This window comes from Balaenoptera musculus, chromosome 4 (genome assembly GCF_009873245.2).
Source record: "Balaenoptera musculus isolate JJ_BM4_2016_0621 chromosome 4, mBalMus1.pri.v3, whole genome shotgun sequence".
In the NCBI taxonomy this organism is placed as follows: Eukaryota; Metazoa; Chordata; class Mammalia; order Artiodactyla; family Balaenopteridae; genus Balaenoptera; species Balaenoptera musculus.
The window spans coordinates 21,967,542-22,111,333 of NC_045788.1; the positions used below are offsets into that span (position 1 = coordinate 21,967,542).

Genomic DNA, 143,792 nt, shown 5'->3' on the forward strand with positions numbered 1-143,792 from the left:
CGCACAGAAACGAAGACCCAACAAGCCATAAATAAATAAATAAATAAATAAAATTTTAAAAAAGAAAATAGTCCTTTAAAAAAAAAAAAAAAAAAAAAAAAGGGACTTCCCTGGTGGCACAGTGGTTAAGAATCCGTCTGCCAATGCAGGGGACACGGGTTTCAGCCCTGGTTCAGGAAGATCCCACATGCTGCGGAGCAACTAAGCCCATGCGCCACAACTACTGAGCCTGTGCTCTAGAGCCTGTGAGCCACAACTACTGAGCCCACGTACCACAACTACTGAAGCCCGCACGCCTAGAGCCCATGCTCCACAACAAGAGAAGCCAGTGCAATAAGAAGCCCGTGCACCGCAACGAAGAGCAGCCCCCGCTCGCCGCAACTAGAGAAAGCCCGCGCGCAGCAACGAAGGCCCAATGCAGCCAATAAATAAATAAATAAATAAATAAATAAAAAAAAAAAAAAAAAAAAAGACTCAGAGATGGGAAGGGGGATTGGAAATGTGCAGAAGGGAGAGACACAGGCAAGCCAGAGTGTGGAGGACCGGGAGGGCCCAGAGCACAAGATGAAGCCTTTCAGCATCACGAAAGTGCCTGATCACTCGAACTTTGTGGTCCAGTTTAGGAGTTAGTTTTTCCTTCTCCTCCCCTTCCCCATCCTCCTTCCGCTCTTATCTCTTTGTTAAATTGTTATGAAAATGACTCATGGGTTATAGTCAAAGAAAACTCAGTGCCCTCCCCGATCCCTGCCCCATGCTATAGAGATAACCATTGTCGAGGTTTCTCATATGTGCTTCCAGAGTGATTTCACACACACGCACACACACACACACACACGTAATATATAGCTTTTTCTAAGAAACAGCTGGTGTGTGAGGGGAAGGGGGATGGAGTTCTACTTGCAGTGTTTCATACCTTCATTTGTTCCTCTTGACAACACACGCAGAGACTTTTCCACATTAGCGCTGTTGGATATACATCAGTTTTTTCCAAGGGCTGCATGGTACCCCAATGCACGGATGTGCCATTATGTATTTACTCAATCTCTGATTGATGGATACTTTAAGTTCTTACTATTTTTTATTGTTACAAACAATGTGGCCAGGAACACTCTTATAAAGACATTTTTGGGCACATGTGTGAATATACGTGTAGGATAAATTCACTTCAGTGGAATTTCCTGGTGAAAAGTATGCACCTTTATAATTTTGAGAGGCATTACCTAATTGTCCTCTGAAGATGTTTGTCCAGGGCCCTTTTACCATTAAAATGTTCTATAGGCATAGTTTAGCATCAGGGGCCTAGGAAAACGTCTGGGCACTGAACAGTATGGATTAGCTTCCTGACACAAAAGGAAACTGCAAATTCGAGATCAATAAATATTTAATTAAATATCTCTACAACGTATTACTTGTAATGCTGTTATTCATACAAAGTTCATTATATCTGAAAACACTTTGTAGGTTATATATTTTGCTGATTTTGCAAGAATTCACAAGTACGTATAATGACTGTTGAGAAATAGGCTGTTATAAATTCAATAGCTCATCATAAGAATTACTTACAGCCAAGTAACTTCAGAAGCAAAATTATTAGAACCCTTTCAATATCAGCAAAAATTGTACTTAATATCGGATATACATGGATTGTAGTGTATGATGTAGGGCATGACTTCTGACAGTAAGAGTGCCTGAAATCTGTAAAGGTCTTAAAATGGCCTTGATTATACAAACCATGTAGGGAATTGCCTGAACCCTTATACCTTCATCAACATTTTGTATTTTCAAAACTTTCAATCTATGCCAAGCTGATAGGCAACTTTTTTGTTTGTTTCTTAGTTTCATATTTATTTAGCTATGAGGGCAGTTGGGCACATTTTTTGTGTATTTCTATGCCATTTTTCTCTTTATTGTGAACTAAATTGTTGTGTTCTAGATCCATCTTGCTATTAGAGGTTGATCCTTTTCTTGTTGATTCGTGAGGTCTTTTACATAAAGGAGGAATATAGCTCTTTGTTACTCAAATATTTGTTGCAAATATTTCCCTCCAATTTGTTATTTGTTTTTAGCCCACTTTATGATAATTTATATGTATTCTTTTTTGCCTCAGAGAGTTTGATACATTTTTCCTAGTTAAATTTAAAGTTTTCCTTTATGGCTTCCTGCAGGAAGTCCAAGAACAAAAGGAAGCCCCGAATTGTTTTTCAGCGGGAAAGTTGATACGATCTTATTTGTGTTCTAAACGTGGCTGCTGCCCAAGGAACTGGAGACCGACTCTCAGGAGGGAGAGATGAAATCCAAAGAGAGTGGTTAGGAGGTGAGAGGTGATGGTGGCTTGGCTTGAAGGGGACGAATGGGAGAGCGATCAGGAGGCAAAACCAATGCAAATTATGATGGAGAATTTCCCAGATTTCTCGTTCTGATACTGAAATGCAACAGGGCAGCCACTCTCCGATACAGCAAACACTAAAGGAGGGCTGGGGATAATAGATGTATTTATTGTTTGTTTATTTCGGTGGGGGGCTGGGGCTCAGGTTGGTGAGAACGTGAGTTAGGATTAGGACATGTTGAGCTGAAGTACCACTGAGATATCCAGGGGGGAAATAGAAGAAGCAGTTGGATCCATGGCGATGGCGTGTAGAGGTGAGACATTTAGCAGGTGTGTTTCCAATTTATGAGTCTTGGTTTCCACATTGAGCATCAAAGTTCAACAAACACCTCTGTGGGTTTTTAAATTTTAATTTAATTTAATTTATTTATTTTTGGCTGCGTTGGGTCTTCATTGCTGTGCACGGGCTTTCTCTAGTTGCGGCGAGCAGGGGCTACTCTTCGTTGCGGTGTGTGGGCTTCTCATTGCAGTGGCTTCTCTTGTTGTGGAGCACGGGCTCTAGGTGCGCAGGCTTCAGTAGTTGTGGCATGTGGGCTCAGTTGTTGTGGCTCGTGGGCTCTAGAGTGCAGGCTCAGTAGCTGTGGCGCACGGGGTTAGTTGCTCCGCGGCATGTGGGATCTTCCCGGACCAGGGCTCGAACCCGTGTCCCTTGAATTGGCAGGCGGATTCTCAAGCACTGCGCCACCAGGGAAGTCCCCCCTTTGTGGTATTGACTCACCAGGTTTCACTCAAAAAGTTCAACTTGGGTCTAGATGTTGGCATAGATTTAAGGAATTGCTAAATGTTTTTCCTGCTGAAAAAAAAAGAGCTTTTGGTTTAAGCAAAAATACACACACATTTTAACTGTGAATTGATGGCCCTAATTTTTTTTTACATTTAAAATTAATATCAAACATACAGAAAAGTTGCAAGAATAGCACAAAGAATGCCCTTGTAAAAAATCAATCTACCTAGTGCTAGTTATCTATTTTTGTGTAAAAAAAACCTGCCCCCAAACTTAATGGCTTAAAACAACAACCATTATAGGATGTATCATGATTTTCTGAGTCCAGAATTTGGGCAGAGCTCAGGTGAGTGATCTCTGTTCCATGTGGTGTTGACAGAGGTCATGGAATGCTCTTCAGCTAGTGGATAGAATGATCTGGAGAAGCCAGGAAAGCTTCACTCGCAAGTCCGGCACCTTGGCGAAGATGGCTGCAACGCTGAGCTGAGCTGGGAGTGTCGACAGGAGCACCTATGCAGGGCCTCTTCAGTACGGTGCTCTCAGGGAGCTGGATGTCTTATAGCAGCTCAAGGCCCCTGGAGAAAGCTTTCGAAGTAGCCCAGATCGAAAGGTCAAAGCTTCTCATGACGTAATCAAGGAAGTCCCAGAGCATCACTTCCCCCACAATCTAGTGGTCTAACAAGTCACTAAGACCAGCTCAGATTTAAAGACAGGAGTTAGTCTGTCTCCCAATCAGAAGAGTAACAATAAGTTTGTGACAATCTCTACTGTACCACAATTCACCAATTGTTATCTTGCCATATTTGTGTCATCATTCTTCTCTCTGAACTAGTTGAGAGTAAGTTGCATACATCATGCTCCTTGACCCCTAAATATTTCCTTATATATTTCCTAAAAACAAAGAATCCTTTGACATATCCACAGTACAGTAGGGATTTTAACATTGAAAACTACTATTATCTAATCTATAGTCCACATTGTAATAGTTCAAATAATATAATTGATAGCAAATTTTTTTTTTTCTGGCCCAGGATCCAATCCAGGGTCGTATATTACATTTAGTTATCAGGTCTCTTTAGCCTTCTTTAATCTGGAAGGATTCCTCATCCTTTCTTTTTCTTTTATAACTTTGACATTTTTGTTTTTGTTTTTGTTTTAATGAATTGACATGTTTTTATTTAGTTATTTATTTATTTTTGGCTGTGTTGGGTCTTCGTTTCTGTGCGAGGGCTTTCTCTACTTGCGGCAAGTGGGGGCCACTCTTCATCACGGTGCGTGGGCCTCTCACTATCGCGGCCTCTCTTGCTGCGGAGCACAGGCTCCAGACGCGCAGGCTCAGCAATTGTGGCTCACGGGCCTAGTTGCTCCGCGGCATGTGGGATCTTCCCAGACCAGGGCTGGAACCCGTGTCCCCTGTATTGGCAGGCAGATTCTCAACCACTGTGCCACCAGGGAAGCCCAACTTTGACATTTTTAAGAGTCATGCCAATTGTTTTGTAGAATGTCCCTTAATTTAGGTTTGTCTGATATTTCCTTGTTATTAGTTTTAGGTTATGTATTATACTTTGGGCCAGAACACCACAGAAGTGATGTAGTGTTCTTCTCAGTGCAACATATCAGGAGGCAGTGATGTTGATTTGTCCCATTATTGGTGGTATTAACTTTTTAAAAATTTTATAAATTTATTTATTTATTTATTTTTGGCTGCGTTGGGTCTTTGTTGCTGTGCATGGGCTTTCTTTTGTTTTTTGGTTGTGGCGAGCGGGGGCTACTCTACGTTGTGGTGCGCAGGCCTCTCATTAACGTGGCTTCTCGTGTTGCAGAGCACGGGCTCTAGGTGTGCGAGCTTCAGTAGTTGTGGCTCATGGGCTCAGTAGTTATGGCTCGAGGGCTCAGTAGTTGTGGCTCGAGGGCTCTAGAGCACAGGCTCAGTAGCTGTGGCGCACGGGCTTAGTTGCTCTGAGGCATGTGGAATCTTCCCGGATCAGGGCTCAAACACGTGTCCCCTGCATTGGCAGGAGGACTCTCAACCATTGCACCACCAGGGAAGCCCGGTGGTATTAACTTTGATCATTTTGTTAAAATGGTGCCTTCAAGTTCCTATTTTTCCTTTTCTAATTAATAATTACTTTTGTGGAGAGATTCGTTGAGACTGTAAATATCTTGTTCCTCAGTAGACTTTCAACCATATGTTTTAGCATCCCTTGATGATTTTTGCCTGGCTCTTTTACTAGGATGGTAGCAAAATGGTGGTTTTCTAATACTGTCATTTCTTCTGCATTTATTAGTTGGCATTCTACAGTAAGGAAGAGCTGTCCTTTAGGTATGTGTGTACAGACTTGGATGAACTTATGGATTCTTATTATACTCAATTGGTTATAACCCATAACTGTCATATATTCGGATGTTTACTGCCTTTGGGTGTCTCCTTGTACTTTTGATCTATTCCTATTATTTCTTATTTTCTGTCACAGTCTGATGTTCCAGACTCATCCTGTACTTGCCCTGCCCCAGTCCTTGAATCAGCCATTTCTTCAGGGATCCCTGGTTCCTTTTAACAAAGAATGCTTTTTAGAAACCAAAAACTGTGTGCTGTACTGTGCTCAGTGACAGTCATGTCAACGCTTCTAGGCCCTTTCACTGGACAAAGCTAGAAATACTGATATCTCTAATTCCCATCGAACTCTGTAGGGATTTGCTTGCTTTGCCCTGTTTCAGGGTTGTGTCACCTTTCTTCCACAGTGAGAACTCTGATTCTCGACAACATTAGTATATTCATTTATTTGTTCAGATCTCAAAATATAGAAAATAGTTTCAGAATTCTTGTACTCATACTACTACAGAAAACCAAATCTATTAAGTAAAATACAAGACTTATTTATTTATGTATGTAGTTGCCAGGAATGGCTGAAACCCATCGAGATTCATCCCTGAGGCTGAATATATTGCTACTGGATTAAAACTATTGTTCTGGTAATGTAAAAGGTATAGGGGAGACTTTTCAGTGGGCAACCAATAATAATTGCCACAATCACTCTGGGTGTTATTTGGAAACCACTAGGAAGTGAGATGGGAGAGAGGAGTCTAAACTGCCAAGATCCAGGGGAGAGATGATAAAGGCCTGAACCAGGGAAGTCTACCAGGGGCACATTGCCCATGAAATCAGCTGAGCCCTTCTGGAATCTTCACACTCTAGTCTGTACCAAGTCCCTGGATAATACATTTCAAATATGCATCCTCCAATGTCAGGAGAATACTAGCTGTGTGACCTTGGATGAGTTATTAACCTCTCTGAGCCTCACACCGGTCACGCTGGCTCTACCAGAAAGGGTGTGGGCTTGTCCATGATGTTGCACCGAGAATGTTTCCAAATTTACTTCTAATCAATGGTTTGGGCCAATAACACACTTTTCTTTAATCGGCAATTACATATTCCTTTTAACGCTGCAGGAATCCCAGGTCCTTTTAATAGATGGCGCTGTAATTGCAGTATTCATCTTAAACCACTTTATTTTCAGAGGGAATGAGAGACTATGTCAAGAACATAATGAGATAATTCAGTGAAAACAATGAAATGCTTGACTACCACACAGGTAATAGCTGATAAAAAAAAAGTCTCCAGTGACAATAGATCAGGTAGCGTGGAGCGGGTAACTTTCAGTTGTGTGGGTGGAATGTATTCTGAGTTATGAATTCCCCATTTGCTCAAGGCCGGCCGTCCTCAGTGATGGTTTGACCAGGCTTCCTCTCCACAGAGGGTGTGCTATCCGTGTCAGGAGTGGGGTGTAGAGGCAGCAGTTGGGGCTCTGGAGTCAGCCAGACCTGTATTCAGATTCCAGCTCTGTTATTTATTGCTGTCTGATACTGAGGTGTTAAATGGGGTTAAGAAACGTGACCCTATAAGATATTATGTGCCTTTGCTGAGGTAATAAATGATGAAAGCCCAGTAGAGAGACACATTGTAAGTGTGAGTTCTCTTCTACTGTACCTCTGCAACTTCACGGATTTACTTCTGTGCCCTGACAGAGCCCTCTTATCTATACATCCTCTCAGTCACACAATGGCCTCAGCCAGCTCTGAGGATTAGACCACCAAGGAATGAGAGCAGACGGGAGCAATACTTCCTGCTATACCACACCCGGTATTTCTTCCAGGACTCAAGGAGCATTAAGTCACCTGCTTCTCTCGTTATAAAGACATTTAATAACGTTTTAAAATACCTAACCAGTGCTCAGTCTCTGTATTGGATTTTTGCAGATGACACGAAGAAGTATAAGAAGTAGTCCTTGTTTTCCAGGAACATAAAATCCCACTAAGGACCCAAAATAATTACAGTGCAAAGCACACAGACCTGGGTTCAAATCCCAGCTCTGCCACTTAGTAGCTATGTGACCTTGAACAGTCACTTAACCTCTCTGTACCTCTATTTCCTCATCTGTGAAACAGAGCCACCAATACCTACCTGGTCAGGTCATCACGAGGTTTAGAATAGCTGCTACGTGTAAGGGACCTGGCACAAAGTAGGCCCTGAGAAAATCCGAGTTCCTTTGTCTTCAAACCATGTGGTAGTTAAATAATGTAACAGGAGACCTGTTACAAAATTGCCTGTAAGTAACTGGCAAGTGAGATGCCCTGAAATAAAGGCTCTTGGAGTTCGGTGGAGGAGAGAACCATTCAGGCAGAGGTGGGTGGAGTAGATTCTTACATGAAGAAGGGAAGTGACTGGCATCCTCCACGGATGGGCTGATTTTCTCAGGTGCATCATGGGAGCCTTGTTTCCTGCACCAACGATAATGAATAAAGACTTGGATGCCTAAGATAGGAGTGGCGCACTGAAGACTGAGGAAAGTCATTAAGTTATCCACCCAATGCCCAGACCACTGACACCATTTGTCCTTGAATTGCCAGTTCTCACCATCCATCTGTCTCAGTGGCCTTTGGGCCCACTGTGAATGAATCGTTCCAACTCCTGCAGTCATCAGAGTCCTCTGGGCAATAACAAACCAAGTGGAGGACAGATATATACCCCAGATAAAGGAAATGCTAATGGACAGAGATGTGTTCACCCCAATACTCTTTACAAAGTATAGCTTTGAACAAAAACATACAGGGAAACTTACTTGCAGAAGATGTTAATAACAATCACCAGCTGTTGTAAATTATGTTTTGTTCCCAATTATCAGCTCCCTCTTCTGTAAGAGAATCATACATCCTTTCTCTGCCAGGACTCTCTGAGGATGGAGTATAGGAGTCTCCCATTGATTTTCAGGATGGCCAATGGGATATGAGAGCATGCAACAGGCACCACATCAAAGCAAAAACATTAAATGCATTTCAGTGATTTATTTGGCCTCATGCTCTTGTCTTCTCAGGTGATCCTACTGTCAATCTGGGTCCCAGAATGAGAAAGCCTGGTGCTCAAGGTGAGCTAAGCATAACTGAGTCATGACAGATAAAGACCAATAAACCAGAACACCCATGAGCTAGAGGTATTTGTTATTGTAAGTCACTGAGGTGTGGAGGTTGTTTGTTGCCACAGCAAAGGCTGACAAGTACATCAACATTAACTGAACACTTGTTCTGTGCTGGCGTTGTCCTGAGCAATTATATGTGTTCTCTCATTTAATCTTCACATTAATCTTGCAAGGTAGAGTTTCATCCAGTGTTCTCCATGGTAAACATCAGAAAATTACTCTGCCTGTGTACAAAGGGAAGTACAAAAGGAAGGCTTCTGCTTCCAGCCAAGATAGAAAAACACAGGCTGGATGTGCCCTCCCACCTGAAAGAACTAAAAAGTCAGTGAAATATATAAAACAATGTTGTTGTTTTTTTTAAACAATCGTTTTTAAGATGTTGTATAATGGGCAGTGAAGGACAGTAAGCTCTGAGATATGGGAGTTTGCAAAAAAAGGGGAAGACTGGCAGAGCTTGGTATTCTCCTTGGTTTAGGAATATCGAGCTGAGAGCAAGGAGTCCAAGGCAACTAAAATTTGCAGGACAGAACACTGGAAAGGAGAAAGCTACACAGAGAGAGGACCATGGAGATTTGCAAAGGGTCGCCCTAGAAGATTCAGCTGAGCACAGATCAGGGCATGCACAAGAGGAAACTATCCAAGGCATGGAAAGTAACTACCAGTAAAACTAGAGGGAACAATCTCTGGAGCTCACCTAGGACTAGAAATAGCATCTCTCCCTACCAGCCAGAGTGGACATCAGGCAAAATAAGAAAAGGGTCTTGCTCCACAGTGGGAAAAAATTACCAGACATGCAAAAAAGCAGGTACATGCAACCCAATGTGAGGAGAAAAATCAATCCATTGAAACTAACCCAGAAATGACCCAGATAATAGAATTAGTGGACAAGGACATTTTATTTTATTTATTTATTTATTTTTTAAAATTATTTATTTATTTTTGGTTGCATTGGGTCTTCGCTGCTGCGCGCAGGCTTTCTCTAGTTGCATTGAGTAGGGGCTACTCTTCATTGTGGTGCACGGTCTTCTCATCGCAGTGACTTCTCTTGTTGTGGAGCACAGGCTCTAGGCACGTGGGCTTCAGTAGTTGTGGCACGTGGGTTCAGTAGTTGTGGGTCACGGGTTCTAGAGCGCAAGCTCAGTAGTTGTGGTGCACGGGCTTAGTTGCTCCATGGCATGTGGGATCTTCCCAGACCAGGGAATCGAACCCATATCCCCTGCATTGGCAGGCAGATTCTTAACCACTGCGCCACCAAGGAAGTCCCAAGGACATTTTAAAAAGTACTATGACTGTATCCCATACGTTTGAGATACCAAATCTGTTAAATAAAGACATGGGAGATATAGAAAAAAAAAGGCCCAAGTTGAATTTCTAGAAACAAATCTACAGTGTTTGAGATGAAATCCCACTGGGTGGGATTAATCACAGATTAGACATGGTAGAAGGAAGAGTTAGTGAAATTGAGGACATAAAAATATAGAAACTGTTGAAAATGAAACACACAGAGGAAACAGATGAAAAGCATGAACAGAATAACAGCAAGCTGTGTGACAACTTCAGGCAGCCTGGGCATGTGGAGTAGGGGTCCTTGAAGGAAATGGAGGAGCAGAATAATATTTGAAGAAATAACAGCACCCAAATTTCCCAATATGAAGAAAACTCTAAACCCACAGATCTAAAACGCTTAAAGAAACTCAAACACAAGACACATAAAGAAAATGACACTGAGGCACATCATAATTGAATTGATTAAAACCACTCAATAAAGAAAAAATGTTGAAAGTAGCTAGAGGAAAGGAGGAAACACATTACATACAGAGGAACAAAGAGGGTGACAGCAAATTTTTTGTCAGAAACAATTCAATCTAAAAGACCATGAAGCAACATCTTTAAAGCAATGAAAGAAAAACAATCCATCAACCTAGAATTCTTTACCAAGAGGAAAAGCTTTCAAAAGTGAGGGCCAACAAGGCTTTTTCAGATATACAAAAGCTTCAAGAACTCATTACCATCAGACCTGCTCTATAAGACCCACATAGTTTAAAAAGTAAAAGGATGGAAAAGATGCATTGTGCTAACACTAATTTTAAAAAGAAGTGAGAGCAGATATAGCAATATCAAACAAAACAGATTTCAGGGCAGTGAGTATTAGCAGACACAAAGAGAGTCATTTCATAAAGGGATATAACAACCCAAAGGTATATGCACCTAAAACAAAGCTTCAAAACACATGAAACAAAAAGTGATAGAACTGCAAGAAGCAGATAGATCCACAGGTATAGCCATACATCCTTCTCTTAACGACTGACAGAACAGATAGGTAGAAAATCAGTAGGAATAGAGAAGACTTGAATAACACAACCAACCTGACCTCATTGGTATTTCCAGAACACTCCACCCAACAACAGCAGAATACACGTTCTTTTCAAGTGCACCCAAAACATTTAGAAAGTTCAACTATATTCTGAGCCATGAAATGTTTCAGTAAATTGAAAACTATTTAAGTTATACGAAGAATGTTCTCTGACCGCAATAGAAATAAATTAGAAATCAATACTGGAATGATGTCTGGAAAATCTTCAAATATTTGGAAACAAAATAACACAATTCTAAGTAAGCTATGCATCAAAAAGAAAAAAAAAATTACGTTACAAAGTATTTTGAACTGAATGTAAGTGAAAATGCTACGTTGCAAAATTTGTGAGATGTGGTACTTGGAAAACAATTTATGGCACTAAAGGCCTATATTAGCCAAGAAAAATGGTCTAAAATCAATGATCTCAGCTTCCACCTTAAGAAACTAGTGAAAGAGCAAATGGATGCCAAAAGTAAGCAGAAGAAAGGAAATAGAGCCAAAAAATAACAAACAAAAACAAACAAAAAAATAGAGAAAATAAATGAAACCAAAAGCGGATTATTTGAGACCATCAGTAAAATTGATAAACTGCTAGCCAGACTGAACAGGCAAAAAAAGGAGAGAAAAGACCCAGGTTACCAGTATCAGAAACAAGAGAGGTGATATCACTACAGATTTTTCATGTAATAAAAGGACGATAAGGAAAAATTATGAACAACTTAATGTCAATATATACAATAATTAGATGAAATGACAAATGTCTTGAAAGATATAAACTACTATAGTTCATTCAAAAAGAAACAGATAAACAGAATGGCTCTATATCTATTTTAAAGTAATTGAATTTCTATTTAAAACTCTCCCCATAAAGAAAACTCCAGGAGTTTCCCTGGTGGTCCAGTGGTAGAGAATCCGCCTTCTAATGCCGGGGACAGGGGTTCGATCCCTGGTCAGGGAACTAAGATCCCACAGGCTGCGGGGCAACTAAGCCCGTGCACCACAACTACTGAGCCCATGCGCCTTGGAGCCCACGCACCACAACTAGAGAGAGAACCTGCACACCACAGCTAGAGAGAAGCCTGGGCACCACAACAAAGACTCAACGCAGGCAAAAACATAATAATAATAAAATAAAAAAGAAAAGGAAAACTCCAGGGCCAGATTACTTCACTGGTGAATTCTATGAAACATTTAAGGAGGAAATAATACAAATTCTGTATAAACTCTTCTTTTTTCTTAGAAGAAAAAGGAACATTGTTAACTCATTCTTGAAAGCCAGCATTAGTTTGGTGCCAAAGCCAGGCAAAAGATATTACAAGAAAAGCAAAGCACAGACTGTATTCCTTATGAACATATATGCTAATGGGATCCAACAATGTATTAAAAGGATAATATACCGTGGCCAAGTGGGATTTATTCCAGGAATGCAAAGCTAGTTCCACATTCAAAACTCAATCACTGTAATTCACTGTATGACTAGATTTAAAAAGAAAGGAAATTGGGAAATCACAGAATGCCTGGGAAGGCTGGAGAGCAAGATCCAGAAAAAAAACAGGCAGGAGAAACAACAACAACAATAAAATCAACAACAAATGCAGGGCAGCAGAAATACAGCTGGAATCACACCCCAAACCCAGACTACCGAGCTGCCATTCTCAGCACTGATCACTGGACACGGCAGTGGGAACCACTGCTAATGGCATCCCTGGGATCTGGATGTTGCTGCTGTCAATGCCCCCATCAGAATGAATTCTCCACCATCTTTGCTTTTTTGGAATAGCTGATTCCAGCTTTGAAAACCCAGGAGGGAGGTTCTGATTGGCCAAGCTGTCAGGAAGACTGGAAAAGGGAGGGCAACAGAAGGGGTTCTTAGTTGCCAACAATAGAATCCACTCCACCTACTTCATGCAGGTGGGACTTAGTAGAACAGATTAAATAGCTTATGGAATCATTCAGATTGCTGAAAATTAGGCTCTGGACCGAGCTTTCTGGAAAATACTTCTGTCTACACTGCAGAACAGGCCTGGTAAGGGAGCTTCTGCCACAACTGAGATGAGGAAGCTGCCACTCTTACCCTGATCCCAGAAAAGAGCTGCCTCTACTTCCCCAGAAGTACCAGCCAGAACTAACGCCGTAGTCCTAGAGAATTTCCTGAAGTAGCGAACTTCTGAATCTGACTGGTGTATTTGTCTGGTAGAATCCAGATCACACCCCCATCCAGGGAAAGGGAGGCTAGGACATGAAGGGGTTTTTGTTTTTATAAATTTATTTATTTATTTTTGGCTGCGTTGGGTCTTTGCTGCTGTGTGCGTGCTTTCTCTAGTTGTGGCGAGCGGGGGCTACTCTTCGTTGCGATGCATGGGCTCTAGGCGCACAGGCTTCAGTAGTTGTGGCACGTGGGCTCATTAGTTATGTCTTGCAGGCTCTAGAGCACAGGCTCAGTAGCTGTGGTGCACAGGCTTAGTTGCTTCGCGGCATGTGGGATCTTCCCGGACCAGGGCTCAAACCCGTGTCCCCTGCATTGGCAGGAGGATTTCTAACCACTGCCCCACCAGGGAAGTCCCATGAAGGGGGTTTATTTGTTTGATTTTACCAAAAATAAAATGCAAAGAGGGTTTGCAAGAGATTTGAGAGCGATGACTGGGCGCTGGGCTTTTTGTCCATCAGCAGGAAGCGACTCTGCTTCCTACCTAGATGCATGCGGAGGGGAGCTCCTCAGGCTTAGAAAGGTGGTTCAGCCACTCAGTGTCCCAATGTGACAAATGCCACTAGAGAAAGGTACATTTATTAGTTCACAGATTGGAAACTGAGCTTCCCAGACATTTGGTAACTTGTGCAAGATCACAATTTGAAGAACAAACATTGGCCAAGCCCTTACAGACATCACCTCCTCTAATCCCTACAACTCTATGTGGTAGATAGTATCTCTCCCATTTTATATAAGAGAAAAATGAGGATTATAGAAATCCATTAAAGGCTAAAAATTCTGTGGTGTGACCCTGCTGTGTTCTGCCCTCCATCCCGCCACCTCATCCCACTGTACCAAGGTGTTTTATGACCACAGAACTCCCCAGGACTCTGGGTGTAGGTGTGTGTGTGTGTGTATCCTTAATATCTTGTCCTGCATCAAGTTCAGTGTTCACTGGATGAATTTGGGGGTCTCTGTCACTGAGTCTCACCTGTCTTCTTTCTTACTACAGGCTAACTCGGGTGTATTCCAGAGTCCTCCTGGGGTGCTCAGACCTCAGGGCCCCAGTAGCTCTGCTCATCTAGGAAGTAAAGGGCAACAGGAAGGGGAATGGAATAACCTGGGATCTGCAGCTATGTTGGTATGCAAATCATTTGTATGCAAATGATTCTAAGGAAATAGCGTTGGGGATCCCTGGGTCAATCATTTTTGTGTCCTGTGAATGAGGCAAATTATTTCTGGTGCCTTTAACCCTCCATGTTTCGTAGCTGGACTGAAACAGTTTAAAAAAAAAAAAAAAGACTTCATTTTTAGAGTAGTTTTAGGGACACAGCAAAACTGAGTGGAAGGTACAGAGAGTTCCCATACACCCACTGCTCTGACACATGCACAGCCTCCCCCATAATCAGCATCCCCCACCAGAGTGATACATTTGTTACAATTGATGAACCTGCACTGACACATCATTAGCACTCAAAGTCCATAGTTTGTCTTAGGGTCGCTCTTGGTGTACATGCTGTGGGTTTCGACAAATGTCTAATGACCTGTATCCACCATTATAGCATCACACAGAGTAGTTTCACTGCTCTAAAAATCTGCGTTGCACCTATTCATCCCTTCCTCCCTCCTAACCCTTGGCAACCAATGATCTTCTTACTGTCTCCATACTTTTTTGCCTTTTCCAGAGTGTCATATAGTTGGAATCATACTATAAGTAGCCTTTTTAGATTGGCTTCTTTCACTTAGTAAGAAACATACATTTAAGTTTCCTCCGTGTCTTTTCATGGCTTGAGAGTTCATTTCTTTTTAGTCCTGAATAATATTGTATGGATGTACACAGTTTATTTATCCATTCACCTACAAAGGACATCTTGGTTGCTTCCAAATTTGGGCAGTTATGAATAAAGCTGCTATAAACATCCATGTGCAGGTGTTTTTGTGTAAACATAGGTTTTCAACTCCTCTAGGAGTCTGCCAAACTGTCTTCCAAAGTGGCTGCACAATTTTGCATTCCCACCAGCGATGTATGAGAGTTCCTGTTGCTCCACATCCTCGTCAGTGTTTGATGCTGTCAGTATTCTGGATTTTGCCCATTCTAACAGGTGCGTAGTGGTATCTCGTTGTTTTGATTTGCATTTCCCTGATGACATTTGATGTGGAGGATCGAAACAGTTTTTAGCATATCTTTGGATAGGCTGACCCATGCTAGACAGTGAATCAACAAGTCCACTCCTACGAATAGGCACAAGAAAACATTAGCACAGATGCAGTAGGGAACCTGTTCAAGAATGTCCATAGCAGCACTGTTCATAATAGCCCCAAACTAGAATCAACCCCAACACTCCTTGAAAGGACCATGGAAAAATAAATTGCTGGCAAAGACTCTTTCTTTTGACCAAATTTTAATGTTTCCTCTGCTCATCCAGGCCTGACCTTGGGCTTCCCTCTCTGTTCCCCTAGAATCCAATTTGAGCAGGAATCCTGCTAAGTCAGTTTAGCAAAACTCTCCCACCCTTCAGTGTCTGACCACCCATCTGATCAAATCTCTCATCCCTCATGCTGGCCTGCCTTCAGCAAGGACCCTGATGAGTCAGTCTAGCAAGAACCCTTCTTACCCCTGTGTTTGCTCTTAGTAATTTTCCATCCCTTGACCCCCAACATTGCTCCTTGGCTATAAATCCCCACTTGTCTTTGTTGTATTCAGAGTTGAACCTGATAGCTCTCCCCTGCACCTCCCCGCCCCGCCCCCATGGAAGAGTTTTCCTTACCATCTTTAACAAATGTCAGGAATAATTTTTTAACATTGTGTTTGTTCACCCAATAAGCTATTATAGCCATGAAAATGAATGAGCTACAGTTGCATGCATTAATATGGATGAATCTTGTTGAGTCCAGAGAGCAAGTCCTAGAAAACTACATACAGTATAACATCTTTTAATAAAGTTCAAAAAACAAGTAAAACTAAATAAAATAATGTTTAAGCATATACATTATATATATATGTGTGTGTGTGTATATATATACACACATGCAAAAACACACACACACATACACACAGTTGACCCTTGGGTTTGAACCACACAAGTCTACTTACACACGGATGGTTTTCAATAAATATGTCCTACGGTTCTACACAATCTGTGGTTGGTTGAATCCCTGGATGTAGAACCTCGGATACAGAGGGTCAGAGGGCCAACTCTAAGGTTATACAAGGATCTTAAACTGCGTGGGGATTGGCACCCCTAATTCCTGGGGTTGTTCAAGGGTCAACTGTATAGATATTTGAAAAGAATAATCTAAGGAAATGATAAATCTTAACAATCAGGAGAGTGGTTTTATGTGATGGGGAGGCAAAAAGATGGGCTAGAAAAGGAGCACATGGGAGATGCAGGTGCCTTGGGTTGGATGGTCGACTCATAGGTATTTACTATATTATGAATAAATACGTAACTATATAAGGGCCATGCATAGGTTAATGATGACAGTGTGTCATGAACCAAGGACTATGATTAATCCAATTCTCAGCATTGATGTCAGAAGGAAGGGAGGGAGGGAGGGAGGGGGTAATGGAGATAGATTTTCTTCCTCCCAACCTTTGTCTTTCCTTCCTTCTGCCCTGCCTTCAATCATTTATTCCATGACCTTTTATTGGCTGTCTACTGCGTACCTGGCCCTAGGCTGGGTGCCAGGGGCACTGAGGTGAAACAGACACAGTCGTGCCCTTAAGAGAGCCGCTGTCTGCTGTGGGTGTCTGAGAGTTCCCAAAGGGTTTGCGAAGTGCTGTGACAGAGGTAAGACAACAAGCTGCTGTTGGGCTCCCTAACCCACCTGGGGCTGCTGGGGAGGGCTGTAGAGCTTAGAGAAATTAGTGAGTTGGAAATGGAGGTGGGAGTGCAAAAGCTGTAAAGGAGAAAAAGACAGCTCAGCCCTGGAAGTGCTCACATCTTGTGGGAGGGGAGGATGGCAAGAAAAGAGGCAGCAGCAACAGTGGAATTGGGGCCCTGAGAGAGGGCACAGGCCAGAGGGCACACACAGGAGGGGGTACACCGAGACTAGGCTTTCAGGAAGGCTTCCTGGAGGAGGGGGCATGCATACAGGCAGAGAATTGGAGTTACCTGGGCAAAGTCTGTGCCAGGGGGAAAGGTCAGTGTGTGTGAAGGCTGATGTCAGGGAGGAAGCTTGGTTCCCTGGAGTTGCTCAGAGGTGGCCTGGCCCAGAGCAAGGGTGCAGGAAAGTGAGACTAGCACGCAGGAGCCAGAATCAGCTAAGAAGTGGGAAAACCACCCTGTGGGCCATCCTCTGAAGGGGGCGGCAGGGGTGACTTTCACTTTGAGAAGCCAGCTCTAGCTGTGGAGCAGAAGTAAGGAGGTGCTGCAGCAGTTGGGGATAGAGATGCTGGTGAGTGAGCTGTAGAGAGGACCAGAGAGGAGGGCCCGTTATGGGCAACCCCACACTGTAGGCTGGGCTCAAATGGGGTTTCCTCTGAGGGAGGGCAGAAGATGTGCCGACGGCACACACCACCCTTCTCCTCCCTGGCATGCATCTCCTCGGAGCAAGCCTCAAGCGCCAGAATTTCTCAGTACTGACGGTTTTTCCTCACCTTCTATTAAACTACAGTTGATACTTTTGGAAGACTGAGAAGGAGACCAAGGTTGCTGAAACATGGTAAGTAGATTCTAAGCCGCTTGGGAGAAGAGGCAAGCAAATGGTGGGGTTCACAGCTTTGCATTACAAACAGAGGTTCTGGACCCCTGACTGTAGCAGCCCCCCAGTGGACCTTCTGCTCTAGGCATGACTTTGCCTTAGCCCAGGAACTCCAAGAATGCTGCAGGTCTTCGCCTACTGCTCAGAAGTAGGAGAAAAAGACTTACTGAGCAGCTACTATGTACGTAACGTGCTACAACACATAATCATACTCAGTAAATCCTTCTGTCCCCATTTTACAATGAGAAAGCTAAGACCCAAAGAGTCTGAATTGAAATTAAACCCAAAGGCTGCCTGGCCATACCCATGAAATATTGTGTTTTCTTTGGAGTGACACTGGCTAGTTCTTTGAGGGTTTATTTTTTGAATCAACCTTGGACAGTTAAGAACATCTTGCATGAGTTATCTATTGCTGCACAAGAAATTACCCCCCAAATGAGCAGCTTAATACAATAAACATTTATTCTTTTACAGTTTCTGTGGTCAGGAATCTGGGCACAGTGTAGCTGAATGTCTCTGATTCAAGGTTTCTCATGAACTTGCAGTCAAGGTGTCAGACAAGGGCTGCAGTCTCATATGAAGGCTCAGCTGGGACTGGGGCCTGAGATCTGCTCCTAAGTTCGCTCACTTAGAAGTTGAAGTGAGTTGTTGGCAGGCCTCTGTCCCCACCACATGGGCCTCTCCACAAGGCTGCTTCAGCATATAGCAGCTTGCTTCTCCCAGAGAGCTAATTCAAAAGCAAGTGAGAGAGAGAGAGAGAGAGAGAGAGAGAGAGAGAGACACAGAGAGAGAATGCTCAAAGTAGAAGCCACAGTCTTTTTATAACCTAATCTTGGATGGGTCATCCATCATTTCCACATTATTCTCTTGGTGAGAAGCAAGTCCATGAGGCCAGCCCACACCTAAGAGGAGGGGTCACACAAGGGTGTGAAACCAAGAGGCAGAGACTGCTGGAGACATCTTAGAGGCTGCTTACCTCAATGTGAAGAGTTTTAATAGCCAGGTTATTCTGGCTTCTCCCAAAATGACAAATTGCTTCACTTGGTATCCAGGGGCTGGAGTATTTTAGGGCCTGCAGGGACACTTGGGGTGCTCTTGTGGCCACTCCTTTGGGCCTAAGGCATATTTGGAAGGGTCAGTACAGTGAACCTATCTGGAGCCCCCAAGGGAGAGGGAAGTTAGTTTCTCAAATTGTGGCTATTTCTCCTTCCGCATCTTGTCCTTGAAGCTGTTGTCATGTTTCCAGCAAAGAGGGCAAGTGATGGGCATCCCCCTCCCCGACCCCGTCGGCCAGATTAGGTTCAGGTGGAGAAACCACTGAAAGTCTTCTTTCAATTCCCCTTTGCTTCTGTATCTTTTTCCCCCAGATTTTCTTTTCTTGTCTCCAACCTGTGTCCATAGCCCCCTCAGTAACTTGCAGAGTAGGTGCTCCAAGAGTTTCCTGATGGGGGTTAGAAAGGCCTGCTGTGGAGACCCCCAAAATACAGTAAGTGTGAATGTACGTCAGAACTGCCACTCGGGTCAGTTCAAATCACATTTACTCAATGTCTGTTCTGTGCTGGGTACAGGGAATCCAGAGATGTATAAAATGTATTCTTGCCCTTTGAGGGGGTTCACAGCCTTAGGAGGGAGACAGACATACAAACAGGCAATGACAAAACAATAGGATAAGTGCAACAAATTCTTGATCAATACACCCTTTGGCCATCCCACCACGGCTACCCTGGTTTATGAGGCATCATCTTTTGCTTGGACTATTTCAGTAGCTTCCAAGCTGATTTCCTCCATCCACCCACTCTGCTACTGAGAGATCTTTATAGAATGCAAATCTGACAAAATATTACCCTGGTTAAAGGCCTCAACTAATCTTGGGGGAACGGTCAAACTCTTTGGATGGCTCCCAAGACCCTAGCCACTGTCCATCCCTCCAGCTACATCTTACCTTATTGTTTACATTACAGTCATACCATAGGCTCTGTGCTGTGATAGGAACCTAGCCAGGTGACCATCCCGTCCCTCTCCCTCCAGGAGCTAATTCCAGACTGCCCTTCCCAGTCTGGGAAAGGAGCCCCAGAGCCGCCATCAAAACATTTCTCGCACTAGGTTGGATTGCCTTTACTTGCCTGTGTCCCAGATGAATGGGCGCTCTGCATCGAGGCTCTTTGGTACCTGGCACAGAGAGGGCTGGGGTCAGACCAAATGACTGTGGAATGAACTGAGGTCAACTCTGGGAACAGAGACGAAGGCACCCAGACCAGTAACTTTCAATATCCCCAAGGAAGCACTGATGCTACAAGCACTCGCTTGGCCTCCGCTCTGGCCACGCCCTCTTCCTTATCTCTCTGCGCCTGCTGGCAAAGAGGCTGCCCACCTTCAGCGCTGGTAGCAGGCAGAGTAGAGAGACCCACCTACTTGCGCCTCGGGTGGGCGGGGAAGGCTCCGTGAAGCAGGTGCGGTATGAAATTGGACTTTAGAAGATGAGTTGGATCCTGATCTTAAAAAATAAAGTGTGGACACGTGTCTGAGGAAGAGGTTATTAAACCACGACCTTTCCCCGGCTGCTATTTCCCACATGCATTGGGTAAAGACAGCAAAGCTGCCGAGTGACTGTGTGTGTGCCCCTTCCAGCTCAGGGGTACCCACCCCGGCGCTCCCGGAGCTCTTGAATGAATAGGGAGGGGCGCGCATGAATGAGTGCGTGAGTGAGGGAGTGCGCGGGCTAGCGGGCTGGTGAATGGCGACCGCGCCGACTCGGCACGGGGACGCGGGCGCGGGCTCCACTTCCCTCTCCCGCCAGCTGGTGGCCTCGGGAAGGTGGCGGCGCCGGCAGCGGCCCGAGCTGGGACGGGCCGGGACGCGGGATGGTGGGGGAAGGGGCGTTCCCGGCGGCCGCGCCTTCCGCGGCTATTGGATTAGTGGCCTTCAGGGATGAGCTCAGCCGGATCGGCTTTCAGCTGCAGCCTCCGGGCCGGCCGGGAAGGCGGGGAGCGGGCGGCGGCGGAGGAAGAGGGGGAGGCGGCGGCGGCTGCAGCATCCAGAGCTGGCCGCGGCGGCCGACGCGCCCCGCGCACAAAGGCGCCCAGCCCCTGGGGAGGGCGATGAGCGCACCGTAGCCCGGTCCCGGGCCCCAGCTCCAACCACCAATGCGTGCGCCCAGGGCGCGGGGGAAGTCGCAGGGCGCGCCAGGGGCCGGAGGCCGAGGCGCGGCCCGTGCGCCCTGAGCTCAGGACTCGCCGCCCTCCGGGTCTGGCGCGGAGCTTAGAAACCGCTGGAGCGCGGGCCTTGGCGCGCCCCCGGGATCCGCGCAGAAAGGCGCTTCCCCACTCCCACCCAGCCTCCTGCGCCCTCCCGCCGCGCCGGAGCGCCAACTTCCCAAGAAAGCTCCAACTCCAGGCCACCCTGCTGGGCAGAGGGGGCGCTGCTCCTGGGCACGGGCCGTGAGGACGCGCCCCTGGCCCCAGGGAGCCAGCCGGCATCTTCGGGGTCGCTCGGGCGCCCCTGAGTGGGCGGCAGCGGCTGCAGACGCCTCCCCCGGCAGTCCAGGACCTGCCAGCGCTGGCGATTCCTCCAGGGCAGGCGCTTGCCCTCTCTTTTATGGTGAGTATTCTCCATCTTCTGGTGAGGGGCGCGCGGGAGCCGAGATCTGGCCGCGCGGACCTCGTGCGGGCCGGCACTCGCCACAGCCGGCGCTCCTGGCGTGGGTCCCGTCCAGGTCCCCGGGAATTCCTCTCTGCGGGCTGTGGCAGTCCGACCTGGTTGGTTTGCGCGCAGCCTTGGGGCGTTGAGGGCTGGCCCCTGGTGCCATAGGTTCGAAGCTCGCTGCTTTTCTGCGTAATGGAGACAGCACATGAAACTACCCCCTCCCCCCAGTCACCCTGCCTGGGTTTGGGTCCATGATCTGTCATTCACTGGCTGGGTGACCTTGGGCAAGGCGCCAAGCCTCGATTTCCTCATCCATAGGATGGGGATGATAATGGTACCCTTTTAATAGGGCTATTGGTAAGATCTGTGGGGTGGTCCTCGTAATGTACGTGGACCTGTGCCTGGCACATAGGAAATACTCGATCAAATGTTAGCCAGCATTATTATTAGCTGTGTGAGCCCAAGCGTGTTATCCAACTTTCCAGAGCTGCAGCAGCTCTCTCGTGTATGTATTGGGGACAGTAATTTCCAGGGGTCTGTTCATCTGGGTTGGTGGGGGGCGGGGGCGGTTCGGAGCAGTGGAAATCAAGCGCCCGGCACGCAGTGGGCGCTGGTGAAGTGGTGGCTGTTATCGTTTACTCTTGACGCTGGATAGCGAGGCTTGTCGCCCGGTCCGGTCGCTGCTTGGGGCCAGTTCCAGGCCTCGCTTGGAGACAAACTTGGCGATGCTTAGGAAGGGAGGGGGTCGCGTGCTGCGTGAGTCACGGGCAGGGGGTGGGGGTGGGGTCTGGGAAGGAGGGAGGAGGCCAGAGCTTGGAGCGCGGTAAATGTGTCCGCCCGGGTAGCGCAAGACGCGCCACGGGCTCGGAGCCAGGAGGGGACGCGAGCCCAGGACCTCTCCCTGGCGGGAGAAGCGGGGGGGAGTGGCTGCTCCCGCCTCCCGGATGGCGGAGCGTGGGCTGTTGCGGACTGGAAAGGAGAGGAGGGCACTTCTGGGCCGCCAGCGCTAGGAGGTGGGGAGCTCTCGGCTCTGGAGTAAGGCTTGAGTTCGAATTCCGCCTCCATCACCAGCCCGCGGTGTGACCTTGGGCAAGTACTCTCATCTCTCCCAGCTCAGTTTCCTCGTCTGCCCCATCCTCCTCCTGGGGGAGTTTGGGGGGTGAAGGTAGGAGTTCTCTCCTCTCTAGGAATCTGAGCCTCCCTCCTCCATGCACCTTCTGTCCCCCTGCAATCGATGAGCATAAATCAGGAAGGCGTGCCTGAGCCTCAGAAAAACGCTATTAAAAGGAGAATCCAGGGGCTGCCCCTCCCCCCTTCCAGGAGGTCATCGCACCGAGGGAAGAAGCATCAGTGCACGACGTCTCTCCCCTCTCCCGTCTCTCCCTCTGTTTTCCCACCTTGGTGCCTCTATCCTCCAACAAAATCCTGCAGCCTCTGTCACTGAGGCTGATGGGGGAATCCCTCCTCTTCTCCCACACCTTCATTTTTCAAAAAGGGCTACTGATTAATGGAGTTTGTAGAAAGACGGTGTCAGTAACATGATATGAACGTGCTTGACACAAGGGCATAATCCTCTTGAGATACATACCCTCTGATTGATTCCATTTTTTAAACTTCCTTTAAAAGTACTAATAAAAGGAATTTAAGCCACTTTTGGCAAACAGCAAACAAAATTCAACTTGCTGGCCATTCCACTCAAATATCTCTCCAGTCTGTATTTCTATTTTATTTCAGAGACTGATAAACTCAATTATATAAAAAGAAAATCTACAGGGACATCACCAGAAACAGTTAAAAGACATATGACAAACTGGGGAGAGAATCGTCACTCCTGTCACAAAGGGCTCATCTCTTTAATGTGTAAAAATGTTCTCAAGTCAAGAAGAAAAAGAGCAAAAACAGACAAAGACCATTAACCGTTCACATGCACAAAATAAAATTGAAATAACAAACATAAGACAAGCTGCTCTACCTCACTCAGTAAGAAAAATGTAAGTTAAAACTACAATAAGGTACAATTTTTCACATATCAGATTAGCAAATAATAATAATTTATCAGAAACATCTTTTAAAAATATAAAATAGATCAAATCCCTCCCAGTCTTAGAACGTCCTCGAGGTTGCCAGGGTGTAAAATCTAGGTGCCCCCAGGGCCCTCGGGGTCTGGTTACTGCTTCCTTCACCACTTTCTCACTGTTTGCCTCTCTCATTACCCTCCACACCCTGGCCTTTTTGGTTTTGCTCCAACACTCCAAGGACTTTTTCCCTTGGCTTTTTTAAGACTGGCTCCTTCTCCTCATTTAGACAGGCCTGTCCTTGGGAGGCTTCACTTCTACCCCAGAAAGTGGCCAAGACCTGTGCCAGTGCAGAGTTCCCCATCCCTCTGGGAAAAGACCTAGTACCATTCACCATATGGGGGCTAATTGATTCTCCCCGAGTTGCCTGACCTGTTGTAACATAGCCAGGTTCTTGAAAGGCCCCTTCTCTATTGGGACAGGAATGAAGGGTCTCAGGCAGCCCGGCAGGTAGAACAGGCCACTCGGTGCAGAAGATCAGGGGGTGTGAAGGTACCTGGAGCAAAGCTACCAGAAGTCTCTGCCTGAGTCATTTAAAAAAATAAGTACATAAATACATGCACTTAACTTATGTGAACATAACCAAACATACTTGGCAAGAAAGATCAGCAACAAAAAAATTAAATAAAACAGCAACACATTTTATTTTGTTATTATTATTTTTTTTTGTCCGTGCCGCGCGGCATGCGGGATCTTAGTTCCCCAACCAGGGAACGAACCCATGCCCCCTGCAGTGGAAGTGCAGAGTCTTAACCACTGGACCATCAGGGAAGTCCCCATTTTAAATAAAATATTTTAAATAAAACGTGGTCCCTAAATAAGTCTCACTGGCTGTATCCGTTCCGAAGCTGGAGGGAAAACAGTTGTCTGTGCTGAACCCCTTGGGAAGGAGGATGGCAGACCCAAATTGGGTATCATGAACCTTCTTCAGAAGAACTTTCCAGAGCAGTGTTGATTGCATGTGATTTTTTGCTACACATATTGAGTTAACCCCCATTTAAAATGTTATGAAAGAAAAATGAAAGAAAAGTTACGTAAGAAAAATGTTTGTTGTTAAAAATGCAAACTATACAAGAGGTGTGGAGTGGAAGTTTCTTCTTCAGTCTGAGAAGTGCTTTCTAATGCAGACAGAGGTAGCAGGTGCCGGTACGGCGCTGGTAGGAGATAGAGGCTGGCTGGGTGCTGGTCTCGCCAGCAAGAAATGTAGCACGGGGTACAGAAGACAGCTGTGGATGCAGGACGAGGCCGAAGGGGGATGGAGCGACGCCACAGAGGGTGCCCGGCCCCGCATGCGGGTGGGAGGAGAACGAATGACTGTCAGCCAGGCGAGGGAAGGTGGGAAGGCCCCCGGAGGCCAAGGTATGGGCAGGATGTGGTCTCTCAGGGTAGTCTGCTATGACTGGTCTGATGGGGGCCGTGCTGGGAGACTAGGCGTGCGAGAAGTAAGCAAGAACAGGTCTTAAGGACTCTTATATGCCAAGCTAAGGGGTGCGGCTTCTCCCTGGAGAAGCCACCTGGAGAGTTGAACAAAAGGTGTGTGTGTGCCTTGGTCAGATTTACCCTGTGGCAGCATGGAGGGTGGTTTGGGGGCCACAGACTGGAGTCAGCGAGCCCCACTGGGAGACCATTGTAGTAATCCAGGCAAGATCTGAATTGAGGGAGAGCTGAAAGCATTGAGGGAGACTGAGAGACAGGGGGATCCATGGCAGAAATGGGGACGAGAGAGGAACCTGGTTTGCCGGAGAGGGAAGAGGCTGCTTTCAGTCCTGGGCGTGTAGATTCTGAGGTGCCAGTGGCCCCCGAAACCCCACGTCTGATATCTAGAGTGGGTGGGCGTGTCCAAGGGGAAAGAGACCAGCTGGCTTTACAAGGTCGTTTGAAGGAGCCCCTCGTCTGGTGTGGCCAGAGGCCTTGGGATTGGTGGGTCTGGTGCTGAGGAGAGAAAGCGGGCCTGGAGGCTCAGTTTGCGAGGATCCACAGAGGGCTGGAGATGCCCGTTGTAAGAGAAGATGCATGCAGGGAGGGAGCAGCAGGCCCTGAAGGTGCGGCAGTGGGTGTGCCCCGTTTATGAGGCCAGCCAGGGGGACCTCAGAGCCGAGAGGTGGCAGGAGACTGCCCCGAGCGCTACACCTCCATGTGCTGGTGTGTGCAGAGGGGGAGGCCCAGAGCAGTTCCCAAGTACCCCACCTGGCTTTCAGTGCTGTGAAAAGTCACTTATGAGTGAGCCTGGAGCTCTGACTTCTCCAGAAACTAGTGGGGCTGAGTCCACAGAGGCCTCTCACCTGTCAGCCGCATTCTGTGTGATGTGCAAGTCACACAGATTCCCACAGGTAACACAGATTCCCGGGGCCAGAGTGGCTCTCTGCTCCCTGGGGCTCCCTCCCTCTCCTCTCTCTCTCTCTGGGTCTCCCTGTCTCCCCACTTCCTCTCCATCCCCTCTTCCTCTCCAACAATGCCCACCCCGCCCCGCCCCCTGGTAATCTCAAAAATGCTCCCAGAGACAGCTGAAGCTTAACAGAGGGACCTTCAGAAATCCCAGCAGGTTCCTACTATGATCTCCTAGACCAAGCCTGAGTTTCCCTTTTCATTCAGGCATCCCGGGTTTTCAGACAACCAGTTATACTAAGTGGGCAAAGTTCGGCTCATGAGATAAATGATGGGCCAGACATGAAGATCATTGTGTTTTCTTCATAGAAGTTGATCCAAGAGGGTCCCGTCATGCAGCACCCACCCTGGCCCCTTTCTCCTAGCTCTGCTCCAGCCTGAGCCATGCTGGGTCTCACAGAGGCCAGCTGTCCTGCAGAACTACCCACGTGTGCTTGGGGCACAGGGCACACGGGCAGCTGGAGCGATGACCAGACCCGCCAGGAATGCACGTGGAAATAGGGCCTCTGGCCTTCCTGCCTTGGAGGTGTGTCTCTTTCAAATGACTTGGCAGAGCACGCTGGCTTGGTCACCGCCCGGCACACCTCCTCCATCCCATCCCCTGCGTTCCTTACTGGCTGACAGCCTGAGCTTCCACCCTGGGGGCTCCTGGCTCAGTCACGCGTGGGAAGATTCCCATGGAAACCCCACAAGAAGGAGAGGCACGGGGAAGCCTCATTGATTCACGCTCCAGGAAGATGGGCGTGAGATGGTTCCACCTGGAGCTGGACAGATGGCTCTCCTGGGAAGAAAGGGCCTGCCCAGCCTAGTGTCGTACGAGCTCCATGCATGTGTACAGAGAGAAAAGTTAATGGACGCCTGTGAATAAAAGCTTGGAGGTTCTTTAGCTCATTCACCATTGGCAGGTTCATTCTGAATCAGCATCTTTCAGTAGAATAGCCTCTCTACTTAATATTTGCACTAAGAAAATCTTAGAAACATCCCAGCCGAACCAGGTCCAAGTGGGTACCGTTGGCACCATTGCACAGAGGTGAAAATTGAGGGCTGAAAATGTAAACGAGTTGCCCGAGCTCAGGGAGCTCTGCTCTCCCAGTCATGCCTCGGTGGAGGTTCTTTCTAAAGTGGCAGGTTGCTTTTATTTCTTTGCTCGTGCTTGTGCATCCACCACTTTCTCTGAGCCAGGGCCCTGCAGAGTCCTGGGGACTCCGGTGAGGAGACCCAGCCCCTGCTCTTGCATTGTCCCCCGTCTGGTGGGAGGGAGGCAGCTGAGGAGACATTAGGGCCCCTCGTGATAAGTCTGTGATGGAGACAGGTGCAGGGGCTCTGAGGGCACGGGATGGGGAGCTCCCCAGGGGCACTGATACCCGAGTAGAATGAATTCCCCAGGTGTGTGTATGTGGAGGGGTGTGCAAGGGAGGGGGAAGGGGTGAAGGCAGCAGAGGGTCAGGACACGCAGGTTAGTGGGGATGCCGTGAAGGGCTTCACAGAGGGAGATGGGCCAGGGAAGCATCAGGGAGCATTTGGGGAGGGTTAGGGCTAGGAGTGTGTACTTTATCCTGAAAGCTGTGGAGAGCCTGTGAAGGATTTTAAGCAGGGAGCATGATTAGGTCAGCTTTGCATTTTTACAAGTGGTGTCGTATATAGTTGAAACCAATATGCAGTCTATTATAGGAATTCAAGTGGTATCAAAGTGCACTGCTTTTTACAGTCCTTGTCATTATTCAGACCTGTCGCTGGGTCTGACCCTTTTGGCGTGAGCTCTCCCAGGAGGGAAGTGATCGGGTCTTACACTTTCCTGTAGCCTCAGATCCCCAGGGAGGCACCGTTACTGCTGGTTAAATGAAGGAATGAAATCCGCCCCCAACCCCTACCCCAGCAAGTCCAAAGCCACAGGCCGCACTGAGCGGAGGGCATTTCACCGAGTCATTATCAATCCTGCGGCAGTCCTGTCTCCTGGCAGACCCCGTGCCTGGCTGAGTCCAGCAGACAAGACTTCGAGAATGGGATTTTGGGTCCTGGGCCTCTGAAGACTGAGTGTCACACCTTGCAAACCGTTGAGGCTCCTTAAGAAGTGCCACATCCACGCTTCGTGTCTCCTCATTTCCCCTGTCAGGTTGCAATACCCACCAGCATCCTGGGAAGGGCAATTGGCAATCTGAGTTTTTGTTTTCTTGCTCAGCCATCACTGAAGCCCTGGGGCGGATCCTTCCAGATAATGTCATTAAGCATCCCCATCCAAGCATGGCCTAAGAAATTAAGTTTGGTTTGAGGAAATGTGATGGAGGCATTGTTCAGTATGCTCTCTGCTTGCTGGGTTGAGAGACAATGTTATTCCTACCAGGAAGTTAGACTCTGTGGTATCTCCTCTGTGCCTGGCCCAGCGCCACGAGCTGTGGTGGAGACAAGAGGAGAAAGGTGACCAGTACCCGCTCCCTCTGTCTGGAGAGAGAGGGCAGGGGCTGAGCCTGACTTGGCCACGGCTGCGTGTCCCTAGCTCTCAGCCTCACAGAGCCTGGCACGTGACAGCCATCCACCAAGTGTTTGTTGAAAGAATAAATGAGGCTGGGAGCAGGAAGGGTGCACAGCAGTATATAACAAGGGGCAGACTGGATACAGCCCAGGGTCAGCGGCTCAGAGGCAGTGACTGTGTTAGTGGAGAACTGGGACCCGTGCTCTCATCTCCTGACTCCAGCCCCGGCCCTTTCCCTGCTGAATCCTCTAGAGAGAGCAGAACGTGAGAACTTACTGAAGCCCAGAATCTCCTCTTCACATCCATACATGTATTCTGCCCTGTCTTCCAAAGCACCATGCTTGTTTGTATTATATGTGCTAGGTGGGGTTGGGTGGGGGGTGGTGAAGAAGCCCAGGGGAGAGCTTCCTGTCCCCAGAGGAATGCCCCTCAAGGTAGAAAAATGCACATCAGTGGACCAGAAAGTCGTGGCTGGCTCAGGGGTGACAAAAGTGTGGGGCAGGCACCTAGAGGCCCTGGGGGATCAGGGCGGGCTTCCTGGAGGAGGTGGGGCTCTCAGGCTGAATTGGGGAGGTGAGGAAGGAAGGACTGGGGGTCCCAACTGCCTGGACAAAGACATGAAGATTGACCTGTGACTCCGGTTTAGGGGTTGGGAATCTGCATTAGTAACTCCCTGTCTCCCAGCTCTGGCTTCTGATCCTGACCACTGCCTTTGACAGGTTCCATGGGGAGTAAAACCAAGTTGCTTAGCCTGTCTTTTATTCATTTGTTAGTTCAGTCACAGTTGCAGGAGACCGTAGGAGCTGGAACTTCTCTGGGGTGAGGACTGCAGAGGCAACATCCCAGCTGGGTGCAGGCAGAGTAGATCTGGCTGGAAGCTGGGGACCCCATGAAAAAGTTATAGCCCCCTATTGTGAGCATTTACATTGATCTCCACCTTTTGGTTCTATGAACCACGCTGCCCTTTGCTTCTGTAGCTGAATCCTAGTGCACGCCCTGGTGTTTCTTTAGGATGCATTCAGGTGCTGAAATGGCAATGTCGGAGGACATACACAGTTTAAAGGAGCACTTAACATTTACTCGGTGCCTCCCAGGTGCCCTGTGCCATTTCAGACTTTACAGATATCTCCCCTGATCCTTGCAAAGACAGGCAAGCTTAGCACATAGTTAGAGCACTTTTCAGATGAGTCTCAGAGAGGGTAAGCCCTTGCCAGGGCCCAATGGACAGGAAGGGATTCAAACCCTGCCCTTCGTTATATTGTGCTGTCACTAATTTTCCTTAGTGGGTGGCCATTAGTGGACGTGAGCACTCCACTCTGGGTCCTGTCTTGGGGGGAGTAGCAAAGGGTTGCTGTGTGTCCACTCCACCATCGCCAGGGTGGGCAGCTTTTGAGGCCCCCGCCTGCCACTGATGGGGCAGAGGCCGGGAGGCCAGAAGGGAAAGCACCGTGCCCTCCACGACCCAGCATGGTCTCCTCTGGGGCTGCTGCTTGGCCGCTGCTTTCAAATACGTTACGGTTGTCTTTCAACAGCTCCAAAGTTGGCATGGTGGGCACAAGGATAAAGCAAGTTCCCTAAGAAATGTCCCGTGTGGGCCACAGAACTGCTTGCAGTCGGCACCGTGAGAGGCCCTGTTCTGTTTTTTTGATTAGATCTTGTTTTTTGTTTTGAAGTCTATTAATTTATTGAGTAAAAAAATCATTGTCAGATATATTAAATTCAGTTTGGTTCAAATTTGGCTGATGTCCATTTGCAGCAGAGATGAATGGAGGAGAAGAGAAGACACAGTGATGCTGGTAAGGGGACACTGAAACAAAACCATCTTCTGTTAATTACAAAAGCGGGCATCACACAGCCAGCGTGAGTCAGTTAGCTAACGAGCAGGGATAAAACCAGAGTAAGCGAGAACTTTCAAGGAAAGAGAGGCCAGAGCTTTCAGAGGACAAGATGCAGCAGGGGCTCGCTGGAGAGCAGTGTTGGGTGCAGAGCTGCCGGCTCACTTGGGGAACACGGTGATCACATCGTAGCCCTCGGGTGGAGTGACCCGCAGAGCTGCCGGCTCACATAGGGAACACGGTGATCACATCGTAGCCCTCGGGTGGAGTGACCCTCTCCCGGGCGTGCTTTTCACAGTAGATCTGATCCTCCACAAAGAAATGGCCCTTCTGTTTCAGGTTGTTGCCATACTCGGTGCACACATAACACTCAGGGTGGCGGTGACGGTCCCGCTGCTTCACAAACATGCCGACAATGCCGGTGCCACATTTGTCACACATGGGCAGCTTCTGGGCATTTCCGATCTATGCAGCCACTTTGGTGACTGGAGCCTTAACTCTTCTGAATCCTGAGGGCTTGTTGGGATCCCCTTTCTCCTCAGACTCCAGGATTTCCTGCAAAACCAGGAATGAAGTGGACTGTTTCGGAGGCTCGTTTAACTCTTGTTTCTCCTGAGGCATCTTGTAAACGTCAGATTTTTATCAATGACGAGTCCGCTTGGAAGCTGAGAATGGTCTAATGCTCTGCCATTCGTCTCCTGCCCACTGGCTGCCGTCTTTGACTCCAAGGCACTGTTGAAGTTGGATGTTTTCAGAGGAGTAGAGGCCAGCTGGGCTGTTGTACTGGTTTGTGATGACCCTGGGGCAGAAGTGGAGGCAGGTGAGGCGGTAAGGGGCAGGGCACTCTGGTTGTGGGCGCTTCCTCTGTGTAGGACCTCTTGTGGTTCAGAGGCTAAATTCATCTTGTATGGATGATGTTTCCCTTCCTCTGTCACCAGAGGAGACCAGATTTTCTGTTGAGATCTGGTTACTGTGAGAGTCATGTTGTCTGTGCAGCCCTTGATTTTGTCCTGAGCTTCCAGGTGCGTCATGTTGCTGGTATTTTCCCCATCGATGGCTGTGATTACATCTCCAACACATAAATTAGCTATAGCAGCCTTGCTTCCGGGAGTGACCCGGGAGATGGTGAGAGGCTGCTCGAAGTCCTTGCCCACCACAAGGCAGAAGCCCCACGGTCCCGGGCCCTGGAGGACTATTTGCTGGGTGGTCATGGCGTGGTGTCGGCGGGTGGCGACTCCAGGGGACAGACGGGGCAGGACGCGGAGTGGCACGTTGGGCTCCCCGGCAGCTGTGCTGATTAGATCTTTTACTTTTCTATTTTATTATGCTTAATTTGTATATTTTCACTCTTTTTCATTTACTAACATAAGTACACCAGCCATGACTTCCTCTGAGCTCTACTTTAACGGGATCCCACAGGTTCCAATATATGGAATGTTTTTTGATATTCTTGTTTTCTAGATACTCTACAATCTCTATATAGGTCTCTTTTTTGATCCGAGTTTTTTAAAAGAGAGTTTTCAAAAACGTCCAAGTGATAGGATTTTGTGATCCATAATTTTGTGATTAATTTCTAGTTTTTCTTCTGTGTTACCAGGTTCTGTATTATGTCTGCTGTTTTGGTGAGGTTTTATTTGTGGCCTAATATATGGGCAATTTTTAGAAATACATATACATCAATTAAATGTCATTACTTATGCAATTTTGGTTTTTCTATGTCTTTACTTAATTTGGTCCATTGATCTGTCATGAGCTGAAAGAGGTGAATTAAAATCATCTGCCTCTACTGTGTATCTGTCTGACCTTTCTTGTATTTCCTGTAGCTTTTGCTTTGAATTTTGGTGCTGTTATTTGGTGTGTTCGATCTTCAATTGTGGATTATATTCTTTATTGTTATAAAGTGTTCTTTGTCTCACTTAATATCGTTTGCCCTGAATTCAACATTACTTGCCTCATATTAAGGTTACTGTACCTGCTTAGTTTGATGTAGCCCTTACTTGATATATATTTACCTCTCCTATTTTTTCAACATTGTTGAATTACTTTGCTTTGGGGATATCTCTTAAATATGCCATATGGTGAGAGTTTTGTCTTGTTCCCCAACCTTACAATCTTTTCTTTTTAGTAGTTCACTATGGCCATTCATTAACATAGCTAGTATTTTGGTCATAGTTTTACTATCATACTTTATGTCTCTGTGTTTTTGTTTCTATTGCTTCTTTTTTTTGTAATTTTTGAATTTTATTTTATCTATTTTTTTATACAACAGGTTCTTATTAGTCATCAATTTTATACACATCAGTGTATACATGTCAATCCCAATCGCCCAATTCATCACACCACCATCCCCACCCCTCCGCGGCTTTCCCCCCTTGGTGTCCATACATTTGTTCTCTACATCTGTGCCTGAACTTCTGCCCTGCAAACCGGTTCATCTGTACCATTTTTCTAGGTTCCACATACATGCTTTAATATACGATATTTGTTTTTCTCTTTCTGACTTACTTCACTCTGTATGACAGTCTCTAGATCCATCCACATCTCAACAAATGACCCAATTTCGTTCCTTTTTATGGCTGAGTAATATTCCATTGTATATATGTACCACATCTTCTTTATCCATTTGTCTGTCAATGGGCATTTAGGTTGCTTCCATGACCTGGCTATTGTAAATAGAGCTGCGATGAACATTGGGATGCATGTTTCTTTTTGAATTATGGTTTTCTCTGGGTATATGCCCAGTAGTGGGATTGCTGGATCATATGGTAATTCTACTTTTAGTTTTTAAAGGAACCTCCATACTGTTCTCCATAGTGGCTGTATCCATTTACATTCCCACCAACAGTGCAAGAGGGTTCCCTTTTCTCCACACCCTCTCCAGCATTTGTTGTTTGTAGATTTTCTGATGATGGACATTCTGACTGGTGTGAGGTGATACCTCATTGTAGTTTTGATTTGCATTTCTCTAATAATTAGTGATGTTAAGCAGCTTTTCATGTGCTTCTTGGCCATCTGTATGTCTTCTTTGGAGAAATGTCTATTTAGGTCTTCTGCCCATTTTTGGATTGGGTTGTTTGTTTCTTTAATATTGAGCTGCATGAGCTGTTTATATATTTTGGAGATTAATCCTTTGTCCATTGACTTGTTTGCAAATATTTTCTCCCATTCTGAGGGTTGTCTTTTCATCTTGTTTACGGTCTCCTTTGCTATGCAAAAGCTTTGAAGTTTCATTAGGTCCCATTTGTTTATTTTTGTTTTTATTTCCATTACTCTAGGAGGTGGATCAAAAAAGATCTTGCTGTGATTTATGTCAAAGAGGGTTCTTCCTATGTTTTCCTCTAAGAGTTTTATAGTGTCCGGTCTTAAATTTAGGTCTTGAATCCATTTTGATTTTATTTTTGTGTATGGTGTTAGGCTGTGTTCTAATTTCATTCTTTTACATGTAGCTGTCCAGTTTTCCCAGCACCACTTATTGAAGAGACTGTCTTTTCTCCATTGTATATCCTTGCCTCCTTTGTCATAGATTAGTTGACCATAGGTGCTTGGGTATATCTCTGGGCTTTCTATCTTGTTCCATTGATCTATGTTTCTGTTTTTGTGCCAGTACCGTATTGTCTTGATTACTGTAGCTTTGTAGTGTAGTCTGAAATCAGGGAGTCTGATTCCTCCCACTCTGTTTTTTTCCCTCAGAACTGCTTTGGCTATTCGGGATCTTTTGTGTCTCCATACAAATTTTAAGATTTTTTGTTCTAGTTCCGTAAAAAATGCCATTGGTAATTTGATAGGGATTGCACTGAATCTGTAGATTGCTTTGGGTAGTATAGTCATTTTCACAATATTGATTCTTCCAATCCAAGAACATGGTATATCTCTCCATCTGTTGGTATCATCTTTAATTTCTTTCGTCAGTGTCTTATAGTTTTCTGCATACAGGTCTTTTGTCTCTCTAGGTAGGTTTATTCCTAGGTATTTTATTCTTTTTGTTGCAATGGTAAATGGGAGTGTTTACTTAATTTCTCTTTCAGATTTTTCATCATTAGTGTATAGAAATGCAAGAGATTTCTGTGCATTAATTTTGTATCCTGCGACTTTACCAAATTCATTGATTAGCTCTAGTAGTTTTCTGATGGCATTTTTAGGATTCTCTATGTATAGTATCATGTCATCTGCAAACAGTGACAGTTTTACTTCTTCTTTTCCAATTTGTATTCCTTTTATTTCTTTTTCTTCTCTGATTGCCATGGCTAGGACTTCCAAAACTATGTTGAATAATAGTGGTGAGAGTGGACATCCTTGTCTAGTTCCTGATCTTAGAGGAAATGCTTTCCATTTTTCACCATTGAGAATGATGTTTGCTGTGGGTTTGTCGTATATGGCCTTTTTTATGTTGAGGTAGGTTCCCTCTATGCCCACTTTCAGGAGAGTTTTTATCATAAATGGTGTTGAATTTTGTCCAAAGCTTTTTCTGCATCTATTGAGATGATCATATGGTTTGTATTCTTCAATTTGTTAATATGATGTATCACATTGATTGATTTGCATATAGTGAAGAATCCTTGCATCCCTGGGTAAATCCCACTTGATCATGGTGTATGATCCTTTTAATGTCTTGTTGCACTCTGTTTGCTAGTGTTTTGTTGAGGATTTTTGCATCTATATTCATCAGTGATATTGGTCTGTAATTTTCTTTTTTTGTACTATCTTTGTCTGGTTTTGGTATCAGGGTGATGGTGGTATCATAGAATGAGTTTGGGAGTGTTCCTTCCTCTGCAATATTTTGGAAGAGTTTGAGAAAGATGGGTGTTAGCTCTTCTCTAAATGTTTGATAGAATTCACCTGTGAAGCCATCTGGTCCTGGACTTTTGTTTGTTGGAAGATTTTTAATCACAGTTTCAATTTCATTACTTGTGATTGGTCTGTTCATATTTTCTGTGTCTTCCTGGTTCAGTCTTGGAAGTTTATACCTTTCTAAGAATTTGTCCATTTCTTCCAGGTTGTCCATTTTATTGGCATAGAGTTGCTTGTAGTAGTCTCTTACGATGCTTTGTATTTCTGCGGTGTCTGTTGTAACTTCTCCTTTTTCATTTCTAATTTTATTGATTTGAATCCTCTCGCCCTTTTTCTTGATGAGCATGGCTAATGGTTTATCAATTTTGTTTATCTTCTCAAAGAACCAGCTTTTAGTTTTATTGATCTTTGCTAGTGTTTTCTTTCTTTCTTTTTCATTTATTTCTGCTCTGATCTTTATGATTTCTTTCCTTCTGCTAACTTTGGGTTTTGTTTGTTCTTCCTTCTCTAGTTCCTTTAGGTGTAAGGTTAGATTGTTTACTTGAGTTTTCCTTGTTTCTGGAGGTAGGCTTGTATAGCTATAAACTTCCCACTTAGAACTGCTTTTGCTGCATCCCATAGGTTTTGGATCATTGTGTTTTCATTGTCATTTGTCTCTAGGTATTTTTTGATTCCCTCTTTGATTTCTTCAGTGATCTCTTGGTTATTTAGTAACGTATTGTTTAGCCTCCATGTGTTTGTGTTTTTTACGTTTTTTTCCCTGTAATTCATTTCTAATCTCATAACATTGTGGTCCAAAAAGATGCTTGATATCATTTCAATTTTCTTAAATTTACTGAGGCTTGATTTGTGACCCAAGATGTGATCTATCCTGGAGAATGTTCCGTGCGCACTTGAGAAGAAAGTGTAATCTGCTGTTTTTGGATGGACTGTCCTATAAATATCAATGAAATCTGTCCGGTCTATTGTGTCATTTAAAGCTTCTGTTTCCTTATTTATTTTCATTTTGGATGATCTGTCCATTGGTGTAAGTGAGGTGTTAAAGTCCCCCACTATTATTGTGTTACTGTCGATTTCCTCTTTTATAGCTGTTAGCAGTCGCCTTATGTATTGAGGTGCTCCTATGTTGGGTGCATGTATATTTATAATTGTTATATCCTCTTCTTGAATTGATCCCTTGATCATTATGTAGTGTCCTTCTTTGTCTCTTGTAACATTCTTTATTTTAAAGTCTATTTTATCTGATATGAGTATTGCTACTACAGCTTTCTTTCTTTCTTTTTTTTAAACATCTTTATTGGAGTATAATTGCTTTACAATGGTGTGTTAGTTTCTGCTTTATAACAAAGTGAATCAGTTATACATATACATATGTTCCCATATCTCTTCCCTCTTGCATCTCCCTCCCTCCCGCCCTCCCTATCCCACACCTCTGGGTGGTCACAAAGCACAGAGCTGATCTCCCTGTGCTATGCGGTTGCTTCCCACTAGCTATCTATTTTACGTTTGGTAGTGTATATATGTCCATGCCACTCTCTCACTTTGTCCCAGCTTACCCTTCCCCCTCCCCATATCCTCAAGTCCATTCTCTAGTAGTTCTGTGTCTTTATTCCCGTCTTGCCACTAGGTTCTTCATGACCTTTTTTTTTTTTCTCCCTTAGATTCCATATATATATATGTTAGCATACTGTATTTGTTTTTCTCTTTCTAACTTACTTCACTCTGTATGACGGACTCTAACTCCATCCACCTCACTACAAATAACTCCATTTCATTTCTTTTTATGGCTGAATAATATTCCATTGTATATATGTGCCACATCTTCTTTATCCATTCATCCGATGATGGACATTTAGGTTGCTTCCATGTCCTGGCTATTGTAAATAGAGCTGCAATGAACATTTTGGTACATGACTCTTTTTGAATTATGGTTATGGTTTTCTCAGGGTATATGCCCAGTAGTGGGATTGCTGGGTCGTATGGTAGTTCTATTTGTAGTTTTTTTAAGGAACCTCCATACTGTTCTCCATAGTGGCTGTATCAATTTACATTCCCACCAACAGTGCAAGAGTGTTCCCTTTCCTCCACACCCTCTCCAGCATTTATTGTTTCTAGATTTTTTGATGATGGCCATTCTGACCAGTGTGAGATGATATCTTATTGTAGTTTTAATTTGCATTTCTCTAATGATTAATGATGTTGAGCATTCTTTCATGTGTCTGTTGGCAATCTGTATATCTTCTTTGGAGAAATGTCTATTTAGGTCTTCTGCCCATTTTTGGATTGGGTTGTTTGTTTTTTTGTTATTGAGCTGCATGAGTTGCTTGTAAATCTTGGAGATTAATCCTTTGTCTGTTGCTTCATTGGCAAATATTTTCTCCCATTCTGAGGGTTGTCTTTTGGTCTTGTTTATGGTTTCCTTTGCTGTGCAAAAGCTTTTAAGTTTCATTAGGTTCCATTTGTTTATTTTTGTTTTTATTTCCATTTCTCTAGGAGCTGGGTCAAAAAGGATCTTGCTGTGATTTATGTCATAGAGTGTTCTATCTATGTTTTCCTCTAAGAGTTTGATAGTGTCTGGCCTTACATTTAGGTCTTTCATCCATTTTGAGTTTATTTTTGTGTATGGTCTTAGGGAGTGTTCTAATTTCATACTTTTACATGTACCTGTCCAGTTTTCCCAGCACCACTTATTGAAGAGGCTGTCTTTTCTCCATTGTATATCCTTGCCTCCTTTATCAAAGATAAGGTGACCATATGTGCGTGGGTTTATCTCTGGGCTTTCTATCCTGTTCCATTGATCTACGTTTCTGTTTTTGTGCCAGTACCAAACTGGCTTGATTACTGTAGCTTTGTAGTATAGTCTGAAGTCAGGGAGCCTGATTCCTCCAGCTCCATTTTTCGTTCTCAAGATTGCTTTGGCTCTTCAGGGTCTTTTGTGTTTCCATACAAATTGTGAAATTTTTTGTTCAAGTTCTCTGAAAAATGCCAGTGGTAGTTTGATAGGGATTGCTTGAATCTGTAGATTGCTTTGGGTAGTAGAGTCATTTTCACGATGTTGATTCTTCCAATCCAAGAACTTGGTATATCTCTCCATCTATTTGTATCATCTTTAGTTTCTTTCATCAGTGTCTTACAATTTTTTGCATACAGGTCTTTTGTCTCCCTAGGTAGGTTTATTCCTAGGTATTTTATTCTTTTTGTTGCAATGGTAAACGGGAGTGTTTTCTTAATTTCACTTTCAGATTTTTCATCATTAGTGTATAGGAATGCAAGAGATTTCTGTGCATTAATTTTGTATCCTGCTACTTTACCAAATTCATTGATTAGCTCTAGTAGTTTTCTGGTAGCATCTTTAGGATTCTCTATGTAGAGTATCATGTCATCTGCAAACAGTGACAGCTTTACTTCTTCTTTTCCAATTTGGATTCCTTTTATTTCTTTTTCTTCTCTGATTGCTGTGGCTAACACTTCCAAAACTATGTTGAATAATAGTGGTGAGAGTGGGCAACCTTGTCTTGTTCCTGATCTTAGTGGAAATGGTTTCAGTTTTTCACCATTGAGGACAATGTTGGCTGTGGGTTTGTCATATATGGCCTTTATTATGTTGAGGAAAGTTCCCTCTATGCCTACTTTCTGCAGAGCTTTTATCATATATCGGTGTTGAATTTTGTCGAAAGCTTTCTCTCATCTATTGAGATGATCATATGGTTTTTCTCCTTCAATTTGTTAATATGGTGTATCATGTTGATTGATTTGCGTATATTGAAGAATCCTTGCATTCCTGGAATAAACCCCACTTGATCATGGTGTATGATCCTTTTAATGTGCTGTTGGATTCTGTTTGCTAGTATTTTGTTGAGGACTTTTGCATCTATGTTCATCAGTGATATTGGCCTGTAGTTTTCTTTCTTTGTGACATCTGTGTCTGGTTTTGGTATCAGGGTGATGGTGGCCTCATAGAATGAGTTGGGGAGTGTTCCTCCCCCTGCAATATTTTGGAAGAGTTTGAGAAGGATAGGTGTTAGGTCTTCTCTAAATGTTTGATAGAATTCACCTGTGAAGCCATCAGGTCCTGGGCTTTTGTTTGTTGGAAGATTTTTAATCACAGTTTCAATTTCAGTGCTTGTGATTGGTCTGTTCATATTTTCTATTTCTTCCTGGTTCAGTCTCGGCAGGTTGTGCATTTCTAAGAATTTGTCCATTTCTTCCAGGTTGTCCATTTTATTGGCATATAGTAGCTTGTATTAACCTCTCATGATCCTTTGTATTTCTGCAGTGTCAGTGGTTACTTCTCCTTTTTCATTTCTAATTCTATTGATTTGAGTCTTCTCCCTTTTTTTCTTGATGAGTCTGGCTATTGTTTTATCAATTTTGTTTATCTTCTCAAAGAACCAGCTTTTAGTTTTATTGATCTTTGCTATTGTTTCCTTCATTTCTTTTTCATTTATTTCTGATCTGATCTTTATGATTTCTTTCCTTCTGGTATCTTTGGGGTTTTTTTGTTCTTCTTTCTCTAATTGCTTTAGGTGCAAGGTTAGGTTGTTTATTCGAGATGTTTCCTGTTTCTTGAGGTGGGCTTGTATTGCTATAAACTTCCCTCTTAGAACTGCTTTTGCTGCATCCTATAGGTTTTGGGTCGTCGTGTCTCCATTGTCATTTGTTTCTAGGTATTTTTTGATTTCCCCTTTGATTTCTTCAGTGATCACTTCGTTATTAAGTAGTGTATTGTGTAGCCTCCATGTGTTTATATTTTTTACAGATCTTTTCCTGTAATTGATATCTAGTCTCATGGCGTTGTGGTCAGAAAAGATACTTGATACGATTTCAATTTTCTTAAATTTACCAAGGCTTGATTTGTGACCGAAGATATGATCTATCCTGGAGAATGTTCCATGAGCACTTGAGAAAAATGTTTAGTCTGTTGTTTTAGGATGGAATGTCCTATAAATATCAATTAAGTCCATCTTGTTTAATGTATCATTTAAAGCTTGTGTTTCCTTATTTATTTTCTGTTTGAATGATCTGTCCATTGGTGAAAGTGGGGTGTTAAAGTTCCCTACTATGATTGTGTTGCTGTCAATTTCCCCTTTTATGGCTGTTAGTATTTGCCTTATGTATTGAGGTGCTTCTATATTGGGTGCATAAATATTTACAATTGTTATATCTTCTTCTTGGATCGATCCCTTGATCATTATGTAGTGTCCTTCTTTGTCTCTTGTAATAGTCTTTATTTTAAAGTCTAGTTTGTCTGATATGAGAATTGCTACTCCAGCTTTCTTTTGATTTCCTTTTGCATGGAGTATCTTTTTCCATCCCCTCACTTTCAGTCTGTATGTGTCCCTAGGTCTGAATTCGGTCTCTTGTAGACAGCATATATATGGGTCTTGTTTTTGTATCCATTCAGCAAGCCTGTGTCTTTTGTTTGAGCATTTAATCCATTCACGTTTAAAGTAATTATCGATATATATGTTCCTATGACCATTTTCTTAATTGTTTTGGGTTTGCTTTTGTAGGTCCTTTTCTTCTCTTGTGTTTCCCACTTAGAGAAGTTCCTTTAGCATTTGTTGTAGAGCTGGTTTGGTGATGCTGAATTCTCTTAGCTTTTGCTTGTCTGTAAAGCTTTTGATTTCTCCATCAAATCTGAATGAGATCCTTGCTGGGTAGAGTAATCTTGGTTGTAGGTTCTTCCCTGTCATCACTTTAAGTATATCATGCCACTCCCTTCTGGCTTGTAGAGTTTCTGCTGAGAAATCAGCTGTTAACCTTATGGGTGTTCCTTTGTATGTTATTTGTCATTTTTCCCTTGCTCCTTTCAATAATTTTTCTTTGTCTTTAATTTTTGCCAATTTGATTACTGTGTGTCTCGGCATGTTTCTCCTTGGGTTTATCCTGTATGGGACTCGCTGCGCTTCCTGGACTTGGGTGGATATTTCCTTTCCCATGTTAGGGAAATTTTCGACTATAATCTCTTCAAATATTTTCTCTGGTCCGTTCTCTCTCTCTTCTCCTTCTGGGACCCCTATAATGGGAATGTTGTTGCGTTTAATGTTTTCCCAGAGGTCTCTTAGGCTGTCTTCATTTCTTTTCATTCTTTTTTCTTTAGTCTGTTCCGCAGCAGTGAATTCCACCATTCTGTCTTCCAGGTCACTTATCTGTTCTTCTGCCTCAGTTGTTCTGCTATTGATTCCTTCTAGTGTAGTTTTCATTTCAGTTATTGTATTGTTCATCTCTGTTTGTTCTTTAATTCTTCTAGGTCTTTGTTAAACATTTCTTGCATCTTCTTGATCTTTACCTCCATTCTTTTTCCGAGGTCCTGGATCATCTTCACCATCATTATTCTGAATTCTTTTTCTGGAAGGTTGCCTATCTCCACTTCATTTAGTTGTTTTTCTGGGGTTTTATCTTGTTGCTTCATCTGGTACATAGCCCTCTGCCTTTTCATCTTGTCTCTCTTTCTGTGAATGTGGTTTTTGTTCCACAGGCTGCAGGATTGTATTTCTTTTTGCTTCTGCTGTCTGCCCTCTGGTGGATGAGGCTAAGGGGCTAAGAGGCTAAGAGGCTTGTGTAAGTTTCCTGATGGGAGGGACTGGTGGTGGGTAGAGCTGACTGTTGCTCTGGTGGGCAGAGCTCAGTAAAACTTTAATCCACTTGACTGCTGATGGGTGGGGCTGGGTTCCCTCCCTGTTGGCTGTTTGGCCTGAGGCAATCCAACACTGGAGCCTACCTGGGCTCTTTGGTGGGGCTAATGGTGGACTCTGGGAGGGCTTACGCCAAGGAGTACTCCCCAGAACTTCTGCTGCCAGTGTCCTTGTCTCCACGGTGAGCCACAGCCACCCCCCGCCTCTGCAGTAGACCCTCCAACACTAGCAGGTAGGTCTGGTTCAGTCTCCCCTGGGGTCACTGCTCCTTCCCCTGGGTCCCGATGCACACACTACTTTGTGTGTGCCCTACAAGAGTGGAGTCTCTGTTTCCTGCAGTCCTGTCGATGTCCTGCTAGCCTTCAAAGTCTGATTGTGTAGGAATTCCTCCTCTCGTTGCTGGACCTGCAGGTTGGGAAGCCTGACGTGGGGCTCAGAACCTTCACTCCAGTGGGTGGACTTCTGTGGTATAAGTGTTCTCCAGTCTGTGAGTCACCCACCCAGCAGTTATGGGATTTGATTTTACTGTGATTGCGCCCCTCCTACCGTCTCATTGTGGCTTCTCCTTTGCCTTTGGATGTGGGGTATCTTTTTTGGTGAGTTCCAGTGTCTTCCTGTCGATGACTGTCCAGCAGCTAGTTGTGATTCTGGTGTTCTCACAAGAGGATGTGAGAGCATGTCCTGCTACTCCGCCATCTTGGTTCCTAGTCTCTATTGCTTCTTAAAGCAAAATCTTTCAGTATGGTCTGTTTTATTTTGTGTTCTTTTTGACAATTTGGAAGATCTGTATTTTATTCTTCTGGAGTTCTTCTGGAGGTTGCCTTTGTAACTATGTAAAAATGTATTTAATCCTTTTTTTTTTTTTTTTAGGCTGTACTAGTTGTCTCCCTTCTGAAATAAGTGATCACAAAATTAGTTTACAAATTTGCTCACAATTTTTATCTGCTTTGTGACAGCTTTTTCTTCTGGTGAGTTTTCTTGGCTTACCATATTTTTTCCTGTTCTGTTCCTCCTCTATTTCTTTTCCAGCATCTTTGACTACATCATGTGCTGGTTCCTAGTTGGAAGAGGCGGACCTTCCTGGATCAGCATTTTGCAGGGGATGCATGCAGAGGAGATGCCAGGAGGTATTTTAGGAGAGCAGGATTGCTCCCTGGTTCCTGGTAACTCTGTTCAGAGGACTGTGGCAGTGATTTCTTTCAGCTTCTACCCAGTCAGCAGAGATCTGCAGCCCTGGGCTTCCCCCAGTCCTGGCGCTTCTCCCACTCTGCCTCAGCAGCACACTGCTTCCTGTGAAGATGGCAGACCTGTAAAGTTTTCTCTATTAGCCCTGCCCTCCTCTTTCCCCACAGTGTCAGAGGCAGCTCCCACTGCTAGACCGCATACCCTGTTCCCATTGTTCCTGATTAGGAATCATTGGTTTTCTCCTTCAGGGAGTGCCAGCTATTGGCTGGCTCTGCCATCTTCAACTGAGATCTGCAGCCACAGGTGTCTTCTGTAGGTGTTTTCTCACACCTCGTTTGATCTTCACTGGTTTTGGCAGCCCTTGACCATTTTTTTGGCAGCCTTTCTTTATAAGTTGTGGTTGGATTACAAATGTGTTCTAGTTTTGCTGAAGACAAAATTTGCATTCCTCTTTCTCTTTCTCCTTTATTTTGGGTGATTTTGGATATGAAAAGGAGTAACTATTCTGCTATCTTAGAACTGTCTAGTGTTGTAAATTTTTATGTATTCTGGTATTTCCTTAAACATTAGCCAGAACTCTCTGGATAGGGTCAGCATGAGCTGAAGCTGGGGTCTGACAGTAGAAAGGAAAGAAAATAGGAGTCGAGAATAAAATTGGAGGGTTAAAAAAGCAATGCATACTATTGCTGCCTGTGCTGTATGGCACTTTGGCTGGGATTGTGCCACTATTTGGGTGGGAGGTCATGGCCAGGCAGAGCAGGACATGAAAAACATCTGCCTCCTGGTCTATCTTAGGGAAAGCCTAGGAGCTCTCAGACCAGGGAGGGGAGGACACACACCTCTGCTCTGGACAGGTTTCAGGGCTCAGCTCTCCATCTCTCCCCACACCCAGGGCCCATCCAAACAGCCCAAGCACCCTGGATTCTGACTAGTCTCTTAGTGATGGTGGCCAAGTCCTGAAAACCAGGATCTTGTCTCAGAGGAGGCTGCCCAGGGTCAATGCTGTTAACTATGTTTATATGCCTAAAGAAAGAGCTTGCCCATCCAAAGGGAAGGTGTATATGCAGGATACCCAGAAGATAGAGCCAGAGAGGAAAACCTGCCCGCAGAATCTCAGGCTTGACTTTTGGTATTGTCTCTTAGCTTCCCACACCACCTGGAGGGAGCATTTCATCCCCATTTAACAAATGAGGAAACTGGAGTCTTAGAGAGGCTAAGAGACCTTCCTGTGGACACACAGCTAAGAGATGGAGAGAGGGATTTGCATATACTTCTCGCTGGCTCCAGAGTCTGGACATCAACTCTCTCATCCCCCTGCCTCCAACTCACCTTCCCATGGAGACCCCACCCCATCCTCAGATGGTTATCTTATGTCCATGTCCACGTGCCTGGGTGAACTTGGTGGATCCTTGCTCAGTGTCTGACTTCTCAAGCCTGGCTGCACTTTAAATGCTGTTTAAGCTCCCCAGGGCAGCCAGGGATGGGAACCAATGGGCCACACCCTAAACATCTTTGACCCCCTGTCTTGGGCACTCTGTCCCCCCCAACCTTGGCACAGGGCTTGTTTCTTGGGACCAAATGCATTGGGGTTCTCTATGTTCCGTGATCTTGAGCAAATCACAACTTCTCTGGGCTCAGTCCTTATTTCTAAAATAAAATTGCCTGTGACTGCTCTAAGAGCCGAACACGGACTCTGAAGCCAGATGGCCTCAGTGTGAATCTGGGCTCAGTCCCTCCTTAACCGTGGGACGTTGGTTAATTACTTATCTCCTCTATGCTCTTTACTTTTCTCATCTATAAAATGGGAATAATAATGAATGTCTTATAGGGAGGTCTTAAGGATTAAATGAGCTAATAAATATGAATCACTTAAAACAGTGTCTGGCATATGGCAAGTTCTAGATAAGTGCCAGATATCATTCGATTCATTAGTTATTATTAGTGATGCATGCCCAGGGCCCAGCCAAGGCATGGGCATAAGTGGCTGTCGAGGTTGCTGTAGTAACCCGCGTCCTTTGCTTCCTTCCAGGAGCTTGGGCCCCTGCCCCAGCCCCGTAGAGGCTGTGGACGTGTACGGTCCGGAAGCCTGGTTTCCAGCCCCGTGGCCCATCCCTGGCTGCGGGGAGCGGAAGCACCCACGAGGTAGCGGTGGCCCGCAGCGGCCCCGTCCCGGCAGCGAGCCATGGGCCAGAAGCTCTCGGGGAGCCTCAAGTCGGTGGAGGTGCGAGAGCCGGCGCTGCGGCCGGCCAAGCGCGAGCTGCGGGGAGCGGAGCCGGGGCGGCCGGCGCGGCTGGACCAGCTGCTGGACATGCCGGCGGCGGGGCTGGCGGTGCAGCTGCGCCACGCGTGGAACCCCGAGGACCGCTCGCTCAACGTCTTCGTCAAGGATGACGACCGGCTCACCTTCCACCGGCACCCGGTGGCGCAGAGCACGGACGGCATCCGCGGCAAGGTGGGCCACGCCCGCGGCCTGCACGCCTGGCAGATCCACTGGCCGGCGCGGCAGCGGGGCACACACGCTGTGGTGGGCGTGGCCACGGCGCGGGCCCCGCTGCACTCGGTGGGCTACACGGCGCTGGTGGGCAGCGATGCCGAGTCCTGGGGCTGGGATCTGGGCCGCAGCCGCCTCTACCACGACGGCAAGAACCGACCCGGCGTGGCCTACCCCGCCTTCCTGGGGCCCGAGGAGGCCTTCGCGCTGCCCGACTCGCTGCTCGTGGTGCTGGACATGGACGAGGGCACACTCAGCTTCGTCGTGGACGGCCAGTACCTGGGCGTGGCCTTCCGTGGCCTCAAGGGCAAGAAGCTTTACCCGGTGGTGAGTGCCGTGTGGGGCCACTGTGAAGTCACCATGCGCTACATCAATGGCCTTGACCGTAAGTGCAGCCTGCTGAGGGGGGAAGGGGTGGGCAGGGGTGGGTCCAGAGGCTGCCTGTCCCAGGCAGAACTCAGGGGGGAGGCGGGGGAAATCAGGTGAGGCCCCATCCTCCATCAGCACTTGGGATAATCCTGCGGTGTGAACTCGTGGTGAGGACGTGGACTCTGAGGCCAGGCTCCTGGGTTTGGACCTTGACTCTTTTTTGCTCGCTGGGTGATCTTGGCGTGTGCCTCAGTTTCCCTTTCTGCAATAGTGGCTCAATGATAGTAATCTAGGTCCGCGTTGTTGTGAGAAATCAAATAAGATAATAATATATGTGAAGTGCTTAGGACAGTGCTTAGAACTGGCGCCTAATAAGTGATTTGGGTGTTGATGCTAATCACGAACGTTTCAGTCTCTGTAAGGGTTGTGCAAAACGATGTCTCCTGTGCTCCTGGCTTCAAGTTCACAGTGGGAGGAGAGTGACAAGTAGAAGACACAGTCCCTGCACTTGAATCCCATGCACTCGAGTTACTGATAAATAATAAGTAGTGATAACTATCATTTATTGAATGCCTACTGTATGCAGGGGCTGAACACTCAAATCTAGGTCTTCCTGCTGAACTCTCTGTTAAAGGGGGCATCTAGCTGATTATTGCCTCATGGGAATGAGAGCCACGAGTTGTGGAATCTTCTGATTTCTTTCACGAGGACCCAGAAATCTAGATTTTGTGTGAACTATTCCAATTTTTTTTTTTTAAAACATACCTTAATCCTATGTTCTTTTTTTTTTTTTTTAATTTTTATTTATTTATTTATTTATTTATTTATGGCTGTGTTGGGTCTTCGTTTCTGTGCGAGGACTTTCTCTAGTTGCGGCAAGCGGGGGCCACTCTTCATCGCGGTGCGCGGGCCTCTCATTATCGCGGCCTCTCTTGTTGCGGAGCACAGGCTCCAGACGCGCAGGCTCAGTAATTGTGGCGCACGGGCCTAGTTGCTCCGCGGCATGTGGGATCTTCCCAGACCAGGGCTCGAACCCGTGTCCCCTGCATTGGCAGGCAGATTCTCAACCACTGCGCCACCAGGGAAGCCCCTATTCCAATTTTTAACGTTGGCAGCTGCTTAAGAAACCGTGTGGACACACAAAACGCCCTCGCAGGTTGCACATAAGCCCACAGGCTGCTGTGTTTGACTGCTGACAACTCTAAGGCCTCCTCTCATTTAATATACACAACCATCCTGTGAGGCAGCTTAAAAATCCTAGTAACGAAAATAGTTACTGGTTTTAGGAGGGAGTCACTTAGGGAGGCAGGGTGGCCTCTGGATCACAGGTGCATGTGGCCGCCTGTCCCGTGTTGAATCCCAGCCGAGTGGGGCCTGGAGTCAGTCACCTGTGAGCTTGCACACACCTCATCCAAACAGACATCCTGCCACACCCCTGACGAAGCTCCCAGAGGTGGGCGCTTAAAGCCAGAATTCCAGCGTATTCATTTTAAATGAGAGATATAGTTGCCCCCCTTCAGAGGAGAGAAACTGGAGAGCAGAGCTACGGAGAACCAGAACCCGGACCTCCCCAGGTCTGTCAGCCTCCGAAGCCCACTCTTTTCCCATGCTCCCGCCTTTAGCTGAGGGGCTGAGAGTGACACTCCAGAAAAGAGGTCAAGAACAAGATTTTACTCAAGTAAAAATTGACATTGACTCAGGTTAGCGTGGGTTGACCAATTTCAAGGGTGACAGACCACCAGAAAGGGGCTGGTGTGCTCCACTCTGTGGTATCATTGGCGACACTTTTGCTCATATTTCATTTCCATAGTTGTTGGACTCGGGTGGCCATTGAATGGCAAAGTGGCCTGTTTTCTCTGATTAACTGGTTACATAAAGAGAGGTGAGTGTGTCCTGAATCGGGCTAGCTTAGTCGCCGCAGTGCCTTGTGGAGAATGTTGAGAACCCTCAAAGACATGGCGACCAGGCAAACCCCAGTGCTTAGAAAACCAACGGCAACAACAAACGCTCTTTTTAAATGGAATTGGAAAATCTACTTGCCAGAACTGATCACTGGACTACAAGGATGGCCTTGGTGTACCAAGGCTCTGGGGTCTGACATGCCTCATTTCCCACTGCATCCCCAATGCTCAGTGGTTTTGTGTCTTTGGTGAGTCACTCTAATGCTTTAGGGCTCGTTTTACTCATCTGTAAAATGGGACAGTATCAGGTCCCTTTCACAGCTGCTGTGAGATCTTGTGTGACGGCACCAATAATATGGTAGCTGGGATTAAAGGCTGGCACTGATACCCAGAGGAATTACCTGAGCCAACCATTGGGGCCCCAAGGTGGGCTTCCTCTTGGGTATTGATTCACACTTGGATTATTGTCTGTTGCTTGGTTTACTGGCACAAAACTAAGGTGCTAACAAGGTTGCAGCCAGTGGCTCCCCCACGAAGGATAGGATCAAGAGCATTCAAGCCATGGTGTTCTGCTTGGTGTGCTGCTGAGGATAGAGGCTGGGTGGGAGAGGACAGTCGTGATCAGAGCATTTTGAGCTCTTGGATCCTTCAGGTGGCTGGAGACGCTTGGTGAGACTGAAACTTGGAGCATTCTATCCTCCCTGTTGGCAGTGATTTTTTCAGGTTGGCTGAGGCTAGAAAGCCCATCCAGGAGGCAAGGGGAGGCAAGGCCAGGATGTCATATGATGCGAGCCTGTGGCATCTCCTGTTGGGTGACAGGATTGGCTTGAGTGCTATGGTGCTGGCCCCTTCTCCAGATAGGAGTGATGTTCTCTATCTTGGGCAGGGTGTGATTGCAGAAAGGGGGAGCTCAGCTTTTTTGAACAAGCCCTGACTACAGGGTGAGCCACCAAAGAACAGGCTGAGGGGAGTCTGACGGGCTGGTTGGGAAGGGACTGTGTGATGCCTGTAGCTAGTGACCTGGGCTGAAGTCCAGTGGATCCCTGGACACCGAGAAGGGTTTGGCCCTAGGGAGTCCCTGGGCAGGTAGGGTGACCCAAGGTGGAATTCTGTGCATGAAAAGAATTCTGAGCCAACACTGGTTGTGGACACGAAGGTCGGTCCCCAAATTCAGACCCAGCAAGGGGGTTAGGGGACCACATTTAGAGACAGGTTCTAGAGCAGAAAGGCAGGGCTGCTCTCTGGGGTTGCTTCCCCACAAGGCCATGGGGGGTAGAACAGATGGGGTTAGAGTGTGGTCCCAGGACTCACCAGGAGGCCCTGGACGATGATTACCTCCTCGCTCTGGACCTTAGTGTTCTCCTTTGTAAAACAGGCATGATAAAGCTCGCCAGCACAGAGCAGGCCCACAGCGACTGGTGCTCGCTGCTTTGACTAACGAGGTGAGCTGGGCCAGGTCCGGGGCTTCACCTATGGATAAAAACAAAAGTGGCCTCAATAAGAGGCTTCCCTTCTAATGGGTAGGAAGGAAGTTAATGGGCATGGTTTTCTCAATTTTTGATTTTTATGACTATGAAAGCAAGACTTAGAAAGAGCTAACTGCCTGTAACTCTGAAGTATGTGTTTGTGGAGGTTAATGGGCATGATTTTCTCCATTTTTGATTTTTATGACTATGAAAGCAAGACTTAGAAAGAGCTAACTGCCTGTAACTCTGAAGTGTGTGTCTGTGGAGGACAAGAGCTCCTGGAAGTGCATTTTCCTATTACGAATGTGTTCTTTGGCTACAGCATGGAACGAAACAGCTCAGAATCTTGGGGAGTTTACAGTAAAGAGCTGCAGGACGCCCAGGGGCTCTGCCATCTGAGTGAGCTGGGAAGTGCAGAACCGAGGCCAGGCAAACAGGCCAGCTGGCTCCGGATGACTGGGTCCCGGGTCAAATAATAACAGCACCACACTAACGAACACTTCTCTGATACTTAGTCTGTGCTGGGCTAGATTCTAAGCACTTTACAAATTTTAATTCATTTAAGCCTTGTAACAACTCTTTGAGCTAATACCTTTATTAGCATCTTCATTTTCCGATGAAGAAATTGAAGCCCAGAGAGCTTGAATAATTTGCTCAAGGTCACACAGCTAATAACTGGATCAAACTGAGGCACACTGGCTTAGTGGGTCCCTTGTGGAGATGTTTATAGACCAGGCAGGAAGAGAAGGAATAGGAGAGGCTGCTCCACCGGGCTGGGCGGCCACTTAGCAAAGGACTGGACCCTTTCCTTCAGCGGTGAGTTTGGAGGAAGCCCTGAGATGCTGTCCCTCCCCCCCGGTTTCACCTCCAGCCCTCAAAGCTCTTGGCTGAGCACAGCACTCCGCGGGGCATTCTGAAAAGCTAGTTGAGTAAAGACAGTCCCAGCGGGGGCTGTGAATCAGGCATCCTTTGGTCGCTAACAGGAGAATGTCACTGAAAATGTCCCAACTGCTGTGAGGGTGGCCCGTGGGGTGGGCCAGGCCTTTGGAATCGGCTCTGGGCTGGTTTCCGGAATTGCCCCCCAGCCCCTGGCTCCTCCTTCCACATGCTGGCGGCCAGGAGGGCTGACAGAGCGGCTTTGTCTCCTGTCTTGGGAGTTCTTGTGGTAGTGAGTAGTACGCGAGTGACACAGGAAGAGGAGAGGGGACCCCGGACGGAGCAGCTTTGATTTGAGGGTCATAATAATTATACGTTTGGGGGAATCCACCCAAGTTCTGTGCCCTGGGCCAAGTGTTTTACTCATTTTCTTTTTTTTTCAGCCCATGCAATAAACCTTGAGGCAATGTAATTGTTATTAAACCCATCTTATAGACGAGGAAACTGACTCTTGGAGAGGTGAAGAGTTAGCCCAAGGCCACACGGCTAGCCAGTGGCAGAGCTGCCCTGAAACCCAGGTCGTCGTGACCACTCCCGTGCCTCCTGCTACCTGGGCCGGCCCTGCCGCCTCCACTCTGCCCGCCGATTCCAAGGAGCAGGTGTCCGAGCCCAGGGCTGACTCAGCGGGGGTTAGGGAGCGGGACCCCAGGATCTCAGGCCCAGTGGGCAGGGGAGCCTTCTCCACCTGCTTTGAGCCAGGGAAACTGTCGTTCCAGACGTCATTCCTAGATGGTTTAATTGATCTGCCAACAAGCATTTACTGGCGCATCAGCTCAGCAGAGGAGGCTGGCGTCCAGCCAAGGCTTCTGGTACTGCTGAAGGCCAGAGAGAGTTTTCTACCGGGATGGCTGCAAGCACACCGTCGCCTTGCCAGAGCTGTCTGCACTGCACTCACGACCTTCCTGCCCAGCTCCCCCGTGTCTCCTGCGTGGCACCATCCTCTGGACTCTGCTCCCCCTCCCTCCTGAGCCAGGTCCAGGCCTGGTCTCCCCTTTGCCCCGCACTCTATCATTCTGCCCTGACTCCGGCTCACCACAGCCCTCAGCCCAGGGCTCTGTCCCCTGCACCCCCAATTCAAGGCTGAGTCCTCCTCCTACCCCACCCTCCAATCGCCGCTTTGCCCCAGTCACTCACTTTTCCACATGTCTATGCCTTCTTTCCCCAGGTGGGTGTGCAGTTCCCCAGGGCACAGATGGTCAGCCAGGAGGCATGTGTGGGGAAGCAGGCAGACTGGGGACTTTAAAATACTTTTGAAAGGTAAATGATGCACGTGGCAACAAATAGCAGTGCTACAAAAGCGTGCCTGGTGAAGTACCTCCACCCCGAAGCTCCCCAGCCTCTCTTCCTGCTGGTAACCCCCATTATCACTTTCTCCTACGTCCTTCCAGAATTTTATGACAGAGAAGTTTCAGGCAAATGTGATCATACTGTGAACATTGCTCTGCATCTCGTTTTCCCCCTTAATAGATCTTGGTGATTGTTTCATATGATTAACGTAGAGCTGCCTCATTCCTTATTAACAGCTGCATGGGTTTCCATGGTATGGTTGTATCATAATTGGATTATCCAGACCCTTATTTTTGGACATGTAGGCAGTTTCCAGTCTTTGAGAATGAACTTTTGATCCTGATTTGAATTTTATTTCTGCCTCCTGTTGGCTAATTGACATCCTCAAGCCTTTGTTTTGCCATCTGTGCAGTGGGAATAATTATACGTACCTTGCGGAGTTGGTGAGTATTAAGATTGATGCAGAAACGCAGCGTGGTCCAGCATGTGGCTCACGTGAGGTGCCGGGGTGGAGGGGAGCTGTTGATATCACACACTTAGGCTGCATTATTGATTGTGCTGTGCCCACTGCTGAGCTCGTCTTGGGCACCCGATGAATGCTTGTGAAAGATTTGGTTTCTGATTTAAAATACGGCACAATCACATTAATTTGCAATTAAGACGGCTTCAGACTCGTTGTTGGACTATGGTCATTTGAGATATATAATTCAGTCTGTCCTTACATGGGGTGCATGTCAGCACAGTGAGACCCCTGGACCCCTTACTTGCACAGAGCAGGTTCATAAGAGGTGTGTTTTGCTGTTTTGTTATTGCTGCTGCTGCTACTGCTGAGGGTGGCAGTTCTTTGAGGCGGGACTGCATCCTAGCCTCCTCAGCCACCCTCATAGCAGAGTACATAGTAGGTGCTCAATAAGTGCATGTTTTCTCCATCGCAGTGGGACTGGAGTCATAGTTGCCTGGAATGAAGTGAGGCTGGCTCTGAGCTGTCACCCCCTGGAAGCCTGACCCCGGAGTGATCCACTTCCACCCCTCATTGTGCACCGTGCACAGCACGTCTGTCCCCACACCCGGGCCAAGCAGAGGCTGCATGATGGCCCAGCAATTCAATTCAGGATCTCAGCATTCAGAAACTGGCCCCTACCCTTTGTTTCCCACTAAAAAGGAACAGACTTGCAGCTGAAAAAAGGTTTCACTCAGACGCTGTGGCCCTGCTTTGAGGGTTTTTTCCCACATTTAACACAGTTACGAGTAGGTTCAGTCCAGGAAGTCCTGCCTGCAGAAGGGGGCTTTGAAACGCAGGCCCGTTTGGGACAGGTGTCACCGTGGGCCACCGCAGAGCTGCTGCCATCTTCCTCAGAGGGTCACAGCCTGGTGTCATGGGAAGAACTGCGGCTCAGGGGTCTCCCAGCCCCGGGCTCAGTCCCGACTTGGCTGCTAGTTGGCTGTGACCCTGAGCGAGTCACTTCACCCCTGAGCCTGTTTCCTCATCTGTAATAGTAATAGAAATTTACTTTGCCACGAGCCATCAGGATCGTGGGTCATATATAGAAAGTGACTAGGCTGGTGCCTGGCACATAGAAGGTACTGAAAAAGGTAGGTTTAAAAATTGCCGGTTGTAACTATTACAGCTCCCGTAGGTTGTTAAAGTTACTTAGTTATGTGTTATTAGATGTGGAAATAATTATTGTTATTAAATTTGGGTCCACATTGTGAACTCTGAAGGATTCCACACAAGGGAATACATTGGTTTGGGGAGGTTTTTGACTCTTTTCTCTTTAGGATACGTGAAGGAAATGCCACCTGAGGTTCAGAGGCCACTGTGAGTTTGTCACAAATGAGCTGGGAGCGCTCAGCCTTCCCTGTGAGCAGTTTTAAAGGCTTCCAGCTAAATGTCTGGCTCAAACACTCTGTAGCTCCTGGTGGTGACTTGCCTGGTGAGCGTGTGTTCAGCACGGATGTCCAAGCAGGCGGTGTCCTCGCCAGCTGTGCCCACATGTGTGTTCAGCAGGGATGGGCTGTGCGGTGGTGAGCCTGAGGAGCAGCATCTGCCGCTGAACAGATGGTTGCTAGGCCTGGCTGCGGGCTGGCCGCCACTGGACCTTGGAGGAAAGGGAGTGAGGAAGAGACGGCCGGTCTCCATCTTCCTGGGACTAGCAGGGGTTGAAGGCAGGCCCCGGGCTTTAGGGCTGGAACGTGCTATTCAGCAGCCTGTGCAAGACCCACATTTTACAGGTGGGCGCTGAATGGACTAGAGAGCCGGGAGGACTTGCCCAAGGTCACCCGCTAATTAGCGGCAGAACCAGACTAAAACCCAGGCCTCCAATCCCTCCTTGACAGTGCACCTTGCCAGAAACAAGAGAGTAAGAATTCAGTGCAGTTTATGAGTCCATATTGAAAAGCCCGACATAGGTGAAGGAGGACGTAGGAGTTCAGGAGGAGAATGATGGGTGAGGGTGGAAGGGCCTTTGGAGCTTGGGTGGAATTTAGAATAGGTGCTCCCCACTCCCACATCCACACATAGGAAGACCTTCCATGGCCTCTCAGTGCCTCCCACGTGTCAGATACCCCCCTCCTGCTCAGACCACAGAACTAGAGGGGTTCAGTGCCGTCAGGACCAGACATAACTGATCTCTCCATTTACTACCTGGATGACCTGGGCATAGGTTTCCTAACTTCTCCGTCCTGTACAGTGGGTGTGATGCTGGGACTTCCCCATAGACTTGCTGTCGGCTGCGCACCTCAGACTTTCATGTGCCACTCACGTCAGCTGGGGATCTTGTTAAAAGCAGGTTCTGACTTAGCAGGTCTGGGGAGGGCCCCAGACTGCGTTTCTGACCAGCCCCTGAGGATGCTAACGATGCAGCCTGTTGAGGCACCAGGCAGCCTGTTTAGCCGAAGGGTTTCCCGAAGCTGGTGTCGGCACTGCCACTGCATGGAAACACCCTTAAATACAGCACAGCCGGACCATTCGTTCTCACCCCTGCCGATGGGCGTCGGCGGGACTGGCGGGGGTGCCGCTGGGAGGGGGCATAGGGCAAGGCCTCCACGGCAGCTCGTCGCCCACTCCCCACCATCCCCCCCGCCTCGCCCCACTCTGATCCTGCAGCCCAGCTGATCTGCCTGGGCCTGTGCCGACCTCTTTATTGGAAATGGCCTGCTTCCCGCCCCGCCCCCCCCCCCCCCAGCAAGGCCCAGGGTGGCCTAGCCTGGCTCTGCCCTCCGCCCCTCCCACCTGGCTGATGGGAGGGCAAGTCCTGTCCCTCAGCGGCCCAGCGGTGCCTTCTACATCCCCTCCCTTTCCCATCCAGCCCCACTTCCCTCATGTTCTCAGCTTTCCCAACCACCCCTGGACTCAGTTTATGGGACCCAAGTTCTCACAGTTGCTGGCGAGGGGTACCCAAGTGAATGCATACTGTTATCCATGAATTTCCCGCGAGGGCGACTTCATTTGGGAAGGGATTACCGCAAATAGAAACAGCTCTGTGGTAAACAGTCATCGCGTGAGCACTTAACAAGAGGCCAGGCGCTGCTCAGCATGGCGCGTGCGCCATCTGATTTAAACTGCCACAGCCCCATGCAAACGCCAGCGAGCGTTCTGTGCATGTTATCTCGTTCCATCCACGGATGACAAGGCACTGCTCTCCCACTTCACTCGTGAGGAGACTGAGGCTGAGGGGGGACGAAGAGCCCGCTCGTGGCAGGAGCTTGGCAGGCAACCATCCGGCAGCCTTGAACCCACGCCTCTCACCTCCGTGCCGCTCGGGGTCACGTGAGTCTGCCGTGGCTCTGTGGGTGGTCCCAGGCCTCGGCTTTCCTGTGCTCCGCAGAAGGGCTTCCCGACGCTGGTGCCGGCAGCTCCCACTGCCACAGCCTGTGAACACCCTTAAATACCGCACAGCCGGATCATCCGTCCTCACCCCTGCCCGTGGGAGTGGGTGCTGCTGGGAAGGCAACGCACGGAGCAAAGCACATTTGCAGGAGGGTGTTTAAACCGCTGGGAGAGCAGACAGCCTGCTGGGCTATGCCTGCGGCCAGGGAGCCGGCTGATTCTCCCCGTCTCCTCACTTGGTTAAGGCCAGGGGGCGGTTAGCATGAGTTATGGCCTAACCCAGACACTAATAAGGCTGCTTGTCTGAGGCCTTCCATAATTCAAGTTAAGGCTGTGCCGTTTAATGGCCCTTCTTCATCAGATCTTCCAGGACTTGGTGCCTCCTTAATGATTTATTTGCTTGGGATGAAATTAAGCCGAGACAGCGTGAGCTTGGAAAACACTGCCGAGCCGGTTCTCCCCAGTTCTTCATCCTCCGCAGCAGCTGCTTTCTATAAATAGAGCTGCGAGCCCCGCTTCGTGACCTGCCTGCTGGGAACCCCAACGGGTACAGGCTGCCCCATCCTGGGGCCCTGGGGCCCCACTTGACGAGGCACCTGAGGTCCCCATCTCTCACACCTCCAAGGCCCATGACCTCACCAGGGAGCACTGAGGGCCAGAGCTGCCAGCAGAGACATGGTCGTCTGGCTTTGGAGTCACTTAAGTAGAAGCGTTGACCCATTTGGATCCATTTGAGTCAATCCATTTGGAGCCGTAGCGGCATTCCAGATCTTGTCCCAGTTGTTGAGGTTTCTCCCTCAAAATGCATCCACGATGGTGTCCCAGGGTGAGGGCAGTTTTGCCCTAGTGTTTACTGAGGTGGACAGCTCGCTGCTTGTGGTCTGGGCCCTGCTGGGGGTGCCAGTGGGATCCCGGTCTTCTCCCTGAGGGGGGCTACCTCTGGGGTGAGGGGCCAGAGGCACAGCCCAGGGCCACTCAAAAAGCTCACCCAGGGGCCAAGCATCGAGAAAAGGGGAGGGACGTTTAGTTGAGGCTCCCTTGGAAATCCAGACCCCAGGAGATCCAAGTTGCCTGAGGGAAGGGGTGAGCGTAAGGTTGCATGTGTAGTGGGTGGGTCCAGGAATGAGTTGCTCTCAGGCACCCCACTGCTGCCTCCGCTGCACGTCTGGCCCAGACCCCCTCCCGTCCACCTGTGCCCCACCTCTCCTATGTCATCTCTGTTCCCTCATAATTTGGGTATCCCTTGGGGTTAGCTCACCAGGGCCCTGACCCCTCCTTGGTCCCTGACCGCTTCCGCCTCGCTGTTAGCTGGCACGTTGTTTTCCCAGGTCTTGGTTTAAAGTCCTGAGCGTCTCTGATGGGTCAGCGCTTCTCAGGTGCAGACAGAGTTTCCCACCTGCCCTCTGATTGGTGCCTCTGGGTCGGGTCCCACCTGCTGCTTCCCTTAGTTGTGGGGAATCCTGGAGCTGGTCACTTGGCACACTTGCCTGGACCTCAGCGACCCTCAGGGAGAGTGGGAGAAACACAGATTCTGGCTGTCTCTGAATCCATGGGCCCTGGATTCAGAGTGTGTGTGTGTGTGTGTATTATAAGCTTCCCAGTTGATGATGCCATCAACCCAGCACTGGCTGGAAGTCAGCTCCTTGAGATGCCTGGTTGGAAGGAGGCTGCTGGGGTGAGTAGGGGTGCAGAGTCATGTAGTGAGGGGTTGCTGGTGGCTAAGCAGAGATGTCCCAGGTTTACAGGTACTAGTTGTTGGGAGGTGCTTGGAAAAGGTGGGGGGGGATAGGTCCTTGAAGGAGCACTGTACTAGGAGCCAGGAAACCTGGCTGGGCCCCTCCAGCTGGGCAACTGGCTGTGTGACCTTGGGCGAATCACCTCGCCTCTCTGTGCCTCTGTTTCTCCATCACAGGAAGGAAGGGATTAGACAAGATGGCCCGGAAGAGTCCATTATTCATTGGTATCTAATATCCAGAGGCTGTCTGCACGTCTGATTTTTTGGATGACAAACTTTATACAGCTGTGCTGTGCAATACAGTAGCCACTAGCCACGTGTGGCTATTTACATTTAAGTTTAATGAAAATAAAGTTAAAAATCCAGTTTTTCAGTTGCGGTAGCCACATTCGAGTACTCCGTAGCCGCGTGTGGCTGGTGGCTACCATATCGGACAGGGCAGATGTAGAACATTTCCATCCTCGCCCGAAACTCTAGTGGACAAGCTGCTTTAGAGCCACTGGGAGGACTGGGGAGGCTCACGGAGAGGGCGTTGGCCACCGTTTCCGTCATGGGGCTCTTTCCATCTGGGGCTGCAAGGAGGTTCAGCTCTCCCATGAGTTAGTCATTCTAGGGCCCAGCTCAAGGATGGTGGGTCAGGAAGAAGATTCAGCACAGACGCCTGCGCAAGGGGAGTTGGGCAGCACACTACCAGGAATCCTTGGAGAACGTTGAAGGTCCTGGGTGGGGAGAGCCAGGAGGGGGGCAACACAGGAGGTATGCCAGGAATGCGAGGAGGAGGGCCTGGGGGACAGCAGGGGTCAGGAGCCCTGGTGGGGGGGAGGGGCAGCTGCACCAGAGAAGCAGGAGCCCAGGTACACCCAGCCGCAGGGTGGGGAAGCAGCAGAACCCCCTCGCTGGTCTGTGTCCTTGGGAGCATCCCTGAGCCCGCGGAGCCTCCACCTCGTGGGTGAAAGGGGAGGAATGAGAAAGAGGCTTGTTACAGAGATGAAATAAAACCAGACCCTTGAGATCCCTTCGTAAATGGTGGCCCGGATCGCGGTAGAGACTGCTTCACAAGGCACGGTTGAGTGTTTGTTTTGACTTGTGATCGTAGCTGCCCTCAGTGGTGATTTTAAGGTTCTGGGGTGTCTGTCCTGTCTCTCCATCTGGTCAGTAGGCTCTTTGGAGAAGCGGTGGGTGTGTTCTTCCCATGTCCCTGCAGCCCTGGGCACGCAGGCGGCTTCCGTCCGTTCTGTCCCACTGCAGCTGAACAGAACGGCACTGGTGGCCGCCATGCGGGGGCCGCCGGCTCTTCCTCCTTCCTCCTGACCTGGTGGCCCTTCGCCGGCACGTACTCATGCCCCGGGAGTTGTCCAACACTTTCCTTGTCCCTGACACATGTGTGTGTCTGCCTGGGTCTGGTTGTCATTTTCTGACCCCAGCCCCGCCGTGTATAAACAAACCAAGGGCAGAGGTCAAAGGCCAGAGCGGGGCTTTGCTGGCATCTCGCAAGGGGTGCACTTGGCAGGAAGTAGCCTGGTGTCTAGTTTCATGATGAAATGGGCTTTCATCTGCATTCCTCGCTGGGAGGTGACTTGACTGGCTGACTGTGGATGATGGATTGCCTGCTGCACCCCAGCCCTGGATGGGTTCATGGCTCAGGTCTGGCTCTGGCTTTTCATGAAGTCCCTACCAGGACACGCAGAACATAGAAAGGGGAGTTGATCCCCACCAGAGCCACCTGTCCCACCATATGGTTGGTGGGCTTCCCCACAGAAGTGGCTGTGAAGATAAGTCAAAGTAACCGTTTGCTAAACACTTCCCTGCCCCAAACTAAGTGCTTTATATATATGCAATTCCATTAAATCCTTTTTGGTGAGTCATGTTAACATCCCCATTTCATGGATAGGGAAACTGAGGCTGTGAGAGGCCAAATGGTCACAGGGTCAGAACTGGAATGTGGACCCTAGTCTCTCTGATTCCCAGGTTCAAATGTCCTGAAAGTCTCCTTCTTGCCTCTGGTATCTTCCATCTGATCACACTGAGGTTTTTCAACACCTGAAATGCTCCCTGCTCTCGTTGTTTAGCCTCAGCGTGATGATCTGAACTTCTCTAGGTGTGGGCTTAGGGCCAGGTGTTGCAGAGCTGTGTGACCTGAGCCAGCCACAGAACCCCTCTGAGCCCCAGGTGCCCTCACTAGACAGTGGGTGCACCTCACATATCCAAGAAACTGGAGTGGTGGGGTGCCAGGTACATGGAGGGGCCCAGGGGAACTGTGCTCCGTGGTTTCTGAGGAGACAGTCACTACTGTCCCCATGCTACCCACCCTCACCACCCCCGGTAGGACCCTGGTGGTGCCTCTCTTGATCCCAGGACGTGTCCAGCAGAGGACATGGGAAAGGCATCAGCCCCGCGTGGGCCCCGTGTTCTCAGCCTTCTGAGAGCACAGCTGACTCTGCCCTGGGAAGTGAGGGCTCTTAGTTGCACCCCTTTCTCGGGGCAGACCCAAGGAGATGGACCTTGTATGTGGCCTCCCTCACCAGAGCCGGCTTCTCAGCACCTCTGTCACAAGAGTGGGCCCCCAGTGCTCAGGCCAGCATTCACATCCCACCAGGCAGATTTCACCTCCGCTTTTGCCTGTGTTGTGCCTCCTGCCTGGATGCCGTCTTCTCCATCTCCATCTGCCCAGAGCTTTCCTTTCTCAAGGCTCAGAGAGATGCCAACTTCGTTCGTAAAGCGCTCCCTAAAGACCTCAGTCCGCACTGACAGCTCTGCTCTGTGCTGCTGGAGCGCACTTGGGTGGATGGAGGGTGTGCGGGGCTTTACAACTCAGAAAAGTTGAAGGCACGACCACATTCTTAGTGACCAGCCCTCCGACGCCTCTCTCCGTGGCTCCTCTTCCTTAGACTCTGGCCCCCCAGCTTGCCTCTCCTCCTCTGAACTCCGGAATCCTCTGGGGTCCCTGCAGAGTAGAGGGAAAGGCTCTGAAGTCAGGCAGAAAGCCCGGGTTTGAATCCTAGCTCCGCCATTCCGGGCTGCGGCCTCTCTGTGCTTCCCCTTTGGTGTCATCACCTGCAAAGGGCAGCTAACGATGGCCGTGCTGGAGGGTGGCAGAGAGAGGGCAGGGAACCTGTCAGCTTGGCAAGCCCAGCTCAGCGCTGGAGGGGGGCTGCCCTGGAAGGCTCTCACGTGGATTCCCTTCCTCTCCCAGATAGGAACAGCCTGAGATACAGCGCTGAGTAGACAGTGGGCACACAATAAAGACTTCTTGGCTCTTCCAATACTTTCTTTTGCCATGTTTCTCTGTTAAAAGCACCCTGAGGTGCTCGAGGCTGAGAGCAGAAGCGCGGTGCTCGCTCAGCCTCTGAGGGGGCCCCTGCCTGGCCCTTCCCTCCTCCTCCCCCACCACCCCTGCCCTGGCCTCCCTGTGCCCTCCCTCCATGCCGCCTGGGCGGCTGCACCGGCCTATAAATCAAACCTGTCCCTGGAGACCTCTGACCCAAACCAGATGGCTGTACAACGCCAGCACAGAGTAGGCTCAGCTTCCAACAATGCCTGACCGCCCCCCGCTGCCTGACCTGGGGCCTTGGAGATTCTTTAGGCAGCTGCCCTGTCAATCACTACCAATTGGTGATCCAGGCCTGGCAGCAGCTGGGGGCCATGACCTCAGAGAGACGCTTAAGAGACTGTCTTGGAGACATTCCATTAAGCCATATATAAAGATCTCTTGAGGGTTTGTGGTGTCTACTTTCTGTGCCACAGGCAGTAGCCTGGCCCAATAGCCTGAGCTGGTATGCTCTGTGCCACTGTCTGCCTCCTCCTCCTGGAAGTCTTCCCTGGCTAGAGCCACTGCTGGAGCTTCTGTAGCAGAGCCTGTCTGACCCTCCAGACACTCATTCAGACACTGTTCATTCTGTCTACAGCCTTTCACTGTGCTTCCTTGCCTGGGCCCATGGGGACGCTTGGACATTGCCTTGCTACCAGGAGCCCCCCGAGACAGCTATAGATAATTACAGGACAGGGTGAGCAGGGCACCCAGAGCACCATAAGAACTCAGAAGGTGGATGCACTATAGCCTGGGAATCCAGGACAGCTTCTCTAGGAGGAGCACTTGAGCTGTCTTGAAGGATGAGTTGGAGTTTGCCAACTAGAGGAGGGGGAGAGTGTGTTTCAGACAGAAGAACGGCATGCGGCAGGTACTGGCTCGGGGTGCAAAGCAGCTTGATAGATTCAGGGGCCTGCAATTTGGAGATCATGCCAGAAGTACACCTGGAGGATGATTGAGGGTTAGAGGTATATCAGTATGAATTAGGTTTGATTGTGTGCAACCCCAAATCCCTAATAATAGGCTTAAACACGAGTAGAGGTTCATTTCTCTCTCACTTAAGACAAGTCTGGAAACAGGCAATCCAAGGATATTGTGGGGCTCCAGGAGGTGATCAGCACCTCAGGCTCCACCTGCCTGCTGCTCTAGCTTCCCGGCTTGTGATTTTCATTCTCTAAGTTACCTCATGGTCTCAAATGGCTGCCAGACCTCCAGCCTTGGCACCTACATTCCAGGAAGTAGGATGGGAAAAGAGCAGGAGGGCACACTGTCTCTCTTTAAAAGGATGTCTCAGAAATACCCTACTATGCTTCTGCTTATAGCTCAGTGGTTAAAACATCACATACCACTCTTAGCTGCAAGGAAGCTGAGAAATGTAGTTCTGACCAATAGGTGCTGACTAGAACATTGTTCTGCAAAGGATCCAGAGGCCCTGCCTTGCCTCTGTGGGAAAGAACACTGCTCGATTAATGATGTCTGCCTTCACTGCGGGCATGGAGCCAACAAGATGCATCCCAGTGTTTGTCTTGCTGGTCTGCCGCCAGAAGCTCCTCTCCCCAGGGATTCCCAAGGTGTTTGGTGCAATTCCTGCAAACAGAGCCAGCCACATGGCCAGCCACTCTCCAAAGCCCCAGAGCTGAGCAGAATTCTGGGTGAAGGGTTTCTTGGTGCTTTGCAGTCTGATTTTGTGTCTGATCTACAGCGTCCTTAAGGCATCCATTGCGCTTCGGCAAGCCTAGAGTCTGCAGAATGGGCCGTGCCGTTAGAGCATGGACTTGGAGGACAAGAAAGGAATACAGTGTCACTAAGGTAACTGCAGCCTCATCCCCCAGTGAGAGCTTTTCCAGAAGGTAATAATAGAGAAAGAGTTTGAGGAAAGTTCTGAGCCATTTTATTTCACAGCTGGAAGTGCATTGTCTCCTGGTTTAATTTCACACCTGCTGTGTGTCAGAGCCCCAGTTTCCTTAGCTGTGAAATGGGGTTAATACTACCTGTCTTCAGGGGTTGCTGGAAGGATCGCATGTAACAAAGGAAGGCAAAGCAGGGAAGAGACACAGAGGGTAGCAGTTAGGAGCACAGGCTCTGGCCTCAAACTGCCTGGGTTCCAATTCTGGCCTTGCTGCTGGTATATGTTACTTAACCTTGTGTAACCTTGTGTGTGATAACTTAACCTCTCAGTTCCTTTGTCTCCTTATCTGTGAAATGGCGATGATGATAATAATAGTACCTACCTTGAAGGGCTGTTGTAAGGCCCATACGTGTCATAATATACACATAAAGGGCTTACACATCTGGCACACGGTGTGTGTGTGTGTAAGAGGTAACGGCTCTGAAGAGCACAGTCTTTGTGACCAGGCAGGTGTGGGCTAGGATTCTGGGTAAATTACTCCTCTGGGTCTTAGTTTCCTCATTTGTAAAACAAGGCTAATAGGACCTGCCTTGCAGGGTGAGGATTAGTGACAGAATAGCTGTAAAGTGACACATAGGACACACTCAACGAGTCAGCACTATGGTGGCAATTATAATAATGAGACCGTGTCCCAGGCTCTGTTATCAGCATCTTTTCCCCGTAAGGACACTAGACAACTAGGTTGCTAGTGACATTCCTCCTGGGGAAAGTGAGGCCTAGGGACTTGCCCAGGGTCACTCAGCTGGTGAAAAATGAAGCCGAGCTTTGACCTCCCGGGTCAGCTGACCCGCAGCCTGTGCTGTCTTACGTGGGAACATTGGTCCTGAAGAGGAGCAGGCCTTGGGTTTAAGGGGGGGACGGGCTGGGCGTGGAGGTTGCCCAGAGCTTCAGGGACAGCTGCCCCAGAGGTGCCATGCGACACAGAGGACCAGGGCTTCTGAGCCCTTGTAGTCAAATTCGCCTGCAGGACCCTGACCCTTGCTCGGAGCACGAGCTCTCTGGGCCTGTCTCAAAGAAGGGCTGTCCTCGTGGGACTCCCGTGGCAGGCAGTGTGGACGGTGGTGGGGCAGCAGGCGTGCGGCTCGCTCCCTCAGAGTTGAGATCCGCAGGTAGACAGTGGGAGGCGAGGGAGGGGCTGGAGGAGCATGTGAAAGCCAGGTGTCCAGAGGATTCCGCATTAGCGGGGTGGGGGGGGTATTGTGGACGGGGGGCAGACAGGACGCCAGCAGATGGTGGAGGGAGGTAGGCCACGTAGGGAGGTGGGCCCAGGGGAGGGACCCAGCAGGAGGCGAAAAGTGCCGGGTGTGCTCTCGGGGCCCCCAGTTTTGGGGCCCCAACAGTGTCAGGCACCGTGGCAGCTGCTTCACATCCATGTCCTTGTTTGATCCCCAAATTGTCCTGGGGAGCAGGTGTGACGTACCCATTTTCCAGGTAAGGAAGCAGAGGCTCCAGAGGCGAAGGGGCTTGCCTGGGCTGGCCGGGGGCAGCAGAGCTGGACCTGGGCCCAGAGCCAAGTGCCAAGCCCACCTGCCGAGGCTGGCGGGGGGGGGGGGGGGGGGGGGGGATGGTGAGTGTCCCCAGCCACCTCCTTGAGGAGTCCCTGCCTTGTCTGTGGGGGGGACCCGGGTGCTGGGATACTTCTGCGCTTACAACCTTAAAGGATAGACTTTTCTTTAGGAAGCCAAAGTTTGGTCGTGCTCAGTGAGCAGGAAAATGGAAGTGACCCCGGGGCAGAGATTTAAGGCCCTGTTGGCCCCTTGGGCAGTACCGTGTTTAATAGCTGGGACGGAGGCAGCGGTGTCGGCGGTAAATCCGCTCTGTGCCGTGGGGTGGGGGGCCGCCCTCCCCTCTGAGTTCCATCTGGACCTCAAACTCCTTCCCAAGCCTGGCTTGGAAGTGGGCCGGCGGCCGGCCATCCCCCTGCCCTGGACAGCTGAGCTACTAGCACCAGCTCCAAGGGGAGGCGTCCCCCATGCTACATGGGGACACACAAAGAGGGGACAAAGTTACAGGCACCGCACTGACACACACTATAAAAAATAATGCTGGAAGGCTGTGCTCCAAGCAGGTTATCTAGGTGGCGGGAGAAGAGGTGAATTTCCTGCTTCTTTGTGCTTAATGTCCTTTCCAAATCAACACTTACAAAAGGATAGAACTGTGGAAAGTCTAACGCTTTCTAACCATCCCCATTTCCTATTTGATTCCTGGGGTGCCCACCCCCCATCCCCTCCACCCCACAGTGGCAGGCAGTCCCAGGCCTGGTGCTTCCTGCAGGGCAGGATCCATCCGCTCTGCTCTCCCCAGAGCTGCAGGTGGCCACGCAGCTGGGCACAGGTACAACCTTGAGGGCTCCCCTCAACCATTGGGAGCACAGGGGTCAGCGGATAAGTGTCCCTGGCTCCCCAGCCTCCAGTGGGGCAGCTCTGAGGCGCATTCTACACAGCTGCTCAGAGGGTCCGAGCACGAGCCCCCGGCTGTGTCCACTCATTAACACTCCCTCTCTAGTCTTCCTCCCTTTCCTGTTTCACTCTCCCCTCTCCCTCACTTTTATTTCCTGAGATTGCCTCCCCCCAAAACTACCGGCACCCAAAGCCTCGTCTCAGGGGAACCCCAACTAAGACAGGCCCACTCTGACCACTTTCTTGTAGAGCATCTCAGATGTGTTCTAGGCATACACAAGTGCATCTGTATCCGTATCCAAATACTGATTTCCAGATTCCTGTCTTGTTCTGTTTATGCTTATGCCATCTACTCAATAAATTTACTGAATAAACTAAAAAAAAAAAATCCACAAATGGGACCATTCTGCAACGTGCTTCCTTTGTGACTGGATGAGACACTCAGGGGGATTTCAGGTGCCGGTCGGTGCACCTAGGAGCCCTTCCTGGCAACCTCGATCCTGTTTATGGGGGCATCCACATCCACAAGAGTGGGACCAACCCCAGCTAGAGGTTACTGGTCCTCAAGGAAAGGGAGTGTGGGACAAATCCTCCTCTTCGTCCAGCCGGTCAGTATGCACTGTCCAAACACTGGCTGAGCCTTCTCTACCTCCCCCAGCAGGCCAGACCTGGGCAGCTGCAAAGATGGGCTGATATGGTCCAGTCCGTATGTCCAGCAAGAGTAGGACAGTCTAGTAGGAGCCCCAGGTTCCCACAGTCCTCAGACAGGGACAGAGGGCACACAGGGGACGCAGATATCCAATCAAGGAGGGCTCTGCAGAGGAAGGGACTTCTGCCAGGTTGGGTAGAGCCTGAAGGAGCAGGGCAGGCCACGGGGGGCTGCTAGAGCGAAGGTGTGGAGGTGTGACAGACGGGGTCGGGGGAGGGAGGGAGAGTAGGACGGTGAGCACGTGGGGTGTTTCTAACAACTGACCCTGTCATTTTCCTCGACTGCAATGACTTCTTTACGCAGACTTTCACAAGCAGGTCTGTGTGCGCCAGCGGCCTCAGGGTCAGGAACCAGATGAGATGATGAATGCACTTGGACGGAAGCCCTTACCTTATTCCGTAGGGAATTTGCCAAAAGCCAGTTATCTTTGAAAAACCAATTTTCAGGGATTTCACAGAAATCTTTTCAGAATTTGTGGATGTTGACAGCTCTGCCACTAATCAGCTGGCTGACCTGGGGAAAGTCACTTTAGAGCCTGCTTGGAACTGCTCTTCTTGTTTCTTCAAAGCAGCAAGTGAGATGTAGGTATATCTACTGTGGGAGGGACGGGGGCATTCATGAACACCAGTCTTGGGTGATGCTGGCCACCCACCCCTTTTTTCTGCTCCTGCTGCCCTTCTAGACTGTTCATAAATTGAGGGGAATACTAAGCAGAACACTTTCTCTCTCTCTCTTTCTCTCTCTCCCTCCCCCTCCACTGCCTCCCAGATTGGGAATATACTTAGGGTCAGCCCAGAATTTAGACCCCAGTTCTACTACCATGGGACCCTGGGCAAGTAATTTTTAAAAAATTCATTCTGCACATATTAATTGAGCACCTCCTACTATCCCATGCACTGGGGATACAGAACTGCAGGGACAAAACAGACAAAAACCCCTGCCCTTATGAAGCGTATATTTTAGTAGGTGGAGATAGACAATCAGCCAATAAGTGAATCGTAAACTGTTAGCTGGTGATATGTGCTATGGAGGAAAATAAAGCAGGGACGGGGCTAGAGTGTGTTGGGGGAAGTTGGAGTTTGCGATTTTTAAATAAGGTGGCTGAGGAAGGCTTTGTTGAGAAAGTGACATTTGAGCAAAGAACTTGAAAGAGGAGCGGGAATGAGCCATGTGGGTGTATCTGGGAAGAGCTCTCCAGGCAGAAGTAACAGCAGGTGCAAAGGCCCTGAGTCACATGGTCACATGTGCTGGAACTGAAAGATGAAGGGAAGAGGCACAGGGGGTGAGGCCAGAGAGGAACCAGGCGGTAGGGGGAGGCAGACCAAGTATGACCTTCAGTTTTCTCTCTGAACGAGATGGGGAGTCACTACAGAGTTTGGGGAAGAGGAATGACCTGATTTGCCTTAGGTTTCAGCCATCACTTTAATTGCAGTCTTGGGAATAAATTTTTTGGGGGGGTGGGGGTAAAAGCAGGGAGGCCAGTTAGGAGGCTGTTTCAATACAAATGAGAGACGCTAGTGGCTTGGATCAGGATGGTAATGGCGGTGATGAAAGGTAGCTGATGCTGGATGTATTCTGAAAGTGGGACCAACACTTTCTCTTTTCGAGAGAAAAAGAAAAGTCAAAGAGTCAGGGATGATCCCCAGGTTTGGGGCCCAGGCAACTAGAAGGATGAAGGTGCCTTTATCCAAGATGGGCAAGACTGCAGGTTGCGGGTGGTCGTCAGGAGCTGGACTTGGGACATGTAAGGGTTGAGATGCCCATCGGGCATCCAAGAAGAGGTGCAGTTGGATATGGAGTGCAGGGGAGAGGTCCGTATAGATATAGATGGCTTTTGTAACCATGACACAGTGTGAAATCCCTGGGGAAATGGATGTAGCTACTAAAGAGAAGAGGTATCAGGACCAAGCCCTGGGGCACCGTAATGCTTGGAAACCAAGCCTCAATTTCTCCTTCTGTAAAACAGGGATGAAAACCATAATTACCTCCTAGGGGCTGTTGTGGAGATTATGTGAGATGGTGCATGTAAAGTCTCTAATAATAAATGGCATAGAGTAAGAGTACCATAAACAAGCGTTGTTATTAATGATAGAAATTATTGTCTCAGCAAGCATAATGCCTCTTACAGGTGCTTTTCAACTTTTAAATCCACTTTCTATGGTTTTTGACCCTCCAAAGTGTCCTGAGCAATAAGACAGGACATACTTAGCCCCATCTGGCAAGTGAGAAGCCTGCAGTTCAGAGAGTTTTAAGGGAGGTGCTCCGCTCTCCCCTGCATGTTAGTGACAGAGCCCGGGCTCGAGTGCAGACCCCAGACTCCTGCTTCTCTGATCTTTCTGCCACAGCCTGTTAATGCTGACAAACGACTTAATTAAGCAGAGCAGGTGCTGCTTGCCCTCGAGAATGTGGACGCCAGCTCTGCTTGGGACAAGCTCCCATGGCAGTGCCCACCGCAGGTATTGCCAGGGGCCCAGGTTCATGCTGAAAGGCCAGGGGACACAGGCTGAAACCTACAGCGATAGTGACGGGGCAGGACAACCTCCTTTTGTTGCAGAACTTCCTTTTGAAAAGCAGCTGCAGAGGTAGGGCTTATTCACATCCTAGCTAATTCAGCAAAACTGGCATTCACTAGAGCCGGCCCACCCAGCTGCTGCTTGTCTCAGTGGTCAGTGTGTCGTCCGACCCAGCAGGAAGCAAACTTTGCGAGAAGCCATGAACCCAGAGTTAGCAGTATGGGGACGAGGGGCCTGGGGTGGCATTGAGTCAAGCTGAGCGGGGTTCACATCTCAGCTTCCTTTGTCCCCAGCTGGGAGCCCTGGTGCAGGGTATTTCACCTCTTTGAGCTTCAGCTTCTTCTTCTGCAAGGTGGGGCGGGGGGCTTGATTCTTAGCATCATTCATGAACTGGAAGTAAAGAATGTGGTGCAAAACAGGACTGGATAACTAATAGATGATATCATTATGGGCAAACAAAAGGAAGACTTCCAGGGTGAAATCAACCTGTGCCCAACCAAGCCCTGCTCCCTCACTAACCACATCTTCTGTTCTCGACCATCACGGAGGGGTGATTAGGACATAGTGCCCTGAAGGCCTTCATCACCGTTACAGTTAGCACCTCTGCGGGCCCCTGTGCACCAGGAGTGAGGCTTGAGGCTGGGACGCAGCAAGACTCTGCTGGAGCAGCCCAGGCAGCTGCTGGCTTTGCCATGCATTGCCCATGAGTTGGTCCTCTGGAGGAATGGCTGGCAAGAGGGCTCAGTCCCCTGCTGTGGGGTTCGCAGCATCTCCAATGGCTTCCCAAGCTTGCTGACTGCTTGGGGTGATCGTCTAGCCCTCAGCTCCCCGGAACAGGAAGAGCAGGGAGGAAAACAGGCTGGGTGAGCAGCCCGGCACCGACCCAAGGCAGGGAGAGAGAGGAGGCATTGCCCCCTCCACCCGGAGGGAGCCCCTCCCTGTGCCAGCATACACTGGCTATCTTATCAACTCCTTCACCCCTGCTCCACTGCAGGGAGGGGCTGCTCTCCCTTATTAAGAGGCTCAGAGAGGTAAAGCAACTTGCCCGGGCTGTTTCCAGGACAGTCTGATGCTCGGGCTTGGGCTCCTCCTCCTCCGTCTCCCTCCCTCGGCCCTGCTCAGCAGGGGCTGTGGGCCGCACTGTGGCTCTGAGCAGAGGGGTGGCGTGGGGTGCTGAGCCTGACCTGCCTGGAGATGAAAGGTGCCAGGACCCCCACTCAGAGGCGGGAGAGGAGGTCAGGAGTCTGGGCAGCCCCGCGGATGCGGGAACATTTGCAGAGGTCACTCAGGGAGATGAAGCGGTTCCTTTTCATAATAGAGTCTGTAGGGAGAAATCAAGGCTTCTTGGAACTTAAAGCTAAAAATGCCAGCTGGACATAATGACAACAACAACAATGATAAAATATGTAGTCATGCCATATATTGTGGTCAGCACTTTTCATAGTGTAAATCTTCCCAGCAATCTGCTGCGCGGATGTTACGTCCTTTTCTACTTTGTAAATGAGGTAATTGGGCTCAGAGAGGTCACTTAACTCGCCCAAGGTCACCCAGCCAATAAGTGGCAGAGCCAGGATCCAAACCAGAGTCTCTCTCATTCCCAAAACATGCTTATTCTGCTACACTAACTGAGGTGTAATTTAATTCATCAGAAGGTTCCACCTTAGGTGACAAAGAGGAGGCCCAGAGAGGTTAACCCGCGCTCGAGGCCCCAGTGGATTAGTCACAGCTGGGGAAGCTTCCGGATCTCCAGAGCCACCTTGCCGCCCTGCGGTGCTGGAGGAGAGCTGTGTGCCAGCTGCCAGGCCCAGCTGCGCCCTCCCCTCCCCCCTCCTCCCACACACATCGATCACACACATACACATTTTCATGAAGCAGCTCAACCTCTGCAAGAGGGCCCAGACAGGAAGCCAAGGGTCCTTCTTACCAGCTGGGTATGAAGAGCCATGTGCCTACTTCCTCAGCCATCCAGAGCCTGAGCCACGCCTTGCTGAACTCGGGCCAAACAGCCCCTTCCCCTAATACCACATAACCCTCCTGTGTGACCTTGGGCAGTCTTGGCCATGTTCTGGGCCTCAGTTTCCTCTTCTGGGAAGTGGGGGGTAGCGGCACCTCCCCCCTGGGATGTCGGGGGGCTTTAGTGCGGTGGTGTCTATAAAAAAAGGCAGCCAAGTGTCCGGCATGCCGTGGACGTTGAACAAATGCCACCCGGCCTGGCCTGGTTCCCTTTAGTTACTGGTAGCTGGGCACGCTCGCGCTGTTTCTAGAGCAGTGTCTGCAGCAGCCTGGCTGCCCGGGGCCCGGTGGAGTCCAGTGGGCACCCTCTGCAGCTGGCACAGCTCGTGCCCATCTTCCTCCTCCTCCTGTGGCTCCCACCGGCAGCCCCTGTTGTCCCGCCCGGGCGTCCCCACGCTGACTGGGCGCTGTCCACCCCTCTCTCCACCGCGGTGCTGCACACAGTAGGTGCTTGGGAACTTGGTGAATCACGGAATTTGTGCTCTGGCCCCGGGCAGGTCTGTGCTGGCTCCCACAGCGCATCCCGAGGAGCGACTCTGCCGGCCCTCACCAGGCCAACGTGGCCGACGGGGCAGTGGGGCCGCCCAGCTGCTCCCTGGTCCTGCCTCATCTTGTGAGGGTCCCTCTGCCCACAGTGCCAGAGCAGATGCGGCATTATTAGAGATCTTGAGTTCCAACAGGTGGGCAGCCAGGAGACCCTTGCAGGCAAGTCTGGGCTGAGTCTGTGCCTGGATTCAGGGAGCCTCCTCAGAGGCGGTGGAGCTGCACAGCTGCTCCCTGCACACACTCTGTGCCCTGAGCCCAGGGAAGGGCGAGCAGAGCAGGGCAGGCTTCTCGGAGGAGGCAATTTTTGAGTCGGCCTGAGGAGAACACGGGTTGGATCTTGCGCTTGCTCCTGACCTTTTGTTTAGCCCATCCCAAAAGTCCTGCAACAAACAAGTGGAAACCACTCGCCTGGTAGGGCTGAGACTGGAGGAGGCCCCATCACTCTCGGCCGACCCTCCGGGCCCCGTGGCCTGAGCTCTGTGCCTGCCCCAGCGCTGAAACCTCCCTCTGGCCGTGGGCCCCGGCTGGCCACCCACTGCCCTGGAGCAGCTGCAGTCACTCTCTAGAGGGGCGTTGTGAACACCCCAGTTCCCTCGCCCCTCAGGTGGGGTCACCCTGAGTGGGGCTATGCCCCCGGCGCTCACGGCAGTAGCTGAAGTAAGGGCACTCCCCTCCTGGTGTCACCTCCACCCTCCTGCCCGTGACTCTCTTGTCCCCGACCCGACACTTTTTCTCTGCAGCTGCACTTTCCTTCTCAGAGAACAGGGGGGATCTAGCAGCGTCCTCACAGGGCACCAGGGAAGCATTTTACGAGAAAGTGTGTCAGATAAAGTCTTGACTATCTAACTATATATTCTTGCTGCCCGACAGGGCGTGACCAGTCTGTCCCCACTTGAAGAGCGCCCCCGGCCCCTGTCTTGGGCCTGCCTGGACGTGGCAGGGGGGACGGGAGACCCGGGCAGGCGGGGACCGCTGCCCGGCGTGATGCTAGGTGTGCGGGTGATCCTGCAGCCCCTGCAGTGCCCCGGGAGGGACCTGCTCCACGGCAGACTGCAGAGGGCATGTTCAGGAAGGGATTTCCGGGCTACTCCGAGGCGGAAAATTTGAGACTGTAAGCTCCTCAACAGCTGTGTCCTCTGTATTGTTTGGGCCGCTGCCTGGAGCACCATGGCTACAGGATGAATACAAATGCATAATGGAAGGGGCTGTCCTGGGGCTCAGAACAGACTTTTTCATTCCTCGCTCCCCCAGCTGCTCCCTTCCCCGGCTCCCCTGAGACTGTGCTGGGACTTGATGTTGTCAAAACTCATATAAATCCTAATGTCATCTGGCTCTGTTGACTGCAAGGCCCCAGACATCAGGAGGAAGGAGGGAATTTTCACTTTTCTCTGTGAGGGGAGTGACTGGGGAGGGCCCATGCCTACCCAGACTTCCTGGGAAGCAGCTGGGACCTGGCATGCTGGAACGGCACGGAACCCTCGGTGCCCTGTCCCCCCGGAACATTTTAGGTAATCTGCCCACTGCTTTCGGCTTAGAAGGCTGGGCGGGGCCGGGGGTGGGTGTGCGTAACCCAGGGCTGGCACTGTGGACAGAGGAACTCTCACAGGATGGGGAAGGACCAGGGAGCCGATGTGGCATTATTAGAGATCTTGAGTTCAAACTGGTGGGCAACCAGGAGACCCTTGCAAGCAAGTCTGGGCTGAGTCTGTGCCTGGATTCAGGAATCTGTAAGAAGAGCATCGACGGGGTAGAAATAACACCCAAGGCAGAAGAACTGGAGGCATCTTCTGCCTCAGTCAGAAGCTTCTTATATGCTTTCCTCTGGAAGGGGAAAACCTAGGATGTGATGACCACCCGGGGCCAGAGGTGGAAGCAGCTAAGTAGGTTAATAAGACAGCAAGTGAGTTTAGTGGCCAAAGGAGGTAGATGGTATGATGCATAGTCAGGGCCTCTCCAACCCAAGTTATAGTGGGACCTCGCCTCCTTTCATATGGACCTCATACTTCTTTTGATGTGGCCTCTGTTAGTCTTAGCTAACTGAGCAGGCAGCTCTCATTGTCCAGCCTCAGGGAGCTTGTGACTCTCTTTCGTGGAATATCATGTCACAGAATAATATTGTCACAGAATATTATTGTCACAGAATAATATGTCCTGCCAGCCAGATTTACTTCCAAGGCCTAAGAGCAGGACTTTATAGGAATCCCTGATGGGTTCCATCCTATGGCACTATGCCAGATAGTTTCATAGACTATGGAGGGCATTTGGGTTTCTAATTTCCTGCTCGGTATTATCTATCATTTCCAGCTTGTGCTGCTTACACAGGTGGTAACATCATCATAACAAACATGTTAAAAATGCACAACATCCTACATTAAATATAATGAAGGTGTAACTGTCAGCTGAGTTGCACTTGACTTCTTGACACAATGCTTTTTTTTTTGGTAAATATTTAATTAACATGTATTAATTTTAATTTTGCAACCTTCTTTCAGTAGCTTTTGAATCAATACATTCACCCTAGTTCTCAAACATTTTTTAAGGCCCTTGAAAAATTTGTGGTCCAGAGCCTTGTGCCTGACGTGCCCCATGGTAGAAACAGGCCCATTGTCTTCTCCCCTCTTTCCTGGTCAGCTGCATCAGTGTCCTGGCTGACCTTCCTGTCTCTGGGTCCCCTGTCCTCAACCTGGTGTCTTTGGTGCATGGCTTCCAGCTTATCACCCTGAAATACCATTTCTTTTTGTTCCATTCTCTCTTGAAAGTCTGTGTTGGTGGCCAGAACGAGGCCAGACCACTCAGCCTGCAGGGGGGACTCCCCATCACTAGCTCCCAGCCCCTGTGTGACCCAGTGACCCTCTGCCCTAACGCAGGCCATCCTTGAAGTCAGGCCAGGGCCTTCGTTGACTCCTGGGCCCACGATGCCGATTCCTCCATCTCCTCCACTGCTGCTCTCACCCACCCTGAGAAGGGGAAGAGCTTCAATGATACCATCCTGGGCCCACGACCAAGGCTTTGAAACAAGAGAGACTGTGTTTCCGAGGCTGACCACCATCTCTCGGAAGACTCACATTTCCCAAAGTCTTGATCCTTTCTTGGGAGCATCTCTTAAGGTCTCTTCACTTGGACTTTCTGCTTGTCTCCCATGAAGGACGTGGACTGGCCTCTCTCTGTTAGGCGAGGAGGGATGGGTCGGGGATCTGCAGGCAGCTCTATTAGGGAGGGAGGACCAGATGGGGAGCTGGGGTGTGGCTAGTGCCACGAACACAAGGCCAGGGGGCCTCTGATTGGGTGGCAGAGTGGTAATATTCAATAGTTAAATTAATTTTACTTGTTTTTTTGGCTGCATTGGGTCTTCGTTGCTGCGCATGGGCTTTCTCTAGTTGCGGCGAGCAGGGGCTATTCTTCGTGGTGGTGCACGGGCTTCTCATTGCGGTGGCTTCTCTTGTTGTAGAGCACAGGCTCTAGGCACGTGGGCTTCAGTAGTTGCAGCACACAGGCTCAGTAGTTGCAGCACGTGGGCTCTAGGGTGCACGGGCTTCTGTAGTTGTGGTGCACAGGCTCAGTAGTTGTGGCCCACGGGCTTAGTTGCTCCGCGGCATGTGGGATCTTCCCGGACCAGGGCTCGAACCCGTGTCTCCTGCATTGGCAGGCGGATTCTTAACCACTGCGCCACCAGGGAAGTCCTAAATTAATTTTAAAATAAAAATAATATTGATAATAAATTATTGTTAGTAATAGTGACCTTTCAGTGAGTACATTTGAGACCCTGTTCTGAGCACTTTACATACATAACCTTCTTAAGTTCTCACGATACTCACATGAAACAAAAACAGGCTCAGAACAGAAGCCACAGGCGTCCAAGGCCACACAGGCTGGGAGGACAGCCCAGGTCTGTCTGGCTCTCAAATCCATGCCCTTCCTTCTCCACCAGACCACTTTCTTACAAGCAGCAGCTTTTTGCCGATTCTTGGAGAAATGCAGCATTCCATTGATCCATCCGTCTAGGCCTTCACCAGGACCACATGGTTTTAATTACTGTAGCGCTATGATTAAAAATCTTTTAATAGCCCGTAGGACTGCTCCTGCCTCATTATTCTTTATTTTAGTGTTTTTCTGTTTCTTCTTTTGTGTTTACTTTTCCAGACAAACCTTAGTTAATCATTTTGGTAAGGTCCCCCAAAACCTGAAGGTATTTTAATTGAGATCATACTGCATTTATAGGTTATTTTAGGGGATAATTGGCGTTTTTGAGTTATTGAGTACTCCTCTGCAAACATAAAATGCCTTTCCATTTATTCAAGTTTTCTGTCATGTCCTTTAGTCTGATTTAAATTTTTATTCTTACAAGTCTTACGCATATCTTGTTATGTTTAGCCCTAGGTATTTCATTTTTTTTGTAGTTATTATGGAAGGAATCCTATCTTCCGTTATATTTCCTAGCTGATTCTGTGTCTAGTGGGAAGCTGCTGATTTTTGATTACCAGTGATTTTCTGCTTCACTGAATTCATATTTCTCTAGTAGGTTCCCTTCTGATTCTCTTGGGTATTGTAGGTATACAAGCATATTGTCTGCAGATAATGACAATTCTTCTTTCTTTCTCTTACTAATTATTTGGCCAGTACTTCTAGAAGAGTGCTAAGTAGTGGTGGCGTTGGTGGGATAATTTAATTGTTAATGAGTAAATAATATGTCACTATTTGGTTATATCGTCATGTAATTAACCATCCTCACTTCTGTACATTTAGGTTGTTTCCAATTTTTCCCTTTTGCACATAATGTTTCAGTGAATGCTTCTGCTTATAATTGCTGTCCTTTTTATTTCGATCAGCATGGTAGATTGTTAGGAGTAAAAATAATGGCTCGCTTTTGAGATTGCTGATACTGAGTGCCAACTGATTTTCCAGGAAAGGATTCTCTAATTAATTAAACTAACATGTATATTTTGAAGCTTCAAACTTTTGGTTAGTGCCTCGCACAGTCTCAGGACCAGGGCCAGGGGTTGGGGGGGTGGGCACCATTTCCTTAGAGGGAATTTATGTTAAGTGAGCTTGGTTGTTAGTCCTGTCGGGAAGGCTTTTTATTGTGAATTCAGATTTAGTTAAGAACAAGAGATTGGGGCATCAGAATAGGCTGGTGCTGAGGTTGTCCGGCCTCTAGGGGCCCCCTGACCTAAAGTCCAACATGGCTTATGTTTACCTTCTGAGAATCCCCTCTGTTCGGGGCTGTCGTAGACTGTGCAGCCCTCAGACGTGTGCTGCGGCGTTGTCTTGACTGGTCTTGTCCTGGCCTGACTGGGCAACCACGGGTCTGCGGCAGTGGTTGTTATGGCCCCGCGGCGGCCACGTGGCCCCCTGCTCTGGCTGCCATGGCTCTGCCCACCCTGTGCTGTCTTCTGCACAAAGTCTCACTTTCTTTCGTGGCTCTCCAGTGGTGTTCTGGGGGCTCTTGTCAACCCAGCTACGCTATAGTCAGCTGCTGGGCTGCATCATTCTTCCCTATCACCCTGGTCTCCCCTGGCATAAAGTAAACAGAGTGTTATGGGTTGAACTGTGTCCCCCTAAAATTCATTTGTTGAAGTCCTAACTCCCAGTACCTCAGAAGGTGACCTCACTTGGAAATAAGATGTAATAAGTTAAGATGGGGTCATGAGAGTGGGCCCTAATCTAATACGACCGGTGTCCTTATAAAAAGGGGAAATTTGGACACAGAGACACAGCTGCTGGGAGAATGCCACGTGAACATGAAGGCAGAGATCAGTGTTCTGTGTCTACAAGCCAAGGACCACCAGAGATAGCTGGCACGCCACCAGAAGCTAGGGGAGAGGCCTGGAACAGACTCTCTCTCTCAGCCTCCAAAGGAACCAACCCTGCCGACACCTGGATCTTCGCCTTCCTGCCTCCGGAACTGTGAGACAATACATTTCTGTGGCCCCTTACAGCAGCAGTCCTAGCTAACTAGTACAGAGGGTAAAGTCTCATCTGCTCAACACAGGTCTCCGTTTGCTCAGGAATGATGCCTCAGGATGGCTTGAACAGGTGGAGAGGGATGGAGGGGACTAGAGCCTGTATAGGGGACACCTGCCTCCCAGGACCTGGCTGCCCTGGGCTTGAGCCTGGAGCCTAGAGAGAGAAGGCAAGGGTGCCCTCGGTGCCCAGAGCGTTAACCACACAGTAGCTCTCTGGGGAATGCTTCTTGCATGCACCTGACAAGGAGTTCCTGTGAACGGCTCAGAGGCCCCCCGTTTCCAGGGCCCAAGCCAACTAGCTGCTCTTCTGGTGGTGGAGATACATGGTGACCACGCAGGGATGTAACTTCCAGAAGGCCAAGGACGGGCTTTATGGGACCTGCAGCTCTGCAGTTACGGAAGGACAGGTGGGAGGTGAATGGGGCCGCCCTTAACCGTGCCCCCCAGACTGTGCAAGGCCGGCAATGGAGGAGCTCCCTGTGGAGAAGGACGGGGACCTTAGAGCCCGACTGCCATCCCCTTGGAAACGGCCACCACCACCCCACCATAGGCTGGCCCCATGTGCCCTAGTGGCCTGGCCTGCATGGTCTGAGAGCTGCCCTTCCCCTCCTCCCTGGTCACTGCAGACCCCCAGGCTGGGAGGCTGGGGGAGACCTGGTTAAAGACTCGGGAAGCAGACCTGGCAGGGCCGGAAGCTGGGAACCTTGTTTCCATGGCAGCACTTCACCTTCAGCTTGGGGGACGCCTGCCCGGAGACCCCTGACCAGCAGCTCGCTCTGTAGCCGGGGCAGAGACTTGGGAGTCCAGCTGCTTGGGGTAAAGCCCACCTCTGCCGCAGCGAGTTCTGTGACCTTGGCCGAGCTACTCAACCTCTCCGAAACTCCATCTTCTCATCTGCAACGTGGACATAACTCCCGCCTTTCAAAGTTCTCTCGAGGATTCAATAATATAAGGCATACAAACTGCCCAGCACAGTGCTGGCATGCTGACGTGATCACTGCCAGGTAGCTCTTATTACTACCTGCGTAATATTCTCCAGATGACGGACACCTAGGTTCTTTCCACTGTATGAATGTTTTCCCCTTCCTTAAGCTGAACAACAGACAGCACACTAAGTTCAAGATGCACTGATGACGCATGCCCATCTCAAAATCATCATAGTACGTTCCGCACTACTCATTTCCACTCACCAGCCCTTGCTCACCAGAGACTTTTTAGGATTTCCCAAAAGCATTTGAGAAGGACGCTTGTGCATTCGCTGAGCTTTGTTGTGGGCAGTACTCCCACGCAAGGGCCTTTTCCTCTGTGAATACTTCTCTTGCCACACATTTGGTGCCTTTTCAGTTGTGCAGTGGAGGCCCTCAGAGAATTATAAGTTCTCTGACATTCTGATAGTTTGTTTATTGGTTCATGCTTTCATTGATTTAGTCATTCCTTCATCAAAGAGCAGGAATTACTTAGGCAAGAAAGGTATATCCAGGTAGAAAGAGCAAGGGATTAGAGTTATGAGAGGGCTTGGGGTCTGGGGGCAGCTCGGCATGGCTTGAGTTGGAGTGAAGGGTGTGGGCATTGATTAATAGCAAGTATTTACTGACTGTGAACTATGTGCCAGGCCCTGTGCTAGGTGCTGGAGATAAGGCCATGAACAAGCAGCCAGGGACCCCACCCCATGGAACTTATAAGTCCACAGGGAGACATGTCACAGCCAAGTACAGAGATCATCCTGTGGTTCCTATTGTGTTAGGCGTCACACTGGGGAAGCAGAGGGTGCTGAGAGAGTGTGTGAGGGGCCTGGTCTGTCTTGGGCATCAGAGAAGGCCAATCTAGGGACCCTGTAAGCTCAGAGGAAAAATGAACAAACTAGTAAAGTGTCTGCTATGGGGTGAGAGTGAAGAAAAGGGTGTTTCAGGCAGAAGGAGCAGCACGTGCAAAGGCCCTGAGGCGGGAAGGAGCCTGGTACAGTTTAGGAATGGAGATGGCAGGTGGCACACATGGAGCATGGCAGGAAACAAAGCTGGCGGTGGGGGGCAGGCAGGGTCTCATAAAGGTTAAAGGAAGTTGGGACTTCCCTGGCGGTCCAGTGGTTAAGAATCCATGCTTCCACTGCAGGGGGCGTGGGTTCAATCCCTGGTCGGGGAACTAAGATCCTGCATGCTGGGCACTGCGGCCAAAAAAAAAAAAAAATGGTCAAAGGAAGCAATCAGGAAGTAAAGCTCTGTGTATATAAGAATTCTGAGTGAGGATAATTTGGGGTATGGGCGAGATTACAAGCTCACTAACAGTGCCCAAGGCCAGGTGGCCAAGTGGTACCTTCGAGATGCCTCGTGGTCAAAGTAGCCGCTCGAGGAAAGCAACATCACCAGGGAGGAACACGCTGCCCGGCAGAGCTCATCAACCTCAGGGCAGCAGGGCCACCCTACCTGGAGGAGAGAGGCCACATCTGTGCCTCCACACCCGACCTGGTCTCCCGGGCCCTCCTAGGCCCTTTCTTCCCGCGTCCCTGGACCCTGACAGTGCAGTGTAGTCACTGCACGCAGCTTGCCCTTTGTGCAGCCCCTCTGTTCCCGGGGCTTAAAAGAGGATTTACTGGGCTTCCTTGGTGGCGCAGTGGTTGAGAATCTGCCTGCCGATGCAGGGGACACGGGTTCGAGCCCTGGTCTGGGAGGATCCCACATGCCGCGGAGCAACATGAGCCACAACTCAGGCCCGTGAGCCACAACTACTGAGCCTGCGCGTCTGGAGCCTGTGCTCCGCAACAAGAGAGGCCGCGACAGTGAGAGGCCCGCGCACCGCGATGAAGAGTGGCCCCCACTTGCCGCAACTAGAGAAAGCCCTCGCACAGAAACGAGGACCCAACACAGCCAAAAATAAATAAATAAATAAATAAAAATTAAAAAAAAAAAAAGAGGATTTACTGCAGCCCGAACCAGCTGTGGTAACTTACAAGAAACCAGATGGTTCCTAAGTGACCATGCCTGTCTTGTGTGCTGCATAAAGTTGTTGGACATCTCTGTTTTCCCAAGAACCACAGATCAGATGCAGCGATTGTTTGCAACAAGGCTTTAGAAATCTTTACCCGTCCCAAACCTACATCCTTTGGAGACGGCAGCCACCAGCAACCTGAAGCCACGGCCCCTGGGAGCCCGTGATGAGGCTGAGCCAGCTCCACCTGCAGGCCCAGCTGCCCTTTTAGGATGCAATTGATTCTAAAGTAAGAGCTGATGATGGAGCTCTGGGATGAGCCACATCCAGGTCACGCATCCCAAAGCAAGTCAGCTGGGTCCTGTCTCTGAGCTACCCTGGGTCAGGCTCTGTATGGGCACAGGGGACCCCACTCATCACCCCATGGATGCATCAGCATAGGAACAATGCCCTTATGTGGCACCCTCAGCTCTACACAACCCCAACCCTGAGAGCGAACGGGAAGACTCACTTGGGGCCTTGAAAGGAACCCTTCTCAGATACTGTTTGCTGTTCATCTACATCCTACTGGCATTGACACGCGCTTTGTTATCTGCGTCCCCCTCCCTTCACAGAATAGAAACAGCAGATGGGAGCGTAGGGGGTAGGTGAGGCCAGAGGCAAGCACACCAACTGCATCCCCCGCAGCATGGACCACCGACCCATGTGGAGGGACACAGAACAGCGACAGCAAGCGTGAGCTCCCAAAGCATAGCCATCTGGGGCCAGTCAGCAAAGGGGCACACAGCCCCCAGCTCGGGAGCCGAACAGAGCAAGGCCACGGTACCAGAAGTGACGTTTTCTTTTCTAATTCTGCATCCTCAAAAATGGATTCCATTCCATCTAGGGATAATTCATTTAAGAGGAGGACATGGTACCCTTTTGCAGTATATGCATATATCAAATTATTGTGGTACACCTTAAACTTATACAGTGTCATGTATCAATCATATCTCAGTAAAACGGAAAACATAAAATTTAAAAAAAGTGAAGGCATAATGCATTTTAGAAAAATTCCCACCCAAAGAGATCAAGCTGAAAGTAAGTTGGTGCTTACAAGGATAATTTATCAGAAAAATTCACTGATGTTGACAAAGCTCTTTCCCTAAGTTTCAAATAAATGAGGTGTCAGTGAAATAAATAATCCCAGCATTAAGTAATAAGAGGCACCCCAAGAAGGGTGTGATTCATTACCTCATGAGAGGCACAGGCAGTGAGTGCTGTCAGCTCGTGCAAAGGAACAGTCCCTGTGGGCCCAGAGTGACAGAGGCACTGGGCTGAGAGGGGGATACTGGGCAGGGCTGGGAAGGCGTGGGTGGAGAGGACAGGGAGAGGTGGTCCAGGCAGGGGGGATGGCGGGAGCAAAGGCAGGGAGGCTGGGAAGCACGAGGGTGGATTCCTTGAGGGGAGCCCTCCTGGGGCCAGACCATGACCCAGACACACTGCAGACCTCTCCTGGGTGGCTGTCACTGACGAGTCCACAGAAGCTTCTTTGAGGGCCTCCCTGCCCCCCGAGGACCCCCCCTGCAGGGCCGATGGCTGGTGTTGTTTTTGGCAGCTCAGGGTCTGGAAGGGTGTGGGAGGAGATGGCCTGGCGGGGCTGAGAGGCTGCCAGGCCTCTGCACGCAGGTGGCCGGTGTCAAGCGGGCAGTGGTTGTCTGCGGACCTCGCTGCCCAGACCTGGGCAGGGCCACCCATCACAAGTGAGCCTTTGTGGCCCCGGCTTACAAAACCAGCCAAATATTTTCCCGGTCACTTTATGAGGTGCTAGCTCTGCCCGTTCAACCTGGGAAAAATAAGGTGTCACATAATTTGCTCCTTTAGAGTTGAGAAGGTTTGAAGTTAAGCGAATTCCGTGCCCCTGGGAAGGCCAGTCAGCCCAAGGGGGAGGGGTGTTCCCTCTGGAGGGGACGTGGGCACCAGCCAAGCCAGCTGCAGGTTTTGCAGAGGGAGAGAATGAGGCCCTGAGCCTGGGAAGTCAGCCCTCCAGCCGGTGTTAGATGAGGAGACCCTGTTCCCCGAGAATCTTCTTTAACACCATGCTCTGGGGACCGTTAGCCCCCTGCCCACAGGTGAGGCCAGGGAGCTCACGGAGAGAGTTGAATGGGAATCGTCCTGCAGACCCTCCTCACGAGGCAGAGAGGATTCCAGAAGGGTTTCAGAACCGAGGTGCACGGTGAGGGGGGATGATGTGCGCTGAGGTTGAAAAGCATCAACCTTATGCAGTAAGCTCGTGGGCAGCCATGGACACACCGTGATTTCTGGCCTCCGGTGAGTTCTCATATCCCCTACAAGCCCCCCTCCCTTTTTGTTTTTTAACTGCCCATGGCCTGTAATTTCACTGGTGGACCTGCTTCCCTTTTGCCTCTGATAAGAAGTGTCATTTATAGAGTACTTGCTGTATTATGCCAAACACTTCAGTAGGTGCGGTATTCATTGCTTCACCTGAGACCTAATCAGCACCTGCTGTATGCTAGCCCTGGGGATGCAACAAGGAAGTTCTCCTTCACGGCAGCCCTGTCCAGAGTAGTAGTGAACCCATCGTTACAGATGGACGGAAGTGTGGAGCTCAGAGAGGAGTGACTTTCGAAGACATACAGCTAAGACCTACAGCTAAGACACATACAGCTAACACACAGCTAAGCAGAGCTGGGTTTCACAGCCAGGCCAGTCTAACTTCAAAGCTTGGCTTCTCTCCACTCCCTCCTCAGCAGGGTTAGAAAGAGGCAAGTAATTAGTAAAGAAGAGACAATGTGTGTAACCCTATTATAATCTTGTGGTTTGTCCTCGAGGTTTTATTCAAATTAATCATAGCTTTATATGCCAATTATCTTTTGAGATGAATAAAGATACATTTTTATGTAAAAGGAAATCTATGAGGCCCACTGAATTCCACACCGAATGCGGTAACTCCATGTTGCCACCTGGTGGCAGAATCTTTGCATACATAGCAGGGGAGAGAGATTTAAAAGAGAAGAGCAAAGACTTAACCAGGGTAAGCTGGGACGAAGTGAGAGAGTGGCATGGACATATATACACTACAAAACGTAAAATAGAAAGCTAGTGGGAAGCAGCCGCATAGCACAGGGAGATCAGCTCGGTGCTTTGTGACCACCTAGAGGGGTGGGATAGGGAGGGTGGGAGGGATGGAGATGCAAGAGGGAAGAGATATGGGAACATATGTATATGTATAACTGATTCACTTTGTTATACAGCAGAAACTAACACACCATTGTAACGCAATTATACTCCAATAAAGATGTTAAAAAAAAAAAAAAGACTTAACCAGAGAGCAGCTGTGGCCAGTGGGAGGGACTCTGTGTTGGAAGTGAGAACCCAGGGGCTCCAGTCTGTGCCCTGCCCTAGACCCACCCCGCTGGCCCTGAGTCAGACGCTTCAGCTCTCTGGACAGCAGATCCTTGATTGTGCAGCTCCGGCATCGACTGGTATTCTTCCTGGAGATCCCTTCTAACAGACATTCCCTGACTCTTCGTTGTCTCTCTTATGTTGCATTGAACTTGGGAAAATGGTGCAGGTAGATTTTGAGGCGCCACAGGGGGAAGTGGGGTTGGGCAAGGAGGGCTTTCCGGAGCCCTCAGGCCACTGTGTGAAGCACCTTGTAGTAGCACCTTCACTTGAAGTAGCACCTTCTCCTGCATGTGGGCGGCTTGGCCCACTGTGGGTTCTCACTCTCTCTCTGGGATTCTCTCAGACCCCAGGCGCTTAAGGTCAGTTCTCGCCCCCTGCCTTTCTTCAGGGGACCAGAGATCCTCTTCCACACACTAGGGTGTTTCCACCAGGAATGACCTCTGATCGTAGCCCAAGAACTTAAGTTCAGGAACTAGCGAAGACTTAGCACAGTGGGGGAGGTTATTAGTTGTATTCACTTGCAAGGAACTGGAAACCTGACCCGAACTGCCTTACGCTGATAAAGGGAATGTATGTGCTTTTTAGTTCTGGGGTAATTCTGGCTTCAACTTCACCTGTATCCAGGGTCCAGACACCGTTGCCAGGATCTAGATCTGGTTTCTCTCTATTTCTCAGCCCTTCTTCCTTCAAGCCTAGTGGTGCCTTAGGGGTGTCTTATGGGGCTTTAGGTCCTCATCCTCTCAACCTACATGAAAAGACACAATCTAAGTAAAGACAGTGATTCCACACTGATCTCCAGATCTCCCATCCCACAGAGCACCATCCTTAAGCGCCTCCAACACATACACATTCTGGATGGAGGCCCCATGGTTGGGGGTCTTCTTCTTTCTAGGGTCCCAAAATGACTGCAGGAGCCCCTGGGGGCACCCCTTCCCTCCTTATCCAGCAGGAGCCAGCATGCTTGCGCCAGCTTTGCCTAGCACAGGTCCTGGAATGCATTCTGATTGGTCCTATTTGGGTCACAATCCCCGCCCCCCGCCCCCACCCCCAACCAATCACCGTGGCCACTGGATTGGAATGTGCTGACTGGCTCAGCCCCTGTCACAGGCTCCACCCCTGAAGGTGGGAGGGGGCAAAGTCTCGAAACAAACACCCTCCACAAGGGAATCCAAAGATGTTTTACTAAAAAAGGAAGCAGAGGATGCTGGAGGCAAAACCATTAGGAATCCATTAGTAACTAACGTAAGGGTTAGTAGAATGGAAGTTTATAAATGATTGATCTTTCAGTTAAATCAGGGTGATAAGGCCATCCTTCTGATAGTGTCACTTCATTGCCCCTGGGAAGTTTCATTTGGTAGCAACCGTATCCTGTCCTCCCATGCTACCATCCACAGAGGACAGTCACGCCGAGGACACACTTCAATGGTGACTTCCGTTCAGAGACCTGAAAGAAGAGAGGTATTTCCTTAGGGTTCGGGGTTTACACATGGGCGTGTGCCTTGCATGTGACTATTTTCCTGTAACTATTGGGGCTTCCTTACATCCCCTCCTCTTGTCTCTGATGTTCAATGGGAGATTTTACTTATTTATCTAGAATGGGCTTCTCTCACTGTTCTGCCCTGCTTGGCTGATGTTTAAAATTCCAGATAGAGTTCCAAATAGGGAGGGCTTTAGGGACCTGGTCCAAGCCCCCTCCAAGGTATAGATGGGGACCAGAGAGGGTCAGAGGGACCCTGGTCCAAGCCCCCCAGGCAGTGGATGGGACGAGTGAGGGTCAGGGCCTTGCTGAGTTCCTCCAGCCAGTTAAATTGCAGAGCCAAGACACTCTGCCTGGCAGCCCCTTCTCCAGGGGTGCCTCGTTACCATGGGATTCCTGAGCTGGCAGGCAGGAAGGCAGCCGAGGTGAAGGCCCAGACGACAACTTTGCCATGAATAATCCACAAAATCAGTTATCCCCAGTCAGGCAGTAGGCAGGCCCCTCACCGTGGCGTTGCTGGCACCTCTGTTGCAAGTACTTGTTGCTACAGGGTATCCCTTCCTAATTGTATTTTGCTCAGGCTGATGTTACAAATTAACTTTCCCAGCACATTCAGATGAGGCCAAGGGAGGAGGTGGTGTGAGAGCAGAGACTTGATTTTCTGCAGATAAACCACAAGGGGATCATCGGTAATGAATGCTCTGTGTGTGTGCGTGAGTCCTCAGAGACCCAGAGTGTTGTACTGAGTGGCACCCTGTGCCAGGTCCCAGTATACACCCTAGAATCAGACCTGGGCCCTGCTGAGAAAGGCATTTCAGGGGTGGGCACAGCATGTGCAAAGGCACAGAGGCTTAAAACACACAGCCAAGTTGAGGAGCACATAAGGCAGAGAGTAGTAGCGAAGAGACTAGTTCATGGAAAGAGACCCCACTGGTCTAGTTAGTCATTTATTCATTCGTTAAAACCTGGGCCTTCTGAAGTCCCGTATTTTTTAAATTTAGATTTTATTTACACTGAATACATTCATAAGGTTTATTTAAAATAACAGTTATAAGTTCCCTGCCTACCCCTGTTTCCAGCCACCCTCCCCAGAAGCAGCCAGTGCTGTCAGATTTTCCCGTTTTCTTCTAAGATACCTTTCGAAAATACACAAACAGCAGTATTCCCCTCCCTGCTGACGTGCACCCTTCTTTCTTCTTCTTTTTTAAAAAATTGATTAATTAATTAATTTTTGGCTCTGTTGGGTCTTCGTTGCTGCGCGCGGGCTTTCTCTAGTTGCGGCGAGCGGGGGCTACTCTTCATTACGGTGCGTGGGCTTCTCATTGCGGTGGCTTCTCTCGTTGCGGAGCATGGGCTCTAGGCGTGTGGGCTTCAGTAGTTGTGGCACCCGGGCTCAGTAGTTGTGGCTCACAGGCTTAGCTGCTCCGTGGCATGTGGGATCTTCCCGGACCAGGGCTTGAACCCGTGTCCCCTGCATTGGCAGGTGGATTCTTAACCACTGCGCCACCAGGAATTCCCACACCCTTCTTTCTCCACTTCCTGGACCTTGGAGGTTACTCAGCATACGATGGGCTTCTTCCTTCTTCTTGATGTTGGTGGGAGTTCCGAGGTAGCGCCCCAGGCTGAGCATCTAGAGTTTAGAGACCTCTCATGCTGCCCTCGTGTTGCAGTGGAAAAGACCAGAGACCCAGGGAAAGTGGGGAGCTCCCCACCCAGGTCTCCCAGCTGTCCAGTGACTGAGCCAGGACCGAAACGCTAGTCTTCTGCCCTCACATCTACCCAGGGCCAACCAGGCCCACTTCCCTGCCTTGGTGGTCCTCATTTGTCAGACCAGCGGTTGGAAAAGGTGAGGGGTGAGGCTGCCGTTTTGGGTGGTCATTGCAGGCCGTCAGCTGATGCAGCACCACCTCTTGTGGTGTGGCTCCAGACTTCCACAGTCACCTTCAGACGTGTGCCCTCCCCTCCCCTTTCTCTCTCCTCCTCCTCCTTCCCACCTTTGCGGCAGCAGCCCTGTGTCCAGCCTCTGCCCCATCCCTAGCCCAGCAGCTGGTCCCTATGACAACACGGGCCTTCCATCCAAAAGTGGCATCCCAGGTATTTTATTATGAGCCCCAATTAAGCAGGGCAGGCTGCTGGCTCGGAGCGATGCAGGGAAGTATGTTTTATGGCCTGTGAAAGAGCTCAGGTGCTATTTATAGCTCCTTAATCGGTGTTGCTAAATGGGGTCTTAATGCAAGTCCCCTGGCAACTGCGCATTCTCATCACGGAGAATATCCTCCACGCAGCCTTGCTCCCTGCATCTGGTGCCCCTCTCAGAGGAAGTGGTGCCTCCCCCGTGCTCAGCAGCTGTCAGCAGGCTGCCTGGCCCTCCTAACCTCCTCCTGACACAAGCGGGCCCTTTGCAGTCCCGCCTTTGGGGATATTTGGTCCACAGCTGTCACTTCCATCAGGAACCTGAAGTCCTTGGGCAGCTGTTTGTCTCAGGGCTGACATTCTGTCCCCAACCTCCCTCCACTTCCACCCAGCCTCTCCGTCAATGCTAGGGTGGGATGAGGGACACATATGACTCAGTACATTGGTAAACATCCACAAAATCCTTTCCATGAATACCTCATGGGTTAACAGTAGTTTCAGTTATTTAAACGGAGCAAGGTAACTATTACCGCCTTTCTCCACTCTCCCTCCCCCACCCTTCTTTACAGCTGGGGAATTCAGGCTGAGCATGGGAAAGGGAATCAACTAATGTCATTGGCCGGGCACTCTCCTGGAACTTTACATGTGCCACTTAATTCAGTCTTCACACCACTTACTTTATAGAGAAGGAGCCTGTATCAGTCAGGATGGGCCAGGTCTTGCTGCAGTAATAGACAAGCCCCAAGTCACACTGACTTCAAACAACCAAGATTTGTCTTTGCCCTTGGTGCATGCTCATCACTAGTCCCCTGGAGGCTCTGTTCTGCAAGGTTTGTGTCCTCACTTCAGGTCCGGGTCACTAGGATCAGCCCCTAATGGTCACTAATGGAAAAGAGAAGGCAGCAATGCCCTGACCAGGTAGCTGCTAAAGCTTCCAGTTGGAAGTGACACACAGTACTTCCACTCATTGGCCAAGGCAAGACTTATGGCCACACCTAACGTCGTCGGTGAGTAGGAAAGGGCAAGGTGATTCTGTGCCCGGAGGGTGAGAGCTGGAATATTTGAGAATAGTCCTAACAACCTCCACAGAAGCCGAGGGTCCCAGGATGAAGCCAGATCCCACAGCTCCGAAGTGGCAGAGCAGGGATTCAAACACTCTGTTGTTTCTCCCAGATATCTGTGCTCTTTTCCCATGTTTAGACATGGGCTCTCAAGTCAGACTTCCAGCTTGAATCCTACCTCCAGTACCCACCTGTTGCGTCACCCTCATTAGGCAAGCCACTCCACCTCTTAGAGCCTTATTTCTCCGTCAGATGAAGATGTTAGCACAAGACTATGTTCTGAAAAACAAAATTTCATTCCTAAGTTTGGGGCAAACTCCTTTGGCAGCCAGATCAACCTGAACTGGTGTGAGGCTATTTTGAGTCGTTTACTTATTTCACTCAGTGTGAATATTCATAGGTTTCGCTATAGAAATATCAACATGTGTGATTGCAGACGCTGCCCCAGACCCCTGGGATGTTAAGCAACACATGGCATATGCAACCTAATTAACTAAACTCTGGAACTCTGAATTCCCAAACAGTCTGCCCCAGGGTTTTGGATAAGGGACCACAGATCTGTCTCACCTCCCTCAAGAGGTTGTAGTGAGGATGAAGGGAGATGATGTGTCAGATGTTCTGAGCACGTGGGCTTCCCTGGTGGCGCAGTGGTTAAGAATCCGCCTGCCAGTGCAGGGGACACGGGTTTGAGCCCTGGCCCGGGAAGATCCCACATGCCACGGAGCAACTAAGCCTGTGCGCCACAACTACTGAGCCTGCGCTCTAGGCCCTCGAGCCACAACTACTGAGCCCACGTGCCACAACTACTGAAGCCCGCGTGCCTAGAGCCCGTGCTCCGCAACAAAAGCCACCGCGATGAGAAGCCCGCGCACCACAACAAAGAGTAGCCCCTGCTCGCTGCAACTAGAGAAAAGCAACGAAGCAACAACAAAGACCCAACGCAGCCAGAAACAATAAATAAATAAAATAAAATAATAAAATAAATAAATTTATAAAAAAAAAAAAAAGAAGAAGTTCTGAGCTCAGGCCCAGCACATAGTAAGTGCACAGACATTGGTGGTGATTCTGGGTCCCTAGGTTGGACGGACGAGGCAGGAAAGAGGTCCCACAAGAGCTGAAACAAAAGCAGGAAAACAGTGGGGCTGCTCCAGTTGGCACATGATTGAAATCAGCGCATCTCCCTCGTTCCTGAGTACTGTATCCTAGTCAATAGAGGTTCTTTAGGACCTCATAAATCCTTGAATGTGTTTTGGAATGGTTCACTCTGACAGCAAATAAGATGTTTGTGCACGTCCTTGGAAAAGACAACATGCTTTGTAAATCTAAGGTATTGTTCTCACACATTAAATTTAAAAGCAGAAGGGTGTGCCCTTGCCCGCCATTGGGCAAGAGTCCGAGATTTTGTCTTCTCACTCACTTCTCGGTATCTCACTCAGAATCATGGAATTTGCAAGAGGGTTCCAAAACCCTCTTCCTCCGAAGTCCCCAAGGCCCCACCTTAAGGTGGGAAACTGGGACCCCATCCTTCCAGCAGCTTCCCTTCTATCTGCTAAATAGACTGGGGTCGTACATAAAATTTCATCTGGCAAAGGGGTTCTCCTGCTTTGGCAAAGAGACCTGCCCTTCCTTGTCACACAGGCTGAGAACTGTTGCCGTGTGTGCCCCTTAGACCTGGGTTAAGACTGCCTGGGTTGGAATCCCAGATCACTAGCTGTGTGACCTTGGCCAATTATGACCCCCCCGTGACTCACTTTCCTCATCTGTAAAGAAAGATGTTGATGGTTGTGGGGATTAAATAAGTTAATTTATGGAAGTTCTTAAAACAGTGCCTGGTGCAGTAAACTCACTAGAAATGCTAACTGTCATTATTATTATTAATCAATATATATATGTTATTATGTTATTACTCTCACAATGAATTTGTGGCAGAGCCAGACCTGTGTCTTCTGTCTCTCACTTCAAGAATCTTATCCAACTAAAGTCAAGTGTTTGAAAATAAGAAATGGTGAGGGTATGGACAAATTGCTGGTGGGAATGTACAATAATGCAGCTGCTGTGGAAAGCAGTCTGGCAGGTTCCTCAAAAAATTAAACATGGAATCGACATGACCCAGCAATTCCACTCCTAGGTGTATACCCGAGAGAAATGAAAACAGGTTCTCCAACAGATACTTATACACTAATATTCATAGAAGCACTGATCACAATAGCCAAAAGGGGAATACACCCCAAAATGTCCATCGGTGGCTGAAAGGATAAACAAAATGTGGTATATCAATACAATGGAGTATTACTTAGCCATTAAAAGAAACGAAATTCTGGGCTTCCCTGGTGGCGCAGTGGTTAAGAATTTGCCTGCCAATGCAGGGGACATGGGTTCGAGCCCTGGTCTGGGAAGATCCCACATGCCGCGGAGCAACTAAGCCCGTGAGCCACAATTACTGAGCGAGCCTGCGCGTCTGGAGCCTGTGCCCCGCAGCGGGAGGGGCCGCGATGGTGAGAGGCCCATGCACCACGATGAAGAGTGGCCCCCGCTCGCCACAGTTGGAGAAAGCCCTCACACAGAAACGAAGACCCAACACAGCCATAAATAAATAAATAAATAAATTTATTAAAAAAAGAAACGAAATTCTGATACATGCTACAGCACAGATGAACCTCGAAGACGTGCTGAGTGAAGAAGGCCAGATACAAAGGTCATGTATTGTATGATCCCATTTATATGGAATATCCAGAATAGATCAGTTCATAGAGATAGAAAGCAGGTTAGCTGTTTCTGAAGGAATGGGGAGGAACTGCTGAATGGATACAGGGTTTCCTCTGTGGGTGATGAGAATGGTTTGGAACTTGACAGAGGCGATGGTTGCCCAACATTGTGAATGTGCCAAACGCCACTGAATCACGCATTTTAAAACAGTCCCTTTTATGTTATGCAAACTTCACCTCAATTAAAAAATAAAATTCAGTGCAAGGAAGTTGTCACCAGACTTCAATCAACAGGGCAACTATGTGCATGCAGGAAATACCCGAGGGGTGAACTTAGTCACTCTGAGCATGGCACGGGGGGAAGCACCCTTCACCTCCCAGGCCCCTCAGGAAGCTGTGTGCTTCTCAAATTGAGGGTGTCTGACTTTTGTGATTCCCCAGCGCCTGGCCTGGCACACAGCGGATCCTCAAGAAATATGGGACCTCCTGGTGGTAAAAACATAGCGAATACACATCGGGTCTGCCCGCCCCTCACCCTCTCTGTAGTATTGTGCCAGTAGCTCAGTCTCGATGCTTGATTCCCTCACTGCGAAATAACACGGGACATGGTGCTGTGTCTACACTCACTGTGTTGGCCCAGTGACATGATGCATCTAAGCCCCCCTTTGGCCGGGCCAGTCTTGGCCTAGAGGCAGGGCTCAGCAAAGGGCAGCTGCTACTTGCCTTAGGCTATTAGTATTGTTATTTCAAGTGGGAAATAAGCCTTTTATTTCTGCAGCTTTATTGAGATACAGTTGACATATAACCTTGTGTAAGTTTAAGGGACAAAACGTGTTGATCTGATACACTTATATATCACAAAATGATTGCCACCGTAGTGTCAACCGACACCTCTGTCATCTCACATAATTACCATTTCTTATTTGTGGTGGGAACATTTAAGATCTACTCTCCTAGCAACTTGCGAGTATATAATACAGTATTAGTCGGTTATTATTACTGTTATCCAAGGTCAAGGGGATTCTCAAGCTACGTTCCTTTAGAAAACTGGTTTTGCCACATCCAGAACTAAGGGATTTTCCTGCATTTTCTCAACTCCCACGATCAAAAAAGTTGATTTTGTCTGTCATTTTTCTCTGCTAATATGTTTTTTTTTTTTAATTAATTAATTAATTTATTTATTTATTTACCCCTGGCTGTGCTGGGTCCTCGTTTCTGTGCGAGGGCCCTCTCCAGTTGCAGCAAGTGGGGGCCACTCCTCATCGCGGTGCGCGGGCCTCTCACTATCGCGGCCTTCTCTCGTTGCGGAGCACGGGCTCCAGACGCGCAAGCTCAGCAGCCGTGGCCCACGGGCCCAGCCGCTCCGCGGCATGTGGGATCCTCCCAGACCAGGGCTCGAACCCGTGTCCCCTGCATTGGCAGGCAGATTCTCAACCACTGCGCCACCAGGGAAGCCCCTGCTAATATGTTTTTGTCCGTAAATCTCTACCATCTGCCACCCCTTGTCCAGAGTAAAATAAGAAATAAGAAGATACCTGATTTTATGGGAAGACAGATGTTATAGGCATCTTACACCAAATACAGAAATGTTCTGGGTGTTGAGAGGTGTCTTGTGAGGAACACAGACTCTGGAGCCCACGGCTGTGCCATTTCTCGGAAGCCCCTCTCTGTGCCTGAGCCCCCTTGTCTCTAAAGTGAGGGCACACGGGGCCTGCGCAGAGGCGCTGAGGACTGACCAGCTGCCCAAGGGCAGTGCTCGCACAGCACCTGCCCAGGCGAACTCCGTATTTGCCGCAGTGGTGGTGGTACCACTACCATCCCCCTGTGGGGATCTCTGCGGTGCCCTCTCCTCCCAGTGTTCTCACCCCTGCACACTCACGGAGAACTGGTGGGGAGAAGGAGTGGGTGTGTTTGGGGACCGGGCGAGTGACATTTGCTCAGTCTGGACTCTCAGAATCCACGCGGAGACCAAAGGGAGAAAATGGGTTTTCGTGAAGCTCTGGTTTTCACATGTAGTTGTGGATATTATGGCTGTGGAAGGACGGGGAGCAAACTCGTGGATCCCTTGGAGTTTGTGCCTCTGTGGTTGGATCAGACCTTCTGGCAGTTCATGGGGGATGGGCTGCCCCCTGGGTGGGGTGGGCAGGTTCCGACTTCCCATCAAGGTGGTAGATAAGCTTCACTCTGAGCAGAGATGACACTGTCAGCCCAGGGCTGTGTCTGGGCCTAGAAATGTCAATATTTTGTTTGGCCATACTAAATTAAAGTAACTCAGAAATGTCACATAAAAAAATCTGGATTCTTGGCTTTTTTGGAAAGGGCAGGGAATCTGGTAACAGGGGCCCACATTCCTGCTTGGAGCTGAGGCCAGAGCTGAGTGATGACCCCCGGCGTGTGTCTCCGGTGTCCGTGGACCCCACCACTCTCCCCCTGCCCGCTGCTTTCATCTGCTCCGCGCTGGTCACTTAGGGTACCTGCCTGGCCCCTGGGCATTGGAGTTTGCAGCCTCTGGTCTAAAACCCAAACATACTGGTGATACTAGAAGTGGTTTCATTCATGCACTGATCATTAACTTTTTGAAAAGTTATTTTAAAACAAGAAATCATTTGCCTTGAAACTAGAAGTGAAAATAGAGCAGTCATTGCTAAATATACTAGCGATTATCCTTTATCAGGGCTCTTGACACACTGAAAATATTTATCTGCAGACCTCATCATTTAGCACTTCTTAGTAGACACAGTTTTCCTCTTCCAGAGCTATCCCATAAACACGGGTTCCTCTTGAGTCTAATTGGATCTTGTAACTGAGGGAGGCGGGGAGCCAGGGTGAGAAAACTCAGCAGACTCCATCCAAGAATTCAGTTTACTCATCAGTTTTCCTTAGCTTAAGAAAAACAAGCTTCTGCCATCCTCCTCTGGGCCTGTTTCTGGGCTCACACTGGGAAAGGTCAAATAAACACAATAAATCCATTAGAAGGCCTTCATAGTAAATCCCTGGGGCTGGTGCTGTTTAGCAAGAGGCTAAAGTGATGCCGTTTCCCAAGTGGAAGTTGGCCTGACCTTGGCAATTTGCTAGAAAACAAGTCAACTGTGCCAGTTGGCCTTAGTGGTTGCAAGGAGCACAGCCCCAGGGCTGCTTCGGGAAGGGATGGGTGATTCTGGTGGTTGGCCCTGGAGAGGAGAAGACCCCTCACGTGGTCTGCACCTGCTTCCTTCTCCTCTCCAATGTCTTCAGGCCAAATCCCAGACAGAACCAGGTGGATTGAACAACCCGTTAGGAACTATCCCCATAGGCAGGGTCCTTCATCGAGGCCACCTCATCGCTTACCTGCCAGCCAGGGCTGGGCTTTGTGGGGTCAGGGACCCACCTCCAGTCCATTCAGGGGCCTCTAGTGCACAGACAGTGATCTAGCGCTACCACATGGAGCTGGGTTGGGGTCCGGGGCATGGGGGCACTGTCACTGAGGGACAGAATCAGTAGGGCTGCATTTCCTTTGCAGTGACTGTCACCCTGCCTTCCCAGGAGAGTTTGGCAACAGAATGCGCCCCAAACCACACTGCCTGAATTCCAGTCCCATTTTTCACTACTTAACTGTGGCTTTCGGTGAGTTACTCTGTGCCTTGGTTTCCTCAGTCTATAAATGGGCTTCCATGATAGTAACTACATCGCTGGGTCATAGTGAAGTATAAGTACAGTAAGACATAAACTGCTCAGAACATCTCACGACATAGGAAGTGCTAGGTAAGTCCTTGCTGTGACTATTCACATCATTATCATTATTATTGCCAGCAATCCAGCCAAAGAGCCCAGAACACCAAGATGGGCTTTGAAAATCTACCAGCACTCATGAGTGCCCTCATGCTTCTGCTTCCGATGAAAGATTGGAAGGAACATCCCCCAAAGTAGAAGAGGCTGAGGGATAGGGCTGGATCAGGGTCCCACAGGGCCGGGGCTGGACCCCGGCTCCTGGCCTGCTCAGACCTCTGGTCGGAATTATCTGTGGTTGTCGACATGCAGGCATCCCACACAGGGCGTCAGGTCCTCCGCTTACCACACCAGCTGCCTCTTTTTTTTGCACTTTGTCCTAAAGGACTACCTGCTCTGAAAACAAAATAGCTGTCATGTGACGATGGCCCACATGTGCCAGGGCCTATGCCGGGTACCTATCCTCCGTCCCCGTCTCGTCCTGCCACTGCTCCCCATGAGGCGGGACTTGTTCCCCTGCTTCAGAGGAAGCAACTGCCCTGTGAGACCAGACCTGGCTCTATGACTTCTCACCCCAGGCCTGTGCTTCTCCTTCCCAGTGACGCCTTCCCCGCAGCTATGCTAAGTTCTCAACAGACAAGAGCATTATTACCCATTAACTAGAATTTAACTGTAATTCATCTTCTAGCCAAGCTCTCATTTGAGCCAGGTTAAGGCCAACTCATGACTCTTCTCATTCGCTTTTGCCCTTTCTCTTTTTTTGTTTTTAACTGATACACAGAATTGGATTAAACAGAATCTTTGGTTGTAATACACTGTCATCATTGGTCCCGTGCATAGCCCTCTTTTATTCTGCTTTGCTGATTCCTATATTTATTTCTTACTAATTTAATGCCACCACGAATCCGTCATCCAACCCAAGGACTAGAAAATTGACAACCAGCGCTTCTGTGCCTCCGTGGTCTAGCCTTGCCCACCCCCATCCCCTCTGCCTCAAGGCAACCACTCCTCTGAATTCTGTGTTTCCTGTTCCTTGCAGACTTTTTAGACACCTATAGTATGTGTCTAAATAATGCCTTGCTTAGTTTAGTTCTCGAACTTTCGAGTTTGCCTCTTCCTTTCTCAATACCACACTGTGTTCATCGCCATGGCTTTAAGTAAGTCCTGCTCTCCAGCTGGCAAGTTCTGCTATCCCCACGCTCATTTTTCTTCTTTAGAAGGGGACACACCATGAGGAATCGGGGGTCCCATCCCTGAGCGCCCCAACCTTGCCCTGGATGGGATGAGTACCACCTGTCTCTGAAGGACCCTGCTCCCCTCCCTGGTCTCCCTATGTTGGACGTGCTTCTTTCAGTGTCTGTAGGGGCCGCCAGGTTGTTCCCATGGCTGCAGCAGCAGAGATAACTTCTAGGGGTGTTGGGATGATCCGTGGTGCAGGGTCCACGCCAGCCAGGCCCTCCCCCACTGAGGCTCTCCCCACGTGACCAGAGGCTGTCCTCGGCCAGGGCCGGGGTGTCCAGCCATCGTGCAGCTCCCTGGGGCGAGCTCCAAATCGAAAACAGTCAGATTTTCTGGGAAATTTTTCAGCTGAGTCAGGAGCATCCCTCCAGCAGACCCGCGGAGCCGGCACAGCGTGTTGCTAATTCTGTCCGCCTGCAGGAACCTTGCTGGAGGGTTCTTTACCTGCCTTAGGGCAGTAGGAAAGGGCTGCTTTTAAAATTCATTCCCTGCACCAGAAGAGCTGGGCCATAGTTTGCTTTGTAGAGATGAAGGCTCATTGCAGCTGTCTCCCCTCCCCCAGATACCCTCCCACTGGCCCAGCACCCACGATGTCCAAAGCAGAGCCACGGGGCTGGGCAGCGAGGACAAGAGCCGGTCCCTGCCTGTGGGAGCCCACAGTCTGCAGGGGCGAAGACGACATCACCACTACGTCAGGTGATGCACAAGCTGTCACATGGTGTGGGTCCATCCCCCAGATGCTCCCAGTCGCCCACACGGGCACTCGGCTGAGACACCTCGGGTACAGCCTCTGTTCCCAATGAGATAAGGACACTGACTTTTTTTTTTTTAACAGACTAGACTTTCTCCAACAACTGATTATTGTTTCCTCAAAGTGTCTTCTGGGAAAACTGTGAACTTTTCCCAATGTTACACAAAAGAGATTTCTTTGAACGCATCTTAGAGATATGCCTTCAGAGCCAACAGACATCCTTCTCAGCCCTCAGCGGAGATAACTCTTATTCATCCTCTAAAACTTCTCTTAGCTGCAGTCTCCTCCAGGAAGCCGTCCTGGACACCCCCTGGCTGGGTTAGGTGCCCTTCTTCCTGGCTCCCTCAGCTCCCCCTCCAATTCCCTCTCTTAAGCACAGACCCCTCTGTGCTTATTTCCGTCTCCCTGTCCTGTCTGTAGCCCCGTGAGCCTCTGTGTGTCTGGCTGTCTACTCAGGACCTGCAAAGCACGTTTGTAAGTAGAAGTCTGATGAATACACGCGTGTGTGGTGAGCGTCACAAGTTGGACAAGACTTCATCCCCAGAGTCCACAAAATGACATTAGAACTCTGATATCCCTCCAAACCCTTCTTGAGAAGCCTTTAACCAAAACAGTGATGTTCTTTGTGCCTTGATTTTTCCATCTGCAGAACGCACCAATCATCTTACATGGTTCAAGTTTGCTGCTGAAACAGACTGGCCTTGGCCATGTACTAGGGTGGAGGCTGAGCTCGGGGTCCTATCCAGCACAGCTCCCTACACCCCAGCCAGGCTCTCAGAGGCTGGGCAGGTGATGGGCCCCTCTTCCCTCTGTCCACTCCTTCCCAACCCAAGCACACAGAGGTTTCTCCACAGAGGCTGCATCTGCTTGGAGGTTGAGAAGGCCCAGTAGGGACCAAGGCCACAAACCACCCCAGGAGGGGAGGCCCCAGTGCCCACCTGGAGCCATTCATTCAGCCTCAGAGCTGGGAGAGGGCAACAGCTAACACCCCCCTGGCTTCAGCAGGGCCAGGCATGGCTGCAAGGTGGGCGGACAGGCAGCTCCAACCCTGCCGAGATCTTGGCCAGCGGGGTAGAGAGTACTGGTGGATGGAAGGCCCTCGGACAGGGGATTCAGGTCACCGGATCCCTCGTTCTTCTGACAATGCTGTGGCTAAAATGAGCCTCACCTGGTAAAGCTGAGGACAGACTTTAAGCAGCCAGCCTTGCTTTTGATATAATAGCAGATTGTAAGCAGCTAGCCCCCTGGACCTGGCTCAGCACCACCTCCCCCAGGAAGCCTGCCTGGCTTGTGCCTGCAGCTTGGGAGCCACAGCCCTGGATCACCAAGGCTCATCTAACATGTATTACACAGGCATCCCTGGCCTTGCCATTTCACTTTTTCTTGTGTGTTGAAGCCTGATTTGATTGGGTGCAGTCAGAGTCCTTCCACTGCCAGGATTAAACGTGACGTCTGTTCTGTCAAGTGTCAGCTGGTAGAAAGGACCCCCAGCCTTCTTGCCAAGCCACTTGCTGCACTGGTACAGGCTGAGGCCCCAAGGAGGATGGAGAGGCCGCTCTGCCAGACGGTAGCCGAGGCCGGCCGGAGCCCAGGCCTGCCAGCTGCTCAGCCACTTCCCAGGCAGCTGTGAGGCCGGCTCGGGGAGAAGGAGCTCTGAAGTGGCACTGAACACAGACGACCTGAATGCCAGAGGCTTCTTGTCCCCAGTTCATTGTCCAGCCCCCAACCCGGTGACCCCACAGCTACTCACCGCCCGCCCCCGCCCCTCACCGTCCTGCCTGCCTTGCCCCCGTACGCTTTGTCCCTGAGAATAGCGAACTGGTCAGCTGGGTGAGGAGGGAGGTGAAGAAAGGCAATGCTGGTGGGCTGAGCAAAAGAGAGCGGGAAGTAATGGTCACAGTGGGGGTGGCTGATTCAGCATCCCTGGGGTCCTGGAAGGGGCATTTGGAGCAATGCTGCAGTCCGTGGTGTGGCCCAGGATGTGGGTAGCCGGGTGGGGGAGCGTGGCCCTGAGGAGGAGGCAGTCCAGACCCAGGAGGCTGCGTGGTGAGAGGGTCGTGCCTGTGGAGGATTCTGTCATCGGGGAGGTGGCAGGTATGGGTTGAGAAGGCACCAGGGAGGCCAGGCCAGAGCCCTGACAGGGACCAGAAGAGGACCCGGCCAAGTGGTGTGAGCCACGGAGGGGCTGGGACTTCTTCTAGCAGACGGAGGCTGCAGAGCTTTGTATGTGGCAGAGGAGCGAGGGGTCCTGCCCACCTCCTGGCCCTGAGACACCAACAGCGCCCGGGCAAGGCTGAAGGGCAGTGGTGTCCTGGGAGAGGACGCTGGGTTCAGTTAGGGCGGGAGGTGGAGGGAGCTCTCAGAAGAGAAGTTGGGTTGCAGTTTTCTGTGTGGAGTGGCACTTCCAGAGGGCACAGTGGGAGCTCTGAGGGTGGGGAAGCCAAGGGCTGGGGTCAGAGGTCAGGAGGCACGGAGCTTTGTGGGTGTGGCACTTTAGAGACACGACGGCCCCTGGAAGGAGGCTCTTCCAAGCATCACAATCTAATGGACCTTCGTATCACTCATTCTACCTTCCTTTGCTTCTGTGTTCCACTTACTCCCCCCCACCCCCTTTCCTGGAAGCTTGTGCCATCCTGTTTCTTGGATTCCTTTTTCATTTTGCTGGAATAACTCCTTAAGTAACTTTCAGGCTGGGTGGGTAGAGGCTCTTCTTTTAGAGCCACTGAACACATCTAAAAATGCAGCTGCTGTTCACTCCACAGCCATGTAGCTCCCCTTTGCCTGGGAGCACCGCAGAGTCTTTAGGTGAGAATATTTTGCTGTCTAGTACTGTGTCGGGGAGCTGGTGGACAGGCCAGCCCCTCGGGTACGTCCTCCGGTGGAAGTGTCTGTGCCCATGATGCTTGCTGGCACCAAGTTCATCTGAAGATGCTGCTTTTGTCCCGGCTGTAGTCATACCCTTTTTGTTGGGGAAACAGTGACGCTTGCTAAGAGAAACCTCCAGATTCCAGGGGCTTTCTAGATGTGAGCTGAGGTCTCTGTTGGCCATGATAGGGCCAATTGGTAGAGGTATGGCGTATTTTAGAAGTGAGCAGGTAATGACACATTTGTCCATTTGTGTAGTTAGCTAAGTGGGTTGACACTTGACAGGTGCAGACCCAGAAGGTGGGAGAGCCATGTCATTGGGGAGCAGGTGACACTTGGTTTGCGTCCTGAAAGGGGAGACAGGCTTCTGGCAGGCAGTACAGGGAAAGGTGTTCCAGCTGAAGGAATAGCAGGAGGGGAGGCCCAGAGGCATGTAGACAATCCTCTGAGTCTTTGGACACCAAAACCATGGTCTGCAGAAAGTGATTAGCACAGTGTCGGATACATAGAGTGTGTGTGCTTGCCCACATGCGTGTCTTCTCCTTTTTTTCCCCCGAAAACCATGTCTACTTAAGTTCAGGTTTCAGGGCTGTCACTGAAAGCTTCCCCCATCTGCTGACCATTGTCTAAACTGTTCCAAAAGAATTTCACCTCTTGACCTTAAAAATGTTGATCTTCTTTTTTTTTCAAAATATAAATGCAGGAATGGGGGTAGGGTGATGACTCACGTCTTGGCATCTCCTCACCAACAGCAGAGGAGACTTAAAGGGGCCCAGAGAAGAAGTTTAAGGCACAAAGTGCCTAGCTCTCCACTGTTTCATCATAGACATAGACCATCAAAACCAGATGAGCTAACACCCCCATTTTATTGACAGCAAAACAGAGTCCCTGGGCAGTTCTGTGGCTTACTGAGGGTCATGTAGGGGGTGAGTGGTGGAGAATTATGGAAAATACAGCTCCCTGGAGAACTTTGGAAATGATTGCCTTGCGATATTTTTAGCACAGAACAAGACATCCAGCCCTGGCTCCAGTAAGTCTTCATCAAGAGCAGAGCATTGTTGTCAATTAGGATGATGTACCGGGGCATTTTTAGGACCACGATAAGTAAATTAGTACTATTTTTTAAAGGTACCTCTTGGGCTGTTGGCCTGGAATAAGACATACTGTAGAGAGAACGCCTTTGGAACAAGGAGCATGTTGTGTCATACCATTGTCACAAGGCATGGATGGAGGTGTTGCTGCCCCCATTTTACAGATGAGAAAAATGTGGCTCTGTGAAGGTGAGCCAGCTGTCTGGCCCACTGGTGGTGGGAGCAGAAGCTGGATAGTTTTCTTTTCATAAATGTTTACTGCATTCTTTTTTCTCTTGGCCTTGCCACGTGGCATGCAGGATCTTAGTTCCCCAACCAGGGATCAAACTCGGACCCCCTGCAGTGGAAGCATGGAGTCTTAACCACTGGACCACCAGGGAATTCCCTGGGAGCAGAAGCTGGGATTCCAAACTAGTCCCTTCCCCCAACTTTGCCTGTTGGGACAGGTGGGAAGGTGCCCGGCTTGTGTCATATCCACACCTACCCACCAGGGAGCCAGGGCACTCCTAACTCAGTCAGTGACTGATTTTTTTTAATGTAAACTTGTTTTTGAAGTATAACATATATGCTGAAAGTGTACAAGTCTCAGGTGATTAAGCCTGATGATTTTTACAAACTGACCACACTGGTATTGCCAGAGCTCAAATCAAGGAGCAGAACAATACCCACCCCCCAATCACTGCTCCCCACTAATGTCACCACTACCTTAACTTCATCATCCTGCTATTGAACTCTATACAGATGAGGTTACACAAAATGTACTTCTTTCACTCAAAATTATGTTTGAGTGATTCATCCATGTTTTTTTTTTGCATGTAATTGTGGTTCCTTCATTCTCACGGCTGATTAGTATTCTACTATAAGAAGAGACACAGTTTGTGTGTGCATTCCACTGATGGCGGAGAGTAGAATTCTTGTTTCCAGTTTGGCACCTCTCTAAGCATCCGTGTACGTGCATTTTGGTGAGCATGTGTACAGCAGGGGGAGACTGTGGGCCCTAGGTTCAGTCTTAGTAGATGCTCCCAGTTTTCCAAAATGGTTGTGCCAGTTTACACGCCCACCCGAAGCCATATGAGAGTTCCAGTTGCCCCACATCCTCACCAGCACTTGCTACTGTCTTATTTTCATTTTAGCCATCCTTGTTGGCATATAGCAGAGTCACATTATGCTGTTAATTTGCATTTTTCTGATGGTTCTTGAAGTTGAGCACTTTTTCATATATTTATTGGTTATTTGGATATTCACTTTTGCAAAAATGATTCCTTTTTAAGTTTATCTTTGTCGGAAAATATTTCTAAGAATGGCTTCCAGGCTGAAAGATGCTGTGTTTCTCTTGCCACCTGGGTGATCATTTCTAAACCTTGACACTTGGCAGTTCTAAAGCCAAAGGGAGTTATAAAGAGGAGTTGGGGGATGGCCCAGGCCACACAGGGCATCCTTGGAGCTCTGGAAGTTACTTTCTCTGTGTGCTTTGAGGTTACTGTGAAGTCGTCAGTTAAAGTTCCCTCAGAAATTAGGAGAGATTTTTTTTTTAAACAATTGCAAGATCTTTTTTTTAAATTAATTAATTTGTTTATTTTTGGCTGCGTTGGGTCTTCGTCGCGGTGTGCGGGCTTGTCATGGCAGCGACTTCTCTTGTTGCACTGGCTCTAGGCACGCGGGCTTCGGTAGTTGTGGCACGTGGGCTTAGTAGTTGTGTCTCGCGGGCTCTAGAGCGCAGGCTCAGTAGTTGTGGCACACGGGCTTAGTTGCTCCACGGCATGTGGGATCTTCCCGGACCAGGGATCATACCCGTGTCCCCTGCATTGGCAGGCAGATTCTTAACCACTGTGCCACCAGGGAAGCCCCGGGAGAGATGGTTTATATTTCACATTTAGAGCTAAAGGTGTGCTCTGAACTCCAGCCCCTCCCCCCTCCCTTGCTTTCTTTGGAGTTTGGGCTCTGGAGTGATTTCAGTGACTGCAGAGGAATGAATGGAAACAGAGCTCTTTCCTTCTCTTCAGCACCTACCTGGGCAGGGAACACACAGGGAATTGAGTTCGCTGACCAGGCTTAGCATTTTGGACATTGAGGACCTAGTATGTGCCTAGAGCTTTAAAGTGATTACAAAAGTTCTTAAGCCCTGGCAATGATTCTCAAATGTTAACAGCTCAAAATTTTCCCGATGCAGAATGCGAGCCCATCCCCCGTCATTCAGAGAAGGAACTGCTGGCCTCCTAGCAGATCCCACCTCATTAACAGCCCTGCCCAAGCTCATCCTCACAAAGGGTGACCAAACAAATGCCTGGATGGGGACGAGATAGCTAGAAGTGCTGAATGTCGGACACCTACTATGTGCTGGTCACTGTGCCAAGTGCTTTCTACTCTCTAACTCGTTTAACTCTCACCACAAGCCTCCTGTCAATTAAGACCTGCCCTGTTCTCAAGGGGTTTACAGGAGAGTGGGAACTCAGACAGCAACCTTGTCAGTTAAGAGCAATTTATTTCAATAGCTTGAAACAACTGTAGAAGACACTCCCCAAAGAAGCAAGTCAATTCGTTCATTTAACGGATGGTTTCTGGGCCATCCCCCCTGTGACAGGCCCAGGCTGGGGATTGTTGGTGCATTTTACAAATGAAGAAACAAGCGCTCAGAGTACCCTTCACAAAGGCAGAAACTTGCAGTTGGCAGAGCTGGAGCTGGAAATCAGGGACTCCAAATTTCTGAGGATCCCTGGGATGTGCCAGAGGAGAGGGGTCTGATGGCCGTGAAGAAAGGGAAAGTGGCTGACCGGGTCCACGTTGAAATGTGTGGGCATGAGAGCAGAAAAGGCATCTTGGTGGCAGGGCGGCCCATTTAGGTGGGTGCAGACCTCATGGCAGGAGAGGTGGGCACCGGTGAACTGGAAAGCGGTCGGAGCCAGAGTAAGAGCCTGTGGACTGCATGAGCCTGGGAGACAGGTGACCCTCTCCTTCGCTTCATACCTTAAAGCGATCTTCCATTATTGCATGGTGTTTAAGGGAGGCACCGTGAAGCTCCACCTGTAGGCTTTTGGGCTGTGTGATTCTGGACAAGCCCCTTCACCTCTGAGCCTCAGTTTCCTTTTCTCTGAAGTAGGCGTCTCTAAATGAGATACAGTAAGTCCCCTACACACAGTCATCTCTAAATGAGATACAGTAAGTCCCCTACATACGAACCTTCAAGTTGCGAACTTTCAAAGATGCGAACATTCATTCGCATGTCCAATCACGTAAGTTAGTCCACGTGTCTGGCGTACATTGTCACGTGCGTGCATCCTCTACAAGTGGTTGTGCTTTTGTGTACAGTACTGTATAGAGTACAGTAGTACAGTATCTTTATTTCAAGCCCAGGATGTCCGGAAGCAAGCGTAAAGTGGCGGTGTTGTAGCTGGTACTGTTAAGAAGTGCCAAGCGATAATGATGGAAACAAAAGTGAAAATAATTGAGAGAGTGGAGTGAGGCAAAAAGATGGTTAGACGTCGCTCGTTCTTATAACATGAATGGTTCAACCGTCGGCACGACTCTAAAGAACAAGTACAAGGTAATGGAGCATGTGAAGTCCACTGTGCTGATGATGTCGACAGTGATATTGAAGAAGCGTGGAAAAGTGATGGAGGAAATGAGAAACTTCTCAGCGTGTGGTTGCAGCATCAGCGTCAGCGTTGAGTCCTGCTCAGCTTAAGGCTGATTCAAGAGAAAGCTAAAAGCCTTTATGAAGACTTGAAGAAGAAACACGGCGAAGAATCAGAGGGTGCATCTTCTAATGCCAGCCATGGCTGGTTTCATCGGTTCAAGGCTAGAGACAACCTTCACAAGGTAAAAGTAAGCAAGGCAGGGAGTGCAGATATGGTAGCTGCCCGGGAATTTCTTGAATTCTCTTCTTCCCAGAGAAAGGACTAAGAGAGACAAGAGGAAGAAAAAGTAACTGAAGAACCGAAGAGATTCACGATGCAGGAAATGGCAAGGGGGTTTTCTTTATTTGAGGAGGCACTGTTAGTCTCTGAGGCACAGACCCGGATGTAGAAAGCTACACAGAGGTTGCAGCAGCTGTGCAGAATGCAATCCAGTGCTACCGTGTCATCTATGACGAGAAAAAAAGAGCTACTACCCAGATATCACTGGACCATTTTTTCAAGAGGGTAGATAGAATTGAATCCAGCAAGGAACCAGAACCCGTGCCATCAACGTCAGACGTGAGTGAAATTGCAGCTTGCCCTCCGTCTCCTATTGCTGACGACCCTTCAGCTCTACCACCTCCCACCTCCTCTCCCTCCTCCAGTCAGTAACTCTTCTTGCCTGTTCACTCGATGCCAGCCCCTGGATGCCAGCTGTTGTACTGTACAACTGTACTTTTCAAGGTACTGTACTGTAAGATTAAAAATGTTTGCTTATTTATTTTTTCTTTTTTATGTATTATTTTTGTGAAAAGTATTATAAACCTATTACAGTACAGTACTATATAGCTGATTGTGCTAGTTGGGTACCTAGGCTAACTTTGTTGGACTTAATGATCAAATTGGACTTATGAACGCACTCTCGGAACGGAACTTGTTCATATGTAGGGGACTTAACTGTAAACCTAACGTAGCAAAGAGACAGAACAGATGCTCAATAAATGTGGCTAAAAATAAGACAGTTTCCAGTTTCCGGCTGCCTGGGTCCAACTCCCAGCTTTGCCATTTACCAGCTGTGTGTCCTTGGGCAAGTGACTTACCCACTCTGTGTTTCTGTTTCTTCCTCCTTAAAATGGGGATAATAATAATAGTTCCTACCCTAAGAGGTAATTTTTTTTTTTTTTACTGTATTACCTTTTTATTTTTATTTTTTTTTACGTCTTTATTGGAGTATAATTGCTTTACAATGTTGTGTTAGTTTCTGCTATACAACAAACTGAATCAGCCATACATATACATATATCCCCATATCCCCTCCCTCTTGCGTCTCCCTCCCACCCTCCCTATCCCACCCCTCTAGGTGGTCACAAAGCATCGAGCTGATCTCCCTGTGCTACGCAGCAGCTTCCCACTAGCCATCTGTTTTACATTTGGTAGTGTATATATGTCAACGTTACTCTCTCACTTCGTCCCAGCTTCCCCTGCCCCCCCGAACCGTGTCCTCAAGTCCGTTCTCTACGTCTGCATCTTTATTCCTGCCCTGCCACTAGGTTCATCAGTACCGTTTTTTTAGATTCCATATATATGCATTAGCATACGGTACTTGTTTTTCTATTTCTGACTTACTTCAGTCTGTATGACAGACTCTAGGTCCATCCACCCCTAAGAGGTAACTGTGATGTGAGTTTGATACATACATTCACGTGAGTTGGTACAGATAAAGAGCTTAGCACAGCACCTGGCCACATAATATGTCTTCAATAAACAGTAGCTACAATTATATTTCATCTCTCATGTTGCCTGGTAAATAAGTAGCAATTGATCGTTAAGTAAGGCTTTTAAGGTTTTTTTCTCCCCAGCGTCCAGTGGCACAGGCAGCAAGCATTGGTGCTATAGGAACTAAAAGGAGATCACGGAAACTTGCAGTGGGCAGGTCAAGATGTCAAGGATGGGAAGATTCGGGTGGGGAGGCAGGGAAAGGGGTTCACAGAGGCATAATTTGGGGGACTGTGCAAAGCTTGGATGAGAACCAGGTGGGAGACAGTGAGAGGAGAGCTGGGTGCAGGGGCATTGCTAGGGGAGAGATGGGGACACCTCGAGGGGGGTGTCAGGTGTTGGCCTAGGCATGGTGACCATGTGACCGCAAGACTCGGGGTGAGTAATCTGCTTTCTAGGCCTGGGAAAGAGGGGATGCCCAGGCCTCCCTAGCTAACTTCAGGGGTTTGTATGAGGATCAAAAGAGGATACGGAGGTGGGAGTGTTTAAAACCACCAACACTCCACGAGGATATGCAGCCTCGCCCCATGTGAAGGAGGGCTGGGTACGCTCTTGTGTGTGGCTTCCAACGCACCAGCCAAGTCCGGGTTTGATTTTAATGGCTCTCCTCATTAACTCTGCAGCTCCAGTAAACGAAAATTCCTATAAAACGCACTCTCAACAACCTTCCCATTCCTTCCCTTCCCTTGTGATATTATTCCTCTCACAACTCTTGTATTAGTGTTTACCACTTACAGTTTTATTGTATCTTAACACGTTATAGAATGCTTTTAAAACATCACTTGTTCTGTTGACAAAAAAACAAGTGCTAAGATGCAGCATCAGGCCTCTAGCATGTTCCTGTGGATTTGGGGAAACTAGGGCTGCAGAAGCCGCATGAAACAGCATGTGACCACCACCCTCTTCATTCCAGATCCAGCTGATCAGCACCATTCCTCTCCCTCCAGACCTCCCAGCCTGTCCTGTCTTATGCCTCCATGCCTTTACCTGTTCTCTCTGCCTAGAATACCCTCCCCAACCTCACATCACATAAAACTCCTATTCACCCTTCAAAACCCCTTTCCAGTATCCTCTCTTGGAAGCTTTCAAACAACTCTTCCATATAGGAACTTCTCAGTTTCTGTCCTTGTGCATTTAAGAATTATTGCATATGTTACACTCTACTACAATTATTCACATATTTAAACTTCCAGACCTCGAGCCTTCCTTCACACCCAGGGCTGCCATTGGCCTTGGCTTAATTATCTCTGTATCCCCGGGGTCCAATTAGAGGGCCCAGAAGAGAATAAGAGCTTCATAAGTATGTCTGCAATAAACCTAACTAAACCTCAGTCCTATGTCCAGAGGTTCCATGGCTTATGAATTCTAATTCATGAATTTTTTCTAGAACTGGACATTTGAAGAAAATGCATTCTTCCACTGACCATCAAAAGAGGCTAGAGGAGAAGTTTGAGGGTTCAAGGACATTTCAAACAGCCCCCGCCACCTCACTTGTTTCTAAGAGGAAGCCCCCTGCAGATCCACCCTAGGTCAGCGTCTCTCATTTTATCACGACCTGCAGTGAAAAGTATTTTTTACATTGAGACACACTGAACACTTACATCAGAGACAGAGCTTTCATGGAGCAGTATTCACCCCTTGCTGTGGGCATTGCTCTCTGTTTCTTCTTTCTTTTCTTTTCTTTTTTTCTTTTTTTTTAAATCGCTGGTCACCACCTAATGAATTGATTCCATGTGTCCTTAGTCGGGTTGGTTGCATCCCACAATTTGAAAGACACTGCTCTAAGCCTTCAGCTACTATAACCAGAGAAGGCTTCTCTGAGGAACCCGGGGCCCTGAAGGGCAGCTCAGGAGCAGGTGGGCAGGGGGTGGGTAGGGGTGAGAGGTGTAGGGACGGCTCTGGTGAGACTCTAACTCTCTTCCCTCTCGTTGTAGCCGAGCCCCTGCCATTGATGGACCTGTGCCGGAGATGCATCCGCCTGGCCCTGGGCCGCCAGCGCCTACAGGACATCGGCTCCCTGCCGCTGCCTCAATCTCTCAAAAACTATCTGCAGTACCAGTGAGCCGGGGACGGAGGGGCAGCGGAGGGCACCCACAGCCCCAGGCCTGTCGCTTCACGGTCACACTGTACATCAGGAAGGAGTCTCCCTCCTCACCCTGGTTTCCCAGGACATTCACTTCTTTGAAAGGCCAGGACATCTTCCCAACTTTGAAAATGAAACGTCTGTTGCCAACAGTATTTGCTGCCTTGGAAGCAGCCCTCCCAAGTCAGACACCTCCTTGGAAGCCGGGAAGAGCCCGAAGCCTGCGCTGGGTGGAGATCCTGCCCGCTGAGCAGGACACAGCAGCCAAGCGGCCACCGGTATTGATCCGAGAGCCTGTTTCCTTATCCAAGAGAATGAATAAAACATTTGGGCAGGAGACTTTCTGTTGTGTGCCCCGCTGCAGACAGGGCCAGGGGAAAACTGGCCAGCTCCGGGAGAACATTGCCTCTGAATAATGCATGGTGAAAGCAGCTTGATGCCCGTGCCCCTCTGGTTCCCCACCCTTCCCAGGGCAGCAGGATTGTCATGACACTTTAGGACTTTGCACCCCTTTGAGAGACCGTTACCTAGGGATGCCCAGCTGCGGAATTGGCAAGTGGACAAAACCGTGTTGAGACACCTCCCAGCTTACCTCTCTGAACGTTGTTTACTTCCCCTCTCTCTCGCCGTCCTTCCCCACCCGGACCCCCAGTCTCTGGATGCCCAGGGCACCTCTATTCAGGGAAGCTGAGTCTGACAAATTCACCCCAGGGAATGAGCGTATCCTTTATTATTATTGTTTTAAGTAGCGTCGCATTTTAAAAGAGTGTGGTGAGGGCAGTACTTAGTCCAAAGGTGCTAATGGGGGAATTGGGGGCCTTGTGACACCCACGGGGGTGATGTCCTCGGGCTGGGGAGCCTTCCTGGGGGGCTGAGGGTCTCCAGGCAACCGTCCATTCAGGATGCAGCCTGGCCGCCACAAAGCTTTATTTGAGCGAATTATTTTTTCACTTGAGGAGACTTGTACGAGTTTGTTTCTGTTTCACGTGTGTGTGTGTGTGTGTGTGTGTGTGTGTGTGTGTGTGTGATGTGCTGCTTATTTATCAGCTTGGGGCCATGGGGGCAGCTTTGTAACTGGAAGGGTGGATGTGAGGCATCTTCTCCGCCCGCCCCAGCCTGTCATCCCCCGGGAACCATGCCGCTGCCGCCGCTGCCACCACCAGGCATCTCTCGCGTTTCCAACACTCTCTGCCCAGACTGATTTTTAACTGGAAATTGTCACAGCAGCGGGACACCAGAGCCCCAGACGGCACTGCCCCCTGCCACTTTAATGTGAATTCGATGAATGAAGAGCGTTTCTAATAAAGTTTGGCATTCAGTCCTTCAGTTTATTCAGTGCTCTTTGGGAAGGGACCGGGAGGGAGTCTTCTATCAACCTGGCTGCCAGACCTTCAGAAGGCAGGACTGTGCATCTCTCTCCAGGCACTCCCCGTCTCTTCTGTCTGGTTGTCCCCATGTAATCCCAGACTCTAGTCATTTTACAGAGGCCTGACCCGGCGGAGAGAATGGGCCTGGGGCCTGGAGCCATATAATGCTAACTTCCATGGTGGAAAAACAGGCCAAATTATTGATGCCAGGGCCGTGATGTCCACAGGGTGGCTCTTTAGGGGGCAGAGGGTCAAGCAGGGTAAACCCTAAGGGCCAGCAAAGTGACCCAGAGGTGGGGCTGGATGCGACTTTGGAAGTGCATGGTGTCACCAAGGAGCAGTGCAAGTTGCTGAAGGGTGAGTGTGTGAGGTGAGGAGCCAGTTCAGGCTGGGGTCTAGGTCAGGACTAGTGCAGTATCCACTCAGTAGTACAGGCCACCGACACACACTGTGTCAACCTCTGAGGACCCAGCGCTCAAGCAGATCTATCCCATCTCCAGCGGGGACGTTTACGGCACAGCCTAATAAAGTGAGAGGGAGCTCACGAAGGGGTTGGGGAAGATAGGGCCTGAAGGGAGGGCTTCCTGGAGGAAGAAGCACTCTTCACACCCGCTTTTTAAGGGAAGACAACCTTGGTGAGAACAGACCAAAGGAACCAGACATGCTGCACCTGCCCCCAGGGGCTGTGTCCTCCACCACTCTGACCTCTGACCTGGGCTCAGCCTCAGGCAGGTTTGGGCTGTGGAAGGGCAGCTTCCTGCATAGGCGCGGGCTCAGGCTTCAGGGTCAGGAGGCCTGGGTTTGAGTCCCAGCTTTATATATGCTGTGACCTTGGATAAGTCACCTCCTCTTCTACACAGTGTAGGGGCTGAACCCTACAGGTGGCCAGTGGATGAGGACCCTTCCTCTCCCAACTCATAGCGTCCCAGTTTCAGCACCAGCTTTCCAGCTTGGCTGCATCCGCCTTGCTTATGCAATTGCCTCCCCCCAGCAGTGCCCTCCCGGTCCTCACTCCACCCTCCTCCAGGAAGCCCTCCCTCACCACCCACCAAACTCTGCCCGCTCTGAGAGCCAGCTCCACGCCTCCTGGGCTGATGACACCTCTCCTGGCACCCAGGACGCTCACCCTGTGGCCTCATCTGCTCAGTAGGCTGTGAGCCTTGGGGCAGTAGGACCTGTGCCCCTTCTTCCCACACAGCCCTGGGGCCAGACACATGGACTCAGCGAAGGCCTGGCGGCGGCGGGGAATGAGAAGATACCCCCTTTATAGCTGGGGTGCCCATGAAACCTGCAAGGAAAATCCTGGGGGCAGAGAGGAATTCCTGCTGGATCCTCCGGGGCACCACGCCTCTGACTCCCTGGCCATTCCACAGGTATTGCTGGGCATTTGCACGCGCCCAGCGCTGCCTGGGGACAAGAGGGAGATGTGGCCCTGCCCTTCTGGAGCTCACGTTCTAAGGGGGAGACGATGACGCAGAAGAAAAGCAACTGTGAGATGACGTCAGAGGGAAGAGATGAGCTGGGCCGGGGGATAAGAGCAGGGGGCAGAGGGACCCCATTACTGAGGGTGATCAAGGAAGGCCTCTGGGGAGACGCTGAGTTCTGAAAAAACAAGACGGAGCGAAACACGTGAAAGGCAGTGGTGGAGGGCTCTCTCAGTAGGGGGAACTTCCGGCTGTCCCATGCTGCTCAAAGCGGGGAGTTCTGTGCCCCGATGAGCTGAGCTGAGGTCAGAAGCTCTGCGCTGCACTCTGCCCAGGCTCCTGTTCAGTTTGCCTGTGTATGTGCAACGTACGTCCAGGGTTCCCTGTGAATCAGTACCCTCACACACACACACACACACACACACACACACACAAACACTGATGGCCTTTCCCTGGCGGACATCCTGGACACCTCATGACCCTCCAGGGCCAGTGCCCATCATCACCCAGCCCCAGACCCTCCCATCCCCGGCATCTTCTCTGAGGTTCCTGACAGCGGCACCTGCTGAAACAGTCCTGCTAATCGCTTTTTAATGGTCTGCAGAAGAGCATATGGTGAGCCCGGTTCCCCCACAGATCTGAGCCCTGCTGAGTCCCCCCGTTCACACTTTACCCCAGTGTCACATTCCCACTTTCTGGATCAAAGCCGTCCCTCTTTCCCTGGCTTTCTCCCCATCATCACTCATGCCATGCCGCTGGCTACTTTAGGGGGCTGTCTTTCACGAAGAAACAGATTTCATCACCTCACGATGTTACAGCCAAAAGGGCAGCAGGTGGCAAGTAGCACAGTTACGTGGCGATTGATCTGCGCCAGGACAGCTGTGCCCGCTCCCCGGGACCTGGCTGCAACAGAAGGCACATCTGTGCCTCGGCAAACGGACAGGAGACTCTGCGGCATTGCTCTTCAGGTCCTTGACAAGGAGTGGAAATCTCCACTTTTAATCCAAAACATGAGGAGCTGGTCTGCTGTTCCCTCTAGTTCTGGGGCCCTGGGTCCCATCCCAGACTGCAGATGTGTTTTGTTGTCCTACTTAGAGTGTGTGTGTGTGTGTGTGTGTGTGTGTGTGTGGTTTAATAAAATTGAGCTCAACTCAGAAAAGTCAAGTAATTGAACAGAAAATCCAGAAGCCTCTGACTCCTCTTGAAAATTAGGGAGGTGCGGTAAGACCAAGCACACATTCCTTGACGGCGATGCTGGCAGAGGCTGAGCAGTGACAGCCCCTTGAGAAGGGCCTCTGTTTTGTGATCCACCCTTGGGTCCCCCCCTCCCAAGTCACATCAGGCGTTAACTGTCTGGGCGTTAACTGTCTGGGTCTGGATCAAGACTTCTGCATTCGCCTCTCTGGACTATTACCAGGACATACATCAGCTGGTAAACACACACACACACGCACACGCACACACACGCACGCACACACGCACAAGCACGCACACGCATACCCCAACCAAGGGAGGCTTCAGGAGGGGAGTCTGAGAGTTCTGGACTTGACTTGAAATATCTCACATGCTCAGCCACTGATGTCCAAGGAGCTCATAGACACCCAGGATCTGTGCCCAGACACCAAAGATGACCTGCGGTTAGACGGTGAACTTGAGCACGAAGACAAGAATTCTTGGGTCCTCCTGTTAATGAGCTGGATGATATGATTAGGCAAGCCTGGCTGCACATTAGAACCCCTTTGAGGAACTACGTAAAACGTCCCAGGGCCCAGGTCCTTCCCCAGACCAACTGAATCAAGACCTCTGGGGGTTGGGGTCCCTGCTTTGATAGTTTTTAAAGCTCTCCAGGTGAGTCCAATGCACAGCCAGGGTTGAGCTCCCCTAGATAAGGTGCTGAATTACGTCATCTCAGTGAAAACACGGTTGATGTTAGAAGGTACAGCCGTCCCTCGGTATTCATGAGGGATTGGTTCCAGGATGCCCCAGGGATACCAGAATCCTCAGATGCTCAAGTTCCTTATAGTATAAAATGGCATAGTGCGGTTGGCCCTCGGTATCCACAGGTTCCACATCTGCGGATTCAACCAACCGCAGATCGATCTGGTTGGTTGAATCGGAGGATGCGGAGGTAGTGAATACGAAGGGCCAACTGTATATCATAGACTAGAGAAAGCTGCCCCAGCCCACCCAGAATTCTCAAGGAGGAGAAGATATTGAATGGTGCTTGTCACCAATGTGATTAAGTCCAAAGGCAGGGAGTCCTTCCCAACCTTCTTCCTTCCTTTAGTGATGTTGACCTGGTTGCTCTCCAGAACCAGGGAGGAAGGACCAGCCACTTCTGCCCTGATGCTGCACAATTCAGGATAGATTGATTCTAGCCCCACCCGCTCCTGTCCTGTGGGGCTGGAGGTGTGTGGAGAATGTCTCAGAGAGCATTGCCATGGTCCATCAGAATAACTGTAGAATAAAAGGTATGGGACAGACTGAAGATGATTTGGTTTTGAATAGAAGAATTTGAGACAGTGAGACTTGGCTGTAAGAGTGGTTTGGTTCCTAATATTTCCAAACTTTGCTTCCTTAAGCAAGATGATACATTTGGCCAATAATAATGATGCCGCCTCCACTTTCTTGATGGGTTTTGGGAGTAAATAAGCCAGTGACAAGCCAACTCTGGCTTCGCAACCGTGTCCTTACCTGCTTTGTCTATGCAACAAATAAGACTCTTTTCCTGAGGATCCCTGGCATTGGTTGAGCGCCCAGCCCACCAGCCTGTGTGGGAGAATCAGGGTGAGTGCCATTTCTTCCAACTGGCACAGAGGCCTCAGTTATACTGTCCCCGTGCCTGGGGATTTTTCCATCCAGCAGAGATAATATGCTAATGATCTGCTGCACAGGGATGGCATTTGAAGGGAAAAGTTGCCATTCAGTCATCACTTTGAGTCAACAACTGGCTGTGCGCCAGGCTTTGTGCCAGCCCCAAGGGGTGTCTTGCTCCTGCCGCCAGGGGCACCCCACACCCCAGCAGAGGGACTGACACGCAAACTGGTGGGTGCAAAGCCCAGTGCCTGCTGACGGTGTGAGCAAGGGGCCCAGTGGAGAGAAGGCCCAGCAGAAGCAATGCATGGAGGTGGGAAAGGGCTCAGAGTGTGGTAGGGAACGCCCAGGTGATGGAAGACGAGCTGTGTGGAGGCAGGGCGCAGTGATGCAGAATGAGGGCTTGTAAGTCACACTCAGGGATAAGGGCTTGGAAGGGGTCGGGGTTCCAGGACACAGCCAGCACACTCAAAAGGGAGGCTGAGGAGAGTTAATAAAAGGGCTGCACACACAGGTGTGGGCAGGGCTCGGGGAATCCAACCATTGAGAGTGAAGCACCCTGCATCAGTGGGAGGGGAAAGTTGTTACATCACTAGGTTCAGAGGGCTAAAAGAGGGGAACGGTAACTGGAAAAAGGGGACCTGCAGCTGGAAGAGAGCTATGGCCTTAGATGGAGGGACACAGCCTGTGCCAACCACCGTCTGGCAAGGAGGGAGCCGGGGCATAAATACTCTGACCCATCTCTTGTCCCTCCTCCCATCTCCATCCATGCCTCCCCATTGGTTGAAACCCCAGGGAGCACAGCAGGCAAGGGAACCTGATTGGTGTTGTCCTTAGAAGTCCTACAGAGCAGGGCAGAGAAGGAAGAATGTGGATCTATGGGTGTCAAGAGAACAGTCCATAGACTTTATCCTAGAGATCTGCGAAATTCTTTTTTCAAACACAGTTGCAAAGATCCAAAACTTTAGTGAAATAGGTAAAAGCCAGTGTGTTCCAGATGTGTGTGTTGGGGGTGTTTTTGAAGCCCACCCCTCTGCCTCTCCCACCTGAACATCAGATGACAAACAGCTGAAGCATCTCCAAGGAGCCTTAGGCTACCGTCAAAATGATATCCTTCTGAGTAACGAGAAGCAGCAGGGGCAGGGCCTGGACTAGATTTCTTAAATGCTGTTGCAGGAATCACAGCAGGCTTGAGGTGGGAATGATGAGGGGTAGTCTGTATCTTTGTACAGCCTTCCCGGAGGGTCTGTGGAAGGGGACTTAGCACGCAGGTGAAAGTAGAGGTGGGGAAATCGAGGACAAGGCTGTTGGTCCCAGGGACCCTTGGGAGTAGGGGCTGGGGAAGAGGGAGCCAGTGCAGAAGGCCCACATCCTTGGGGCTTGATGACTGGGCGCCTGCAGGAGTTAGGCAGGGGTAGATGGGAGGACACTCGCCATCCATTCATTCACTCATCCATTCGTTCATTCATTCAGCGGCTGTGTATCCAGGCCTGCCATGTGCCAGGCACTGCGGGTGGTGCTAAGGATACTATAGTGAAGAAAACAAACAAAACTCTCCACCCTCATGGAATTTATCTTCTAGTAGGAAAAGTACAAAACCAAGTGAGCTGGTAAATATAGAGTACGCTGGATGTTGCCAAACAGGGAAAAGACGTAGGGAGCAGATGGGGAAGTTGCTACAGTGGTGGGCTTGCAAAAGTTTAACAACCAGCTCTCTGGGGAAAAATTAAAAACCCTGATTTGTAGTGTTTGCTGTTTTCCGTAATGTAGATACTCCCACCACGGCTGATTTCAAGCTCCAACGTGATGTCACTAAATACAGAGTTGGGAAAAGATGATCAGTGACCAATCCTTTGTAGTATTTCCACAATATACATACCATAAATGTAATTACCCTTAGGACAAAGATGATAGCAATATAATTAAAAGTGATGAGTTTAGGGTATTTATTACCTTTTAAAAATATGACTTACTTAATTGCAAGTTTATATAATTTATTTTTAATAATTGTTGTAATCAATAACCATCTTTCAAAATTCCTGAAATTTTAACCACCAGCTGTTGCAAGCCACTATGAGCCAGCTCCAGGATGCCACCAGACTGCTGGGATTGGAATTACCCCAGTGCCATTCTGATCCACCAAATGTGAGCACATTTTGACTGGCCTAAGATTAAAATGGTCTTTTTCCTGAAGTGCCCCTTGCAGAGTGATGAGGTTAGAGTAGACAGGAGTGAGATTTAGAGTAGACAGGAGTGGTTTAGAGTAGACAGGAGTGAGGAAACCACGCCTGGATGAAGCCCTTCCAGCAATGACCCAGAGTCTGACCCAGGCACAATCAGAAGTTTATGCCACTCTTGAGCACTCACGATGCAAGTAACATTTCCAGATACTACTCAAAATAGAAATGCAAGATCTTAAAGAAAATGCAAAGCAAATCCAGGGGTATATAAAAAGGTTTATCATGATGAAAGTCAGTTTGTTTCACAAGTTGATTTAAAAATCAAAAAGTGATGCAATTCATCATAGTGACCAAGTAAAAGAGAAAAAACATTATCATCTAGATGTAGTAAAAGCATTTGCTAAAATGCAATACTTGTTTATGATTTAAAAAAAAAACTTTCAGAAAACTAAGAAGAGGGGAACATTCTTAATCTAGTAAAGGAAATCTATAAAACACCTGTAGCTAATATCACACTTAATGATAAATTATTGAATGCTTTCCTCTTAGCTGACAAACAAGAAAGACTGTCCACTCTCACTATTTCTATGCAACATTATATTGGAAATCTAGGCAGTTCAATAAGAAAAGAACAAGAAATTACAAGGTATTAAAAATTGTAAGAGAAGAAATGAAACCCACATTATTTGCAGATGACATCATTGTATACATAGAAATGAATCTACAGAAGATTTGAGAACTAATAAAAGAATTTAGAAAGGTCATTGGATGCAAGGTCAATTTTTAAAAATTGTATGTCTACATACTAGCAACAATTAGAAAATGAAGTATAAAACAGTGCCATTTACAGTAACAAAAATAAGAAAATCTAATGAAGGATGTGCAGGACCTCTACACTGAAAACTACAAAACATTGTCAAGAGACACTGAAGAAGGTCTAAATAAATGGAGAGATATACCATGTCCATTGAAAGGTTCAATATTGTTAAGATGTCAATTCTTCCCCAAATATCTATAGAGTCAATACAATAACAATAAAATTTTTCTGAGTTGTGTTGTGGAAATTGACAAGTTGATTCTAAATTCATTTGGAAACATAAGGGACTTAAAATAATTATAATCGATCTAAAAAAAGAAAAGCAAAGTAGGAGAACTTATTATTACCAGATACTGAGACTTACTATAAAGATATAATAATTAAGATAGTTTGATTTGCCTAAGGATAAACAAATAGACCAATGAACAGACTATACTAGACTAGACTAGACTAGACTAGACTAGACTAATAGAATAGAATAGACCATGCTTACATCGTCAAATTGTGTTACTGGAATTCAGTGGGAGAAAGATGGTCTTTTCAACGAGTATTGCTCTGTCAATTGTATATCCAGGTGGAAAAATACAAGTTTTCCCCCTATCTCATGTCACAGACAAAAATTAAATTGAAAGTGATTATAGACCTAAACATGAAATGTAAAACAACAACAACAACAAAATCTTCTAGAAGAAAACATAGGAAAAAATCTTCATGTCCTTGGGGTAAGCAAGGTTTCTTTAGCAGCACACACAATGCGGTAACCATAAAGAAAAAGCTAAATATATTGAACTTCATTAAAATTAATAACTTCTTCATCAAAAGACACATTAGAAAGTGAAAAGGCAAGGGCATAGTCTGGGGGAAGATGGTTACCATACACATAACTGACCAGGGTGTGCGTTACTATTCCTAACAGGCCCAAACTGGAAACAACCCAAATATCCATCAACAGGAGAATAGATAAATACATTGGGGCAATATTCATACAATGGAATAGTACATAATAATTTTTTTTTGAAGAGGAATGAACTACTGCTACACACAGTATGGATGAATCTCATGACAATGTTGACTAAAACAAGCTAGACATAAGAGAATACAAAACTCCATTTAGGTGAGTTCAAGAACAGACAAAACCGAGCTCTGATTGTAGAAGTCAGAAGAATGTTGCTTTGGAGGGGGCAGGGGGTGTGTTATTGATCTTGGGAATATACATGAGGAAGCTTGCTGGGGTCCTAGAAAACTTCCACATTTGTATCCAGGTGACAGTTACATGAATACGTACATATGTAAAAATCCATCAAGCTATGTGCTAAGGATTCATGTACTTCTTTTATGAATAACATATCTAAATGCAAAAAAAAAAAGGGAAGAAGCTGTATCCCTAATATTTGTGTTTTCAAAGTTATTTCCTTCCCACTAGAAATACTTTGGATTCAATGCAGTATTTCCCTTGGCAGCAACTAGTAGAGCTATTGCATCTGAGAAGGGAGATGGTTCCACAGCAGAAAAAAAAAAAAAAGAGAAAAAGAAAAAGAAAAAAGAAAAGGGGGCTGAGAGATTTGAAGGTTTTGAAGAACAAAGAATCTCATTGCCTTGTGAAATCATCTCCAGGGAGCTGATGTCTCAGAAGAACTCACAGGAGCACAACATCTGTTCGGTGATTTCCCATATCAAGTAGCCGCCTGTAAAGCAAGTGTGGATGCCCTTAGAAACCTCATTGCCCACAGGGAATATGCTCTAGAATTTCACATTTCCATGTAAAAATGCACATTGCTTTCCTGGATAACGGTCACATTACACAACAGCTCCTGGGATTTTCACATAGAGTCTAATAAGATATCACTGCCTGCTAGCTACAGAAAAGGCAACTTTTTCTTCTTCTTTTTGTAAACAGAGAAGATAAATCTTTTATTTTAAAATTTTCTTAAGAAAAATCTTTGGCTTCCCTGGTGGCGCAGTGGTTAAGAATCCGCCTGCCAATGCAGGGGACACGGGTTCGAGCCCTGGTCTGGGAAGATCCCACATGCCACGGAGCAACTAAGCCCGTGCGCCACAACTACTGAGCCTGCGCTCTAGAGCCCGCGAGCCACAACTACTGAAGCCCGCACGCCTAGAGCCCATGCTCCGCAACAAGAGAAGCGCCGCAATGAGAAGCCCGCACACCGCAACGAAGAGTAACCCCTGCTCGACACAACTAAAGAAAGCCTGCACGCAGCAACGAAGACCCAATGCAGCCATAAATAAATAAATAAATAAATAAATAAAAATAAATAAATAAAAATAAATAAATACATAAATAAATTTATTTTAAAAATAAAGAAAAAAAAATCTCTTGGCAGGTTAGTCAATGTGATCAATATTCATCCCCAACCCCTCCAAGATTTTCAGATGAAGTTGCCAGCACTCATTCTGAATTACTAGAAATCTGAAACAGAGACTGAAAATAATCCTCTTCTTATAGGAACACAAACAAATATTTCCAGATGAAATAGCATATGTTGGGGGCTGCAGGCACAGGGGGTGGGTGGAGACACATAGATGAAACAAGATAGGTGATGAGTTGAAAATTTTTGAAGCTGAGTAATGGGAACATGAGAGTTTATTATACTGTTCATTCTATTCATTGTTTAAAATTGTCCGTAATAATAAAAAGAATGGATTCTCTGCAGGTGAACTGATTTGGAAGGATGGACATTTACATCTGATCACATGAGTTAATAATCAGGGAGATTCTGATTGTTGAAATCAACTTGCCATTTCTCATCAACATTTGAAAATGAAAATAAAATCCCCTCATTTGATCTCCATGTCACTAATCATTTCCTATCATCAATGTCTTCTTCACTGACTGGAGTCTAAACTTGGAGTTTAATAGCCTGTTATTTTCATTTTTTGATCACTAATGAACATATTTGATTTTTATGTGCTCTTTTTTTTTAATCTAGGTTCTTTCATTTAGGATAATTATTTTATGAAACGTCCGTATCTTTATGTGCTGCCGTAGTTCATTCCTCTTCACTGCTGAGTAACGTTCCATTGGATAGATACACCACAATTTGTTTATCCATTCACCACTGATGGACATTTGAGTCGCTTCTAGATTGGGGTTATTACAAATAAAGCTGCTATGAATATTCATGTGTGGGCATGTGCTTTCTTTTCTCTTGGGTAAATACCTAGGAGTAGAATGCTGGATCATATGGTAGGTGTATGTTTAACTTTTTAAGAAATTGCCATATTGTTTCCAAAGTTGTGTCATTTTACTTTCCCAGTATGTCAGAGTTCTAGTTCCTTCACATCCTTGCCAACATTTGATAGGATCAGTTTTTTATAAGTTTAGGTGTGAAGTGGTATTTCACTGAGGTTTTAATTTCCAGATCCTAATGACTAATGCTGTTAAGTATCTTTTCATATGCTTATTTACCACCAATATATCTTCTTTGCTAAAATATCTGTTAAATATTTTGTCCATTTTTAAGTGGCTTGTTTTATATTATTAAATTTTGAGAGTTCTTTACATATTCTGCATCTGATATCCTTTTTCGGATGTATGCTTTATTTTCTCCCAGTGTGTAGCTTGTCTTTTCATTCTCTTAGCAGGGTCCTTTAAGAGCAGGTATCTTTAATTTCAGTGAAGTCCAAATCATTCATTTGTTCTGTTATAGACTGTGCTTTTGGTGTCTTATTAAAGAAATCTTTGCTTTACCCAAGCTCACAAAGATTTTCTCCTATGTTTTCTTCTAGAAGTTTTATACTTTTAGGTTTTACTTTGAGATTTTGATCCACTTTGAGTTAATTTTTGTGTTTTCTGTAAGACATTGATGAAAGTCATGCCATTGCATAGAGATACCCAAATGTCCCAGCACCGTTTATTGAAAAGACTAACTTTTCTCCACCTAATTGCTTTTGCACATTTGTAAAAACTCAGTTGTCTATATATGTGTGGACTTTTTCTGGACTCTTTATTCTGTTCTATTGATCTATTTGTCTGTCTTGATGCCAGTAATACACAGTCTTGACTACTGCAGCTTTATAATAAGTCATGAAATCAGTTAGCATTAGTCATCCAACTTTGTCCTTTATGAAATTTATTTTGGCTATCCTCAGTCTTCTGTACTTACACATACCTTTTAGAATCAGCTTGTCAATTTCTCTCCAAAAGAAAATTTGCTTGGATTTCAATAGGGATTGCATTGAATCTATAGATCAATTTGGGAAGAAATGATATCTTAACAATATTAAGTCTTCCAACTTGTGTAAAACATGTATTTCTCTATTCACTTAGGTCTTCTTTAATTTCTCTCAGAAGTGATTAGTAGTTTTGTTTTTTTTTTTTTAATCAGTCATCAATTTTAGTGATTAGTAGTTTTAGTGGATAAGTCTTGCACAAATTTTGTGAGATTCACCTCTAAGTATTATTTGTTGTTGCTGTTGTACATTTTAAAAAATATTTCCTACTTTGGACCATTGGTTGCTAGTATATAGAAATACAATTGATTTGTGTATATGTGTGTGTTCTTGTATCCTGCAACATTGCTACACTCATTTATTAGTTCCAGTGTCTTTTTTGTAGATTTCATCAGATTTTTTACATAATAGATCATGCTGCCTGCAAATAAGGATGGCTCTTCTTCTTTATTAGCAGTCTGAATGTCTTTTATTTCTTTTCCTTGCCTTATTTTCATCGGCTAGACCCACCAGTACAATGTTGAAGAGAAGCAGTGAGAGCAGACATTCTTGTTTTGCTCCTGATCTTAAGTAGTCAGTCTTTCTCCTTTAACTAAGATGTTAGCTCTAGGTTTTTCCTAAATGTGGTTCAACAATTTGAAGAAGTTTCCTTTAGAAGAACTGCTATTTGCTGTGAGTTTTTGTCTGGAATGGATGTTGGATTTTGTCAAGTGTTTTTCTCCATATTTGAGATGATTGTAGGGTTTTTCTTTTTTAGTTCATTAATATGATAAATTGTATTGATCAGCTGACACATGTTAAAGCAGCCCTGCTCCTGGAATAAACTCACCGGTGATGTATAATCCCTTTTTACACATTGTTGGATTTGATCAGCTAACATTTTGTTTTGAATTTTTGCATCAATTTAGTGATGGATATAGTCTGTGGTTTTCTTTTCTTGTAATGTCTTTTGTCTGGTTTTGGTGTCAGAGTAATACTGACCTCGTAGAATGAGTTGGAAAGGATTCCCTCCGTTTCAATTTTCTAGAAAAGTTTGGGTAGAAATGATATTATTTCTTCCTTAAATGTTTCGCAGAATTCATCAGTCAAGTCATCTGTGCCTGGATTTTTCTACGTGGATAAAAAAGCAAGACCCAACTTTATACTGCCTAAAACAAATACTTTTTTTAAAAAAAAGGGAGTTCATGTCCCATCTGTTCTGTGTTCCCTTTTTATTCTTTTTCTGCCTTCTTTTGGATGAACTGAGTATTGTTTATGCTTCATTTTATTTCCTTTGTTGACTTATAAGCTATAGCTCTTTGTTTTGTTATGTTAGTAGTTTGCTTTAAGGTTTATACCTCTTTAACTTATCATGTTATACTTTCAAGAGATGTTTTATTCACTACTCATATTGTATAAGAACCTTACAATCTATGCTTTCATTTCACCCATCCTAGCCTTCTTGATTTTGTTGTCATATATTTTACTTATATATATATTATAACCCCCAAAAGCCACTGTGGTTTGTTTTTGTTGTTTAGACAATTATCTTTTCAATGAGATTTAAATAAGGAGAAAAAATCTTACAGACTTACTCTTTTAGTTACCATTTCCAGTTTTCTTCATAAATGTACATATCTGCATATTTGAATTAGGATTGCAGATTTTCATACTGACCATCTGTTAGCAAATACAACTTCTATCTTCCTTCCTTTCCATCGTTTGTTGCTTTGCAAGCTTTGAACATCTTGAGGCTTTTTCCATCTGTGGTGTGTCATATCTCTCTCTGATTGTTATAAGATCATCATCATTCAACTATGCTTTGGAATGTCCCAGAAAGACAGCCCATTCTCCCCTCTGTATGAAGAAGAATGTGCCATGAGCCTGCTGGTAAAATAAGTAAATGGAGTTTAACAATTTAGTGCAAATGAATTGAAATCTGAACAGAGGTTCAAAGGGATCATGAATGCCAGGGAAACTTCTCTTTCCTGAAGAGAGGCCATTCCGTGATTTCTGCAGGTCAGAGAAAAGTCATAAGCCTGAAGAAACTTGCAGAGATATTTGGAACCTAGTTCCTGACGAGATGGAAATATAAACACAGGATATTTTCCCCTCAGTGCTTTGCTCATAGTAGACAATAAATATCCGCTCATTTCTTTAATAGGTAGAGGAATAAAAAATTATTATTGGTCCTCACATGCTTGAGTTAATGTGTTCTGCCTCCCAGATTTCAGCACTTTAAACCTTATTGGTTGTTAGGAGATTGTAGACTTTGTCCCCAAGAGAGGGATGTAGTGGACAACTGTCGTTCTTTCTGGCTGTCTATCCCCTTTGAACTGAGCTTGGGGATACCCCACTGTATGGGTTAGGCCAGCTGGACTAGGGGAGCTCCCTTTCCCAGCTTCCCTTGCAGCGAGAGACCAGCCTGAACCCCACTCTGCCAGTCAGATGCCCCATGCCAGCCTGTGATTCTGAAGCTCATGATGTGAAGAAACGGGCCCCCATGGGATCCACTCAGCAAGGGTGGCAGCAGTGTGGGTCTCAGTGCCAGCAGGGCCCCACAGTGCCTGTTCCTACTTTCCCGTGTGATCCGAGCATTATTCCTGACCTGAAGCCACTTTCCCTGGTTTTCTGACTCACCTGGTAATTCTGAGAGCTATTTAATGTTCTCTAAACTTTGCTACATGGGCCAGCAGGACAGGCATCACCTGAGAAATCATTAGAAATGCAGACTCTCAGGCCCCACCCCAGACCTACTGAATCAAAATGTGCATTTTAACAAGATCCCCAGTGGCCTGAATTCTCAGCTCCTCCACTGAAGGTTTCCATGATTTGTGATTAAGAATCTGCTGATGGGGGTACACGTCACTGGTGCCCCAGTGTCTTCATCCATACATTGAGAAGGTTGTACTTGATGATTTCTGAGGCTTCTTCCCACCCTGACCTTCTGGGTTCTTTGAATTTTAAAAGCCCCTCCTTAAGGGGCTCACTCCTCCAGTTTCAGCCCTGCCAATCCACTTCTACCTAAATCTCATCTTGTTACTTTCCTTTACCTACAAGATTAAGTACAGCTATTTATCACGACATGTACACAGTGTAATCAGACACCCTGTACAGTTGTGGTTTGTTCCTGTTCTTTCTATTTGCTCCCAATGTGTCTCATTTGGATCTAAGGCTAGGCAAAAAGTTCTTAGACCTGACACCAAAAGCACAATCCATAAAAGGGAAAAATGATAAATTGGATTTAAGTAAAATTTAAAACTTTTGTTCCATGAAAGGCTCAGTAAGGAAGATGGAAAGACAAGCTACAGGGTGAGAGAAATATTAGCAAACCACATATTCAGCAAGACTGGTAGTATTTAGAATATATAAAGAACACTCAAACTCAAAAGTTAAAAGAAAAAACCACAATGCAGTTAGAAAATGGGCAAAAGACATGAACAGACACTTTACTGATATACAAACAGCAAATAAGCACATGAAAAGGTGTTCAGCATCATTAGCCATTAGGGAAGTACAAACTGAAACCAAAATGAAATATCACTGCACACCTATCAGAACGGATATAATAAAAATGAGGGACAACGCCACTGGCAAGGATGTGGAGAAAAGGGAACGCTTGTGCACTGTTAGTGGAATGTAAATTGGTACAGCCGCTGTGGAGAACAGTATGGAGGGTCCTCAAAAAATTAAAAACTGGAAACCATCCAAATGTCCTTCAACAGGTGAGTGGTTAAACAATCTGTGTCACATCCACACCATGGAATACTACTCAGCAATAAAAAGGGATGAACTCTTGATACGTATGACAACCTGGATGAATCTCCAGAGAATGATGCTGAGGGAAAAAAACTATTCCAGAGGTTACGTACTGTATGATTTCATTTATACAGCACTCTTGAAATGACAAAACCATAGAAATAGAAAAATGGTTACCAGGGGTTAAAGAGACAGTAGGTGGGAGAGAATTGGGTGTTGCTAAAAAGCGCAGCTGCAGAGATCCTGGTGGTGAGGCTCTGTATCTTCACTGTGTCAATGCCAATCTCCTGTCTGTGACATTGTACTATAGTTTTGCAAAACATTACCATTGGGGGAAACTGGGTAAAGGGTACTCAGGACCTCTCTGGATTATTTCTTACAACTGCATGTGAATCTATAATTATCTCAAAACAAAATGTTAAATTTTTTTAAAGTGTCCCAATTTAAAGAATAATATATGGTCATTATAATTATAGGGAACCACCGTGATCTGACATTTGTTTATGTCTCCAACTCCTGTCCTGAAACTTCCAACTTGCACTTCCTGCCACACAGAGCTGCCTGTGTTCCCCGCCCTCCCCTGCCGACTCTACTGCTTCTCACCTCCCCCTGCAGCTGAGGCTCTTGTGCTTCTGGTGGAATCAGGGATGACTTCAGACCCTGATTTCATAAAGGCACCTCCTCCATCACTCAAAGGTTAGAATTATTACCTTAGGGCTGGCCTGAGGCATGTGCATGCCCCACACAGGCTATAAATAAATGTGGCGTCCCTTCGATAGTTTAACAATATTTGTTCCATGTGTATTAGGTGGATGCACTCTGGGTGTTTTTAATTTCCCCTCCAGTGTGCCGTGTGCTTCCACAGAAGTGGGACCACAGTACGTTCTGTCAGGTGCGGACGTCTGAGTTACTGGTAACTTGTTTTCAATGTATTCACTGATATCTTCGTCGTGGATGTAGAATGATAGCTCAATGGTTTGCCACCCCACACGCTCTGGCCTGCCCGTCCCTATGGCTTCGCTGGCTATGGTGGTGTTGGGAAGGTCAGGAGAGTCCTTTCATCAGGCACAGTTGCCCCAGTCTTTGAATTCCCCAAGTAACGCACCTGCCTGAGTCAGGTGTGACTTCCTCCTAGCCTTTCTTGAACCTGTCTCCATTTGCCACCTGTGCTGTCTCTCAAAGTGACAGGCTGCCTTTGGGGAACAGGATGTCCTGCTCTTATAAATTTATTTTATTTATTTATTTTTGGCTGTGTTGGGTCTTCGTTGCTGAGTGCGGGCTTGCTCTAGTTGCAGCGAGCAGGGGCTACTCTTCGTTGTGGTGCACGGGCTTCTCATTGCGGTGGCTTCTCTTGTTGCAGAGCACGGGCTCTAGGTGCACAGGCTTCAGTAGTTGTGGCACGCGGGCTCAGTAGTTGTGGCGCACGGGCTTAGTTGCTCCTCAACATGCGGGATCTTCCCGGGCCAGGGCTCGAACCCGTGTCCCCTGCATTGGCAGGTGGATTCTTAACTACTGTGCCACCAGGGAAGTCCCCTGCTCTGTTTTAAAGTCCCCCTGAATGTCTAGACTTTGTCATAAGACCCAAGTCCTATTCTTCATCTTCTCCATGACTCAACACACTCTGTGGGTCTTTAAAGATGAAGAGGCATTTTGGGGGGTCTCAGTCTCTTAAAAATCATTCTCTGCTCTGTGTTCCAGCCTCTTGACGCTATTTTTACTTGCTGTAGAAAAGACCTTTCTCCCTGTGTCTGTGCTGGACACACAGGATTTCAGTACAAGGGCTCACCTTTCAGGCGTCTCTCCTTTCTGATTTCAAAACTTTATTCACTCCAACCACTGAAATAGGTTTGCATTTGCTCCACAACACTCAAGGGCAACAAAGCCCACGTGACAGTCAGCCCTTGGTATCCACAGATCCGAAGATTCAACCAACCACGGATAGCAAACATTCAGATAAAAAAAAAAAAAACCAGAAAGTTCCAAAAAGCAACACTTGAATTTGCCACGTGCTGGCAGCTATTTACATAGCATTTACATTGTATTAGGTAGTATAAGTAATCTAGAGATGATTTCAAGTACACAGTGTTTCAAGTGTGCAGCAGGTTATACGCAAATGGTACACCATTTTATATAAGGGACTTGAGCATCCCCAGATCTTGGTATCTGCAGAAGGCCCTGGAAATAATCCCCCCACTCACCTCAGATACTGAGGGACAACTGTAATTTCTTTTCTCTCAATTCAAGTTCAATCTGGCTCTCAGCCCCGACTTAGCAGGACAGTGAGATGCCCAACATAACTCATGACTGGGGATACCCTCTCTTCCCCAGGGTCACCCAAGAAGCCAGTGGGATTTGCACAGTCCTGAAAACTTGAGGAAATATCTCTGGTCTTCGGGTCATCACAACCACCACTGAGATTCTCATTGATTATGTGGTCCATTTAAAATGGGTGGTGTCACCTCCTCCTGCCTAGCTTGGGCACAGCCTTTGTTCACTGCTGCTCCCCAATGTCACACACCCTAGGGTCCCGTCCCCAACATCTGTGCCTTCGCTCAGAGGACCTGCCATGAAAGTGAAGGTTAATCCTCACCTTGCATGCACTCACCGCCGCCAGCTTCCCCTTCACCCCCTAAAGTCACACCCCAGCTCCAGCCTCTACTTGCCCCCCTCAGAGAGAGCCGAGCTTAACCCCCTCCACGTGGCACTGTCTTCTGGGTGCTGGGTCCCTGGAGGTGCTCTACTCCTCACCCTAGAACTCACCTTTCTGGGGAAGCCGACGGCATCTTCCTACAAAGCCCCCAACACTCTGCCTGAGGACTTCTCCAGCTGCAGAAGTGTGCAGGGCCCAGGGTGCAGGCCAGAGGTGCCCAGATGCCAACGCCCTGGGAGGAACTTCAACCAATGACGAATAGCACTTGGGGCATAAGTCCGCCAGCGCCTGGCCCCTGGGGCGGACAAAGCAGAGCTGTGTTTCCCACGATCTCCCAGGCAGCCAGTGAGGGACCAGGGTGGCAAGTGGTTTCCTTCCTGCTCCCGCTTCACTCCCTTACCTGTGACTCCAGGGATCGCTTCCCATATTGTCCCAAATCCTTGTCTTGGGGTCTGCTTCTGGGGACCCTGACCTAAGACTCCTGGCAGTTTCAGTTCTGGACTCTGAAACCCCAAAGCATCAACATGTCCAGAGGCAAAGAAGTCCAGACCCGCTCTGCCCTTATCTGTTCAGAGAGGCAAGAGAAGAGAGGAAGATTACCTTCTCCGCCTTTGGAGAGTCACCTGCTGCAAAAAGGATATAAGAAAGGAACAACCAATACATTTTCCTGCCATAGAACAATTACTTACTGAACATCTAGTTCACGTCCAGCCTGATCCATGGCCATCCATGGGGGAATAAAGAAGAAAAATGAGAGGGAAGGGGTATATATGTGTACATATAGTTGATTCATTTTGTTGTATAGCAGAAGCTAACACAACGTTGTAAAGCAATTATACTCTAATAAAATTTTTTTTTAATTTAAAAAAAAGAAGAAAACTGAGAAGGCATGGATGACCCAGACATCAGGAGAAGAACATTAACATTTGTGGGTGGGAATGAACAGTTGCGGAGCACCTTGTGTGTTACACTCACCGCCCCTGGTATTTATTAGAGAAACTGGGGCTGGGAGGAATGCAGTGACTTGCTCAAGCTGAAGGTCACCTTGTCCCACCTTGATGTGACCAGACATTGGCCAGCAGAGTCTACTGCCCTGATATGGGGGCTCTGGGCCAAAAGGAAGGGACGTTGGCCTTAGCAGGTCCCACATTTGACATGACTGAGGCCAGCTTCTCTGCCTTGGCTGAACATTTTAAAATCATGTACTCCAGGCCCACCTAACCCTTCTAGATAAATGGTAAAATGACCACTCATGAAACAGGTCAACAATAGTGCAGGGAACACCTGATTCATTGCCCACCTAAGTGACCCAGGGGCTATAGGGGTCACACATAACAGAATTGGTGGACACTTCTCTGTAGCCAGGTCAACAAGGGTCAAAGTCACTGAAATTGGGGACCCAAAGTCCTCTCCGGGCCACTGTTTATGGCTGCCCACTTATTGTGGACTCCTCACCTGTAACTTGTATAAGAGCCTGACGGGGCTGAAAGTCTCTGCTGAGACAAAGCGCAGGCTGTGTTTGGTCAAGCAACTTCTCAAAGACACAGTCTGTGTGGAGTGAGCCTTCCCTGGCTTTCCTCTTCTAAAGACCAAGAGTTTGCAAATACTGCAACGAGAACTATGCATTAAAATTTTATACACTAATATATATTTTACTGAACTTTTTAATAACCCATGGAGAAATGGTTTTAAATAATTCAATATGGTGTTGGCCCTGAGCTGAACTATGTTACAAGTAACCATGTATAAAATATGACATTCAAATTGCATACCTTCATAGAATAAATGTTTATCTTGATAATAAGCCATTTGAATTCAAGTAGTGTGGGAGTTAACCGTTGTCATGGCCCGGTCTTGTTAAGGTTTTACACAAGACGTCAACAGCAACAGCGACATAAATACACGTGTTCACCTCTTGCTGTTTATAAAAGAACCAAGTGGAGAGTGAATAGCTTATTCATCAATAAAAGTTTTAAATGTCATTTATGAAGCAATTGAATGACTGAGGAAGTGTGTCGCCAGTGAGGTATGTTCATTCTCAGAACCAGCTTTAGGATTTTACACCAAGTCCAGCATGAGGATGGAGGGTACCCTCCCCGCCCAGCAAGAAGGCCATTGTCAGAAAAAGGTGCCCCTGACATATAGTAGGTGCTCAGTAAATTCCTATCAGATGCACCTTTAAACTGCTGCTTTAGGAAGAAGAATTTAAGAATCTGAGTGGTTTCCAAACCTGGCTACATATCAAAACCACCTGGACGTTGCGTTACAAATACAGATTTCTAAGCCCCACCCAGACACAGAGTCAGAATCTCCAGATTTGCAGCCCAGGAATCCCACCCCAAGTCCAGGGTAAATTTGCCTTTCATTAAATTTGTACAAGATTTTTAGGCGGAAGATCTTAGAGTTGGAAGCAACCCTGGAGATGACCTAATCCAACCCTTAAAATCACAGCAAGTTTGTGGGAAAGCTGGGACCCAAATCCAGTCTTCTGGCTCTCATGCCAAAGCTCTGAAATTCTTTCCAGTAAGACTGGGCCGCTAAACTGGGGCATGTGTCCACTGGTTGAATTAGTCAGAACTCTGTTGGTTACATGTGATAGAAACCTAATGCAAACCAGTTTAACCCCAAAATTAAGTGGCTTCAGGTATAGCTAGATCCAGAGATTTACATGACCCATTGGGACTTTGCCTCTTTCCATGTTTCAGCTCTGCTATCCTTTGGATTGATTCATTCCCAGGCAGCTTTTCCTACTAGGCGGCCTCAAAACTTCCAGGCTATCTCGCAGCAGTTTAGCCATCCTAGCAGGAATAAGCCTTCTCATCCCAGTAGTGGCAGCTGAAGTCCTAAGGCTGATGCTTATTGATTCAACTTGGGCCACGTGTTCACCCCCGAGCAAACACTGGGCTCAGAGGAACGTAACCTGATTTAGGGGTCCAACCCCGGGGACAGAGGGCAGAGTCTGACTGTGGACAGAGAGTGGAGAGGGATGGTTCTCCCAAAGGAAAACTGAGCCATCAGTACCAGAAAGGGACGGAGACAGGGCAGGATAAACAACAGCTGTCTCCACTCCAAGACTGTGCTGGCAGGATGTGAAGTCACAGGGAAACGCGGGCATCTTTCTGCAGCTTCTATTTTACTCCTGGAAAGAAGTTTAACACACAACATTATGTTAAAACAAGCCCAGAAGTTGAGTGCAAAATCCTCATGAATTTTTAAGATGAAACAGGTAATTTTCAAAGAGCCCTCAAGCTTGTAGCAGACAGTACAGGCTCACTCCAGACTCCCAGGGGCCCCAGCAGGAGCTCAGTGGATCTGCTCACTGGTGGAGTCTGGGAGGTCTGAACCACAGAGTGTGGCCCTAAAACGTGGCTTTGAATTATTCATTATTTGTTCTCGTGATAAATGTGATATCTCCCCACCCTGGTTATAACTCCCTCATGGCAGGGCCTGTCCCTTATCCCTCCTTGGGGAGCAGATCTTCTTTTGGGTAAAAGAATTTCAGAGACTATCCCCACCTCTAGCCTCAGATACTTTGCCTAGACTGAGTCCCACTGGAGGGCAGAAATAGGGTGCCCTGAGCCCAAGCTGAGGAGAAGTAGAGACAGAAGGTGTAGCCCTGGCCCCATCAGGCAGGCTGTGCAATGCAGCTGTGCAGTGCGGCTCCTGGCTTCCCTTGCCCTTACTTTGACAGTTGAGCTGGAGGACATGGGTGTGAGGCCACCCACTCATCCCACCAGGCCCTGTTCCTGGACACTGGGCTGTCAGAGATGAGTACAACAGTGTCTTTGTTCCCAAGGTGCGCTGCCGCCGCCCCTGCCAAAACCAGCCTGAGCAGAAAGCTGGGCAGTTTCTTAAGCATCAGGATCACCATGTACGGTTGTGCAGGTTGAGCACTGCACAAAGGGCCCAAATGAAAGGCGAGTGAGACTGAAGTCCAGTCAGCACTCCATTTGCTTAACTGTGAACCCTGGCTCAGGGTTGTGTCTGCCTGGAGGAAGAGGCACAAAACCACACTGTGGGCTAGTGGCAACACTCAGGGGACGGTTTTCCCAAGACCTGAGTCAGAGGTGAGGAGGAAGCTGGGCAGCAGAACAGTGGGGGTCTGAGGTGCTAGCCCAAAACACAGTCTCCAAACCCAGCAGCAGGGAGAGGGGAGAGCAATTTCCTGCCAGTGAAAAGATCAGAAGCCTTCGTCTGAAGCCAGAAAGAGCCTGGAAGCCAAGAGACATGAAGTCAGATGAGGCTGGCAGTGGGGGAGGGGCTTGGGGCAATCTGTCCGGGACGGGCAGGGAAACTGCCCATTGGCTCTCTGACCGATCCCCGGCCCTCTCACGCCCTGCTCTGTGCTGCGGAGACTGCCTTCCCCAGACCCTCCTGCCCTCTAGCTGCTGGGCAGTGCTCTGTGCGAATCCCAGCCCTGGCCCTGTGCCCCTCCCTCCACCAGCCTGACTGCTTCCGAACTCAATCCTGGGGGCACCTCAAGGAGGGCAACATTTCCTCTTGCTCATAGCAGATCCCACAACTCTCCCCTGGTCCCCACAGTTCCCCGCGCTTCTATGTAGTAACAGACACTCCCCGTGTTGTTGGAAATTGAATATGGGCTGATCTATCAGTCCCCCGACCCCGCCCATCCCCGGGCTCTGAACTCTCAGAGGGCAGGGTGTCATCGCCCATCTCTACATCCCCGGCATCTGGCACTGGCCTGGAAGATTGTTTATAGAGGGATTTGCATACCTTCTCCCTGAATAATCAAATACCGCCCCCTCACCCCCCCCCCAACCCTCCAGCCAGCCGCCTTGGAACAGAAACTGTCATTATCATTCTCACTCCAAAGAGGAGGCTAAGTGACTGGCCCAAAGTCACCCTCTTCAAAAGTGGTTCTTGAACCCAAGCCCCTCCCACTTTGTCCCTAGCTCTTCCCAGCTCTTGGACACCCTCTCCTCTGCTTTTCTTTTTTAAAATAAACACAAAGTCTCCCAGGATGGATAACAGAGTTGCTGACCTCTGTCTTGAGACCTCAGAGTTTTTTGGAGCCAGATTGCCTGGTTTCAAATCCCACTTCTGCTCTTTGCTGTGTGACCGTAAGCAAATGGCTTGATCTCTCCAAACTTTAGCTTCTTCATCTGGAAAACGGATTCAGCAGAGTCCCTACTTCGTAAAGTTGTGTGAAAGTTAAATAAGACAAGACATGCAAAGTCTTAGCACACAGCCTGGATCATAGGAAGGATTTTTTTTTTTTTTAATGTCAACTAGTAGTATTGGATAAATTGATTTGTCAGATGGTGTAATCTAACTCACTGCCTCTCAGACTTTAAAGCACATGTGAATTCCTTGAAAGTTTTCTTAAAATGCACCTTCCGAAGCAGGAGGTCTGAAGTGGAGCCCCAAGACTCTGCATCTCCAATAAGCTTCCGGGTGACACCCATGCTGCTGGTCCAAGAACCACGGTTTGCGTAGCAAGGATCCGGGTCAGTTGGGAGCAGGACCTTGAGAGTCGGGGGTTGATGGAGAGGAGTGGTGCATTATTATGGCATCAAGGGCCCTGTGCAAGGTGGGAGGAATCTGGGGGTCCAGGCGGGGTCTGGGGTGGGCAGAAAGCGGAGTGGTAGCAGGGGCAGGAGGGTACCCTGAAGACCGGTATTCTCAGCTCTTCAGATTGGGGCAGAGGGGGAGGAGGGGAATGAGAAGGACAGGCCTGCCTTCCTGGGACCCGGCCTCCCACCTGTGCATGTGTCTAGCAGCCAACACTGCCTCCATCTGTCCTCGGGGAGGAATGCAGAATGGCCCAGGGGCTGGGGGCAGCTGGTCCAGCAGGCAAGTGGCCCTGAGACCCAGTTCATCAGGCAGGAATGACCTCCCCCCCACCATTCCTTTGTCCTCCCTCCCAGTCAGGGGTGTGCAGGAGGCATGGGGGCCCTGGATGGCCAAGCTCCTGCTGTCTGGGATCTGGTCTGGTTCCTTCCCTGCCACACCCCACCTGGGAGCCCCACCTGAAGAGCCCTCAGTCCCCTTCTGACCCCATCGGCAACCTTCCAGCCCTGGGACCCCACCTGGTCACCTCTCTCGGGCCTCCTTCAGTGAGGTCCAACAGAGGAGAGAGGCCCAGTTTCTTCGGGGAGAGTCTGAATGGCAACAGATTTCTCATCAAAGCTGTCTGTCAATAAATTTTAGATCTCATGAACTGCCATGGAATGGAATATTGTCAAACAGTCCTCACCTCATACATTTTAATCGCAAAAAACTTCCATTTACTGCTTTGGAGTTTTTAGCACAGGCACATGGTTAGTTAAAAAGTCAAGAAGCACAGAGGAGCTTGTAAGGAAAGGCCCCAATCACCCTCCTGGGCTCCCAGTGGGGCCACTCTGAATTCTTCCAGCTGCTTTGCTGGTGGTTCACTCTGTGTCTCAAGATAATGTGATTTTAACATGCTTTCTAGAATTATTAATTTTAGGTATTACCTATTAGCTTCCTGATTAATCTGAGTTCTGATACTCATATGCATTCCTTGTTTGGATGACTTTGTCAGTATAAATACTACCTTTATATTTCTACTCCTAAGCCCACCATCCTTCCCCAGTGTCTTTTGACTTTCCCTTGGTTAGATGAAAATATCAATTTCCCTCTCTATTCCTTCCTCCCTGCGCTGGTAAGCTTTACTTTATTTCTTCATGATTACTGTTCTGTTCCACAACTACAAATAAGGTTTCTGTTCTTTGTTTACAGGCTGAGTCTAAAAATTGAAAATCGGGAAGCGATGTTTACATGATTATGATAAGGCAAATACTGATGGTGGCTCAGCCAGCTACTGTAACATACATACTATGAGCAAGCTATCTTTCTGGTAAGCCTTTTGTTTGTCCTGGAGTTTCTACTTGCCTTTCTTTTCTTTGTACTGTTTGTCTATATCATAGCCTCACTTTTGTTTCCAAACTTTCCTTCATATCAGATATTCTAATGAGCAGAGAATTATGCTGAAAAGATTTAATCACCAACGAAGCCAATTTAATTCAGTATATGGGGATGATTCATAGCAGATAGCAACCAGAATGGACAAAGCCAGGGGCAGATGCTAGAAGCCCCCTGTTGTGCCAGGCATACTCCTGGGGTCTGGATCTGGACCGTGGTGAGGTCCAGCTGCTGGGAAGAGGCTGGGCAGTGGAAGAAGGGTGGCTCATGTTAGCTGCTATTTAACAACCAGTTCAGAAGTACTTAAACTAGCACATCCTGACTAAACATCAGGCCTGCCAACAAGTCATTTTCCCCAGAGTCCTCCAGCCATCAGCTCCATCTGAGCTGGCTGCTTTCTGGGCCTGATGCCCAGCAGCCATTCTGACATCCCATTCCCTGCTGTGCTATGGGGGATGCCCTGTGTCCCAAATCCCATGTCTCCTTTCTTGGTCGACCCCCTTGTTTTGCTAAACATAAAGCCCAGTTTTGCCATTTGATATTCAATTCAGGGGATGATATTAAACATATTTAACCACCAACTAATTCAAAAATTTTAGTCACTCAATATCTTGTACAAAGTCACACAAAGATTTTGATACTTGAAGATCTCGCTTATATAAATTAACATCAGTGACACCACAGTTGAAGAATGACTGTATTTGCAATTGCTTGAAAACTAGCGAACAAGAGAGGGGTTCCCAGTAGTCCATCCACAGGTGGAAACTCCCATCCTCCTCTCAGGATGCTTCACCTACTAGGAGTGAGGCAGGACTACCCAGTACATCAGTGACACCATTGTCAATCTGGATATCAAATATCAGGAGAGGATTAATTATGTTCTTGCTATTTAATTAAAAATTAAAATGCAAACGGAAGTTTTAAAATGGTCTTCCTGCATTCCAGTGGATCATCTTAGACAAATCTTGAGTGCCCAGCTCCTGCTTTGGGCATCACTGTTTTATTAACAAGCATTTACTGAATGTCTTACAGTTTCCCTTCTCCAGTTTCCTGTTCTCAGGGAACTCGCTGTCTAGAAGGGAATACAGGCTAGAAAATAGACCATTACAACAGAGTGATCAGTGATGTGATAAAGGGAACACAAATGACTGTAGGAGCACTAAAGAGGGTGTTCCTTCACCCAGAGGAAGGAACATCTAAACAGTTGTTCAGATGGATGTACAGGTAAATGGGTACATTCGTGGATGGATGGTTGGATGGATGGATGGATGGGTGAGTGGATAAATTGATAGGTGAGTGGATGAATTGATAGATAGGTAGGTGGATAGATGGGTGGATGAATATGTGGGCAGATAGGTGGATGGATGGATGGATATGTTGGTGGATGGGTGAGTGAGTGACTGAATGGGTGAATTGGTGGGTGGGTCTATGAATGAATGTATGGGTGAGGTGACTTCACAGAATGCAGTGGGGATGAGAGCACAGTCCTGATTTCCCTAGAATGTGAATACCTGAAGTTTGGGGCAATATCTTAGTGCCTAGCACAGGCCTGATACATGATAAGTATTCAATAAATGTTTGTCAATTATGTGAATCAATGAGAATTAATGAACACAGAGTTCAGCCAAATCTCATCCCCCTTTTGGCCTCAGTTTCCTGTGTAAATCAGATATAAAAACACCTGCCACTGGAATTTCTAATACTATTGGTTCTAGAGAAGGGAGACTGTGCTTGGGTACCTGTTTTAGAATTCACCATGTGACAGACCTCAGGTAATCAGCATCTTTTACTTCACCCATGTTAGCACTCCACATCTTTGCCCTCTCTGAAGCACTTCATGTACCTTACCTTATTCAACACTGGGATAGGTATTATAATTATGCCCCTTTAACAGTTGAGGTGACTGAGGCTCAGAGAGGTTAAGAAACTTTGAACTTGGATCCACTGAGGTTGAAATTCTGGCTCTGCTGTGTAAACTTGGGCAAGTTACTTCACCTCTCAGAACCCCTCAAAGATGTAAAGATGAAACGAGATAAAGCATGTAAAGCGCCCAGCACACAGGAGACAATTAATGGTGGTTCTCTTTGTTGGCCAAGCCAGGAAGTTGCAGAGATGGAATTCTGTTCTTTCTACCAACCATGCTGATGCCTTTAAGTCAACAAAAAAGATTACAGTTCTGCTTAGGCTATGGTGCTTCAATTATATGTAAGGAAGATTTCAGTTAACACATTTTTAAACTTGTAATGTTTGTAATAACTAAAATAATCAATGAGCTTCTGTGGCCTTCCCCAGTCCTAAGGTAATGGGGTTCACTAGTCATTTGATAAGGGGGTTCTAGAGTCTAGGGGCTAAGCCGCCTCTTGTGTGGCCCTGTGTGCCATTTCTTTCCCCCTCCTGCCCCCTAGTGGTAAATGTGGGCACCACAGGTTCGGCAGGGCACCAACGTGCCATGCAGGCCAGCCAAGCTCGAGACTGCCTCGCGACGCCACCTAGCGGCTTTTGTTAACACTGCAGAGCGGTAAAGGAGTTTGTGCTGTTACGGAAATGATTGAACAGGCCTTGCCTGGACCTCACTCCCGGGCTCCATCTCTCACTCGCTGTGAGACCTTGGGCACATCGTTTAGCTTTCCCGAACGTTAGTTTCCGCATCAATAAATTGGGTACGACACCTACCTCAGAGAGTTTTTGTGATGAATAAATAACTGAGGCCAAACACCTAGAAAAGGGCAGATGTGCTGTAAAATTTAGCTCTTCTAATAAAATGAAAAAATTAAATATATGATTGAATTATCACAAACTGGCTTATTGATTTTATGACAGAGTAAAGGGCCACAGGGAAGGTCAGTTTTGAGGACCGGGGAAGGACGGAAAAGGAGATTGTTAGGAAAATCCAGGGCTTGGGGCACAGCTGGGGAGTGCAGGTGCAGAGTCGAGAAGACATTCAAGACCCAGCCAATGACCTTGGTTAAGTGTTGTGTTGTTAGGATACAAACCTGTAGAGATCACAGGACACAAACATGTAGAGATCACAGGACACAGCAGAACCCGAGGCATAAATGACAGCAAGTCTTCCAGGAAGGAATATGGGCCAGGGCAGTCATGAAGGGCTCCCTGGAGGAGGGGATATTCAAGCTGGAGGGGGATCTGGAGAGTGAAGAAGGGTTCTAGGGGGTATTCCAGGCCAGGGAGGGGGAGAAGGGGGAAGCAGAGCAAAGGGTCCAGCATCTTCCTGAAGGAGACCAGCCAGAGAGAAGGCAGGAGCAGGAGGTCAGGTCAGACCACCTGGGGGCCAGGAGCTTCACCTGGATCCTCTGGATGGGGAGGAGCCCGTGAAAATGTTCAAACGGGCTGACACGGGCAGTTGCTGTGCCCAGCAGCTTAACTTGGCATCTCTGTGTAGGGGGGATAGAAAGAAGAAAGACAAGATTTGGTCAAATGCACAAAGAACTCAAAGCAACAATCCCTGAGCCCGGTACTAGGGAGGAATAACAAAGGGACACAGCTGTCTCCTGGCCCCTGCACTTTTCAGCAGGCTCTGCTGGGCCTACTGCTGAGTACACTTCTTTCATACTTGGCCAGACCCCTGTGCAGGGCAGCAGCTGCCTCATCAAGGCCAACCAAGTGGCTTCCCCTCCCTGCTGTACTGGGGAAGCGGCAGTTTCTATCACCTAGAGGCAGCGGGACCTGATGCAGGGCCAGTCCTGGGCCTGCTGAGTGTCAGGATCACCTGGGAGACCTGGTGCCCTTGTGAAAACACAAACTCCCCAGCTCCAGCCTAAAACAGCTGAAGCAGAATCTCTGGGGTTTGGCTCCAGAATCAGAATTCTTAATAGCTCTGCAGGTGATGGAGATCCTTACCCAGGCTTAGGATAATTGGTGAGCGGGACAAGAGGAGTGGTTTGGAGTCAGACAGACCCAGGGGCCAATCTCAGGCCCATTCCTTTCGAGCTGTGCTGCCCTGGCTGTCCTGGGCAAATCACTTCACCACTCTGAGTTCCAGTGTCCCACCTACAAAATAGGCATGAAAAACTCTCCCGAAGGGTGGTGGAGGTTGTCAGCATGGTGCCAGGCTCACAGCAGGTACTTAGTAGATGGAAGATTAAACCTGGGAATGCCGGGGGCCTTGATTGCCTTTACCGACTCCACACACACAGCCTGTGAGTTGATAATAAGTCTCCCAAAGAAGAAGTGGCTGGAAGTGACTTTGGGGTGAAAGAGGGAAGTCCCCAGCAAAGGCCTGCTGCAGCAGAGCTAAAATGCCAGTGTTGAGATTTGGCCTGGCTCTTCCTTTGCCTGTGACACCATCCCAGCTGGCTGGTGCTGGAAGAAATGGTGGGGCAGACAGGGCTTGTCCCTGGGACCTCATGTCCCTTCAGGGGCTCCTCCTCCCTTTTGTCTCAGGCGGGCCAGGCCTAGCTCCCAGGCACCTTCACCCACGCAAGTTTGTGCATTCATCCTTTTTTTTGTTTTTGTTTAAATGCATTTAAATTATCACACTGCTGGCACATCTCATTTGCATGAAATTCTGCACCGTATATGCTAATCATAGTAAAGTTACCACCCCGCTTCCTGGGGAGGGGAAAACTACTCTGGAAGATAATTTTCACTGAAATCTAACCAAACTTCGTTAAGTAGACTTTGACAAGATTATAAATGATATGAAAAATAACATTTTAACATTTGGCCATCAACTTAAGGAAATGGTTTGCCTATACAAATTTTTGTAATTTTTAATATATTCTACCCTCGTAGCTCACAGGCACTCTCACCTCCCCATCTCCCCTTTCGTCTCAGGCTTAGCTCCCAGGATCACTGCCTGCGTTCAGCAGTTTCCCAGCATCCCAGGACCCCGAGAGCTGTGGGTGGTCGTGGAGCAGTGGTTTATGGTGGCCTGAAACAGGGCCTAGAAGCAGTGTGCATCCTGAGATGCAGTGGCAAGGCAGGTATGACAGGATGTGATCACTGGGTGGGTCTAAGGAGATAGGAGGGAATTGAACGTGACACCACGGTTTCTAGTCTGGACAAAGGGTGAGCCAGGAAGGGAGCTGGGAGGGAGGGTGGGAGGACACACACAGGAGGAGGAGCAAGTTTGGGATAGGAGAAGGTCATCAACTTAATGGGCAAGAGGAGGAGAGATGTATCAAGATTCCTGTTGACTCCCAATCTCAACAGATTCAACAGGGACTTAAACACACTGCACAAGTGTTCTGTTCTGTGTGTTTGTTTCCCTCTCCCATAAAAGAAGTCCCGGTGGGCATGCAAGGCAGGTGTTGAGGCTCTACCAAGTTATCCAGGCTGCTCCCATCTTTTTAATCTACCACTTGGGACTGCCGTCCTTAAAATCGCCTCATGATCCAAGACGGCAGTGGAGTCAGGCACGAAATCTCCTTCCAGTCTGTGAAAAGGAGGAAAGCGGGAGGTGACCCCGAGTGAAGTGAGCTTTTTTGAAGTAGTCTTCTTAGAAATCCCGCATAACACGTTCACATCAGCTGGACCGAGTCACATGGCCACAGCCTCATGCAGGGGAGGCTGGGAAATACCGTCTTTATTGCGGATCACCACGTACCCAGGTAAATATCGGGTATCCGTTACTAGGTAAAAAGGGGAGAATAGATGCAACCCGCAATCCTGCTATAATCATCATCCCCAAGAAACCAGAACTTTCCAGGGAGAGGCGTGGTGTGACAAATGATGGTTATGACACCAGCCTTGCTCAGCGAGAGCACCCAGAGTGGGAAGATTCCTGAAGACGAAGCCGGGCAGAACTACCTTTACAGGGGCGGGCGAGGGAGGACCACGAGGAGGGGCAGCCGGAGCTGAGACGCAGGAGGGAAGCCAGCGGGGCGAGGGTACGGTCCCAGAGCCCGAGGACCCGGGTCTGTAGCGTAGGGCATGTTCCCAGCATGGAACGCAGCGGAGAGAGAGGAGCGGGGCTGCGGGGTGGCCGCTGGATTTCGCAGCAGGGAAGTCGCCCGCGGTGTAAACGGAGCAGGTTTCTGTGGAGTGGAGAGAGCGGCGCCCTGATGGGAGACCTGGGACTGGGGATGCCTGTCCCGTGAGCAGAGACGACTTTTCCAGATCTTGGCTGAGAACTAGGGGCGAAAAGCAGGGCAGCAGCTGGAGATGGAAGACGAGATTTAAAGAGGGTTTGGGTATTTTCTTTTTTTTTCTCCCCCAGAGACTGAAAGAGAATTGAGAGTCATTAAATCCAGATGGAAAGAAGCCAATGGAGATAGTAGTTCAAACGCAGAGAAAGAGGAGAAAAATAGATGAGGGAGGAGGGAGCAGGCAGGAGGGGTGAGAACAGCAGACTCAGGTGGTTTGATTCTAGGGAGAAGAGCATCTCTTCCATTCAGGGGGACTGACTGGGGGAGGGGGCGGGCGTGTTGGGGGAGCAGGACATGGGAAACTGGTGTCCCAGGGAAAGGAGTGGTTTCTAAAATCAAAACTGGAGTCTGCCACACTGCCAGATGGAGAACCCTCACACTTACTCTTGGAGGATGGTTGAACTAGTATAGAATTCCTTCAGCTCTTTGAAGATGTCATGTCAGTTTTTCCTAGCGTTTATTTTTTGCTAATGAAAATTCTTCTGCAAGTGCGATTCTCTGACTATCTCCAGGTGGTGTCAGTGGCTCCTGGAAGCTGTAGAATAAGCTGGTCCTCAAATAATATGATCTCACAGAAAGGGAGAAAAACATCTCTTCTTCAGCAGCCTTATCCACCCCTGAGAAGGATTCGAATTGGCCTTGTTGAGCCATGTGGCTGACAGGGTCTTGGTGCTCCCGCCTGGTGACAGGCCTGAGCCTCTGAGGTGGGAGAGCCAAGTTCAGGACATTGGACAACCAGAGACCTCCCGGCCCCATGTAATATCAATCAGTGAGAGCTCTCCCAGAGAGCTCTGTCTCAACGCTAAGACCCAGCTCCACCCAACGGCTGGCAAGCTCCAGTGCTGGATGCCCCATGCCAAACAACTAGCAAGACAAGAACACAACCCCACCCATTAGGAGAGAGGCCGCCTAAAATCATACTAAGTTCACGGACACCCCAAAACACACCACCGGACGTGGTCCTGCCCACCAGAAAGACAAGATCCAGCCTCATCCTCTAGAACACAGACACCAGTCCCCTCCACCAGGAAGCCTATACAACCCACTGAACCAACCTTACCCACTGGGGGAAGACACCAAAAACAACGGGAACTACAAACCTGCAGCCTGCGAAAAGGAGACCCCAAACACAGTAAGTTAAGCAAAATGAGAAGACAGAGAAATATGCAGCAGATGAAGGAGCAAGGCAAAACCCCACCAGACCAAACAAATGAAGAGGAAATAGGCAGTCTACCTGAAAAAGAATTCAGAGTAATGATAGTAAATATTTTGATCCAAAATCTTGGAAATAGAATGAGAAAACACAAGAAACATTTAATAAGGACCTAGAAGAACTAAAGAGCAAACAAACAATGATGAACAACACAATAAATGAAATTTAAAATTCTCTAGAAGGAATCAATAGCAGAATAATTGAGGCAGAAGAACGGATAAATGACCTGGAAGATAAAATAGTGGAAATAACTACCGCAGAGCAGAATAAAGAAAAAAGAATGAAAAGAATTGAGGACAGTCTCAGAGACCTCTGGGACAACATTAAACGCACCAACATTCAAATTATAGGGGTCCCAGAAGAAGAAGAGAAAAAGAAAGGGTCTGAGAAAATATTTGAAGAGATTATAGTTGAAAACTTCCCTAACATGGGAAAGGAAATAGTTAATCAAGTCCAGGAAACACAGAGAGTCCCATACAGGATAAATCCAAGGAGAAACACTCCAAGACACATATTAATCAAACTATCAAAAATTAAATACAAAGAAAAACTATTAAAAGCAGCAAGGGAAAAACAACAAATAACGTACAAGGGAATCCCCATAAGGTTAACAGCTGATCTTTCAACAGAAACTCTGCAAGCCAGAAGGGAGTGGCAGGACATATTTAAAGTGATGAAACGGAAAAACCTACAACCAAGATTACTACCCAGCAAGGATCTCATTCAGATTCGATGGAGAAATTAAAACCTTTACAGACAAGCAAAACTTAAGAGAATTCAGCACCACCAAACTTGCTTTACAACAAATGCTAAAGGAATTTCTCTAGGCAGGAAACACAAGCGAAGGATAAGACCTGCAATAACAAACCCAAAACAATTAAGAAAATGGTAATAGGAACATACATATCGATAACTACCTTAAATGTAAACGGATTAAATGCTCCAACCAAAAGACATAGACTGCCTGAATGGATACAAAAACAAGACCCGAATATATGCTGTCTACAAGAGACCCACTTCAGACTTAGGGACACATACAGACTGAAAGTGAGGGGATGGAAAAAGATATTCCATGCAAATGGAAATCAAAAGAAAGTTGGAGTAGCAATTCTCATATCAGACAAAATGGACTTTAAAATAGACTATTTCAAGAGACAAAGAAGGACACTCCATAATGATCAAGGGATCAATCCAAGAAGAAGATATAACAATTGTAAATATTTATGCACCCAACATAGGAACACCTTGATACATAAGGCAAATGCTAACAGCCATAAAAGGGGAAATTGACAGTAACACAATCATAGTAGGGGACTTTAACACCCCACTTTCACCAATGGACAGATCATCCAGAATGAAAATAAATAAGGAAACACAAGCTTTAAATGACACATTAAACAAGATGGACTTCATTGATATTTATATGACATTCCAACCAAAAACAACAGAATACACTTTCTTCTCAAGCTCCCATGGAACATTCTCCAGGATAGATCATATCTTGGGTCTCAAATCAAGCCTTGGTAAATTTAAGAAAATTGAAATCATATCAAGTATCTTTTCCGACGACAACACTAGGAGACTAGACATCAATTACAGGAAAAAAAACTGTAAAAAATACAGACACACGAAGGCTAAACAATACACTACTAAATAACCAAGAGATTACTGAAGAAATCAAAGAGGAAATCAAAAAATAGAAACAAATGACAATGAAAACATGACGACCCAAAACCTATGGGATGCAGCAAAAGTAGTTCTAAGAGGGAAGTTTATAGGAATACAACCTACCTCAAAAAACAAGAAAAATCTCAAATAAACAACCTAACTTTACACCTAAAGCAATTAGAAAAGAAGAACAAAAAAACCCCCAAAGTTAGCAGAAGGAAAGAAATCATAAAGATCAGATCAGAAATAAATGAAAAAGAAATGAAGGAAACAATAGCAAAGATCAATAAAAGTAAAAGCCGGTTCTTTGAGAAGATAAACAAAATTGATAAACCATTAGCCAGACTCATCAAGAAAAAAGGGAAAAGACTCAAATCAATGGAATTAGAAATGAAAAAGGAGAAGTAACAACTGACACTGCAGAAATACAAAGGATCATGAGAGATTACTACAAGCAACTCTATGCCAATAAATTGGACAACCTGGAAGAAATGGACAAATTCCTAGAAAAGCACAACCTTCTGAGACTGAACCAGGAAGAAATAGAAAATAGAAACAGACCAATCACAAGCACTGAAATTGAAACTGTGATTAAAAATCTTCCAAGAAACAAAAGCTCAGGACCAAATGGCTTCACAGGTGAATTCTATCAAACATTTAGAGAAGAGCTAACACCTATCCTTCTCAAACTCTTCCAAAACATATCAGAGAGAGGAACACTCCTAAACTCGTTCTACGAGGCCACCATCACCCTGATACCAAAACTAGACAAAGATGTCACAAAAAAAGAAAACTACAGACCAATATCACTGATGAACATAGATGCAAAAATCCTCAACAAAATACTAGCAAACAGAATGCAACAGCCCATTAAAAGGATCATACATCATGATCAAGGGGCATTTATCCCAGGAATGTAAGGATTCTTCAATATATGCTAATCATTCAATGTGATACACCATATTAACAAATTGAAGGAGAAAAACCATATGATAATCTCAATAGATGCAGAAAAAGCTTTTGACAAAATTCAACACCCATTTATGATAAAAACTCTCCAGAAGGTAGGTATAGAAGGAACTTACCTCCACATAATAAAGGCCATATATGACAAACCCACAGCCAACATCATTCTCAATGGTGAAAAACTGAAACCATTTCCTCTAAGATCAGGAATAAGACAAGGTTGCCCACTCTCACCTCTATTATTCAACATAGTTTTGGAAGTTTTAGCCACAGCAATCAGAGAAGAAAAAGAAATAAAGGGAATCCAAATAGGAAAAGAAGAAGTAAAACTGTCACTGTTTGCAGATGACATGATACTATACATAGAGAACCCTAAAGATGCTACCAGAAAACTACTAGAGCTAATCAATGAATTTGGTAAAGTAGCAGGATACAAAATTAATGCACAGAAATCTCTTGCACTCCTATACACTAATGATGAAAAAGATGAAAGAGAAATAAAGGAAACACTCACGTTTACCACTGCAACAGAAAGAATAAAATACCTAGGAATAAACCTACCTAGGGAGACAAGAGACCGGTATGCAGAAAACTATAAGACACTGATGAAAGAAATTAAAAACAATACAAACAGATGGAGAGGTATACCATGCTCTTGGATTGGAAGAATCAACATTGTGAAAATGACTATACTACCC

General features: G+C 48.1%; 1 protein-coding gene and 1 pseudogene across 1 annotated transcript; one reads left to right on the plus strand and one right to left on the minus strand.

The window, feature by feature from the left end:
• Window positions 1-30,449: 30,449 nt before the first annotated feature.
• Window positions 30,450-31,450, minus strand: LOC118894507 (annotated as a pseudogene).
• Window positions 31,451-44,992: 13,542 nt separating this feature from the next.
• Window positions 44,993-108,374, plus strand: SPSB4 (splA/ryanodine receptor domain and SOCS box containing 4). Its single transcript, XM_036851006.1, has 2 exons — window positions 44,993-45,726; window positions 106,905-108,374. Exons 1-2 carry the CDS (start codon window positions 45,033-45,035, stop codon window positions 107,030-107,032), a joined length of 822 nt encoding a protein of 273 aa, XP_036706901.1. The 5' UTR covers window positions 44,993-45,032; the 3' UTR covers window positions 107,033-108,374.
• Window positions 108,375-143,792: the final 35,418 nt, after the last annotated feature.

Excerpts from the sequence above, each read along its gene's own strand:
- SPSB4 (XM_036851006.1), top strand. The coding sequence starts at position 45,033 with ATGGGCCAGAAGCTCTCGGGGAGCCTCAAGTCGGTGGAGGTGCGAGAG. Across the intron at positions 45,727-106,904 it reads CTACATCAATGGCCTTGACC|CCGAGCCCCTGCCATTGATG; the intron begins GTAAGTGCAGCC and ends CTCTCGTTGTAG.